Genomic DNA, 144,179 nt, shown 5'->3' on the forward strand with positions numbered 1-144,179 from the left:
TCATGTAGATTCTTACCCACAGTGTGGCAGTGTGGAGCCATTGCAGCCTTTATCAAAGAAGTAGCATGTCATGGCTGTGCTGTTGCCAGGATCAACCTGATTACTTTGTAGAAAGAAAAAGGACAGCCAATGCGGAAGCAGTCGGCCAGGTAGGAGGCCATTACACTACAATAATCCAAGCAAAAGATGATGGTGGTTAGGATGCAGGCAGCAGTGGAGGTGGTGAAACTGATATGTGCTGGGCATAACTGAACATGGAATAAAAAAGATCTTTTTGAAAGATTGGGCATGGAATGTAAAGGAAATAGAGATGTCAAGGATGACATCCAGATGTTTGGCCTGAGCAACTGGAAGCTGTACCATCAAGGAGAAAGGGAAGTCTTTGGGAGTAGTAAATTCAAGAGAAAGATGAGTAGCTTAGTTTGGGTCATGCCCAGTCCTCTTTTAAAAAATCAGGGGTAGGCCTGCCCAGTATGACTCAGTGGTTGAGCATTGACCCATGAACTAGAACCAGAAGGTCACCATTCACTTCTTGGTCAGAGCACATGCCTGGGTTGCTGACTTGATCCCCAGTAAGCCAGTAAGGGGCGTGCCGAAGGCAGCTGATCAATGAAACTCTTCCATTACTGATATCTCTCTCTCTCTCTCTCTCTCTCTCTCTCTCTCTCTCTCTCTCTCTCTCTTCCTTCCTCTCTCTGAAATCAATAAAAACATAGAAGAAAAATTTTAAAAATCAGGGGTCGAAGAAATAGTCATTGAAAACTATTTCAATTTCTGGGGCTTAAGAAAATGCTAAAACCACATATTCCCTATCTTCAAAGAGCTTGTTACATGTGTACCATCCTTCCCACACTAGTAACAGGAGACAAACTTTAGTAGAATGATTCAAGAATAAAATTAAGGGGCAGTACTAAATAAAGCACTAGTTAATATCAAAAAATATATCAAAACCATTTTTAGGGATATCTGGGAAGTAAAGATACCACTAACTTTTATCTCATGACACAAACCTTTTTGGTTCGCTTTCCTACTAATACACATGAAAAGTAGAATTTCATACTTTAAAAAAACAATATCAAGATTCCAATAGAAAATATGATCCAAATCTTCTCACAAAACCCTTTTTGGACAACTCTCATATAAGATCATAGAGTAACAGATGCTCATGGGACAAAAGGAGGAGCCCAGATACAGTCCCCTTTTCTAGAACACACTGTAATGTAGGTGAGGAATGCATGTGGGAGCTGAGGTACAAATACCCCTCCTACACATTCTATGCTTATTTTCTGCCCCTCTTCCCCCCAGGTAATTTACACCTGAATTCAAGATGGACTCCTTGGGAAACCTCAGCCTACTTGGCTGTGGATTAATGAGTAGTCCTCGCCTGTAGAGACAGACCTTACAATTACTTATTTGAAAAGCCCTCTGTCACGTCTCAAAATGGCAATTGATCATAAATATGATAGTTTCTGCTTTTTTTTTTTCAGACCTCTAAGTTTTCAGGGTTTTTTTCAAAGTATATTTTATTCTTAAACATTTAAATTTGAAAATACAGGAATATTTTAGGGAGTATAAATTAAAACTGCATGTCCTTCCATGCACAGTACCCTGCCTTTTAAATGCTGTCAGTGCAAACAATCATAGAAAAGGTGGAAACTAGTTTATATCAGGCACCACCATTTTTTACTGAAGTTTGATCTTATCAAGACTCAAATTTCAATGGATTTTACTATATAGATCAAATCCTAGACATACTGTCTCTTCCTTTATTACTCTCCTCTTCCTAAACCATTGACCCTCAAATTTCAGAGTTGAGGTCTATCAGGAGAAAAAAAAGAAACATGGCTAAGTGCATAAAAATGTTCTGATTTGTATACACTTTAAATAGGGACACCAATGTGCTTCTTCAATTGAAATCAACTGTAGCTACTTCCATCTCTCTCATCAACCAACCCCTTTCACTCCCTCACGCACAGAAGCATAACACCTCTCACAGGTTGAATGGATCAGGAAGCATATGGGAAGCGCTTTCTATGCATCTGCTAAAACTCTACAACCAATAAAAAATTAAAATATGTATCCCCAGGACTGAAAAGCAGGATTAAGGCTGGAAAAAAACATCATTATTAATGCAAGGAGTAAAGCAAAAAGCCAGTATGAGGTGGGTCCTTTTTTAATACAATGTGACATTTCCTATAACCTCTGGACCATGATTCCACAGGCTCCTCCCTGTCCCGGGCCATGGTCTGGGCTCGTGCAGGGAGCAGCCAATCGATGTGTTTCTCTCACATCGATATTTCTCTCTCTGTCTTTCCCTCTTTCTAAAAATCAGTGGACCATGATCCTGTATGTCTGACATAGATAATTTCTTCAGAAATTGAGGACACCGACTTTTTGTGGAATAGCAGTAAATTGGAGTCAAAATGTTTTTCTCTGAATCAGTTCTGCAATTTCTGATGATATTTTCATGCATTGCCCCATAGTTGGGTATTAATAGGATTTTTGGACAATTGCGTAAAGGATGCAAAAGCAGCACCCATAGGCTGACTAATGAGTATTATCTTTTCAAACTCTGTCAGGTTTCTAAGCTTGGAAACAGCACAAGATTACTGTGAAGGAAAACAGATTCAGGTCGGCAACCCTGAATATAAAAGCTCCACTTGCAATATATTTGTAATAGTGAGAAAAGCAATTGTCCATGAATTCTTGGTGAACCAATAGCAATTAGATTTACAAAAAAAGGAAACTGTTAGATATAAGTTTTCCATTAAAAAAAAAAAACAGACAGACACTATTCCCATTATTGAAATACATCAGGTCTGATAGTGTTTGTATCAGAATATTCCAAACTTGTTAAAGAGAAATGGCATCATTTCTATTCAGGGTGACTAAGAAATAAAGTTGGTATTTCAGACTTTGTTGATGCTGTGACTGCGGCTTGTAGGAACGCATTTAGGAGGTGAATTCAAAGTTTGTCAGACAAGATAGGGTTTAAATCTCTCAACAAAATGGAATCAAATACTGTTCCTTTAACGCAAGCTGGGAAAGATAGTGTGAGTAACAGTTTAATCAATGGATAAATGAGAGCAGACAGCAGAAGCAGGGTTGCCTGGCACAGAGACGAGCAGGAAGAAAAAAACCTGAGTAATATCTTGTGGTAGATAGAGTGTTTTTCTTTAAGGCTTGCAAAATACCTCAAATCACTTCTCTAATTAATTCCCAGAACATTCTATGGATGGTTAGCGGGGGCAAGGTGAGAGAAGTTATTTCTTATCTATACTAATAAAAGGGTAATATGCTAATTAGACCTGAAATCTTCCAGACGACCTTCTGGACGTCCTTCCAGACAAAGCCATGGTGGCGGGGCCAAGGCAGAGGTGGTTAGGAGCCATCAGGCCAGCAGGGGAAGGCAGTTAGTGGTGATCAGGCAGGTGAGTGGTTAGGAGCCAATGGTCCCGGATTGCGAGAGGGATATCCCAGATTGGAGAGGGTTCAGGCCAGGCTGAGGGAACCCCCCGCCCGTGCACGAATTTCATGCACCGGGCCTCTAGTCTATAATAATAAAAGCGTAATATGCAAATCAACCAAACGGCTGAACAACAGAACGACTGTCTGGATGACCACACTATGACACACACTGGTGCCAGGCCAGCCAAGACTGGTGCAATGCGATGGGTCAGGGGGCGGGGCGCCATTGCCCCATGATTGCCCCGCAGAGAGAGGCCCAGGCCACTGGCCTGCAGGGCAATCGATCAGGGGGCACTGCAATTGCCCCAAAGAGGGAGGCCCCGGCCACTGGCTGGTGGGCTGCAGCGAGTGGGCAGTGCCTCCTTCTGTGGGGCAATCAATCACAGAGCCCCGTGATCGATCACCCCAAGGAGGGAGACCCAGGCTACCCAGAAATGCCCCTACCCCAGAGTGTATGAGTTTCATGCACCAGGCCCTAGTTATATATAAGAAAACAGGAAGAGTAAATCCCAGCCTGTTCAAGGTCACACAGATGAGAAACCAAGACGAGAACTCAGATTTTTGGGTTCTATCTCCCACCTCCTGCATTCAAACTGTACCAAATCTGTGAGTTCCCATGTTCCTTAGGTAGGAGCTATATGATGAGGATGAATATATATAACCAAAAACAAATTCATCCACATGGGGCTTTCTTTCCTTTAGAATACTTTTCAAAACAAGTGAGTCTTTCTATTTTCATTATTCTCTTGATGTATTAGTCAACACAATGCAAGGCAAATTCTCTCAAGATATTTAAACCTCAAGCTGGTAACTAAGCTACATGCAAAGGGAGTGGTGATTCTGTCAGCTAATGTTATTACACTTTAAAAAATATATTTATTGAATCACACCAAGAAATTAAGAAAATGATTACTAATTATCTTGGCAAGGATCCCTTAATTAATTGCCAGCACTAATACCATGTTATCTTCCCCATTATTAAAACAATGTGACTCCTATTAAAAACTGTTCATTAAAGATTCATTTGTTCCATATTGCATCCTGCTGTTTCATATCTTATGTAGCTAAAGGGCTGCTTCCTAGAGTAGGAGGCACTGCTGTGTGGAGAAGCAGCACCAACTACAGCATCTATGTGGAGAGATGTTATGCTTCTGAGTGCTTTGTCTAGAGTATCATGAGGATAATGCTTATGAAAGTAAACAGACTAACGTACAGCAGTTCCAGGGGCTGAGCATTGCCCTATGAACTGGAAGGTCACGGTTCGATTCCCCGGTTAAGCACGTGCCCGGGTTGTAGGCTTGAGCCCCAGGGGGAGCATGCAGGAGGCAGCCAATCAATGATTCTCTCTCATCATTGATGTTTCTATCTCTCTCTCCCTCTCCTTTTCTCTCTGAAATCAATTCTTAAAAAAATATATTTTTAAAAACTCTAAGACGTTAGTGTTTCCTATAAGTACCCCATTCTCTTGGGAAATACTAAACACAAGAACTACCCTTCTTATGCAAGAGTAAGCTGACAACACCAAGGGCTTATAAGAATGAAAACATTCTTATACCTTCCCAGCTTGCCTGTATTCCTCTCACAGATTTATAGCAGTGGTTCTCCATGAGGGTTGATTTTGCTCCCTAGAGCACTTTTGATAATAATATTTGAAGACATTTTTTTTGTGTGATCACCATGGGGGAGGGTACGACTGGCATTCAATGCATAGGAACCAGAGATGCTGTTAAGAATCCTACAATGCACAGGACAGCCCCCCAAAGATTTATCTGGCCCCAAAATGTTAATAAAGCTGCCATTGAGAAACCTTGACTTGGAGGGAAAATATTGGATTTCTGTTACCAGTAGCCACTACTGCTCTTAGCCAGCTCAGTCATAGCTATGACAGAATTTAGGTTGGTACTTAGATAATGCCATGAAGATAATTAGAACCCAAGGATTGTTTTCTACAGTTCTCTCCATGAATAAGCCAAATAAGGAATGGAATAATTGGCTAACTAAGAATTTTCATAATTGCCACTTAATGCCCCCATCCTCATCTTCTCCCCCAACATACCCTTAATGCTAAGAATGGCTTACATTTTAATAAGTTAGAAAAAATAAAATCCTGTGTCTCTGACATATTTGAATTGAAGCCAAGGAGACAGAACCAAGCCTCAGTCTGCAACCTCCCTTGGGAAATCTTTGTTCATTTTAATACTTGTTCAGTCAGCTGTCTGCCTGAATGACAAGGTTTTTATCTCTAATGTGACTGGCTTTGAAGGCTACTTGCATTATCCATTCCTCAGCAATTGCTGCTGAAACCACAACGTTGCAAACCGATAATTAAATTTAGCTGCCTCTACTATAAATTCAATCATATCAACATTAGCAGCAATCTTAGTGGTTGTTGGTGATTTTCTTTTCCATTTCTAGACAACATAATTAACTTCATTAGCCTTCTTGGATCAAACAAAACTCAGAGCTGAAGAATATTATGAATTAAACTGTTATACGTATTATTCATATAAAGGAATGTATTTAGGTCATTATGATACCAGTGCATTGCTTACTGATCTACACTTTTGACCTAAAACACATTAGCATTCTGTTCAACCTATACGTATAGTTTTGTATTTCACTTGCAAGTTAACTGACAAGTTAGCTCATGAAAAATTAACTCCAGGACATGTAAACCTGACTTAGTCACAATGCAAAAAAAGCCAACTTGTCAAAAGCTAAAATGTTTTACAATATTAAAATGCTTTCATATCATTTGAACTAACAATGCAAAAGAAATATGTTCTAATTGACTATAGAATAATCAGTCTCAATTCAAATATTTCAGAACTATGTGATATTTAAATTGTGATGGCACCATAGGAGTACTTAGCCCAAAATGCACATTACTGTAAGCCAATTAGTTAGTATTTGACATTATTAGCATGAAAGAAAATTTTCTGTACTGAGCAACATGTTTACTTGCGCAGGTGCAACATTCTTTTATTTTTACAGACTAAAAGCTCTAAACTAAACAAAAAGGCACATATCACTACAACCTGTTAGATTCAATAGTGACAGCATCAATTTTCTATTACTGTTGAAACAAGTTTCTACAAACTTAGTGGCTTAATACAACTCAAATTTATCTTATAGTTCTGTAGGTCCGAGATCCTGCTCCAGTCCCATTGGGCTAAGTGACGTTATGGGCAGGGCAGGATTCCTTCTGGAGGCTCTAAGAGGAGAACTGGTTCCTTTGCTTTTTTTCCAACTATTCAACACAGGCTGAGAAAGGCTAAGTCATTTTCCTAAGGTTAAACATGATAAGCATAAAGAGAGGCGCTCTGGCAAACTCGGAGTCCCCCTCCCCAGCAGGATACATCTGAGGTTGATGGCTGCCTTGGTCTCCCACCCTCCACCCCTGACTTACCACTGCCAAAAGAATTATCACAGTACCTACTTGGTCACAGAATAGCTTTAGGATAAATCATGCCCTCCTGTCTTCTTGAGTATTTTTTTTTCTAACTGAAAATCTATACTACATTTGGATGTTAAAATGGTAGTACATTAAGATAAAAAGTAAATGGGTGTTATCTGGAATTCTTTGAGAATGAACCATCTTAAATTAAAAAAAGATTTCTAAATAGCTAAATTCTAAACTTTCATACTCTGAATGTAATTTTTAAATAGGAATACTTCTAAACATACCATAATTTTGCCCTTTATGTATAAGACACTGAGAGAACAAAAGTAATATCATCTTCTTTGGGACATTAATTGTTTGTTATGCTCAGTATGTGCTTTAGATATAGATACACATAGTTTGTCCTATGAAGTTAACCAGGTCTAGAAAAAATCCACTCTGTTGGGTGACTCTATGGTTGACCTGTCCTTTCACAAAGAAGCAAATGAAGCATGTACCTGGCTGCCAGGCATTGCAGCATAGCTACTTGTCTGCCAAATCATTGATGATGGCAATTAAGATGACAATGATAGCAATGAGGATGACTATGATAACAATGATGATGATGATGATGATGATGATGACGACGCCATTTACTGGGTGTTTGCTACATGTCAGGAAGAGAATCAAGTAATTTAAATAGATTTTTCTCATTTAATCATCGCAATGATCCTATCAGGTAAGAACTGTTTCTCTTTTTCCATGTTACAGATGAAGAAACTAAGGTACAGAAAGAGTAAATAACTCTTCCCAAGTCATCAACTGGAAATCTACAGAATTCACTAAAAACTCATAGCTGTTTCCAGGATACTACTTTAACCACTGCACTCTACAGGCTCCAATTAAAGGAGGAGGCAGTCTTTATAGGGGATGCTCACTTTTCAGAAAGTATACCTTCTGTTCACCACCATTCAGAGCAGCAAAGAACTTTAGCTAATGTTGAGAAGCTAATGTAACACAAACCCTCTGGGGCTTGTACTCACCTGAAAGAGAGTCTGGTGGTGAAAAGCTTGCACTTTGGAGCCAAGTTGCATTTGAATCCAGGCTTTTCTCTTTACTAGCTGTGTGATCTTGGGAAAGTATTCAACTACTCTGTGCTTCAGTTTTAGGAACTGATACTGAGCATTTATTTCATAGACACATTGCAAGAATTCAATATGCAGTTTACATGCAAAGTGCTTTCAACAGGGCCTGGAAAATATTAAAGCTCAATAAGAGAGTTATTAGTCTCATCTGCACTAATAAGGAAGAAAAGACTGTCATTTAAAAAGCTCATGCAATAAATAATGTGGGGATAGGTTTTCTTTAAAAATATACACTGCGTGGCCAGATTATTATGATCTCTGAACACATAATAATCTGGCCACTCAGTGTATATCCTATATAATAAAAGGCTAATATGCAAATTGTCCCCTCGACCAGGAGTTCGACCACCAGCAGGCAGGCCGACCAACAGCTCATGTCCCCTCCCCCTGGCCAGGCTGGCCGGACCCCACCCATGCACAAATTCATGCACTGGGCCTCTAATACACACACACACACACACACACACACACACACACACACACACACACTGAGTGGCCAGATTATTATGCATTCAGAGATCATAATAATCTGGCCACTCAGTGTATATATATTTTTATTGATTTCAGAGAGGAAGGGAGAGGGAGATATAGAAACATCAACAATGAGAGAATCATAGATCAGCTGCCTGCTGGACACCCCAGACTGGGGATGGAGCCCGCAATCCAAGCATGTGCCCTGACCAGGAATCGAACCCAGGATCCTTCAGTCCGCAGGCTCTATCCACTCTGACAAAACAGCTAGGGCCTGGGATAGGTTTTCCATCAAACTCAGCAACTGGACAATTCCAGCAGAACAGAAGGAAATCATAGCACACCTTCCCTGGAATTTCAGGAAGTTCAGGCTTGGAGTTAAGCAACCTGAGATTGTATCTCAGCTCTGTTACTATCCCGAATCATACCAGGCACTCGCATTAAGTTGGTTTTCTCTGGATTTGCCCTTTGCCTTAGGGCATATGCATATCCGGAAACTAGTGAATGACCTGCAGCATTCCACAAATCAGCACGTGTCTCTGTTGATCAATCTTTTCTCAGCATTCTGCAATACTATGACCCTTGTTCAGAATAGTTAATGAAATATATATTCTAGATCATTTCATTTTGTTGCTAAAAATTTTACTTGATCTGTTTATAAAACCTTTACCCAAATTGGTCACATCATTTTCTGAGTTACACAAAATACAAAGATACAGTCCCAAATAAATCATGAACTTTTCGTGTCAAGTATATACTGTGATGAAAGCAAGGAAATGTAAGACATGATCTCAGGCTTAAAGAGTTTATGTCTAGTTGGAAGGACAAGACACAGACCACAAATAAGATGCTGACCACAGAAGGGAGGAAGTGCCAAGTAACTGACAGCCATTAAAATGCTATAGAATTTGAGAGGACAGAAAAATAATATTGGGTGGGTGAAATCAGAAAAACTGGCACTAAAACCTTAAAAGCTCATAACTTGTAAACTTGAACTCATTCTCTAATTCCAAACTGCAATTTCCTTTCAATGTGCTGATTCCTGTTGGCTTGTAGAATTCTATGTTCAGAAGGATCCTGAAGCCAACTGTGGGCTCAATGGGAAAGAATTCTGTAGTTGATATTAACATCTGCTGAAGGGAGAGGAAGCAGAAATGAAAGAGAGTCCAATTGTAATCCTTTTTGACCAACTCTGCTTCCTTCCCATACTTTTGATCCCTACTCCTATTCTTCCTCTGGGCCACTATCTACTGACTTTTTTCTTTCCTCTCTTCTTCCTCTTTTCTCAACTTCTCTTATTCTTATGAGTTTTTACAACAAATCAGCAAAGCTATCATGTTTTCTTTCTTTTATTTTTTGTTTTGTTTGTTTGTTGTTTTTTTGGTTAGTGAACCAACTAAACACTATGTCCCATTGATCCCTGAAGCTTCAGATATTCTCTGTTGTCCTTTTTTTTCATCTTCACCTGAGGATATGTTCATTAATTTTAGAGAGAGAGAAGGAGGGAAAAAGAGGTAGAGAATGAGAGAAACATTGATATGAGAGAGAAACATCAATTGGTTGCCTCCCATATGTACCATAACCAGGGATCAACCCACAACCTAGGTATATCAGGACAATAAATCAAAACCATAACCTTTTGGTGTACAGAACAACGCTCCAACCAACTGAGCCATGTGACCAGAGCTTCTTGGCTGTCTTTAACAACCAATTTGTCCTCACCCCTGGTTATATAATTTGAGAACCCAAATGTTTATCATTCTGATCACTGGCAAGTCAACTAGTTTGGTTTACTTAGGATGGGCTCTTAGCAAGATGTGAGGAGTATGGCAGTTGCTACTTTGGCACAGAGAACTGCCTGTACTAATGCTTGCCTCTCAAATCCATATAATCCATAGAATGTGAAATCAGGAAGTGACCTTAGATATCAAGTTTAATTTCTTCCTTGTTGGAAGGATGATATTGCCCAGGAAATCAAGTCATTTCCCAAGGAAAATGCAAATATGTTATAATAAACAGAGCTTGAGCTTAGAACTTTAAAAACCCATAGTTTTTTGAATGCATTGATCTAATTGACTGCCCACACACCAAAATAATATTGTCTACAAAAAGATATGTCTCTTTCCTGGTCTATACAGTCTGCATATCTTTGGTCTCCCTTTCACTCACTCTGCTAAACAACTTCTAGTAGTTATTGAAATACATTTGCATATTCATTGGAGTTCATCTCCAAATGCTTCCTAATTTCTAACACATTTTTATACAAGCATTGCTTGTTATTATAGGTGTCTATTTCATGGCGCTTCAACACCTAGTATGAACCAGATTATACTAATGGTGAAAGTATTCTTCACTGAAGCCTGTACTATCTGCTACCATGCAGTAGGGCATGTCAAATTTCTGAGGTCCACAAAACCAAGGTATTCATGTTCCATGTATAATGGTGGTTAGTGTTTTTATTAATTCATATAGCTGTTTCAAAATCATGTTTGTTGCATCTACTTAATACTGATATTTGTGGCAGATTCCAGAAAATTATAATAACAGGCATCATTTATTGGGTACTAACTGCCTGCCAGGCCTGGGTGCTGCCCATACATTATCTTATTTTATCCTTTCAACAACCTGAAAACTAGGCATCACGGCCTCACTTTTACAGATAGGAAAAAGGCAGAAGCAATTCAAGAAAGGTGCAGTCCCTTGGAGGAAATTTGTGAGTGAAGTAACCGATTTCCTAAACTCATTCAAAGGAAGTCACATGATAAAGATGTCCTGCCTTGTTTATTTCATGTGCTCAGTTGCACAAGTTAAAAAAAAAAAAAAAAAAAGCAGCTCTCTCCCTTCCAAAGTGTATATATTATTAAGTTTTACCCATTGAGATACAAAGGACGTACCTGCCATCCAGTTCAGGTGGATTTCCTGGGAAAGGGGTTTGAATTTTATGTACTCCATCCTCTTGTGAACAAAGAAGCCAAACAGGTCACGGGCAGCCTAGGAGATGCTCCCTGGGCCATGCTAGAGGCTGCTCTTTGGCTGAAATCCCCTGGCCCAGGCCATGTTTGAACCTGTGACCTATTGTTTCATTGGTCCTGGCTTCTAACTGTCCCTGACAAATTTACATATTTACATGGCTGCTGAATATATACTTGAAAAGCCTTCAAAGGAAACAGTTTACTCTCTATAAACATCAGTGTTTACACCTCAAAACCATTTCCTAGACTCTTTATTCCAAATAAAAATTGCTTGAAAATATATATATGGGACCCTTAAGTGGTTCTTGTTGAGGCTTGCAATGGGGTGTTTATGCCTATTTATAAACTTCTGCCATCGGAAATCTCGGTGTGACTATGATATCTCACAGTCTGTTCCTTCTATTTTGATTAGGAGAAAAATGCAAACTACTCTCTTCTCTGTTCCACTTTTACAAGGTTAGCTAGCACTTTGAGTCAGTCAAAATTGAAAGTTAGCAGCTAGAAAATAATGTACTTCCAGTTTTACTCTTCAGAGCCAGTACAATCTGAACACATTTTTGCACCACAGACATTAAGGGAGAATTCCTGCTCAAGTGGTTACTCTTGAATTCATTTACTTTTGACGCACACAATGAAATCCCAATTCTCCTGCAGGCTGCAGTGCCTTTGTTTGCTATTTCTTGCACTATCTCCCTGCATCTTCGAATGAATAGCTGCAAAAGTTTCTGAAACTTGTGAATGCTTCTTCAAGATGGACTACTTATTACCACAGGAACTTAGCCAGCTGATGATTTTTCCATCACCATTTTGCTGTTTCCTTTTTGGAAACAGTGAAAAGTAACAGCAAATCCTTACTTTTAAACAGGAATCAGAATCTGGGGCAAGTACATTTTCAAGTAATAAAACAGCTGCTGATAAAGGACACTAACAATAATTTATAATGTGATAAAAACCTGAAACATCTCTTCAAATCCATAGAAGATATTCCTGTTGGCTAGAAGTCACTTGAACAGCCTGAAGCAAGAGAAATGCTTCCTTCGATAGAGGACTGGATAAAGAAGATATGGTACATATTTACCATGGGATACTATTCAGCCATTAGAAAAGATGAAATACTGCCATTTGCCACAACATAGATAGACTTTGAGACTATTATGCTAAGCGAAATAAGTCAGGAAAAGCTAAGAACCATATGATTTCTCTCATATGTGGGATATAAACTGAAACTTACAGACACAGACAACAGTGTGGTGGTTAGCAGAAGGAAGGGGTAGTAATAAAGAGTAAAGGGGGCCAAACATATGGTGACAGAAGATGATTTGACATTGAATGGTGGGCACACAGTGCACTATACAGGTCATGTATCATAGAAATCTACACTTGAAACCTATATAATCTTATTAAGCAACTAGAGGCCCGATGCACGAAGATTCATGCAAGAATGGGCCTTTCTTCTCCTGGCTGCTGGCACTGCCTTCGCTCCAGCCCGGAGCCGCCTTTCTGCCTTCCCACGCTGCCCAGAGGGCCGGAGCCGCTGAGGCCGTGCATAATGCCTGCATCGTCGCCATGGCAACAACACAAGGGTCCAGCCCCACCCCCGGCCTCTCGGTGCCGTGTATGCAAATTAACCTTCCATCTTTGTTGGGTTAATTTGCATACTCACTCCTGATTGGCTGGTGGGCATCGCGAAGGTACAGTCAATTTGCATCTTACTCTTTTATTAGTGTAGATGTCATCCCATTTTTTATATGTACTTTTAAAAATAAATAAATAAATAAAATGCTTCTTTCATAGAGCCATATGAAGGTACATATGTTAATATCTCACTTGGTCTGGCTTTTCCATTTTGATTAGGAGAAAAATAGAAACTAATTTCTTATAAAACTCTTATACTATTGTATGGCACATAGTGGATGCCAAATATATGTTAACATTAATATGGGTATGAAATTGGAGGGCACCTAGAGGTTTAAATTAAAATGAACGATAGTCATGGACTGGTCCTATTATGTAGAATCCTGTGCTTATGCCCAGTATCCATCCATTTCCGTACAGAAAATATAAAGCCACTCAGCATGATTAACCAATCCTCTTGCAACTGCTACCAGCCAGAAGAAATTCCTCTGAAGAATAACAAACTAAACTGGCAGACATTTTCCCCCTCATAACTTAGACTTTTTCAAATTAATATTTCTCAGTTCCTCCTTTTCATTCAAAATGTTTTACCTTGGAAATATATCTGTTTCCTTATCGTTCTTCAATATAAAATGATGTTTCCAGCATTGGCTAACTCATGTTTGATGATCAAGCATAGTGCAAGGCTAGAAAATTTCTGCCACTTAAACTGGTATCATAATGCCTTAGAGAATTAGAATAATTATAATCTCAGTCTTTCAGCATTCACATTTTAAGCTGAAAAATGGCAGCAAATACAACAATAATGTCATTATGTCACAGTAATTGAAAAAAATGTTTTAATTACAGAAATTTGGTGTGCATTTAAATTGCTGACAGAAACTAGCAAATGCTTTGTAGCTATGCCTCTTTGATGAGAGGCCTCCTAAAGGGACAGAACTGAAGATAAAGAATGCCACTAGGACTGCCTCAGCACAGATGCTTTCCAAAGGTTTATGCCCACAGATATAGACATGCACATCCAATATATGCAGGCATTTGTGAGCCACTATCAAGCAGGGGCATCTGGTAGACCAATCCCTCTCCCCGCCCCACTCCCCCGCCCCTAACCCCTAGTCAAGCCAGCACATCAAATGAAAATGTTTCCCCAAACACCAGTGTGCCAGAGCATAATGAGAAAGATGCACATTTAGACTATGAAACCACAACATCAAAGGCAAATTTATACTAAGAAGATTAGATAGGCAGATTTGCATCCACTAGTTTCAGTCTGAAATAAGCCAATGTGGAAAAAGATTTCATTTTCAAATATCCATTACAATTTCATCTAAGTGCCAAGATCACCTCTAGAGAAATACAAAGGAAGCATAAGCCATAAATGTTTATTCTTCTATTCTTTGAACCCAACAGTTTCACTCTAAAATAAGTAAAGAAAAAGAAGGTGAGTATCAGAGGTTCTTATTCTCATTTACTCAAAAGATATATATTGAGTTTCTACAAAGAAAGGGGAATCATTTAGAATTATTATTTAGTAATCCATAAAGTCTATACTTTAAACTTAATTCTATTCTGCTTAAATATTTATAGGCACAAGGGAGATCAGATATAATCTTTTTTTTAAAAATTCTGGCTTAAAACTGCCCATTACAACTGCTGTAAATCTGCAATAGTTGGGAAAACGGAATCTTAATTCAATGGATAGTAACTTCACAACTGGCTAGAAAGGGCTAGGAATTAGGCAAGAGAAACAGGTGAAGGGGAGTGGAAATGCTAACATAGGGGACTCACAGGAAAGACAACCCCAGGGCTGCTCCTGGAATCCTCCAAGTTACTAAAGCCAAGCACATGGTGTCAAAAAAGGCTGCTGCTCCTTCTGAGGGGGAAAAAAAAGTTGCAGAGTAGACAAAGAAATGAGAACGAAATTGGAAGCCCTCCAATGGCAAATTATTAATGCCTTCTCTTTGAGAAATTGCAAGCAGGCAGAAAAAAAGGTCTAACCTGAAGAGAAGGATCAAAGAATGAAATAAAAGCTTTGATGCCCAAGTTGCTCTGTAGCCCCAAAGCACTGCGGAGCCACAAATGCAGCTGGGAAGATTGTTAACTCCAAAAAAATTGTGGGATGAATTGCTTATTTAATCCCTGGGAGGACACAGGAGTGGGATTAGGCAGAGATTAGCTGCTTCTGGAATTTAGTGATGGCATTTCATTCAAAGCTAGATATTTATATTTCTTTAGAATGTGCTCTAAAGGTTTAACAACTTTAAAAACATGTCTATGCTTAGTGATTGATTGATATAGATGTTTTATTTGAGTAAAAAGTTTATTTCTCAAAAGATAACATTATTGATCGGGTCATGTGGTATAAAGGGAGACTAAACTACCTCTTCTGGGAAAATCCCAGCTGGGCTGACGGGGCAGCCACAACCTTGCCATGCTGTTTGTTCATCCTGAGACAAGGACCTGAAATGCTGACATCATAACTCAAAAAACAATAAAATAAAATAAACTGCCTTTGAAGTCTAACTTTGCAGCCTCAAACTTAAAGCTACACAATAAACTAAATAAAATTCTGACCAACCCATTAACTCACTCATTCAGCAAGCACATTTCAATTTGTTTCAGGCCCCTTGCTGGGGGCCAGATACAAAGATGACAGTGTTTAGTTTTGGCCTCAAAATCACCATCTATAGATCATAAAACCTTAGACACTGAAATAGTCTTAAAGGTCATTTTTTTTCTCTACTACTTAGTCTAACTTGGTGAACTCCTTTGTGCCAATCCAATCATGTGGACATTCATACATAAACTAGGTGTACCTCTTCAATAAGAGGAAATTTCCCTATGAACAAAGTTTTCCTATGTTAAAAAAAAAAAAAGTGGGCTTAATGTCCTGTCCAAAAGTAAACTGAAGAAGTAGCCACTTTAATCAAGCCTCTGAAATTGGGTTTCATTCATTTTATTTTTGCTTAGCAAAAATGTTTGTGCAACTTGGTAAAATGACTCACACACATTCTCATTGATAAGGATCAGATATCAAAAGACTGTCTTTAATGTAAAAAACTGATTAGAATCACAATATTGAGTCTCACTTATCAATCCCCAGCTGGTTCCCACAGGCAACATTTCACAACTGAGATAAGTTGAATCCAGAAGGACCATGTTGTAGTTTAAAGCCACAAAGAAATTTCCTGGAAGCCTGTTCTTAGTCCAGCCTCATTACTCTGCCCAGGACCCAACAGCTCCAGCACAGTACATACTGTATTTCTACACAAGGAAGGGAATTCAGACAATATCTTTTCAAACAGAGAGGGTAGATTTGGAGTATAGTGGACCTTTGGGTATGATAGAGACCACTTTCTTGACTTTTGAAAGGTTGTTTGGCTGTTGTTATTGTTATTTTTATGGAACTCCCTCTCTACTATTCCATTATATAAAAGACAAATGATCCATATATTCTCAGAAATATATGATTAACTTAAGGTCACATACTGGTACATTTTCTAAGGATTTCAAAATATTTAAAAGTCAATGAAATACTTATTATTAACTTATGCTTGAAGACACTGAACCATTTTTCCTAACCAACAAGAAAATTTCTTCACCATTAAGAGTATTTTACTTTTGTGGTCAAAAGATCAAGTTAAGTGTCTGGCACAATGATTTGTTGAATGAATGAATGAATAAATGAATGAATGAATAACATCCTATCTAATAAAAGAATAATATGCAAATTGACCATCACTCCAACACACAAGATGGCTGCCCCCATGTGGTCAAAGATGGCTGCTCCCATGTGGACACAAGATGGCTGCCACAAGATGGCCAGCAGGGGAGGGCAGCTGGGAGGGACCAGGCCCACAGGGGAGGGCAGTTAGGGGTGACCAGGCCTGCAGGGGAGGGCAGTTAGGGGTGCCCAGACCGGCAGAGGAGAGAAGTTGGGGGCAACCGGGCCTGCAGGGAAGGACAGTTGGGGGGGACCCCGGCCTGTAGGGGAGGGCAGTTGGGGGGGAACAGGCCTGCAGGGGAGGGGAGTTAGGGGCAAACAGGCTGGCAGGGGAGCAGCTAGGCATCAATCAGGCTGGCAGGGGAGTGGTTAGTGGGTGATCAGGCTGGCAGGCAGAAGCGGTTAAGGGCAATCAGGAAGGCAGGCAGGCGAGCAGTTGGGAGCCAGCAGTCCTGGATTGTGAGAGGGATTTCCGACTGCCCAGTAGGATCGGGCCTAAACGGGCAGTCGGACATCCCTTGAGGGGTCCCAGATTGGAGAGGGTGCAGGCTGGGCTGAGGGACACCCCCCACCGTGCACAAATTTTGTGCACAGGCCTCTAGTCTCTAATAAAGTACCAGAGCTACCATTTAAGTATCATGTCAGTGACTTTGTTAAAGACGTTTTCATTCTTTTTCAGTACATATGAATCACATAAAAATCATCTATCATTTCCTGTTTATTAAATACTAGTGGCCCGGTGCACGAAATTGGTGCACGGGGCCGGGGGGGGGGGGGAGGGGGTCCCTCAGCCCGGCCTGCTCCCTCTCCAATCTGGAACACCTTGAAGGATGTCCTACTGCCGGTTTACAGGGATCGGGCCTAAACCAGCAATCAGACATCCCTCTCATAATCCGGGACTGCTGGCTCCGAACCGCTCACTTGCCTGCCTACCTGATTGCCCCAAACCACTCTGCCTGCCGGCCTGCTCGCCCCCAACTGGCCCCCGCTGCCAGCCTGCACACCACCAAATGGCCCCCCTGCCAGCCTGATTACCCCCAATTGCTGCCCATGCCAACGTGCTCACCCCCAACTGCCCCCCTTGCTGGCCTGCTCTCCCCTAACTGCCCCCCCCCACTGTCCTTCACCCTCAACTGACCCCCACTGACAGCCTGCTGGCCCCCAACTGGCCTGCCTGCTGGTCTGTTCACCCCCAATGGCCCCACCCCACCAGCCTGATCACCCAATACAGCCATTCCATCCTGGCCTAATCACCCACAACTGCTGCCCCTCTTGGCCTCTAACTGCCTCTACCTCAGCCCTGCCACCATGGCTTTGTCCAGAAGAAGATCCGGAAGGTCTCCTGGAAGGTCTCCCAGTCTAATTAGCATGTTACCCTTTTATTACTATAGATAGAGGACTGGTGCATAGGTGGGGGCCGGATCAGGGTGGGGATTCCGGATCAGGATGGGGGTTCCCTTGGGGCATGGGGCAGTCTGGGCGAGAGGCCTGTGGTGGTTTGCAGGCTAGCCACACCCCCATTGGATGAGAGTCCCCACTGGGAAGGGCGTGGCCAGCCTGGGTGAGGGGCTGAGGGCTGTTTTCAAGCTGGCCACACCCCCTTCAGGGTGGGAGTTCCTGCTGGGGTGCCTGGACAGCCTGGGTGAAAGGCTGATGGCTGTTTGCAGGCTGGCCATACCCCCCCACAGGAAACCTCACCCCATGGGAGCATGGCCAGCCTGGGTAAGGGGCTGAGAGCCATTTTCAGGCTGGCCACAGCCTCTTCAGGGTGGGGGGTCCCGCTGAGGTGCCTGGCCAGCCTGAGTGAGGGGCTGATGGCTGTTTGCAGGCTGGCCAAGCCCCCCAGCGGGAACCCTCACCCCATGGGGGTGTGGCCAGCCTGGATGAGGGGCTGAGGGCCATTTTCAGGCTGGCCACATACCCCCGTGAGCCAGGCCCCCAGTCACTCCTTGAGCAGAGGCCAGGTCAGGTTGGAAGCCTCGGTTTCCCCCGGCGACCCAGGCCCCCAGCCACTCCTTGAACAGTGGCCAGGGCAGGCGGGAAGCTGGGCTTCCTCCATCACCGGCGGCAACTCAAGCCTCCTGCTCCCTCCAGCTCTGTGGCCGCCACCACCTTTGTTGGGTTAATTTGCATACTCACTCCTGATTGGTTGGTGGGCATAGCAGATGGGTGGTCAATTTGCATGTTTCTCTTTTATTAGTATAGATTGGATTTGTCCAACTTTAGTTTTCTTACTACCTAACTTTTATTATTTATTAATCCTATCTAATAAAAGAGTAATATGCAAATTAACAGTCACTCCACAACAAAAATGGCAGCACCCATAGCCACAAGATGGCAGTGTCCAGTCCTCTCAGACCCACCAGAGTCTCCCAGTCCCAGGCAGGGCTGCTGCTGAGAGCCTGCAGCGTAAGCGGCCTGGCGAAATGCTGCCCACAGGCCCTCCTGACCCTTTATAAAAAACAAAAACAAATTAACTCCCCACGGAGTGATCCCCCCCACACACACCTGCAGCCTCGGGTCTTAGCCTGGGAGGTGCCCGTACCCGCACAGAGCGATCCCCTCCCAAAGGCAGCTTGGGGTCTCAGCCTGGGAGGTGCCTGCACCCCCACAGAGCGATCCCCTCCCAGTGGCAGCCTGGGTATCAGCCTCGAAAGCGCCTATGCCCCATGGAGTGATCCCCCCACACACACCTATAGCCTCAGGGTCTCAGCATCAGAAGCGCCTGTGCCTGGGCGAGTGATCCTGCCCCACTGGCAGCCTAGGGGAGTCCGCCTTGGAACTTCCCTTGCCCCCAGCCAAGTGATTGGAGATGGGGGGGGGGGGGGGTGGTATCTGGGTGATGCTGCCCAGCAAACCTCTCCCATTGGGTAGAAACTTCTGACGAGGTTAGGGAGGTAAATGGGTTTTGTTTAAAATCTTTACAAACTGCAAAGGAAATGTCTGAGGTAGGGTTTCACATCGGAAGTAACTTACAACTAATTTCTGAAGGCAAACGGGGACATTGCAGTTACATTACTGGGGAGTACCCCATGGTCTGGAGGTTGGCTCTGCAAGGGCGGTGGCAGGTGCTCCCTGCCCTGGTTCCTCAGCACCTCGGGCAGGGCTTGAGCCCACCCAGGAAGGCCTTTTCCCCTACAGTTCTCACCAAGGCAGGGAGGTTTTGTGGACATGAATAAGAAGTGCCCAAGCACACGTCCTGAAGATGCCGGGGCCAGCAGGAATGACAAAAAAAAAAAAAAAAAAAAAAAAAAAAAAAAAAAAAAAGGAAAAGAGCAAAACTAGAAACACCACCAATCCCCACACAGATCATCTTTTTCTTCAGATGACGGTGTGTTTCCCTCTTCTTCGTCTTCTGGAAGCAAGACAGATTCAAGTACTGACGATTCTACCAACAGAAAAGTTAAGAGAAAGAGGACAGAAAAGAAATAACAGGAGAAAAGAAAGAAAGGACAAAAGATGAAACATCAAGAAAAAGAAAGAGAAGGAAAAAAGGAAGAAACAACCACAGTGGCAGCCTGGGGTCTCAGCCTGGGAGGCGGCCGCCTTTCCAAGGTCTCATGAAATTCCTGTTTAAGGAGTTTACTACCTTTCCAAGGTCTCATTAAATTCCTGTTTAAGGAGTTTATTTTATGACACATTTAGTTTGGGTTTACATTTTTACTGGTTTGTCAAGACCATGACAGGTACACTGTCCAATATGTGTGTTTTTAAAATATTTTATTGATTTTTTTCTGAGAGGAAGGGAAAGGGATAGAGAGCTAGAAACATCTATGAGAGAGAAACATCAATCAGCTGCCTCCTGCACACCCCCTACTGGGTATGTGCCCCCAACCAAGGTACATGCCCTTGACCAGAATCGAACCTGGGACCCTTGAGTCTGCAGGCCGACGTTCCATCCACTGAGCCAAACCAGTTAGGGCTGTCCAATATGTTAAAGAAAAAACCCTATCTAATAAAGAGGGGATATGCAGGGGAGGGCATTTGGGGGTGACCAGGCTATCAGGGGAGGGCCATTGGGGACGATCGGGCCGGCAGGGGAGCAGTTAGGCATTGATCAGGCTGGCAGGGGAGTGGTTAGTGGGTGACCAGGCTGGCAGGCAGAAATGGTTAGGGGCAATCAGGCAGGCAGGCAAGCAGTTGGGAGCCAGCAGTCCTGGATTGTGAGAGGAATGTCTGACTATAGTCGGACATCCCCTGCGGGGTCCCAGATTGGAGAGGGTGCAGGTTGGGCTGAGGGACACCACCCCCCCCCCCCATTGCACAAATTTCGTGCACTGGGCATCTAGTTATCTATGAAAAGCCTTCTTAACCCTAATGTATAGCTTTTACCCTAAATTATTTATAAAATTTTAATCACTGCTTGTCATAAAATAATTGTTTCAAGGGACACTCATAGCAAAAGCATTTTCCTTCCTCAATTATGCCAGTCATAAAGTCTAAATGATAAAAAAATTAAAAAGAAAACAGACTTTGAATCACATTTTAAGATATGTCCACTGTGTTAACTTTTCTATTTCTTACATTAGCACATTAGACTTAATTTCCATCATCTTCAGTGTAAGTCCTCTGTTGACTTGCTTCCTTTCAATTTTAGTTTCCATCTTGCTCACTCTTCTTCATGAATCCTATTGCAATATGGCTCCATCTGTAGCTGCCATCAGAATTATCCGAAATTCTCTAAGTCAACAATGACCTTACCATTGAGGTCACCTGACATCAGATCTTCTCTAGCCCATTGCCAACCATACATTTACATAGTTAAGGCACTGAAGCTTATCATTATGTGTTTTTGTTTCTGGATAAATGGAGATTATCACAGTTTATCTGAATATTTCCTCCTTCATACAGATGTGAGTAACCCAAGGCCATCAACCAGGTGCTTTCTTTATCCTATTAGAATGCTCTGTCCCTAGTTGATATTTACTCACATTAAGACTAACATTAATAACAGTATTTCTCTACTAATCTCAAATAAGATGAAAAAGGAGCCACATCCATGTATACACGGGCTGTAGGGAAAACTAGTTTTTGTTTTCTCTTCGGGTATTCCTGACAAGCTCTTCAGCCATCTGTAATATATAATGCTTAATTCACAGATTTATTTTGACCCTTCTCCAAGGTTAGGTGTAAGATAAGCATCTCAACATTGCAGCAACTGTAGTATCCTAGAGAAGATAATTTGTGATAAATGAAAGCTAGGCAGGTGTCACTAGAGCTCACAATAGGACAAAACCTATCATCTCTTCTAAAATGAAAAAATAGCCTTTATTTAAATTATATAACCAAATCTCCAGTTTTTAAACATTCTTTAGCATATAGTCTTTAAAACCATTACAATGACTTCAACAAATGTGTATTCAAAACACAGGCAGGCTCTTAAAACTACAGGTTTGCCTACTCTATTCTCCTAACTCCCCCACATCCCCAGAACTAAGAGATTATAAAACTGTTATTTTTGCACTTTCCTTCTGTGGTTTGCCATCTGATTCAATAAATGGGTGGGTTAAGCCATTACTTTCAAACCACTTAGGCAGTCTAGACACTATTGCTCTTCATCAATGGCAAGGAAAGCCATTCTGGTACCATCCTACACAACTGAGCAGCCACAGAGTGCTACTTATGTTTCCTGTGCCCCACACTCACCAGGAAGCAGAACAGAGACCAAAGCACTGCATTCCTGAAGGAGAAGAAACAAGAGAAGAGGCTTCCCTTGTGAGAGAGCTTTGGCCAGTGGAGAAATTAGAGGAAACAGTCTGCACAAAAGACCACCCTTACTTCTGATATCAAACTGCAAGCTCAGGAGGTTCCCCAAACCACTCTCATGGTCAATAATTTGTTAGAAAGACTCCCAGAAATCACTACAAGTTATTGTATTAAAATCAGCAAGGAAGTAAGTCAGGGGAGGGAAGTGCCAGAAGCCAACCTAACATTGCCCCGCTCCTTGTGGAACCAGAACATGTTACTTTCCTGGCATCAGTGTGTGGCAATACACATGGACTGCTGCCAGCAGGGGACGGTCAGAGGAGCCCTGCGCTCAGTTTTTATGGAGACTCCACTCTATAAGCATGATTGACTCAGTGATTAATTGCCCACTTGGTTGATTTCAGTCTCCAGCCTCCAGCACCCACCATAAATCATATTGTTAGACTATCCAGTGACCCAAGGTCCCTGGCAAATGAAGATGTTCCTATCAAATATGCTATTGCAAGGGCTTAGAGATTACCTCCCTGAAGCAGAGGCTAAAGGGTAGAACACCTTTTGCATAAGGTTAAATTCTTTCTTACACATCTTCATTTTCTAATAAGCCTTTGATTTGGGGCATTGACCTCATACTTATTATGGATGTAACTATGCCCTTAGGCATGTTGAAGGTCAATGAAATAGAGATTAATAAAACTAGTTTAGTAGAACATACATGGAGACAAGGGAAGGGAGGGTGGCAGGTGTTACGTGTAGTAGAATGCCTGGTCAGAAACCCAGACCTTGGCATTATGGGCTTGGAACAAATACAGCAGGAGCGCTTCTGCTCATTGGTAAAAATGGAGCGATCTGCCACCAACATTAGTACTTGCCTGAGAGGGGGCAGGGTTCTGCATCTCTAGCTGAAAAAGAGAATAAACAGTATTCTGCACGGGACGATTCCTCAAAGCTCCCCTACTCAACAAGATTGCCCTACTGCTGACTGCCAGAACTCGGTCACCATTTAGATACGCTTTGTGCTTTCACTATTAAATACAAATATGTAAACCAGTAGGATCCATGAATACTGTAGTTTGATGTTCTTTATTGGGATAGCAATGGGACTAAATTCTGATGGATGAAGGGGAAGGAAGAAAAAATTATGAATTATGAAAACTTCATGAGGGCCTGAATGGAGAAAGATGAGAAAGAATTTCCCACCCCTACTTTGCTCCATCCATATCGTAGCCCAGAAACTGCCCAGGGCAAGCCCTGCTTATCCCCAGGTAGCTGTGGGAAAATACCGTAAAACACTAGAGTGAAAGATCCGGGTTGAAGTCTTCTTGGCTCAGCTACTAACCAGCTGTGACTTGGGAAAATCAATTAAGCTTTCTAACTCTCTGTCACCTCAATTCTAATTTGGGAATAATATGAACTCCCTCACAGAGTGGGTGTGAGGCTTAAATGAGATAACATATGGGAAAGTACCTTGTTAAATGTGTTTGTTTAACTACTATATAAATATGTTGTTATTAGTTGAGCAGATTGGAAAAAGCTATATTATAACTAATTTTGAGAATATATATATATATATATATATATATATATATATATATACACACACACACACACACACACATATATTTAAATTTGAGAGTTCAAATGTAATCTATACTAATGAAAGGGTAATATGCTAATTAGGGGAGACAGCTTCCGGACAAAGCTGCAGAAGCTGCAAAGGTCCAAGGTGGCTGCGAAGGGCCCAGGCTCAGGCCGGCAGTGGCAGCAGCAGCGGGGTAATGGGGTCAATGCCTTCCCCTGATCTGCCAGGTTGCCTCCCACAGGGGGAGGCCAGCAGGGTAGCAAGTTAAGGGCAATCAGGCCAACAGGGGGGCAAGGTAGGGGTGATCAGACCGGCAGGGGAGCAAGTTAGGGTCGATCAGCCTGGTAGGGGGGCAAGGTAGAGGCGATCAGGCCACACGCTTCATCCAGCCTCAGTCCCCCAGGCCCCTCAGCCCCACAGGGGGAAGCAGTTGGGGGCAATAAGGCTGGCAGGGGAGAGCAGTTGGAGGCAATTGTGCCAGCAGGGGAGCAGTTAGGGGGCTATCATGCTGGCAGGCAGAGTGGTTAGAGGCAATCAGGCAGACATGCAGGCCAGTGGTTAGGAGCCAGCAGTCCCAGATTGTGAGAGGGATGTCCGAGTGCCGGTTTAGGCCCGATCCCTGTGTGTGGGATCGGGCCTAAACCAGCAGTCAGACATCCCTCAAGGGGTCCCAGATTGAAGAGGGTGCAGGCCAGGCTGAGGGACATCCCCCATGCATGAATTTTGTGTACCAGGCCTCTAATATAAATATAAATATATAAATATATAAATATATAAATATATAAATATATAAATATATAAATATATAAATATATAAATATATATATTCCCCAGAGTAACTGTAACTGGGTTCTGCAAAATAAGAATACTTCAAGAATATCATAACAAACACATAATACTTTGGGAAGATATCCTATTAAAGGGGATATACAGTCACATGGGCTTGAATACATAGGAATCTAGATAACACTTGTGAGGGAGTTGCCATGTACATTAGCCCAGTGAAGGCTCTGGAAAGCCCTACAAGAATAAACACAATGTAAAGCTACTTGACATAGAATTTCCCAAACTTATTTGAACACAGAGACTTCATTATCTTTAACACTGCTTAAAATCCAATGGGAACAGCAATCCAGAGAACACATCTTGAGAAATACCGTAAAGCAGATTATTCATGTTTTTAAAATATAATGATAAGGCATCATCCAGCTTCTTACTGTGCCTGACCAGTGCAGAGGGTGGTGCCCTGCACAATGCTCCTGCTGAGAACAGTGTCCAAATCTGTGCAGCTAGGTCTGTACTTTCAACATCACCTCCTGTCTCAATTTTCTCGACTCTCACCAGTCTCCTCCCTTGTGTATTACCTAGAATTTGGCATTTGGCTTTGTCTTTCAGTAAATGCACTCTTAAATTATCTTCCAAAAGCCCATGATCCTCCTGTGACAGGCCCACCAGGTGTTTCCCCCTCCTATCCCCACCGAATGAAGCCGCGTTCTCTCTGCCCTGGGAGCAGAGAAATCTGGAGAGAAGATTCATTTATCTTTACCCGATATAGAACACCCTAATCACTTAGGGAATTTTAATGATTGATTTTACCAGCCTAAACTCTAGTAGACAAGAATGGAATGCTCCATTCCATCCATAACCATTTATGGTAGGTTTTTACAGCAGGTTAAGAAAATTATAGCTTCAAAAATAACTAAGAAATGAAGATGCCCAAACCGAGAGATACATCCCAATGGCCATTGTTGGCAAAAATGTTAGTAAAATTCATGATACTCAGGTATACATAAACTTGAGTAAGATTCCACCACACACAGGCACATACCCCATATACTTCAAATTTATATGTCAAGCAAAACCTCAGCTAAACGATTCCAAAAAATATTGGAGAGTATTGATATCTCCAATAGATGATACCTTTTTCAATCCAGGATTTCTTTTTTCAAAGTATATTTATCAAGTTCCTTAACAGAAAACAGACTTAAACTTGTAATCAAAAGCAAACAAACAAATAAAAAGGCATTTTTAAGTATTACTTTGTACCTGACAGAATAAGAGAGGTCTGATATTAAAAAAGAACTTTTGTCAGTTAGCAATAAAAGAGAAAAAATGACTACATGCAAAATTTGCCTCTTTCGAGGACATAAGATTTTCTATTCCTTTGGTTTTGCAGCCTCCTTCCATTTGATAGAGTTTCTATCTTTAAAACACTTTTACAAATAAAACGCCCATTTATCATCTTCAGTGGCACAACATAGCCAGAGAGTTGAGATCAAACTATTTATATTGGCAGTACTGAGTGGCATGGTATTAATATGCAGTCTTATTTGCCACAACTCCCCAAGTCCAGTTCCCCACCATGACCTGGTTCCTGTGCCCCCTTTAATGTATTTCTGAGAACACCGTTCATCACATTATAATGATTTGTTTTCCTGTCTCTGTAACCAGAATGTAGACTTTTCAATAGCAGAGCTCTGTATTTTTTACACAGGTCCTAAACAGCCACTCAATACGTGTATGTATAATGAGCAAAACTTTAAATGAAGAGAATCATTTAGCTCATATGTTTTGTAGGAAGACTGTTTTGTTAGCATAGTGACCAGGTTTAAGCACTAAAAATAAAGCATAAATACCTTATGTCCCTTTCAGGGAAATAATATCAACTATATTTTTATAAACATAAAAGTTCTTAGGTTTTAAAGAAACAGCATCACATAGTGGTTGAAAGGATGAAATCAGTAGCCAGACTGCCTGAGTCCACACCCTGGCTCTATCATTTACTACATGAATGATCTCAGGTAAGTTACTTAACATTGCCTTACATCAGGTGTGCCATCTGCAAAAGGGGACTATAAATGGCACTTACCTTATAGGGTTACTAGAGGCCCGGTGCACGAAATTCACAGGGATTGGGCCTAAACAGGCAGTCGGACATTCCTCTCACAATCCAGGACCGCTGGCTCTTAACCGCTCGCCTGCCTGCATGCCTGATTGCCCCAACTGCTTCTGCCTGACAGCCTGATTGCCCCCTAACCACTCCCCTGCCAGCCTGATCACCTCCACTGCCCTCCCCTGCCTCGACCTGCCTCGTCTGCCTTCATCACCAATTATACTCTGTGGAATCAAAGAATTCTAGATGGTGCTGGGTCATTCTACTCTAAGTTGTCAAATTTGCATCATCAGGCAATTCTCATGCAGTCTTTTTTAAACTGCATCTATAGTTGCTAACATTGGCCATGCAAACCATCCTGGAAGGGTATGCTAGTAAAAGTACTTCTAAAGCTTCTGTTTTAAAATCAGTTTCAGGTCATTTATCTTCTGCCTGGATTCCAAATAGGATGGCCCTTCATAGGCTCACAGGAAGTAAGTGTTGCTGGAATGCTTTCTGGTGACATGGATAATCTTCAGCATAATTATTGCTTCAATTTCCTCATAAACGGTCTATCTGTGCCTTTATCATATTTGGCCCAATCCTTGCCAATATTGTCACATCCTTCTGTCAACTTATGCAAAGCAGAATGCAGTTGCCTTAATATGAACTTGTTGGAACCCCGCTGAGGGTTTAAGGTTCTAATGCAATGAATCTTCGCATGATGAACAAAATAACACTGAATTTCACACTGGCTTTCATGCTAAGAACGTATACCCATTTATCTCCATAATATAACCTGCATTTCATTTATACTATCTTCTAGAAATGCTCATTTAGGATTGTAGATTGATAAGCATGTTCAATTAATGATTTTGCAGTTTTTTTCCAAATTAAATCTTTTTCCCACACTAATTTTATAATTCAATTAAAATAATCCATCAAGTTTTCTTTGCATGATTTGCTCTTTATAAACCCCTGCTGATTTTTTCCCATTTTCATTGTCTGAGTAGACCTACTGCTGAAATGAAGCTGTGGGTAAAAAGAAAATGTTTTCTGGGCTTTCTATATTGGTTTGCCAGGGTTGCTGCAACAAAGTCCTACAAACTGAGTGGCTTAAACGGCATCAATTCATTGCCTCGCGATTATAGAAGCTAGAAATTTGAGATCAAGGTGTCAGCAGGGTGGCTTCCATTTGAGCACTGCAAGGAAAATCTTTTCCATATCCTCTCCTCTAGTTTCTGGTGGTCTGCTGGCAATCCTTGGAATTGCTTGGCTTGTAGATACAGCCCTGATCTCTGCCTTTATGCTCCCATTTTCCCTGTGTGCATGACTCAGTGTCCAAATTTCTCCTTTTTCTATGGACACCAGTCATATTGGATTAGGGGTCCACCCTACGTCAGTATGACCTCATCTTAACTAGTTATACCTTCAACAACCACATTTCCAAATAAAGTCAATACTGAGCTACTACTGAGGGTTAGGATTTCAATGTATGAATTGGGGGAGGAAGGGCAGGTACACAACTCAACCTATACCACTTCCTAAATTCAAAATTCTCTTGGGAACATAACATGTTCTATAGCAGTGGTTCTCAACCTTTCTAATGCCGCGACCCTTTAATACAGTTCCTCATGTTGTGGTGACCCCCAACCATAAAATTATTTTCGTTGCTACTTCATAACTGTAATTTTGCTACTGTTAATGAATCGTAATGTAAATATCTGTGTTTTCCGATGGTCTTAGGCTCTACAGCAGCGGTTCTCAACGTGACCCACAGGTTGAGAACCACTAGCAGGGTCGCGACCCACAGGTTGAGAACTGCTAGCAGGGTCACCTAAGACCATCAGAAAACACAGATATTTACATTACGATTCATAACAGTAGCAAAATTACAGTTATGAAGTAGCAAGGAAAATAATTTTATGGTTGGGGGTCACCACAACATGAGGAAGTGTATTAAAGGGTCGCAGCATTAGAAAGGTTGAGAACCACTATTCTATGGGGTCCAACCTCCTATCCACATAGAACAGATATATCATGCAGAGTTTAATGAAATTCTTGATTGGAACCTACTGGTTGGCTCAAAATCATACCTGTGACCCAACACCCCAGGTTTGCTTATATTTCCCACAGGATGAGGAGCAAAACAACAACAGAAGCCTTTCTCCCTTCACTTTGCGCATTCCCTTAAAAAAAGTTGCAGAGAATTTACAGTCAACATAAAGAGTAACTAACGCCTGGTTAATGCTTTCCAACTTACAGATCACATGCATTATCCATATGTCTCTCACAAATAACAATCTGGAAGACAGATAATTATGCCAAATTCTAAAGGGACCATGGCTTGAAGGTTAAACTTGCAGACTCTGGATCCAGCACACACTGACATGGACCCCAGATCACCTGTTTCCTACTTATTTGAACTTGAATAAGTTTGTATGCTTCAGTCAGGTTCAAAAACAGGGCAAATAAGAGTATTCACTTCATAGACTGATTATAGGAATTAAAAATCTAATCCATATAAATTGTTTAGAATAGTTTGTGGTACATGAAAGGTGCTGAGAAACATTAGAACTATTATGATTTTACAAAAGATGACATTGAGGCTCAAATAATGACAATGACAACATTGACTTCTCCCAGATAATACAAGTGGTCATTGGCAACACTCAACCAGAGCCCTAGAACTGCTGAAGATCACCCATGTCACCAGGAAGCATTCCAGCAACACTCCATTTATAATGTGCATAAGCATCACACTTTGAAGTAATGGAGATGTTTGGGAAGTCTGGCATAGTACTATGCAGTACCAACCAGTACTGTTGCATGCTCACGAAACTCCAACTGCTAGACTGTGTGCTCAGGGAACTAGACTTAGGGAAAGCATAACCCTAGCAGAATTAGTTAACCACATCTCCATAAGGTCTGGAGTGGCTGGTTTGGCTGGACCATGAAAATTTAAGGAACTGCAGCCCTGGGCATAAACAAAGCCACATTTTTTGCCTTGTCCCATGTGCTTCTCTTACCGCAACCAAGAGAACTACTTGTGTTGTTATTATTCCTTGAATTTGCTGTGCTTCTCATGTCTCTGGAAAATATCCTATTTCATATGCTCCATTTCATATTATTGTTCTGTTTACCTTTAAGAATAAGTTGTAGTTTGTATTTTCAAATCTCCTGAGATACCTTTCCTTATCTCCTGGCATGGCACAGGCAACCCAGTTTTCTATTCAGACGGAAACTACCTCCATCGAAGCACTTGTGAGCTACATTATAATCACAGGATCCCTGGTCTCTATTTACCATTACACTAAGGATACCGTATTTGCTTTAGTTTGGGTATATGCAGTACTTGCCATACAACCTGGTGTGCAAATATTTACTGACTAACGGGAAGACTGACTAGAAGAAAGAAAGGGAAAAGAAAGGAAAATAATATGTGAATAATAATAATAATAAAGAGCCCTGACTGGTTTGGCTCAGTGGATAGAGTGTCAGCCTGCAGACTCAGGGGTCCCGAATTCAATTCTGATCAAGGGCATGTACCTTGGTTGCGGGCACATCCCCAGTAGGGGGTGTGAAGGAGGCAGCTGATTGATGTTTCTCTCTCATTGATGTTTCTAACTCTCTATCCCTCTCCCTTCCTCTCTGTAAAAAATCAATAAAATACATTTTAAAAATAATAATAATAATAAAGAAAACCTCAATCTTAGCATCCAATCATTAGGCACATTATTTAACTTGACTGATAATTTAACTGGCCAGAGAAAGGAAAGATGGAATAAGTGATGAGCGAAAAAGGTGTGATTTGTATGTGATATTAATCAGTTAATAAAGCTCCAAGTTGTTCTGCCTGGATCCATAAAATTAAAAAGGAGAGAAAATTTCACCACCAGCTGTCTTGCCTGATTTGCATGTGTTCAAATCTTCAAAGTATTCCTTTTGATTCCTTTAATCAATAGCTATTTTAGAAAGTTCTTCATTACTTCCTAATTGTCAAAATTCATTTCATTCATTTTTCCTTATTAGAAGGAGATTTTTCAAATGAGTTAAGTAGATCAGCAATTTTAGAATCATTATTAACTTCAAGCTTTTCTCTCAGTTATTAGCATGTCCCTTCTTTCTCTAGGACGAGATTCTTTTCTTCATTTTTAAAAGGCCATCTGTTTCATTTTACAGACTTCTTTTTTCCCCATGTCTCAAATAAAGTCAACTTTACCCTATACTAAGAGAAATCCATGTTTACAATAACTGATCCTCAGCACTTTAATTTCTCAGATCTCTGGTTTTGGATGAAGATGCAAGTGATTTCCTATTATGCTAGCATGCCAAAAAAATAATAATTAGCATCCATCAGATTTTGATCTGTCCACACCAAATAAACTGGTAAAGCCATTACCATGGCCCACAAAACATTTTACAAATAATTTAAATGAAAATTGAACATATATTCACTGATAACCCCAACAATCTCACTGCTAGGACTCTGCATCACAGACGTAGAAGCACCACATTACTGCACCCTGATTGCTGTACCAACGAATTGGAAACAAAATGTCCACCAATAAATGGGTGGTTAAAAAAGTATGGTGCATCAAATACTATGGAATATTATGCAGCTATACATATGATTCCATGAGCCCTGTGAAATACAAAAGAGTATTTGTCAGGTTGTAAAAGGGTAGGGGAGGGAAGAGGAAATGAGAGAGAAAGAGGACAGAAGAAAGGAGGGTAAAAAATGAAGTGAGGTATTCATGACAAAACAATGTCTAGAAGGTAATCTCATGTAAAATTGCATAAGTGTGTATGAATATAAATAAACAAATACAAAAGCAAGCTACATGGTTACTGAGGGAGATAGCACTGTGCACTTTTACTCTCTTATACTCATTACTATTAATTTTTTATATTTGAATTTTATATTTGAATTCTTTTCTATCACTTGAATTATTTATATTATGTGAAAAAACAGCATTGGATAACAGACATTATAGGTAGCATCTCCAGACTACAATCAACCTGCTTGATTATAGTATGTGTCCTATCAATTATATTCTTTTTAAAAACAACCTCTGCTGATTTTCATTTTTAATGCACATTCATGACTCAGCTAATGTTATTCCTTCTTAATTGGGTTTTCCAATTGCCTTCTCATATATTTGATTTCCTAGGAAGTCTCCAAAATTCCTCCATTACATACTCAGTGATATCTCATTTTGCTGGATGAAATGTGATACCTTGTAGGAGATGCCTGAATTCCTACTTCAGGAAGTATATCAAGCAGGGCTCATCCATTTTTCTTTTAAAATTCAACAGGAGGTCCATCGTGACAAAAATAAAAAACCAGCAAAGTCTAAAGACAAACACACTCGGACAACAACACTAAAAATGCACTGCACGCTCCTGAGAGGTATTTTGTATAGCTGGTCTCTCATGACTCCTAGGACTTTGGAGAGTACAAACAAACTTGTGGAAAAGACAAGCTGATTCTGCCTATGTTTAAAATAATCCAGTATTTTTGAAACAGTAATTTTAGGGATATAATATGACAAGTTTAGGAAATTTTAGAAATTTTGGAAATTAAGAGGACCATGGAGGAAGCACAGGGCTGCAGAGCAGTAGAAGGCATATTTCCATAGAATAGGGGAGCTGAAAAAGCTGCAACAGGTACATTTTCATAGAATGAGGAAGCTGGGAACAGCAAAAGGTCTATATTTACAAAATAAAGAGAAGGAAGCCCTTCATCCGGAAGGAGAAGAAGAAAGCCCAAAGGGAATAGGAAAACAATAAGGAAGGAGTGGGGGGAGAACCTAACATGTCCCATGTGAGGTTCAACCTTTGAGCCCAGGAGTTACTATAGTAACCAGTCTAAGGGAATAGTGACCAATCAGAGGGGATATCAAGGCACCAGGCTCTTTAGCCTTTATAAGCCATAGGGAAAGGAACTCAGTGGGTCCCTTTCCCTCTCCCTACTTGGGAGTCCATTCTGTGGGACTCTTTCCCTCTCCCCATGTGGGAGTCTGTACTTGTTCTTGAATAAATCTCCATCTTTGCTATACCACTTTCTGTCCGTGGATTCATTCTTCAATTCCGGCTGACAAAGAATCTGGGTTCCAGTCCAAAAATTCCATCTCATTTTCACCACAACCCAAAATTGAAGCATATGAAGTTTAGCTACTTCAATTTCAGAAAGTACTTTAATGACTTTGGTAGATAAAAGTTCTGAAGAAATTTGAATAATCAAAATAGTCAAATACTGATGTAGAAAATAAAGAATAAATTAGTCTAGGTATAATTTCTAGGCCATTATCATTACCATGTGTTTCTTTAATTAGCTTTCCCCTCGGGAACTTGATGTTTTGAAAAATGTGCTCTACCAAAAGCAATGAATTACTAAAGTAATAATTAATTTTTTTAAAAGTCTAATGAATCAGTGACATGTGTAATTGCCTATCACAGCTACTGATCAAGATGAGGAAACCAGTGCTGCATATGTAGTTGACACAATTTATTTAGAGGCAAATACCAGTCATTTGTTGTCATGGACCAATGCATTATTTCTGTTAGCTTCTTAAAATTAATAGGAAGAGTTGAAGACACACCCTAGAGCTCAACGTGTCCACTGACCTTTGTCTGAGGATTGAAATTTCAGTCACAGAATAAATTGGGGTTAAAAATCAGCTATATCTTGCCGAAACCGGTTTGGCTCAGTGGATAGAGCATCGGCCTGCGGACTGAAAGGTCTCAGGTTCGATTCCGGTCAAGGGCATGTACCTTGGTTGCGGGCACATCCTCAGTGGGGGGTGTGCAGGAGGCAGCTGATCGATGTTTCTCTCTCATCGATGTTTCTAGCTCTCTATCCCTCTCCCTTCCTCTCTGTGAAATATCAATAAAATAAAAAAATTTAAAAAAAAATCAGCTATATCTTAATTCACAAATGTGTGGGTTTGGGGGTTTTGTTTGTTTGTTTGTTTGTTTGTTTGTTTAGCAAAGGATTAATTTACAAGAAGAATAGCTGTGAGATGACCCATCAAAATTTTGAGACTTAACCTCATGCCATGGGCAGAGGAGATAGATGGATAGGAGTGATGAGCTTTCAGCAACCTTTCAATTTCACTTACAAAGGCTCATGTAATGAATAAGAGAAGGCAAACCTCTCAACAAAGGATAATGAATACAATGTTTTCATTAGCTCTTTATACCTATTTCTTTAACTTCTCTATAAGATCAGTTTTGTTTCGTTTGTCCAGCCCGGAAAAGATAAATGCAGATACATTCAGATTCTCTGGCGACTAGAATCAGACAACTAAGTCAAAACAAATCCTTTTGGAAGCACTGGCTTCCACGGCAGATGTAGGAAAGGATAAATCATTGACCATCATGAAACTCTCCTGAACAAGAAAAATGCACACGTCCAAAATTGACAGTTGATGAAGTTCCAACCTTGTGGACTTGGTTATCAAGTTTTGAAAATTTGAGAGTCATGCAAGTGTTGTTCTTTTTTTAAATAAAGGGAACAAAAGTAGTAAATATCACATCACACGGAATTTGCATTAATCCCACTTTGTTCGTTCAAAAACCACAGAGATCTTACAGAAAAGTACTGTCCCAGCACTTTCAAACCATGGCTCCATTAAAGATTTAACATCTGAGGTTAGAATGAGGTTTTCTTATTAAGCTGCCATTTCCTTCGTAAAACAGACCATTTTGTACTTACTGCAACCTTTTGAACTCTTACAGTGAATAATTAAACCTAAACTGCAAAGCATAATTTGTGATGCTGAATATCCTGTAGGTTGTAGGTTTTTGCTTAGTGGCTCATTTTAAATGCTCACCAATCAATCCCCAGAGGGACAATCCGGCCATTCGTCTGAATCGACAAAATTGGCTGGTGGACCCTGCAAGCAAAGCAGACAACTTCCCAGTCATAATACAGAACGTCTTCAACTTAGAGTGGCTCCACTTGCAAAATGTTTCTACTTTACAAAGGTGCAAAAAGCAATACCCATTCAGCAGAAACCGAACTTAGAATTTTGAATTTTTATCTTTTCTTGGGCTAGCGACATGTGGTATGATACTCTCATGCAATGTTGGGCAGCAGCAGCAAGCCATGTGCACTCACCAGGGTAGACAACCCATACTTACAGTGTAGTCCTGAATGCATTTTCCACTTAGGAGGGTTTATTGGGACATATCTCCATCATAAATCAAGGAGCATCTGTAAAATGGTCTTTTTGGTGACTCACCATATTGACAATGGGGTCCCTGAAAACCCTCGGAACACCAGCACCGTTGGGCTTCATTGTCTGAGCATCTCCTTCCATGGAAACATGTTGCCACTGCAGAGACAGCTAAAAGAAAGGTAGATGAGGGCAGATGAAGAATGGGGTTGAGGGAAAGAAAGGAAATCCTTAATGTAAACATCAAGTCGCTAATATAAACATAATAAAGGGTGGGGGTGAGGGGTGGGTGGGAATGATTAACTGGGAACTTACATGCATATATGCATAGTCCTTGGACAAAAACAACAAGAGTGGCAAAGGCCTGGGAGGGGCAGGTGCTGGGCAGAGGGAGTCAATGGGGGGGAAAAAAGAGGGACAACTGTAATACTTTCAACAATAAAGATAGATTTTAAATAAATAAATAATAAATAAATGCAATTTAGAAATTTCCACTGGCCCCTCCACAGCAAGGTAAACCAGATTTTATTGCAAGTTAAGGCCTTGCTCCCTACAGCCTGTAGCACTCTGTATGTGGCTTCACCGCGAAGCTTGTAGAAATGTAGAATCTCAGACCTCACCCCAGACCTACTGAACCAGAATCCACATTTTAAAAAGATACAAGGTGATGTCTGTCCTAGCTGGTTTGGCTCAGTGGATAGAGCATCAACCTGTGAACTGAGGGGTCCCAGGTTCAATTCTGGTCAGGGGCATATGACCGGGTTGCGGGCTTAATCCCCAGTGTGGGGCATGCAGGAGGCAGCCAATCAATGATTCTCTCTCATCATTGATGTTTCTATCTCTCTCTTCCTCTCCCTTCCTCTCTGAAATCAATAAAAAAAAAATAAATAAATAAAAAGATACGAGGTGATGTGAATTCAAGTTTGAGTATTACTAGTATAAAGAAACTCTATGAGTAAGATAAAAACAGTCTAAAAATAAAGCAAGGAATACCAATACTTCTTGAGGCAAAGGACTGTGATGGGTGTCATATAACAGTTTAAAGAGTTCATCTCACAGTCATTAATTTCCAGGAGTTTATAAAACAGTTGGAGTGACATCGTGAGCAGATGCCTGTCACTGAGCTAGACCAGCTCGCTGCAGTGGCCTAGCACTGCATGCAAATACAGTGACCGCTAACACTGAGCCTGCTTAACATGGGAAGCCTGAGGCCCCATGCTAAGATATTCTGAGAGCAGAAAGCACAGTGGGGAAGGAAGCGGGATGCTGACAAACTCCCTAAGGTACAGGGTAGCAGGAGAGATCAATTATTGTGCTGTGGTGTTGCATTGATTGCAACACGCTGAAGCATTTTAAGTGACTTTGCAATAACCATAAACACATAGGTAAACGGAGCCATTTCTCCTGGCAAGACTGGGAGACATAATGCCACTAGTTCTGCTGTCTGCATGCTGTCAAACATACTGGAGGGTTCTGGGATACTTTCCCCACACGTTTGTGCAAGGACTGCATAGCTCATCTTAAAAAGTAAACTGCCTGCAGAGTTCCACAATTAATCATGACATGCACAGGTTGAGAAATCCCATTTAGATTTAGTACGGTGATTTCCCTCCGGACTTCTGAATCCACTGTGGATTACAAATTTGATGATATGGGAAAGGGGCAAATGGAAAAGGGTGATGGAAGTCAAGGTGTAACTGGCTGGCTTTAAATAAACTGTCTTTTAAATAAAGGGACAGAATGTAAAGCGGCAGTTCTACGGGATTTGAGTTCTGACCTATCATTAGAAACGCTTAACAGAAAAGCTTTTTGTCACATGTGCATTTTCAGTCCAAAGAGATGCTCCAAATCTGTGGTGATTCTAAAGATGCCTAACCCTTGACAGGCATGATATGATTGAAGCCCCAAGCAGAGTGAAACCATTACTTCAAGAGACAGAGAGTTAGACAGGAAGAATTATAACTTACAGCGTAGGCAGCCAGGTTCATCGTCCTGCCGGTGCCAACCAGGGCAGCACCTGTAGACGATCTGCTGCTCCATGCTGTATGCCTGTCTGTACACAGTATAGTACCGGGTCCTATGGAACACAGGGATTTAGATCATACTTCCTCTTATGGCAAAGCTGTCATCTTAAGCCCACTAAAAATTCTCCCTCCAACCCAAATCCTGTCATTTATACACATAACATACATGTATATTATTTGCATGTATTATACACACACATGCACATGTGTGTGCACACAAGAGAAACCCTCATGCCCCAGGGTGTAAACTATTCTAAGGGTCACTCAAGCTATCAAGAATGAAACCCAAAATTATGAAATGCATAATGAAATTGTGATGGATAATAAGGTACATGCTTTTTCAACTTGACCATGAAGGCCCCTCATAGACTGGTCCCCCTAGAGCAGTGGTTGGCAAACTGCGGCTCGCAAGCCACATGTGGCTCTTTGGCCCCTTGAGTGTGGCTCTTCCACAAAATACCACAGCCTGAGAGAGTCTATTTTGAAGAAGTGGCGTTAGAAGAAGTTTAAGTTTAAAAAGTTGGGCTCTCAAAAGAAATTTCAATCATTGTACTGTTGATATTTGGCTCAGTTGACTAATGAGTTTGCCGACCACTGCCCTAGAGCATGCATTCTCAACACTGGTGATATCAGCAAGGAGACAATTGGTTCTTGGGTGGGAAGGGTGGGAAAAAATCTTAGCTAATACACAGGTCCTACAAAGGACCAGAGTATACAAACAGATAAAGTACACCTGTGCTATTAAAACTTCTTGGGAGAGGGGGATGATTATGAAAATTTTTTTTAAATTACAAAGGCTCCTTAGGGGAACAATAATGTACAAAGGTTGAAAACACTAAACTATAGCTATTCATGCTGACCTCTTTTTTTATTATTAAACTAGAGGCCCGGTGCATGAAATTCATGCACAGAGGGAAGAGGGGGAGTGTGTCCCTCAGCCCAGCCTACACCCTCTCCAATATGGGACCCCTCGAGGGATGTCTGACTGTTGGACATCCTTCACACAATCCGGGACTGCTGGCTTCCAACCACTTGCCTGCCTGCCAGCCTGGTCACCCCCTAACCACTCCCCTGTCAGCCTGATCGACGCCTAACTGCTCCCCTGCCAGCCTGATTGCCCCTAACTGCCCTCCTCTGCTGGCCTGGTCACCCCTAACTGCCCTCCCTTGCCAACCTGGTTGCCCCTAACTGCCCTCCCCTGCCAGCCTGGTTCCCCCCAACTGCCCTCCCCTGCAGGGCTGGTCCCCCCCAACTGTCCTCCCCTGCAGGCCTGGTTGCCCCCAACTGCCCTCCTCTGCCAGCCCAGTCACCCCTAACTGCCCTCCCCTGCAGGCCTGATCACCCCCAACTGCCCTCCCTTTCAGGCCTGGTCCCTCCCAACTGCCCTCCCCTGGTGGCCATCTTGTGGCAGCCATCTTGTGTCCACATGGGGATGGCCATCTTTGACCACATGGGGGCAGCCATCTTGTGTGTTGAAGTGATGGTCAATTTGCATATTACTTCTTTATTATATAGGATTTTTTTGGGTGACATTGGTCAACATGAACATACAGTTTTCAGGTATGGGTTTCCATGATCTAAGATCTTGGGTCCTAATACATGGCAACAGGAGAAGATTTACTTTGGGTGGTGAGCACATCCTGCTGACGTCTTAATACACTACAATACCAAATACCTCAAAACTGGCTAATTTCTTTTCTATCAAATCCATATCATATTTATTCTTTATGTCAAAAGTATTAACATATTCTCTCCCCTTTATTAACCTACTAGAGGCCCGATGCACGAAGATTGGTGCCAGAATGGGCCTTCCTTCCCCTGGCTGCCAGCACCACCTTTGCTCTGGCCAGAGCCGCCTTTCTGCCTTTGCTACGGCCTGGAGCCACCTTTCTGTGGAACACCTGCATCATTGCCATGGCAACGACGCAAGTGTCCCACTCCAGGCCGCTCTGTGGCTGTGTATGCAAATTAACCCACCATCTTTGTTGGGTTAATTTGCATATTCACTCCTGATTGGCTGGTGGGCATCACAAAGGTACGGTCAATTTGCATCTTTCTCTTTTATTAGTGTAGATCCCCAAGTCCCCTTCATTATTTAAAGCCAATTTCAAGTTACACTTCCTTCAACTTCTCTTTCCCCACCTTTCCAAATGCATATTGCTCTCTCAAAAATAGGAATAATTAGCCATACCACTTTTTGTGACAGTTACTCACCATCTTGAAGTATTACCTAATATTTTGTATGTGAATCTCTCTAATAGGGATATAAGTATAGGTTTGCATACTTGTATACAAAAAAAGAGGGGGAAATTAGTTGGGAGAGATACCAAAACATCTTTGAACACTACCTCAACTCCAAAGCCAATGTCATAAATATTTACTGAATAGAGAAATGTATAAAATAGGTATCAAGCATTGTGACACATGTGTTAAATATACCATACCATGCCTGGTATTATTTTTTTCTAACTTTACACACTGATGCACACAGAAATATAGGAACTTTGCCTAGGGCCATACAGCTGATAAGAGCCAGGAAAAGTTTTCCAATTTAAATTTCATTTAAAGGTCCTAAGCATAGAGCTAAAAAAGACTACACATATGAAAGTTAAACACATACACAGAGACATGAGTGTGTACATACAATGTATATGTAAATATCCATAATAATAAAATATTTAGTCTTATAATATTTTATTTAGTCCTATATTATCAATCAGTGTTCTGATATTTCTACACAACAGCAAATCTAGTTATGTGTAAATGTCCTCAACTTTCTTTTGACAGTAGTAATAATAATAATGATAAATTTATTAATCTGAAGCCATACTTTTTTTTAATATATATTTTATTGATTTTTTTACAGAGAGGAAGGGAGAGAGACAGAGAGTTAGAAACATCAATGAGAGAGAAACATCGATCAGCTGCCTCTTGCACACCCCCCACTGGGGATGTGCCCGCAACCAAGGTACATGCCCTTGACCGGAATCAAACCTGGGACCCTTCAGTCCACAGGCCGACGCTCTATCCACTGAGCCAAACTGGTCAGGGCTGAAGCCATACTTTTTTAAAACCTTGAATTCTGACTCAGTTGTTTCATTTACCAAAACACCCCATTAACAACTATTTGTAATAAGAGGTACCTAGATGTTTTGTAAAACTATCTTAAAACTTTTTTTTCAAAAGTCCATAGGAAGCCTTGATGCATAGAAAACACCAGGTACTTGCTTTTTCTCTCCTCTCCCAACCTGCCTAGTTAATCCTAATTCAAAAGCCCATACTCAAGTCAAAGGAGTTCTGGGTTTCAAAGTGTGAGGAGAGAACCCAGGGCAGATCGGACAGTCTTTCACAACCGTGGGCACCCCAGATCCAAGTCTTGCTAAATGTAGCAAACCCACACAATATTCCTTGTTTCCATCCGTCTTCTGATCTTCAGCTTTCAATAGTCTGTCATGTGGTAAAATTCGTAGCATCGAACCCAAAGGATCTCATACATAAATGAGGCCAAAAGTAAATTAATAATAGATCCTGTCTCTGAAGGAAAATATAGAACTCTGCAAGTTCAGGTTCATATCTTGTGTTTGCTTACTTCAGTATACAATGATTTTCTAAAATGTATTGGGGGAAATCTTTAGATGCAGTTGAAGCTTTTGATTTTGATTTTTAGTGTCAAAAGGAGTAGCGGAAGCACCCTTACCTTCTTTCATAACCCACACACCATCTCGGGCCAGCACAGCCCTGGTTCCAGAGCTTAACGGTGTGTGTGAATGCTCGGACACACGGGCGTGGAAGTCCAACCACGGTCAGCTGCTGCTCTTCACACACATTAGGCCTTGAAAAAAAAAAGTGGCAATGAGATAAAAATAGATTGTTTCTCAATGTTTTATACATGAGTCATTCATTCCTCCGCTTTCCACAAAAAGCGTGTGGTGACTTACATCAGTACATAAAGTAAGAGAGAAAAATACCAGCAATATAAAAAAAATCAGGCCGAGGAAAAAGAAAAATCAGAATAGATTTTTAAAATAAAGAGAAACTCAGAAGATAAATATAAAAGCCATAAGTTTCTATGTGCTTAAAAAAAAACTGAGCTGCAAATTAATTCTGAGCTGTTCAGTAGACAAAAGTAAAAAACAACCAGAACTACACGCTACCCATGATTGCATCCACAATGTCCATGAAGAAAAGACAGGCCAATTCATAAAGAGAAGTTAAATTTTTCCTAGAAATTACTTCTGAACAGTAATTGCCATCATATTTAGTTAGTTCAGCTTCACACACAATGCCTGTTTCAACACAAATATTCTGCAACCAGCACCATTTTATTAGTATTTCTTTACAGGAAGTGTATGCAAATTTACAGGCTTAGACACATGATCTTTAACTTTTAAATGTATAGGGCTAGATACACTGATCACCTGAAGTGTTATAAAAGCAAGGTGGCCCAGCCACTCATATTCTCCATGATTCACAGCTACCTGTATACCAGGCACTGACCTCACTGGAGTCAGACTTTGATGGTTTATCTTGCTACCAAGAAACACAGTTAGCTCAGTCTCCATACTCCTGATCTGCTGGAAATAGAAATGCTTTCTGATTCAGGAGTTCGAGTTGGTTCCCAAATAACTCTGTGAACTTATCCAATGACAGAATAATAATAATGATGAAACCTTTAATAGCAATCTCCACACTGAAATCAGTTACATCTATGACACCTAGATCCTAGATCACCTTTTTGTGATCACTTCTTTCTGTGGCTCTGACTAAATCTCACCAGCTGATTTTATTTAGCCCAATTCTCACTTTCAGATATATATATATATATATATATATATATATATATATATATATACATACATACATACATACATACATGAAAGGTGACTGTTTGGACTGTTAATGTCACCTAAATTGAAAAAAAAGAATTCATGTTGAACTTTAAGAGTGCACAGCGCACTTTAATTATTTAAGTAAATACTGTAATCCTATATAGTAAAAGGCTAATATGCAAATCAGCCAAACTGCAGAACAACTGGTCACTATGACACACACTGACCACCAGGGGGCAGATGCTCAACACAGGAGCTGCCCCCTGGTGGTCAGTGTATTCCCACAGGGGGAGCACCACTCAGCCAAAGCCGGGCTCACAGCTGGTGAGTTGCAGCAGTGGTGGCAGGAGCTTAGCTGTCAGTCAGACATTCCCTAAGGGCTTCTGGACTGCGAGAGGGTGCAGGCCAGGCTGAGGGACCCGCTCTCCCCACCTCACCCCCCTCTCCAGTCCACGAATTTCATGCACTAGGCCTCTAATAAAATAATAAATGTAAAAACCGCACATAAGTCATGCATCCATAAAATCTTCAAGAATTGGGTCTAAAGAAAATATTAGCTATTGAAAATTCCGTATTAGATTATCTGCCTATACCTACACCTTTAGTGGGCTTACATGCTTTTTTGTGAGCCAACTAGCCCCAGTTAGAATGAGTTTACAGCACTTTTGCTTTTTCAGTCAATAGTTCCAAAACTTACACTGATCCAGCCTTGAGCTCCATTTTGTAATCTATTCTTCACTTACTATTCCATCCACCCATCCACCCACCCATCTATCCATGAACTCATAAATTGTCACCTACACAAGACAGAAGCAGCACAACCCTCCCCCCACCCCTAAGGATTTGAATGTAAGCCATTTATTTGGGAGTGATGAAATCAGACTGGGAAGTAAAATTAGCCAACAATAAAAGATGTATTATGAGCTACCAACCCTTTAGCTGACTAGGACAGAATGCATGAGGGAGCCTGGGCACTTACATGCTAACTCTAGTCATCAATTTTTTGAGGGCTACTTCTTTTCTAGCATTTCAGGCTGAAGCACGGGTAGGCAGTGTTAGCCTCCAGAAGACAAAGTCTTCAGGCAAAGAAAGGCAAATGCTGGCTGCTGAAAGCCTGGAAGGCATGCAGAGGGAAAGGGCAGGGACATGGGTGCTGCTGGACAGTTTCCACTGTAGGTGGTACAAACGCAAGGAAGTCCATATTCACTTAGCATTGACAACCTAAAGACAAGAGAGAGAGAAAGTGAAGGCACCTGAATGCATACAAAATGCTAAGAAGCCGTCAGGAGGCCCAAATGGAGAGAGGGGAGGCTTACTAAGATTCATTGATTAGGAAAGGCCTCACTGAAGAGGTGACACTGTGACCTGAAAGGGTCAAGAGAAGCCACCCACAGAAAAGCCGGGGGATGGATGCCATTCAGGTGGAAAAAATAGAATGAGGCTCTGAAGCGGGGAAAACGCTTGACCTCCAGAGAGTCTGAAAGGCCAAACTGGCTCAAATGATGAGATGCTTGGTAGGGCAGAAAGGACTTCTCAGGCGAGGAGTGTTGATTTTATTCTCAGGGCATGGGAAACCACCAAGCATTTTTAGAATTCTGATTTTTGGCTTCATTTCCTACAGCCAGCACCTGGAGATGGCCTTGTGATACTCTCTCTCTGACACCAACTTGGAATGACTTTGGTTAAATCTGCTCCGGACACTGCAAGGAATAGCCCAGCCCAATCCAGCCTGGCGTCCAAGTCCCCAAAGTCCTCCATTGCCCCCTTGGGTTTTCCTGATTCCTACAAAGAAAGGAGTCCTCAAGGGAAACCTGTACCTTCAGAGAAACCTGAAGCCAACAGCACCAATGGACATGGAAAAGCACAGCACCAATTACAAGAGGATTGTACTAGATTATCGCTTTTAGAAAAGTATCTGTAATCCAGATCATCACCAAGTAATTTCTCTGATAACATCATAAGAAATGTTAATGTGACTTCAGAACGTCACATATTATATTTACTCATCATAGTTAATGAGCAACATAGTTTAGATTGAAGTTAAGTTTTCATTTTAGGTTAACTCATCCTAGGGATTGTTTAAGCACATTTGGATAAATAAAGGCAGTCACTTGATTATTCTGAAGGTGTCCTAAATATATTTTAATAAGAAATCAATCTCCTTTCTTAACTATGAAAACTATAAATGCTAGTAGTAAAAAAGCCTGAAGAATGGATAAATACAGAAAATCAAGGTTGGCCCCAAAATGCTCCCAGATATAACCACTGCTAATAATAGCTTAATGTATTCATATCCAATATTTTGGGGGGGCACAGAAATATATTTTTGCATAAATAAAATCACACTCTACTTACTATGGTTTAAATTATGAGACAAATCTTTTTTTAAATTTAGGTAAAATTGGAGTATAGCATACCATAGGTGTACAAGATTGTTTTTATGTTGTTTGTTAACTTATTTTGTTGTTTTTTGGATTCCACATATGAGTGAAATCATACAGTATTTGTTTCCTCCATTTGACTTATTTCCCTTAGCATGATACCTTCAAGGTCCATCCATATTGTGACAGGTGATAAAATATCCTTCTTTTCTATGGTTGAACTAGTGGCCTGGTGCACAAAATTTGTGCTGGGGCAGGGGGGTTCCCTCAGCCCAACCTGCACCCTCTCCAAACGGGGACCCCTTGGGATCGGGCCTATACCAGAAGTCAGACATCCCTCTCACAATCTGGGACCAATGGCTCCTAACCACTCACTTGCCTGCCTGCCTGATTGCCCCCAACTGCCCTCCCCTGCCGGCCTGATCTCGCCCCCAACTGCCCTCCCCTGCCAGGCTGGTTGCCCCCAACTGCCCTCCACTGCGGGCCTAATCTTGCCCCCAACTTCCCTCCCCTGCCGGCCTGATCTTGCCCCCAATGGCCCTCCCCTGCCAGCCTGATCTCGCCCACAATGGCCTTCCCCTGGTGGCCTGATCTCACCCCCAACTGCTCTCCCCTGACAGCCTGATGGACCCTAACTGCCTCTGCCTGCCTGATTGCCCCCAACTGCCCTCCCCTGCCGGCCTAATCTGGCCCCCAACTGCCCTCCCCTGCCAGCCTGGTTGCCCCCAACTGCCCTCCCCTGCTGGCCTGATCTCGCCCCCAATGGCCCTCCCCTGCCAGCCTGATCTCGCCCCCAACTGCCCTCTCTGCCTCAGCCCCCACCACCATGGCTTTGTCCAGAAGGAAGTCAGACGTCTGGAAGATGGCCAGTTGACCCAGTCTAATTAGCATATTACCTTTTTATTAGTGTAGATAGATTATATAGGATAGGATTGCTTAAATGGGGGGGGGGGGTGGGGACAGAGCCTTTTTCAACAGGAGGATATGCTCTTGGCAGACAAAAATACATAATCCCTATATCTGGACTGATAGCCAGTCATATGCACTATACTGCCAAAACAGTCATTAAAAAATTGAACCGCTTTCTTACACCTTACACCAAACAGCTGTTGTCCTTAAAACCCCTCTTCAGCCCCCACCTTAGGTTTTGCCTTCACAGTTCACCCAGATTTGGTTCTGATTGGTCAGTTTCTATGCCAGTCAGTGTCAAAAGCTCCGCCTCCTAAGCAGCCATTGGCTCCTCACAGTTCACCCAGATTTGGTTTTGATTGGTCGGTTTCTATGCCAGTCAGCATCTCCGGGCCTATTTCCAGGCCTGATCAGAGAGGCAGGGCTGATCAGCAGCCCCCACAGATGCCTGAAGAGAAAGAGAGGTGTGGCTGCCCGGAGAGAAAGAGAGAGGCAAGGGCTAATCAATAGCTGCCGCAGAGGCTACAGATCAGACCCTGCTTCTCTCTCCAGGCCTCTCTCCAGGCCTGGTCCACAACCCCCTTGGCAGTCATTGCTGGGTCACCTCACCTGCAGCAGTGGCGTCAGCGCTGGGTCGCCATGGCAACCCAGCACTGACTGCAGGATTGACTTCCAGTCTGTCGAGCCTTTGGTCATTATGGACCCTGGGTTTTTATATATTAGGATAGTATTCAGTTGCATATGTACATATCCCACATCTTCTTTATTCATTCATCCATTTATAGACAGACACTTAGGCTGCTTTTATACCTTGGCTATCATAAATAACTAGAGGCCCAGTACACGAAATTCGTGCATGAGGGGAGGGGTGTCCCTCAGCCCAGCCTGCACCCTCTCCAATCTGGGACCCCTCGAGGGATGTCCGACTGCCAGTTTAGGCCCGATCCCACCGATCACCCACCTGGATTGGGCTTAAACGGGCATCACTCTCACAATCCAGGACTGCTGGCTCCCAACTGCTCTCCTGCCTGCCTTCCTGATTGCCCCTAACCACTTCTGCCTGCCAGCCTGATTGATGCCTAACTGCTCCCCTGTCAGCCTGTTTGCCCCTAACTGCCCTCCCCTATAGGCCTGGTCACCCCTAATTGCCCTCCCCTGCAGGCCTGGTCCCCCCAACTGCCCTCCCCTGCAGGCCTGGTCACCCCTAACTGCCCTCCCTTGCAGGTCTGGTCACCCCTAACTGCTCTCCCCTGCAGGCCTGGGTCCCTCCCAACTGCCTTTCCCTGCAGGCCTGGTTGCCCCCAACTTCCCTCCTCTGCCGGATTGGTCACCCCTAACTGTCCTCCCCTGCAGGCTTGATCGCCCCCAACTGCCCTCCCCTGCTGGCCATCTTGTGGTGGCCATCTTGTGTCCACATAGGGGCAGGATCTTTGACCACATGGGGGCAGCCATCTTGTGTGTTGGAGTGATGGTTAATCTGCATATTACTCTTTTATTAGATAGGATAGAGGCCTGGTGTACGGGTGGGGGCCAGCTGGTTTGCCCTGAAGAGTGTCCCGGATCAGGGTGGGGGTTCCCTTGGGGTGTGGGGCGGCCTGGGCAAGGGGCCTGTGGTGGTTTGCAGGCTGGCCAAGCCCCCTGGCGACCCAAGCAGAGGCCCTGGTATCTGTGGTTTATTTATCTTCTACAATTGAAACTTTGCAGCCTGGAGCAGAGCCAAGCCTTCTGCTTGCTCCGTGGTGGCAGCCATTTTTGGGGGGATTTATGTATCTTCTATAATTGAAACTTTGTAGCCTTAAGCAGAGGCCTGGGCCGGCCAGGGTGTGTGGAAAGCTTGGCTTCCTCCATCACCGGGGGCAACCCTAGCCTCCTGCTCTCTCCAGCTCCGTGGCTGCCACCATTTCTGTTGGGCTTTATTTATTTTCTATCATTGAAACTTTGTAGCCTTGAGTAGAGGCCTAGGCCGGCAAGGGCAGGCGGAAAGCTTGGCTTCCTCCATTGCCAGGGAAACCCAAGCCTCCCTCCTGCTCTCTGTGGCCGTAGTCATCTTGGTTGGGTTTATTTGCATATTCACTCCTGATTGGCTGGTGGGCGTGGCTTGTGGGTGTAGCGGAGTGATGGTTAATTTGCATATTACTCTTTTATTAGATAGGATACTACAAGGAACATAGGGATGGACATACCTTTCCTAATTAGTGTTTTGGCATTCTTCAGATAAATACCAAGAAGTGAATGTCTGGATCATACAGTAGTTCTGTTCTTAACTTGTTTAGTAATCTCCATACTGTTTTCCATAGTGGCTGCACCATTTACATAACCACCAACAATAGAGGAGGGTTCCTTTCTCTCCATATCCTGGCTGACACTGTAACAAGTGTTTGTTTGTGTGTTTTTTACAATATACAAAATAAATCTAGTGTGTTTTTAACTTAGCAAACAACATGGTATGAATATTTTCCATTTTGAAATGCATAGAATTACTTTAACTCTTTTGTTTTCTTTCCAGATTATGGAGTTATCAGAATATTTTAACAAATTAATTTAGTCAAGATCCTACTGATAGGCATTTCATTTTCTCTAATAGTTTGTGACTATAGACTCTGATGTCAGCCCTCCTATATAAACAACAGAATTACAGAATATTTTCATCTAAGACTTTCTTACGAATTATTTATTTCCTCTGACTCCTTTTAGTTCAGGGTTTTTGTTTGTTTGTTTTTAGCCTCTCTCATCTATTTTTAGGCTTTCTCAAGAATCATGTTATCACTGCCTTTTTATACTTAAGCAGGAGGCACAAGAAGCTGATTGAAAGCTATGTGTGATAGAAGAGTTTATAATTGGTGGGCTCGCTGACAGGTGATTGAGATATTTTGTTTTGTTTTGTTTTTTTTCTTTATTGAGAAGCTCCTCCATGTCAGTGTACAGAAATGTGATTTCTAGGGCCATTCAGGTGTCTGGGGAAGCAGACACCTTGTGGCTAGTGCTTGGAGACCAGGTGCGAGAAAGGGAGCACTGCTGTTTTCAGCCCATTTCCGCCCCGCCCAACCCCCCAGCCCAGGCAGTGCCAGTCTGCACCCCTTCTGAAGCTTCTCTGCTTCTTGTTCTCCAGAAGAAAAAATCAGTTATCTCTCTCTGCCTGCCTCTCTCTCTCTCTCTCTCTCTCCCTTTCTCTCTCTCTCTCTCTCTCTCTCTCTCTCTCTCTCTCTCTCTCTCTCTCTCTCTCTCTCTCTCTCTCTCTCCCTTCCCCTCCCTCCCTTCCTTCTGAGAGTACAGCAGGGCTATTTCTTTGTCCAGCTCTGCAGTTTAGAGGAAGAGATTCAGAGATTGCAACAACTTCACGTGCCTTCTTTCAAACAACTCTTTGTCTCCACCCCCACCCCTCTCATACATTCCTTGCCTCCACTCTAAATGATAAATGTTGCACCTCCTCAGTATTCCCTGTGCAGGGACCAGCAACCTGCCAGAATGGTATACAGATTACATCAAAGTGAAAGCATCTGAGCTAAGGATGCAGAAAGAAATCTTATCAGAACTTCCCCTATCTGACTAAAGCAGAGGTTTACTAAAGTCACCTGCCACAACTACCCCCTCCCATCACCCCACCACCACCACTCCAGGGAAGTCTCCTCAGGGAGGCAACTGACCTTGGGTACATTTCAAAGCAAATTTATATAAACCAACATCATCAGAACCTCCATCCTTTAAAGTCCTAGCCACCACCACCCTTATTAAATAGGATTATGAACACTTCCCCTAGATGTTCAGCAAGGTAATCCCTATAGAGTACTCATATCTGTGTGTGTAATACATTTTTCTCCTGTTAATTTTTCTGTTGTCAATGAACTTGCAGGCCTGCAAACATTCAAACCTAAATTGGTACAGAAAGACTTTCCTCCCCTAGTGTTAGCAACAAGGATGGGATGGTCAGAAATCCTCACTCGTTCTGGAGACTGCAGCTGAGCTCTTGGATTTCTGACCAAGCTGGCTTAAGCTTTCTTACTGGTCAGACTCCCAGATCTCTGCTTGGGATCCAGTTCAGCAAAAATGGTAAGAGCTTCTCACATTTTCGAAAAGAAAATTCCAAAATTTAGATGTACAGGAGAACAATTTTTGTTAGAACTAGTCTTTTGGGAATTGTGATTCTGGTTTAGATTTCCCAGGGACAGCCATTGTGTTCTCTCTGTCACTGTTTTTACTACAGTCTAAAAGTGTTGTGGGGTTGGGGGAATTGGGGAGAGATTAACCTGAGAACTTATATGCATATATGCATAGCCCATGGCCATAGACTATAGTGTGGTGAAGGCCTGGGAGGGGCAGGTGCGAGGTGGAGGGGATTAATGGGGGAAAAAACAAGGGACATCTGTAATACTTTAAAAAATAAAGGTAAATTAAAAAATAAAATTAAAAAGTGGTGCTTGCCCTAGCCAGTTTGGCTCAGTGGATAGAGCATCAGCCTGTGGACTGAAGGGTCCTAGGTTCGATGCTGGCCAAGGGCACATGCCTGGGTTGTGGAATCGATCCCCAGTGGGGGGCGTGCAGGAGACAGCCGATCAATGATTCTCTCTCATCATTGATGTTTCTATCTCTCTATCCCTCCCCCTTTCTCTCTAAAATCAATAAAAGATATATATATTTTTAAAATGTTGCTTGTCATCAGAAGGAGAATCACAGGATGGAATGTAAGCTTGGTTCCCACAAGCCTGATGTTTGAGCCGGCCTCACGGGCTGGCGAGTTTTCGGTTTTCATGGCACCAGTGTCTCCTTGGACAAATTTGTTATGAATCACCAATAAAACCAGATGAGTTTCTCCTTCTGTCTCATTGTTGTGACCTGAGAGCTTGACTTGGAACCAGAGAGAGCACTCTCTTTCTCTGGTCTTCTGCCTGCCAGGGGGCACAGATCATCGGGTCTGTGCACAGAGATGCCAACATTAGGTGAGCAGCCTGAGACATAAGGGGCATGAGCAAAACTTTCTGTCAGCTGTTGTCAAATCTCAGGGAGGTCATCTAAGTCTAAATCCTAAAGGGTTTCAACCTACACAACTATTTTCATCTCTTTTCCGAGACTTCCCATGTCATTATCACCCACCTGATATCACAGATTAGCAGGTCTGTGCTCGGAGGACCAACACTTTGTAGGAGTACTGCAACTAAGCATTCTTACTGCCCATGACAACTTGGTTTTCTTCTTTTCAGCTGTAGGTGGGAATGATTTTGGATTATGGGGGCTGCACCTTCTGCACCCTTTTCACAGGTGCCTACTGAGTTGATGATAAGCCATAAGAAGTTTATTGGTTTGAGTCCCATTAGGAATGGGTATGTGGATCCTAATTGTCAATGGCCAGATGATGGATTCTTTGACTTTTAAAATAAAGGATTTTTATAGTGCTCTCATTGTAAACAAATGTCCTATTGGTACTTACAGGAGGATCAAACTGAAAGAACATAAAAAGTATAATGGGTAGCCTAAAACACTCCCGTAACAAAATTAAAGAGCAAACAGAAGTCACTCAAACTTCAGTCCCCTTTCCCCCATCAAGGGCTCCCAGGGACTCAGGGACCACCAAAAGCAACCGTCTGAGTCTGAAAAGGGACTAACAGGAGCAGACTTGCTATTTTATCCACTCAGAAGAATTTGAAGACACTCAGATGGCTACTTGATGTCTCTTCAACCTCTGACACAAATTTTAGTATACAGCCTCCATAAGATTGCATATCAGGGCAAAAGAAAACCTTAACAATATTCTCTGTAAATATTGGTAAAAAGCTTTTGCTCTCATATTGAGGAGATAACAACTTGTTCTATCTGCCAGAAACATCCATTGGGATAACAATATAAAGCAGGGCAAAGACAAGAACCAACTCTTACATAAACAACTGAATTTTGCATTATTATGCTATGCCTAACTCAGGGCTAAAATTTTAGAATGAAAACCATTAAGTTCTCTATTTGTATCTGTCTGTATGTTTATGTTTGTTCTAGGTTATGATATCTGGCATTTTCCTATTTCTGCATTGTATTACCAAATTAATATATAGCATTCCTTAAAGGAACTCGATTCTAACTGGCTTAGAGTAAAAAGCTCTTACGTAAATTAAAAATTCTTAAACCTCCCAGAAGTATAGAAACTAATCCAAATGTTTTTCAAACCCATACAATTTGGGTAAATCTTTGGCAAATAAGACTGATGTAATATTATTTTTGTTCTGATAAAAAAAAAAAAAAGGTATATCTTCATTAAGTGTAATACAAGTGTAAGTTTTATTTTACCTGGGTTTACTAGTCAAATAAGCAAGTATAACTACTAGATGTTTAAAAGTATAAAAGTAATGGTTTTAATTTGAATCAAATTGAGTCATTATTTTGAAAACTTTATTTCAATAATAATAATATTTTGTAATGTGTCTACCTAAAAAAAATAGTTTCTGAGATCTTTTTGAGAACTTGTATCCCTAAAATGAGGCTAAATTAAATAATAGCAATTCATTAAATAGCTAAATCATTTATAAATAAGAGCAAGTGTTGACACTTTCTTTATTAAGCATAAGTTAGAGTATATATTTTTTGGCTCCTTAGTTTTATATGGTGCAGAGAGGCTAAAGCTATGAGCCTGTAAAGAAACGTAGTTTTTTTTACCACAATAAGAAACTTTACTATAATGAAGCATATATCTTTAAAATTCATCAATTTTGCTAATCTGCTACAAAATGCTGGCATATGACAGATAATTTACAACTGTCCACTTACTAGTTTTCTCTGTGAAAGTCTTCTGTATTAATCAGCTCAGGCTGTCATAACAAGATACTACAGACATTTATTTTCTCATAGTCCTAGAGACACTCAGTCCAAGATCAAGGTGACATCTGCTTGATTGAGGCCTCTCTTCTGCCTTTTAGACAGCTGCCTTCTCACAGTGTCCTCAGATAACCTTTCCTCTGTGCGCACACACACACACACACACACACACACACACACACACACAGAAGTCTCTTGTATCCCTTCCTCTTCCTATAAGGACACAAGTTTTGTCAGATTTGGGCCTCACCCTTAAAACCTCATTTAACCTAAATAACCTCCTTAAAGACCCTACCTCCAAATATACTTACATTGGAAGTGAGGGCTTCAATATAATAAGGGGGTGGGAGGGTAGAGAGCATAATAGTTACATTCATTCCTTAACAGTTACCAATGATAAAAAAACTATAATAATAAAAGTGTAATATGCAAATCAACCAAACGGCCGAACAGCAGAACCACTGTCTGGACAACCGTGCTATGACACACACTGGCTGACACACACTGGCGTCAGGCCAGCCAAGGTGGGTGCGATGCCATTGGTGAGGGGGCCCCGCCATCGCCCCAGGATCGCCCCACAGAGGGAAGCCCAGGCCACCAGCTGGCATGACGATCAATCGGGGGGGGGGGGGGGGCTCCATGATCACCCTAAAGAGGGACGCCCAGGCCACCCTCTGCGGGGCAATCGATCAGGGGGTTCCATGATCGACTGTCCCAAAGAGGGAGGCCTAGGCTACCCGGCTGGCGGCACTGCTGCGGGTGGACCGGGCCTTCCTCTGTGGGGCCATCGATCGCGGGGCTCCCGGACTGCGAGAGGGCGCAGGCCGGGCTGAGGGACACCCCCTCCCCGAATGCATGAATTCTCATGCACCGGGCTTCTAGTAAATTCAATAAAAAATAATTTAAAAAATTAAAACTTAAATTCAAAAAAAGAAAAAGAAATTTGTAGAGGTTTGCAGAATGTTACTAGTATATTGAATGGTCAAAGCCAGCTAAGGTTGGATGGATTTATTTATAGGTTTTATTTTTTTATATTTTTATTGATTTCAGAGAGAAAGAGAGAGGAAGAGAGAGATATAAACCTCAATGATGACAGAGAATCATTGATTGACTGCCTCCTGCACACCTCACACCAGGGATCAAGCCGGAAACCTGGGCATATACCTTGACCAGGAATAGAACCATGATATCCTGGTTCATAGGTTGACACTCAACCAATGAACCATGCCGCAGGCTGGGTTATGGGTTCTATTTTTTTAATGAGCTTTGGTATTAACAGTTCCTTAATGCAAAACTAGAGTTTGGTTTTCTCTATTAAAATGACAAAGTTTTCTTGGGCTATTGGTTTGCTCTTAATAAGGGATTGTAATCTGCCTAATAAACAAAGATTCTGTGTCTCATGAGAGTAATTTCCTTTGTTGCCTTCAAGTTCTGGACTACTTAAGAGAACGCAGTGAGAGATTTGAAGGTAGTGGCATAGGTAAATGACTGTACTCACCAGCTCCCACAACCACATCAAAATTACAACTAAAATACAGAACAACCATCATCCAGAACAACTGGAAAGCTGGCTGAATGGAAGTCCTACGACTAGAGAAGAAGAAAGCACACTGAGACTGGTAGGAGGTGAGGAGGCGCTGAACGGGCTGGTCCAGCACCAATGTGGGCCACTTTTTTAATCGGGAGGGAGATCATCTCTACAAAGTCAGCCATGAGGAGCAAGGGATCCCAGCCCCATACCAGACCCCCAGCCCAGGATCCCAAACAAGAGGAACCCGAAGAGGACCACACTAAGACACATCATAATTAAAATGCCAAGTGTTGAAGACAAAGAATCTTAAAAGCAGCAAGAGAAAAGCAATTAGTTACCTACAAGGAAATGCCCATATGACTGTCAGCTGATTTATCAACAGAAACTATGCAGGCCAGAAGGTAGTGGCAAGAAATATTCAAAGTGATAAATAGCAAGGACCTACAACCAAGATTACTCTACCCAGCAAAACTATCATTTAGAATTGAAGGTCAGATAAAGAGCTTCACAGACAAGAAAACGCTAAAGGAGTTCATCACCACCAAACCAGTATTATATGAAATGTTGAAGGGTATTCTTTAAGAGGAGGAAGAAGAAGAAAAAGAAAAAGATGAACAATAAAATGGCAACAAATGCATTCCTATCAACATATTGAATCTAAAAATAAAAATAAATGAATAAGAAATCTAATGAACTGAATAAACTGGTGAATAAAATAGAATCAGGGGCATGGAAATGGAATAGACTGATGATTCTCAGAGGGAAGGGGGTGTGGGGGCAGGAAGAGATTAAACAAAGATCTTATATGTATATATGCATTACCTACGGACACAGACAATAGGGTGGTAAAGGCCTGGGACAGGGCAGGAACCAGGTGGAGAGGGGCTATGGGGGAAAAAAGAGGGACATCTGTAATAATCTTAACAATAAATATTTAGGAGAGAGAGAGAGAGAGAGAGAGAGAGAGAGAGAGAGAGAGAGAGAGAGAGAGAGAGAGAGAGAGAACCCAGTCTTCTTCCTACTGAAAAAGCTAAGTTTTCTTTATAAACATGTTACTTTCTATTATTACTTTTACAACCCTTTATTGTCACTTTGTTGAATAGATAACTAAGTATTGTTTCATAATTACATGGGACCCTATTTAATCAAGTACTCAAACATTTTGACATTCTGTTATCTTTGATATTTTGCCTTCTAAAAATCAAACCCTAAATAAAATCTTGATCTTGAACCGACTTTGAAATTTCCTTTACAAAGGAAATTACTCTCATGCAAAATCTCAAAGGATCTGTTCTTTACCTTATAAAAAGAGAGATGTTAAAAATTAACCAGGTATGTTGAATCGCATGAAAAGCATTGTCAAATAAGGAGAGAGGCTTGGCCTTCCCTAAGTTATATGAGTATGGGTAAATATTGTTCACATAAGTATTCAGAAATTGTATGAAGTTCCTAGAGATCTGTGAATGCCCTCGCTGTCTATGATATGACCTCATACTATTTTGCCTGATATTAGAAAACAATAGTAAATGTTATCAGTCTTATCTCCAGTTTTCCTTCCAAAATATTGTATGTCACAGAAACAACCAATTTATTTTTCAATTGCATTGCTTTTATGATGAACTCTTATCAGATCTTTAACCACAGCTACTTGAAGTCTTTTGTCAGCCACAGATACTGTTTTACTGATGCTTTCCTGAAAACTTTTGCAATCAGCTACAGTGTTTTATCTTCCACAAAAAGGAACATTCTCAACGTCCCATGAGAAAGGACTATGCCAGGCACTCTAGGGAACAGGCTTGTAATTGCATTGCTCAAATAACTTTAGATCATACCGCTGAAATAAGTTAGGATTTCCAGAACTCTAGTGGAGAAGCTGATAGGTTCATGAACCAACCAACCCAAGATCAAGCAGAACAAGAATTACATGGGACTGCATGAACTGAGAAAAGATGATAATGGCTTTTGTTTGGAATATTTCTGCTGAACTTAAAATCACCCTTTTTCTTTTCTCTCAAGCTATCTATAATGTACATAAATTACCTATAATTTATGGTGTTATAAATTACACTTCTGTAAACAGAAAGGAAACATTTAAACATGTATATTTTTCTCCCTGCCTAATCCCTTTGGAATTCAGAAACTCTCATTAGGTATTCTTATTTCCCATGACAATCTACTTATTTGCATAAATATGATAAGAATCTGACCTCCTTGTAACAGGACATAATTGGAAACATTGGTTATATAACCAAGGCTTTGATTGGAATGTCATATTTTAAAATGACATTTAAATGACATATCTGACAGTTTGAAGGAACTACGGTTAACTTCATGGAGCCAATGCTTACAAAGCCCTCTTGGGAAAACTGGCCTGGTACCTGGCATATAGGGTTCAAGCCTTACAGGTGCATACGGAAGGTCACTTCCGGCAGGCTAGGAATGGGGATATTTTAAAAACCTTGAGAACAAAGGAATTCACTAAAATCTAAACTACAGGTGAAGCCTAGTGACAAGTTTTTGGTGCAGCTTCTTAGCTTTGGGAGATTTTAGTGCAATCTGAGACTCTTTATAAAAGTGCCAGCAGCAAGTTTTAAAAACACCTATATGGTCATCCTAGCTGGTTTGGCTCAGTGGATAGAGCTTCAGCCTGCAGACTGAAGGGTCCTGGGTTCAATTCCAGTCAAGGGCACATGCCCAGGTTGCGGGCTCAATCCCCAGTCGGGAGCGTGCAGAAGGCAGCCGATCAATGATTCTCTCTCATCATGGATGTTTCTATCTCTCTCTCTCTCCTTCTCCCTTCATCTCTGAAATCAATAAAAATTTATTTAAAAAAAACACACCTCTATGGTCAATTATCCATCTTGCAACACTTATGTAAATAATCAGGCCAAATAGAATGAACCAGGTCTGTTTTGTAAACAAGACTAGCCTTATTTATTTTGTAAGAAAGACTAATCTTACTTAGATTCTTTTAATTAAAATAGAAATGATTGCAGAGAAAAATTTTAAGTTTTAGGTGAAAATTATAAGCCACCCTTGTGGGTTATCAGGTCCTAGTCCTGATAGGATCTTTGAGGTTTTTTGTTTTGTTTTTTAATCTTATTTTTTAAAGTATTACAAATAGTAGTACATATGTCTACTTTTTTTCCCCATTGACCATTCTCTGGCCTCTGCTACCCCCCAACACATGCCCTCACCCCCACCCCCAGTGTTTTGCAACCATTGGTTATGCTTATCTGCATGTATACAAGTCCTTCGGTTGATCTCTTACTTCCCCCTCCCCCAATCCTCCCCAGCCTTCCCGCTGTAGTTTGACAGTCTGTTCGATGCTTCTTTGCCTCTATATCTATTTTTGTTCATCAGTTTATAATGTTCCTTATATTCTACAAATGAGTGAGATCATGTGGTATTTTTCTTTCACTGACTGACTTATTTCACTTAGCATAATGCTCTCCAGTTCCATCCATGCTGTTGCAAATGGTAAGAATTCCTTCTTTTTTACAGCAGCATAGTATTCCCGTTGTGTAGATGTACCACTGTTTTCTAATCCACTCATCTGCTGACGGGCACTTAGGCTGTTTCCAAATCTTAGCTATTGTAAATTGTGCTGCTATGAACATAGGGGTGCATGTGTTCTTTCTGATTGGTGTTTCTGTTTTCTTGAGATATATTCCTAGAAATGGTATTACTGGGTCAAATGGCAATTCCATTTTTAATTTTTTGAGGACACCCCATACAGTTTTCCACAGTGGCTGCACTAGTCTGCATGCCCACCAGCAGTGCACGAGGGTTCCTTTTTCTCTGCATGTCTCCAGCACTTGTCATTTGTTGATTTGTTGATAGCCATGAATTTGAGCATGTTTTCATATGTCTCTTGGCTTTCTGAATGTCCTTTTTTGGAAAGTGTCTATTTAGGTCCTTTGCCCATTTTTGATTGGATTATTTATCTTCCTTTTGTTAAGTTTCATGAGTTCCCTGTAAAAGTTGGAGATTAAACCCTTATCGGAGATAACTGGCAAATATGTTCTCCCATGCAGTGGGCTTTCTTGTTGTTTTGTTGATGGTTTCTTTTGCTGCGCAGAAGCTTTTTATTTTGATGTAGTCCCATTTGTTTATTTTTTCCTTAATTTCCATTGTCCTAGGAGCTGTATCAGTAAAGATATTGCAACAACAAATGTCTGCTCTTTTGGTGCCTATGGCTTCTTCTAAGGTTTTTATGGTTTCCCATCTTACATTTAAGTTCTTTATCCATTTTGAGTTTATTTTTGTGTATGGTGTAAGTTGATGGTCTAGTTTCATTTTTTTTGCAAGTATCTGTACAATTTTCCCAACACCATTTATTGAAGAGACTGTCTTGACTCTATTGTATGCTCTTGCCTCCTTTGTCAAATATTAATTGAGCATAATGGCTTGTGTCGATTTCTGAGTTCTCTGTTCTGTTCCACTGGTCTATATGTCTATTCTTGTGCCAGTACCAGGCAGTTTGAGAACAGTGGCTTTGTAGTATAGCTTGATATCTGGTATTGTGATCCTTCCAACATTGTTCTTCTTTCTCAAGATTGCTGCAGCTGTTCGGGGTCTTTTTTATTCCAGATGAATTTTAGGAGAGTTTGTTCTAGGCCTTTGAAGTATGCTGTTGGTATTTTATTGGGGATTGCATTGAATTTATAGATTGCTTTGGGCAGTATGGACATTTTAATGATGTTGATTCTACCAATCCATGAACACAGTATATTCTTCCATTTGTTCATGTCTTCTTCTATCTCTTTTTTCAGCATCCTGAAATTTATTGAGTACAGGTCCTTTATCTCCTTGGTTAGATTTATTCCTAGGTATCTTAATTTTTTATTGCAATGGCAAATGGGTTGCTTGTTTAGTTTCTCTTTCAGTGAGTTCATTATTGGTGTATAGAAAAGCCATAGACTTCTTGGTGTTAATTTTGTATCCTGCTACATTGCCAAATTCATTTATTAAGTCTAGTAGTTTTTTTATAGTCTTTGGGGTTTTCTGTGTACCATATCATGTCATTTGCGAATAAGGACACTTTTACTTCTTCTTTTCCATTTTGGATGCCTTTTATTTCTTCTTCTTGTCTTATCGCAATGGCTAGTACTTCCAGTACTATGTCGAACAGGAGTGGTGAGAGTTGACATCCCTGTCTTGTTCCTGTTCTTAGGGGAAATGGTTTTAGTTTTTGCCCATTGAGTATGATGTTGGCTGTAGGTTTTTCATATATGTCTTTTATTACATTGAGTTCTGATCCTTATATTTCCACCTTGCTGAGAGTTTTTATCAAGAAAGGGTTTTTGGATTTTGTCAAATGCTTTTTCTGCATCAATGGATATGATTATATGGTTTTTATCTCTCAGTTTGTTTATGTGGTGTATCACGTTGATTGATTTGCGGATATTGTACCATCCTTGCATCCCTGGAATAAATCCCACTTGGCCATGGTGTATGATCTTTCTAATGTAATGCTGGATTCAATTTGCTAGAATTTTGTTGAGAATTTTGGCTTCTATGTTCATGAGGGATATTGGCCTATAATTCTTTCTTTGTATTGTCTTTATCTGATTTTGAGATTAGGGTAATGCTGGCTTCATAGAAAGAGCTTGGAAGTGTTCCTTCTCCTTGAATTTTTTTGAATAGTCTGAGGAAGATAGGTTTTATTTCTTCTTTGAATGTTTGATAAAACTCCGCTGTGAATCCATTTGGTTCAGGGTTTTATTTGTTGGAAGTTTTTTTATTACTGCTTCAATTTCCTCCATAGATATTGGCCTATTCAGATTTTTTTATTCCTCCTGGTGGAGTTTTGGAAGGTGGTATTTTTCTAGGAATATGTCCATTTCTTCTAGGTTGACCAGTTTGTTGAAATAAAGTTGCTCATAGTATTTTTTTACAGTTCTTCGTATTTCTGTGGGGTCTGTTGTTATTTCACCTCTTTCATTTCTGATTTTGTTTGTTTGGGTGCTCTCTCTTTGCTTCTTGGTAAGCCTGGCTAGAGGTTCAACAATCTTGTTTATCCTTTAAAGAACCAGCTCTTGGTTTCAGTGATATTTTGTTTTTGTTTTTGTGGGGTTTTTTTGTTGTCGTTTTTTTACTCCATGTCATTTATTTCCACTCTGATCTTTATTATTTCCTTCTTTCTGCTCACTCTGGGCTTTTCTTGATGCTCTCTTTCTAATTCTTCAAGTTGCAGATTTAGATGGTTTATTACCAGTTTTTCTTGTTTTTTGAGGTAGGCCTGTAATGCTATGAACTTCCCTCTCAGGACTGCTTTTACTGTGTCCCAAAGATTTTGGATTGTTGTGTTTTCATTGTCCTTTGTTTTCAGGATGTTTTTTATTTCTTTTTTGATCTCTTTGGTAACCCACTCATTGTTTAATAGCATGCTATTCAGCCTCCAAGTGTTTGAATTTTTGTGATTGTTTTTATTGTAGTTGATTTCTAATTTTATGCTGTCTTTGAGGTTTTGCTATCTATCTGTAAATTGGACTGGATCCTGCCACCTCACACATTTTGTCAGTCCTTACCAAATTCTCCATTACTCTAGTTCATTAATGGCTACATCCCTCCAAATGACCGTTTCCTACTTCTCTCCCATCCTCCTGAGTGGAAAACTAAAACCTGACTAGCCTGGGGACAAGTCTAGGTTGTCTTTTGCTGCCCTTTTCCCCCTGGAAGATGAAGCCCTGGGGTTGAAGCTCAATTACTTGATATAAACTTCAAAGGGTTCATCACTTTGTGCCTGGAGTTGATGCCCTAAGGAGTACTCAGGAAGTTCACCAGAATTCCTTTTACTCTAGAAAATAACCATGACTATGACATTGATATCTGTGCCATCACCAAGAACATTCAAAATTAAAACTAGGAAATCTACCAGATTCCACTGGCATCCACACTCCACCATGAAAAAAGACTTCAAAGCCAATGTTGAAAATATTGACTGGCTGCACTGTGGACTCAGAAATTGGGTTTATAGTCTGCTCCAACAATCGATATTTCCCCCTCATTCTAATCTGTGCTCTGCTCTCCTTTTTTAGATATCTTACCTTACATTTTCTAACCTGAGTCTTCTCTCCAGAACAAGCAACCGAGCTTCTTTCCAAGAAGTTCCACATAGGGGAAATGAAGCCACCAACAACCCACTAGAATGGTTTAAAGATTACTTCAAAGTGAAAACATAGGAGCTGCAGATGAAAAAAAAAAATCTTATATAAATTTACCCTATCTGACTAAGGCAAAAATTTACAGGAGTCATTCACCACAAACCCACCCCTTCTACTTACTCCAAAGAGGTTTCCAGTCAAGAATGCAACTGACCTTGGATACCAGGACATTCAAAAAACATTGTGTAAACAAACATTATCAGAACCTCTCATCCTTTGAAGCCTTAAGTAATCCCCCTCCCTTATTAAGCTGGTATGTAAGCCTTTACCCCCAGGCTTTTCATGGTGGTGCTCCCTATAGAGCACTCCTGCATGCAGGAATAATGAACTTTTCTCCTGTTAATCTGTCCTTAATTAATCTGCAGGCTCTCAACAACCAAACTTACTAGTAAGTTGGTAGAGGTCAAGTTTTTTGCCCCAGCATGTGTAAGAATGGAGTATTGTTGGTTTCTAATTATACAGTTGTTAAAGATTATCATAATTATTTAAAATTTATGAATATAAAAATATATATCATTTAGTATATGGAAAATTTTTGTATATTTTTGTTTAAAAGTTTTTTGTACGTGTGTATTCAATAATATGTATTTTTTGTTAATAGAAACATGGATATGTTCTTGGCTTTATGCAAAGCAGCACAGAGATGAGAGGAAGGGGCTCCATGTGGCTACTGGATCAAGTAATCACACATCACACATCCAACCAAAGAAGTGGTTGGGAATATGGACCATTAGCAGGCGTAAAGGGAAAGTGTGCAGCTTTGGTCTGTGATGATCCTCAGAGACAGAATGAGTTAAAGGTATTCCCCCCTAGATTGCAGGGCACACCACTTAAAATAGAGGGCACCAATTCCAGACAGAACTAAGCCAAATCCAAGTAACAGCAGGATTTATGAATAGCAGGAAGTCAGCCCCACTCTCCCCTTTTCCTCACCCTTCCAAATCTAAGAGGACCTACCATTGTTAGAGGAAACGAGAGAAAAAGACACCTCTGAGCCAGACCACAGCCAGCTCCTGCCCTTGCCTTCAAGCTACCAGAGCTACAGCTGTAGCCTATGGTGGCTTAGAAAGGAGTCTTGGAAGATTACAGTTGTAATCTGAGCTAGAATAAGTTAGTAAATGAAAGTGACTATAAATCAGATAGTGATTTGTTGTAGGAATGGGAAAGAAATTAGGAAGCACCCTAATATAATTGAAAGTAATGATTAGAAAAAAACTAAAAATAAAAACAGCCCCATGTTATACCAGCACACTGAGACTGTAGTTCCTGCCACCTGTCTTCTGAACACTCTGCCCAGATCCAGGTGTCTTACCTTCTTAGCTCAGTTACTGCCCTATGATATGATTGGGGCTCCTACAGACCCATAAACCAATGCAGCAGGTGCCCTGGCTCAGGTCCTGGATATGGGCTGATTCTATGCTCCCGGTGCTAAATGCACAGCTTCAGGAAATCAATGCTCCAGGCAGCAGTTGTGGAGAAGGGGGAGGGTGGGAAAGGGACAGTTCCATGTCTGGCTTTAGGGAGCTATTATTCTCCGCTAGCCCCTCAAGCTTCTAAGATACCTCTGTCTGCTTCCAGACCCAGAGCCCAGCAAGTCCACACTGTACTTCAGCTCACAACTGCCTGGCATTTCTGTATTCTCTCTGGTCCATCTAAAGGTCTAATTTTAAATTTTCACATAATTATGAGGTTTTTTTAGGTTTTAAAACTATTTTATCTAGCTTTGATAGATCTCTGAGCAGATAGGGCCTCAAAATATGAACTTATACTACCACACTGACCAGAAGTCTTTTTTTTTTTACTTATTTTTTATAAACTCTTAACTGTGATCTTTTCCCTCCACCTTCCTCTAAAACCGTGGTTTTTCCAACCTAGGTCAGTGGCTGGCACAGAGACGGTGCTCAGCAGGTAGCTTCCAAATGAGTGAACACATGATTTTGAGGGGAAAGGGCTCCAGTAATCAAGATAACACAACTGAGTTAGCAAATACACAGCATTTACAATATGTCTGAGGCATGGTATATGCTTAGAAAGTATTAGCTATATATTTTTATAAAGCCAGAGCTTCTATTGCTCAAAGAAAAATTATGTATCAAATTTAACTTCAACATCGCTGCCAATGTATAGTGCAGTGGAACAAATGGAAGTAGGTAACGTTTTGTGTTTTTTTTTTGTTTGTTTGTTTGTTTTTTAATATATTTTATTGATTTTTTACAGAGAGGAAGAGAGAGGGATAGAAAGTTAGAAACATCGATGAGAGAGAGACATCGATCAGCTGCCTCCTGTACGCCCCCCACTGGGGATGTGCCCGCAACCCAGGCACATGCCCCCGACCGGAATCGAACCTGGGACCCTGCAGTCCGCAGGCAGACGCTCTATCCACTGAGCCAAACCGGTTTCGGCACGTTTTGTGTTTTTAAATCAGAACCTAATCTGACACTTCCTAATGAAACCAGTAATTAAAATTAATCAAAGGCATCATACCGCCACTGCTGTTGTGTGACCCTTTAGCTGCCTAGAAATGGATAAGCCTGCGTTCTCCCACGTTATGACATGATGTCAGAACAGGCACCAACTTTCCCGTTTCTTAAGCTATGAGTAAAATGTTCTGGAGTCAACAAACGGAAGTGTGGTGACCAGAAAGGTACCATCAGGTCTCAGGAAGTACAGAGAAATCAAAATGAGGGGTTAAAATGAACCCATCCTTATGTTCCAAGTGTTTATTTCTATATGCCACTTCCCTCTTTGTTTTAATGTGCCAGATCCCACTACAGCTGCAAATTAATTTTCTCTGCTCCCTAAATGAATTACACATAACTGTTTCTATAAATGACTACAGACATGGAAGTCATTTTCACTTAATAACTAACTATTAATCTCATATTTCTTGGTGTCACTTTAGGATGAAATGCAAACGAAAATTATGCTAAATATTGCAAATTTATGGCAAATACCAGCCCTTGATTTATATGATTATAGATGGTTTATCACCAGAAGCAATCTAAACAAAACTCCATCAGATAGATGTTACAATTTGTATTTATTTCTCCCTGCACGGTTCTTCAATTTCAGAACTATCATTAATTTCTTATAAATGCAAATCTTTATTTCTTATTTTAATCTACAATAATTTCTCTACATCTTCAGAAGATTAGCTTTTATATAAAACATTCAAATAGCCATTATAAATGATACTTTGTTTTCCCTGGGCAATCTCTTAGCTATTATGCATAAACTATTTAAAAGGAATGGGTGGTCTATATTGATCAGGGATATTATGGGCTAATAACGTGGTCCTCCTCTTTTTTTAAGTGACGTCCTCATGACAACAAATCAAATAAAAACCTTTTTCGTGTTTGTGACTGCCTTTAAATTGTTCTGCCTACTTCCTTAATCCTCTATTTTTATATTTTATTTCAGAATTTCTAGTAGGACCTAAGTCACCACATTGACCTTAAGCAAGAGGAAGCTAAAACTACTTCTCCTTCACCTATTTTTTGCTGCCATCTCAAAGCAGGAACACTGGTGCATCTTCACCTGACCACACATACTCACAGCTCTGACTACACTCCAGGGTCAGCACATGCTCTCTGTTGTTCGTCTGTCCTGGGCCAAACCCCATCTCCCACAGCCTGTGTCCTGCAGTAGCCACAGCTCTGCTAAAATTGTCCTGATCTGAGTGCAAATTCTCCATCATTCAAAAGCTCCCAGTCTCATCCCTCTAAAAGTCAGAATATAGAACAGTAGGATCTTCTGAAATCCCACCTCACCAGCCTTGCGTTCTATTTGTCAGATCTATCTAGCTAACGTCCTCCTTGGCCTTAGCCATTCATCACTGTTTTGTCATCACTGGCCATCTAGTTACCTGATGATAGGAGTCCCCTGATGAATATGTTATTGATTCTACATAGAAAAAACAGTGGTTGACTTAGATCCTATGTTTTATTTCTAAAAATAAAATCTTAGTACTAATATATGTTCAGCATCAAGTCATGGATAGTGACAGCAATGGCTCAAAAATAATGGAATCCACATTGCTTTGAAGATACTGTGATGAAGAATTCATAAATTCACTCTACAAAATCTCCTTGAGTATCTACAATGTATCAGAAATTGTGTCAGGGGCCTGTAATACAGTCAGAAGTGAACTGTCTTGGAAACTAATGAAACCTAAACTTCGGGGCTCCTAGCATGGGCCACTTCCAACCCTGAAAGAAGTTAGGCCATATTTGCACATCTACACTAATGGAAGAGAAAGATGCAAATTGACCGTACCTTTGCAACGCCCATCAGCCAATCAGGAGTGAGTATGCAAATTAACCAACAAAGATGGTGGGTTAATTTGCATAGACAGGCGTCCAGCGGCCAGGGGCAGGACGCTTGTGTCATTGCCATAGTGACGATGCAGGCATTTCACACCGCCCCAGCCACTCAGGGCCTCTGGGCAGCGTAGGAAGGCAGAAAGGCAGCTCTGGGCTGGAGCAAAGGCTGTGCTGGCAGCCAGGGTAAGAAAGGCCCATTCTGCATAAATCTTCATGCATCGGGTGTCTAGTTAGTATACATTTCTGTAAAATTTTCAAATATCAGATATACTTGTACTCTTTAAGAGAGCTTCCCAGATTTTGTAAGTGTCGGGCTCCATAAAAACTGGAATTTACTCTTGATGTCCAAGGAAAAGTTGCACAAATATTCCATAGGAAAAGTATTACATGGGGTATTAATTTACTAATAGGAAGAAACAAATGGCACCACAACGTACCCAATAAATATCTGACATAAAGCCTTACTCAAAAGAGGCATGCTAAATTAATGTCACTTCTGCTTATCATGTCTGGGTCAGATAAACTTCCTCCCATAACTTGGGAGTCTTTTGTGAAATATTTCTTGTATAGGTTAAAAGAGTTTAGCCTTCTCTCATCAAAGATAATTGGACTTACTATTCAACATGCTTTTGTTTATCAAAATTAAATTAAGGTCAGTACTAAGGCACAGAAATAATCTATTACTTAGAGTGGGGATACGGGGTGGAAGGAAATAGAGAATACTGATAATGTCTTCAATTACCACACAATGCCACCTTTCCAAAGTCAAAAAGTCTAAGACAAAGATGAACTATGTTGCAGGTGTAGGCTTTACAGTAGATTTGTATTCCACTGAAAATCTATTTGAATAAGTTATAAGGAAAGTTATCGTCTTCCTCCATGAAAACACTTAAACACAGAGCAGATTTCCTAGTCTTCCCCAGAATCTCTATTCCAATGCTAATCCATTTTCCAGTAGTTTTTTTTTGTTCTTTCCAAATCTACATTTTTAAAAACTAATACTAGTTTTACGGAGTAAGCGAACCTGCTAGATCAATGGATCTCAAAGTGTGGTCTTTGGACCAGCAGCATCAGCATTATCTGGGAACATGCTAGAAATGCAAATTCTGAAACCCTCTAAGATGAGCTGAATCAGAAACTCTGGAGGTGCAGCCCAGCCATCTGTGTTTTAACCAGCCCTCCAGGTGATTCTTAAGCATGCTACAATTTGAGAATTGCCACCCAAGAGATCTACTGAAGATCTATCTGGCCAGTAATACACACACTGTCTCCCAGTGGTCATAAGAGAACTAGCTGACTTCTATCCAGTTAAAATGTTTATTTTACTCTAAAATTGCCAAAAGCCAGAACCAGTTTTACCTACAGTGGTAAATCACATTGTTGTGCAATTTGCAATCATGAAATAGACATTTTATTGACACATGTCCAGAAACAACCTGCAGTTATTGCTTCGAGTCCCCACTGATTCTCCAACAGTGACAAGAATCTCATTATTTGGGGAGCCTGACAAATACCAAAGGTGGAGAAGCACTGCTCACTTAGTCTATCCATGTCAGAGTCCCAGGAACCTGGCTCTGAAGATCATTAGAGGAATAATGAAACTTGTAACTTCTCACATCAAATTCCTGGTTTACAGGACTATAAAGGAGATTAAATGTTGGATTAAGGAGAAAGCAGTGTGTCAAAAAGACTTTTCCAAAGAAACCACATTGTAAAAACAATGCAAGCAAACAAAAGACAGTGATGTATTCACTCAGGTTTCAAAACACAAGTAATAGCAGAAGCTCTGCACAATTGAAGTCATATGCAAAGTTCAGCTTTTGATAAAAGGCTGTATTAAGTAGAGAAACATAATATGTAAGCATCCAACAATCATTCATGAGGCCCCATTCAATTCTCATGCTAGACAATCAGCATGACCCCACCACTGCCTCCAATACTTATATTAATCTCTGTATAAATCTACTTCTGCATATATTGTTACCTGGAGACAAGGACCATTTCTATTAGTCTTTATATCCACAGAATTCAGCATAGTCTATGAAGCATTGTTAGTGCTTAATAAACATACTGAATCAAGGAGCATTTGCTATCAGTCAGCCAACATAGGATGACATAGATTCCATGGACCACCATGAACCCAGGGACATGGCATGGCATTCCTAGTCAGTTCAGGTGATAAAGGACCTTCCCTCAAACAGGGCTTCAAGGGTTTTCCTGAACTTGTGGTGGTTCCTTGACTTCAAAGAAATAATCAGTAAGGATACCAAGGGGTGGCTGCGAGAGGGAGGCATTATCAGCCCCCACTCCCATAATTTCCACCAGACACTTCCAAACTATCCAAATAAATACATATAAGCAAACCAAAGCAGTCAGTTCTAGGATAAACACATTGTCTCGCTTCACAGACATGCTGCCATCCTAAACCTTCATCCATATGAACTTCGGACCAACACAGTCTAATAGTGGAAGCATTCTGTCTGCCTAAAGATGCTCCTGAAATGTTTTCTCTCCTCTGGCTTCTGTTTCTGGCCACTTTCAGGTCACATCAAGTACCAACCAGACCTTCTACCATGGCACGGATCTCAGGACATGTGCCAACTAACTCAACTGCTTTCTGTTTCTGCTCCTGTCTGGTCAGCCCTCCAAGAACCTCTGCACCAGCCAGCTGCCAGGGTGGATTTCCTGATATGCAATGGCCCCTACAGTCTGCTCTGCCAGGCACAGAGCAGAAGTTCCTGCCCGGCCTTCCACACTTTGGGGGATGAGAGTGGAGGAGAGAGAAGCCTTGGCACAGAGTTCAATCTTCTCTATGGCCACCTCAGGACTGACATGAAAGGGCGTACTAATCATAAACTAGGTCACACTAAACATCTGTGCACCAAATTAAAAAAGTATGAACCCAACCAAATCCTATCTAATAAAAGAGTAATATGCAAATTGACCATCACTCCAACACACAAGATGGCTGCCCCCATGTGGTCAAAGATGGCTGCCCCCATGTGGACACAAGATGGCCACCACAAAGATGGCCAGCAGGGAAGAGCAGTTGGAAGGGACCAGGCCTGCAAGAGAGGGCAGTTGGGGGGGGGTGACCAGACCTACAGGGGAGGGAAGTTGGGGGGGGGGGGGACCAGGCCTAAAGGGGAGGGCAGTTGGGGGGGACCAGGCCTGCAGGGGAGGGCAGTTGGGGGGGACCAGCCTGCAGGGGAGGGCAGTTAGGGGCAAACAGGCTGGCAGGGGAGCAGTTAGGCATCAATCAGGCTGGCATCAATCAGGTTAGGGGGTGATCAGGCTGGCAGGCAGAAGAAGTTAGGGAGCAATCAGGAAGGCAGGCAGGCGAGCAGTTGGGAGCCAGCAGTCCTGGATTGTGAGAGGGGTGTCAGACTCCCCGTTTATGTCCGATCCTCCAGGGATCGGGCCTAAACAGGCAGTCGGACATCCCTCGAGGGGTCCCAGATTGGAGAGGGTGCAGGCTAGGCTGAGGGACACACACCCCCCGTGCACGAATTTCGTGTACCGGGCCTCTAGTATAAGCAATAACTATGTTATAAATAAGCATAAAAAGACTAGAAACACTTGAAACCAAATGCTAGCAATAGTTTTCTCTGGCTTGTAGGATGACAACTCTTTGTTTGTTTGCTTATTCTTTATTTTACAGATTTTCTATGGTAAGAGAAAATCTGTAAAATAAATTATATTACTTATATAATTTGAAAAGTTATTATGTTTAAAAAATGCATGAAATGAGCTAAGTCTTGAGTTCAGTCTTTAAATAAGTATGAGTTAGACTGGCTTTGGAAGAATTGTATCTGTTCTAAAAGGATTAAAAACAAAAAAGTGAAATAAGTTGATATGACAGAAATACCTTTTTTCAAAAATAATCTCCATATTACTTAACAGTAAATGTTGTTTGTCCTACATGCACATGCATTTTTTAATCTACTTACACTGTTATCTTCACTCTAAGAGGTTCAGAGTTGCTCAATAATAATTGACCCAGTCACTGTAATATTGAGACACTGGCCTAGATCACTAAAGGCTTGTTGTGAAAAAGATAAAAGGGAAGAGGAGAGAACTGATGCTTACTGAGCATGTAGTATGTGCTAGCACTGTGCTAGGTCCTGAAGATACCTGATCACAGAAGTGCTACAAGGATCCAGAGCACAGGTTTAATGTCTCTTAAAGAGAAACTCTCTATACAGCTATTGCCTCTATACTTCCATTCTCCTATTCTTTAGAGTATAAAAACATTTTTTAATCAAGTATGCCTGATTCTATGCCCAATGTCTTAGAAGTACTAGCAGAAACAAAAAGGAAGGAAGGGAAGGGGAGCAAGGGAGTGAGGGAAGGAAGAAAGAGAGAAAGGTGATGTATGTGATGCCTGATTTATATGTGTACATCAATTAAGTACATATATACATGTATATGTGTGTGTGTGTGTGTGTGTATGTATATGTATGTGTGTATCAGTTAAATGCATCAGCTGTAGATGGACTTGTTATTCTGTTCATTTTTAAAACAAGGATCAGAGAATCAAGAGCAAGTCCACTTAAAGACCAATTTCAAAATAGGATTCCTGGCCACCTCTCTCTCATAGAGCAACTGCTATGCAAAAAAAAATATAGTGGTATTGTCGTTTATTTCCTTCGGAAACCTTCCTGTACAATTCTTACCTGCAGTGATCACTTCCTGTTCTGACTTCCTGTTTCTCTTAGGGCCTAACTTACATTACCCAGCAGTCAATTATGTACTACTTCTATTTTTTTCTTGGTCTGCATTATTTTCCATATATTAATGTTCTCTTTTCTATAACGATACATAGTCTCTGAGGACCAAAGCCATATTTTAGTATCTTCCTTCATGCCCAGCTCTTAGACATCTGCCTAGGTACCCAATCAATTGTTACATGAGCCCTCCCTAGCCTTATAACTGTCCCCTCCTAATGCCCCATGGTGCATTGCTTCTCCCACTGTCACCACATGTGTAGCACTGGGCTTGGTGTGTCAGCAGCAGGCATTAGTTTGTCTATTCATGACATTGTAAACACCTCAAGGGCAGAGAACGTGCTTTTTCCATCTCTGCAGCCTCCCCTGGGTTTCGCAGTGTAACCGGTGCATTATAGGTACTCGATATATATTGACTGGCTTAAATAGATTTAGGATGGACTTCTGATGTTTCCCAAGTCAGCTATGAATCAGCAAAGTTTACCAAGGACCAAAGGGAGTCAGAAGAGTCACCATCCTCTTTCATGGGATTTTTTAAACATTAATCACACACTTTAAAAGGCCACCCAGTTTAGTAGAAAAAGCACAAATGTTCAAGTCAGTTCTAGTTGAAATCAGAGCTGCCACCACTTTCTTCTCTGATGTTTCTATTTTCAAATGTTCATTTTAGCAGTGAAAGTCCTTTCTTGATCTTGAAGTTTGTAATTACCCAAGCAACACATGAATTAAAGATTTAAACAACATAAGAAATTACTGAAAACAAACTTGAAAATATTGTCCTGTCTTTTCCCTGCTCAGCTACATCAAATAACCCCTGTCAGCTATGTAGTGTGCTCAGCCCTGGTTCTCTTTATCTGTGTGTGTGTGTATGAGTGTGTGTGTGTGTGTGTGTGCTCGCACACATGTGAGGGCATACCTTTTCTTTCGTATTTATTACATAAATAGGCCCATATTCTATGCATATTGTCTTGTTACACTTTTTCACTTCATTTTTATTTCATTCAATATTCAACATCATTTTGTAGGGTTTATCTGGCATTTTGTAGGGTTTGTAGCTTAGTAGCACTAACATTGTGTAGTTATGTGCCTTTAAGAATGACAGCAAATGCTCTGTGCCTCAATTTCCTCATCAGTAAACTGGAAATAGTATTTACTCCAAAGAGGTGAGGTAAAAATCTATATATATAAAAGCCTAATATGCAAATAGACCTAATGGCGGAACAACTGAACAACCGGTTGCTATGACATGTGCTGACCACCAAGGAGTGCACGCGTAACATGGCAGGCATTGGTAGCAGGCGGCAGAGCACGGAACATGGCAAGTGTCAGCTGCGGTGGGATGGTGGAGCAGGTGAGTGGGGTGCCAGACCAAGGTGGGGCATCCGGTAGCTGTCATCGGGACTAGCCTCTGGTGGTTACTGAAAATTCTTTGCTTCCACATGCCATGGTCCCGCTGGGTGCTCGCACCTGCTGCCAGCATCAGCCCCGCTCGCACCCGCTGCCAATGCCGGAGTCGCTGCTTGCACCTGCTGCCAGGGCCCAGCACTGGCCCCAACCATTCGGTGCAATCAGCAGGTGCGAGTGGTGGCTGCCAGCCCCTATCGCCCCTCAGGGCTTCTCCACCTCCTTCTGCTCCTTAGGGGCAATCGGGGCCGGCAGCCACCGCTCAGACCCCCTGCCAGTGATGGCCCCACTCACACCCACAGCCAGCGCCCAGCACTGGTCCCAATCGCTCGGCGCCATCAGTGGGTGTGAGCAGTGGCTGCCGGCCCTGATCGCCCCTGAGGGATTCTCCACCTCCCCTTGCTCCTGAGGGACAATCAGGGCAGCAGTCGCCACTCGCACCCACTGCTGGCGCCAGCCCCAATTGCTCCATCAGCGGGTGCCAGCGGGGCTGGTGCTGTCAGTGCATGGGAGCGGTGGTGGCGGGAGCGGGGCTCCCAGAAGACAGGGGACCAAAGGACACGGCAGAAGGGGCCAGACAGGAGTGCAAAGGATGGGCCGAGACCCGCCCCTCTGCACACGTCAGCCTCGCAGCCCAAAGTTCCTTTCAAGGTTCATGAATTCGTGCACTGGACCCCTAGTTAAATCATAAATGTTTGGTGCTGAGTAAAATATAGCCACTGTTGTTTATTATTGCCACTAGTGGCCCAGTGCATGAAATTCATGCACGGGGGGGGGGGGGGGTGTCCCTCAGCCCAGACTGCACCCTTTCCAATCTGGGACCCCTTGGGGTATGTCTGACTGCCAGTTTAGGCCCAATTCCACAGGCAGTCAAGCATCCCTCTCACAATCTGGGACCACTGGCTCCTAACTGCTCACCTGCCTGCCTGCTTGATCACCCCTAACCACTCTGCCTGCCAGCCTGCTCACCCCCAACTGCCTCCCCCTGCTGGCCTGCTCATCCCCAACTGCTCCCCCCCGCCAGCCTGCTCACCCCAACTGCCCTCCCTTCCTGGCCTGATCACCCCTAACCACCTCTGCCTCGGCCCCGCCACCATGGCTTTGTCCAGAAGGACATCCGGAAGGTCTCCCAAAAGGTCTCCTGGTCTAATTAGCATATTACCCTTTTATTAGTATAGACAGGATATGACATACCGCCATAACTATAACATATCTACCAGTATTACTCTATGAGAATATGTACTTAATGCGATAGGAAGGCATCTAATACATTACATTGTATATGTTGTAAGTAGAAGGAAATACTGTATTCATAGCAATAGTATACACCCTGTGACTTCCCTTCCTGATGTGGGAATGGTTCCCCAGTTCTTTGAAGTTTCCTGGCCCCTGATGTATTTGGAAAGAAAATAGCTCTGAGTTTGGAGAAATTAAATTACAATCATGACTCTAATTCAACTGCCTCCTGTACTTCCAGCCAGATAACAGGAAAAACATCCTGGAGCCAGTGCCTCCTATGGCTGAGCTCTGGAGTGAGGGCCCGCAGCCCGGCGCTAGGCAGGTGAGGGCGACTGGAGGCACCTCAGGTCCATCCTGCTGTCAGCCCGGCGACCGGGGCCCTCTGCTGCCAGCCCCTCCTGAGCCTCGGTGCCTCCTAATGAGGTCCTGAGGCTGCGCCACCAATCCCATTGCCCTCTCCTCGCCGGGTACTGGGGCGTGGTGGCGCGGGGTGCAGGTGTCCCATTTTCATTAAAATGTTCAACCCATGCCCATTCTACCAGTGTCCGCAGGCAGCCAGGGGGCAGACAGTGATCCCAGAGGTGCTCGTTGCCCCCGCCAGAGCTCAGCCACAATGGTCTAGGGCAGGGGTGGGCAAACTTTTTGACTTGAGGGCCACAATGGGTTCTTAAACTGGACCGGAGGGCCGGAACAAAAGCATGGATGGAGTGTTTGTGTGAACTAATATAAATTCAAAGTAAACATCATTACATAAAAGGGTACAGTCTTTTTTTTTATTTCAGTAGTTTTATTCATTTCAAACATTTTAACAAGAAGAATGTAAACACTAATTATTATAATTTGAAACTTCAAAAAATGGAGGAATCATAGCACAATAACATACCTTATATTGAAGATGGCAAAGGCAAAATAAAATTGCCTAACAAAGGAAAGGTACAAAAGCCTTTCAAATTAAACTTAAATATAATAAAATAATTTAAAACTAAAACAAATAGAAAAGAACAAAATGTGTAAACAGTAAATTAAACATTTTCTTTAGTGCAACTTCCAAATTATGCCCGGGACGTAGATGTAGATGGCAATGTAGACTGGGTTGAAAGGTTTTTGGTCTTTAAAACATCAACTTCAGTGGGAACAGTGTTGCTGGTCTCCTTTTTAGCTAATGCTCTGATACTGTGCTCTCCAGGGGCGTGTCTCCCTACATCACCACGATAACGTGTCTACGCATTCCCAGGGTGATGTCGGGGGACGCGTCCGCGGGCATTACAAGGAGCCTCTGGAACATTGAGAGGTTGTTCCTTCTACTGAATGGGCGGATATAAATCCGCCCACTCAGAAGAAGGAGCTGCGGCCGTGTTTCCCGACGTTGCCATGTTAACACTGATGCTGGTGAAGGAGCGGAGGGGAGAGCAAGAGAACCCTCCGCTCTTTCGGCTCTGTGGGCCGGATAGAACAGCCAAACGGGCGGATCCGGCCCGCGGGCCGTAGTTTGCCCACGGCTGGTCTAGGATGAGACAGCCCCGCCAGGCCCCATGGCTGCAACTTGGACCTGCTTCCTTAACCAGGGACCTGGCACTGGGCGGGCGGCAGCAGCACTTCCTCCCCAGCCCGCGCTGGAGCGGGATCCTGCAGTTTCAGAACGGAACTCCGAGGGCCTCCTCGGTTGGCAGCGGCCCTGAGCCTGCTGTCTCTCCCTCGATCCCGCCAAGGCTTGCTTCTCACACTTGCTGAAAACCTTCTCGGTCCACTTGCCATAGTAATCAGTTTGGACTGAAAGGACTGGGGGTCTCCGGCGGAGCTTAGGGCACTGGGCGCTGCCACCTTGTGGCTGTGGGCGCTGCCATCTTTGTGATGGTGTGACGGTCAATTTGCATATTCCATCTTTATTAGATAGGATTGACTTTGAGCCATAGAAATTAGACTGCGAAATTCCTAGCTTCCTCTCAGGGCTGACCCTTCCTGGGATTTTAAGGAAGCACCAACAGTAAACCAGGGGCTCCAGTACCCTCAGTGTTGTAGTCACTGTTTTTAGGAGGACTTCCTTCCTTCGCTGAGGAAATACAGTCCCTGGAGTCCCTGGGAACTTGGACTTGTCAGGGCACCTCTGTTCCCTTAGGGCAGTGGTCAGCAAACTCATTAGTCAACAGAGCGGCAAACCGTGGTGCGGCTCGCGAGCCGCAGTTTGCCGACCACTGCCTTAGGGTTACAGGCGTGAAAGGGTGAGGAGGACTATCTCCCTCCTCATTGCCTTCCAGGGAATCAGTGGTATGAGTTCACCTTTGCATTAACCAGAGCCAAAGCTACAAAGACCTGCTCACAGCAGTAACTGCCTGACATTAAATTGTGACAAAAACAATAGCCACCAGCAGTTCCAATCCACAGCTGTTCTTCCTGCCACATCTGCTTTCCTGCTCCAAGAAGTTGTGCACTGCATGCCTATCAACTGTGTATTTAAGACGGCATCTCAATGCATACATTTTAAGTCAGACTCGAACTGCAGAGCAAAACTGTTTGAAGTTTTCCAGACGCAAGGACATTTATCTACAGCACTTCTAAAAATAAGGGGGAGAAAAGCCCAAACCCTGTCAAAGTTAATTAGAGTCATACAAAAAGCTTAACAGTCCTAGGCAATGTTTTTACTCTATTCGATATAAATGTACAATAATGCTGTGAACACTGGGTTTAATTGCTCATAATATTTTAATTAAGGTTATGCTTTGTATAAATATCAACTCATCATTTACTGCATCTACAGTCCCATTTAAATGATGAAGTCAATTTGACAGCACATTCATGAAAAGGAGAGCCTTTGAAGAGTGTTGCTCTTATGTGGTCCGGAATACTAATGGAGGTTAATTGTCAAAACAAGCCCAATGCAGACTTCAAAACGATCTTCACACTTTAGTGATCGAACAATGTAACCACATTTTTATGTGACCTGCTGACCTAATGCCATGAATAACATAATGGCTCTTCTAAGTCTCCCATGTCTGCTTCCTGAAAACCAGGGCTCCTTTTTAATATTTATATTATGCCGCTGCCCTTTAAACAGACACCCTTTAACTACTGTATTTGCGATTCAGATGATCAGATAATTAGATGTAAGATTAGATGCGCCAGAAGACATGGCTGCCTCAATTAATCTTACAGTCTGTGCCTCTGCAGAGCACTACTTGGTGTGCAACAGAAAATATCAAATTAAGTTTTCAGCAGCAGGGAAATTTCAAGTCTGCAGTCATTTTAAATCCATCTGAGGCAAGGATATAATTTATGACTGTATTCGGAATTCATGTCCTCTTTTTCCAAAACACCAATTTTAATTAGAGTACAGAAACCCAAAAGAGTAGGAATAGGAAGAAGAAGAAAAAAAGCCTTCTAGTGTTCCACAGGGATCACTGTCTGCTCCTTCTACAGACAATACCTGTTGTGAAGTCCATGGTCGCCCGGAGTAAATATTAAAAGATTGGGTACAGCGAGCCTTTCCCTGTGAAGTGGCCCTCATCAGCCTTCGAAGGAGCAGTGGCTTCTCCCATAGAGCAAATACCCAGGGTGCTTTTCTTCCCTGTGCTATTGGATTTCATAGTCAAATTTCACAATTCACTTTGTCTTCCAAAATGATCTAGTCGCTTGTCTCATCAAATAGAAGATGCAAAGAATCTCCTATTGCCAACTCTATGCACTTTTTATAACTAGAATAGAATTTTGAACAGAATAGAATTTTGAACAGAATAGAAACAAGACATAAAAATAGACCTCAACACTAGAAGACAGATGGCAACAAAAGATATCAGTATTTATCCATGTTATTAAGAGGGAAGTGCAAGATAACCAGGCCAGTAGATTCTTTTAAGAGTTTTTGAATGAATTCTTAGAGCTTCTCCTGAAGTGACAGGGCCTTTCAGGAGAGGGGATGTGTGGGTGGTGTGTAAGTATTCTAGTTCACAACTCCCAGATGCGAAACCGACGCTTGAATTCTATGTTAGGACTTTACCGAGACAAATCCAAACCTAAAATCATTTGAAGTCTTCACCTCACCTGGGAAGGCTGTATTTGAAAGCAAGAGTTAATTAATTTAAAAAGTCACTTCATTCAACAAATATTTATAAAATACAGGAAAGCTTTCAAAGAGAAGCAGCTGCAAAATAATTCATAGGGGAAAAAAATCTCCATAAATAACAAGAGGGCAGGAACCGCTTGCCATAAACTTATTTAATATTCCTCTGATCTCTGAATCTGGGGGTGACAACACGTGGAGATATGCTAACGTCTTTAAGGATGCCTGAGAGAGAAACCTGTTAATAGCAACCTGGAACCAGCGCTGATGAGCTTGACCCCGCTTATTGCTTGATGCACAACTGAAATGGAGTACATGTTGCAAATCTGCTTCTAAGTTTAGCTTCTGAGGGACAGAGACCACAACCCATCGTTTTTCTCTTTTTCATTCACACAGTAGGTACATTATCTTTAACCATGCGCTAATTATTTCACACATGGATGGATCCTGTTCCCCAAACAAGATGGTGAGCATTTAGAGAGCAAGGGGGTGTCTTTTGCACGTTTCCATTTCCTTTCATTACTTTGGGTTGTGCAGAGGCTGCACCCAAGGGATGGAAGGAAGGCTGGATGGAAGGAAAGCGACCAAGAGAAGCAAGCTTTGATTCCCAGGACCTGCTTATCAGTAGCCTTTCCTTCTCTCTGGTATTTGCCAATGGCCTCAAGATTCTACCAATCATCCTACTGTCTTTGGTTCTCTCTGAACTCTCCCTCTTCACACACTTGGGTCTGTCTTCACAATTTCTTCCTTGTGCCTCTATCACTTTCATTTCCTCAGTCTCTTGGCTAGGATAAGCAGTCATGCCTGTAGCTGCCAACCTGGCCTCCTTTGTCTTATCTCCCTGCCCCCACCCCCACCAGGTCATCTCCTAAAGCTCTGTTGGTACTCTTTCCTCCTCAAAAGTCTTTCTTGGCTTTCAGAAAACACCACACATTACACATACGCTTCTCTGTACCACCACTTAGTGTTCTCTGTGCCTGGGGTGGCCCCCTCCCTCTGACTACACATCTCCATCGGTCAAAAGCTCCATCGCCCCTTCAAGGCCCAGCCCAAATGCCATCCCTCCAGGAAAGCTTTGTGTGTTCTCATGTAGCCCAAACTCAGGTCTGCCAGCTCTCTGCTCTGGTAGAAAGGTCTGTGTACCACTCAGCTGGCCCCACCATTTCTGTTGCCATCAAATCTCCCTGAGGATATTGTAATCTCCTTTTTAAAAACACATCGTGCTGTGTTAAACGACATAACCCATGCCTTTTTCCCCACAGTAGTTGCTCAGTAAGCACCTGTTTAATGATACCATATGCACTCAGAACACCATCACACACACACACTCCGCAACAACAATCTCAACAATGATCATGGAGCCATAATTTAAGAATTAATTCTAGGAGTCTACTGATTTTATCCTTCTTCCTGAAAGCACATAAATATCTCAATTAAAAGTTTATCATTATTTAATATTCTTCAAACATGGTAATTCAAAATGTCTTAAATTAAAAATGCATGCATTTATATTTTAAACATATTTCTCAGTCACCAATCCAAAATATTTCTACAAGCACATCACTTTTTCTTTGGCTTGTCTAGATACTTCATTCTATTCCCCTTTTGTATTTTGATGTGCATTGGCACCTCCACTCCTCCACTGTCCCTGCGATGACTTTCTTTTTTGGCCAGGAGTGATTCTTTGCTGTTCTAACAAGTCCCTCAAATTCTCTGTAGCCATGGTGGTGGCTTACCACATAACCTTTGCTGGCAGCTCTCTAAAGACTTTTATGGTAATGCATTCAAAGGCTAGATGAGCCTACACCACCTGCTGCACTGTTTCAGGCCTGCACTATCTTTCATGTTACCCATTCCAATGCTTAACAATCCTACCAGAATATTATTCCTTATACCCAACCTAAGTTTCTCACACTGCCATTTAGGGAACTTTCCTCTCCTTTTCTAACATTGGTGAATGTGGAACATAGTAATTTTCCTAATTAATTAGGGAGAAAAGCCTTAAAGGTTTGTCCCAAAAAACCCTTTTGATATTATTTTGTTTTTGTCTTGGACAATATTGCTTTTTATACTTTTTTATCTACTAGAAAGAGTCTGAGAATGTCAAATTTTGTCTCTGCCAATGACATCCTATTTCTTTGATCCTGTCTGCACAGTTATCATATTTGAGCTAATGGCTCCTGTTTTAAAAATCAATGAAGGATTGAAAGTTTCAGCTTTAAGCTTGGTGAACTGTGGTTGCTAATCCAACCTCCACACAATGTGCTAGTGTAGCCAATTCCCTCAAGATATACATGATCTTAATGAAGGAATGGAGAAACCCAAGAGTTGATTAGCTTACAGGATTTACATATATCAGCAGCACACTTGAAGTGTACGATTCATATTGTGTTCTCATATAAGAAGCCCTAATAAAGTATTCGCTCACCTGAGTCTAGAGCAGTGGTTCTCAACCTTTTTAATGCCATGACCCTTTAATACAGTTCCTCATGTTGTGGTGACCCCCAACCATAAAATTATTTTCGTTGCTACTTCATAACTGTAATTTTGCTACTGTTAATGAATCGTAATGTAAATATCTGTGTTTTCCGATGGTCTTAGGCAACCCTGCTAGCAGTTCTTTCCTAAGGTTGCTTTTTAAAGGGGCATTTGTTCTCTAACCCCCCCTCCCCTGGCATTTGTCTCTGGATCTATTCTTTTTCATCAAATTATGTTGATCATTATAGCCCACATATGAGTGAGATCATGTGATATTTATCTTTCTCCGACTGGCTTATTTCGCTTAGCATAATGCTCTCCAGTTCCATCAATGCTGTTGCAAATGGTAAAAGTTCCTTCTTTTTTTACTGCTGCATAGTGAGCAACCAAAGGACTTGTATGCATGCATATTAGCATAAGCAATGGACACAGACACTGTGGCGGTAGGGGCTTGCCCAGGGTGGGAATGGCTGGGGGGTGGGGGAGAGTGGGGGTGGGGAGGAGACATATGTAAAACTTTAGACAATAATAAATAAATAAATAAATAAATAAATAAATAAATAAATAAAGCTTTGCCCTGAGATTTTTCAAAAAGAGCATTTGTTTCAAACCATATTGATGAAGGAATTGCCTATTAAATCAGTGGTCACTATTTAGGGTCCCATGTGATAAATATCTTCTAAAAATCAGTAGTAGAGCCCAGCCAGCATGATTCAGTGGTTGAGCATCAACCTATGAATCAAGAGGTCACGGTTTGATTCCCAATCAGGGCACAAGCCCAGGTTGCAGGCTCCATCCCCAGTGTGGGGCATGCAGGAGGCAGCCGATCAATGATTCCCTCTCATCACTGATGGTTCTCTCTCTCCCTCTCCTTTCCTCTCTGAAATCAATAAAAATGTATATTTAAAAATCATTAGTAGAAAAACTTCATGCCTGAGAAGCCTATTTACTTTATTCTTTTGGGTAATAACAGTAATACAACTGATCATATCTCCTTTGTCTTCTTGGCTTCAAGAAGCTCTGAGCTAAATTTGAAGGTCAGTGATACCATGTATATCAGACCTTAGGTCTCATACTTCAGTTCTGCTGCATCATGGAGCCAATTTTCCACTTTTATTTACGTTTCATTCCTTTTATTGCAGGTATTCTAATTGTAAACTCTTTCGAATTCCTGATGAAACAAAATTTTAATATTATTCATGTCCCATTAGCTAACACTGTAACTTTATTAGTACAAATCTGTAGTAAATCCAGCTCACAGTATTATAACCAATTCAATACTTCTCTATTCTGTCCACTACATTATCATTAGGTTTTGTTAGATGCCTTTTGAAAATACCATTTATTTCTTGCTTGACTTCAGAAACATCTCCAAGCTTCCAGGAAGATTACCAGAAATGTTGTCATAACATGCACACATTATCTCACTAATCAGAAATATAAAGTGTCTAGGATTGAAAACCTCAATTTGAAGCTTTCTTACCAGCTTCTGGCATCTTTAGATTCAATTCTTCTCAACGATTGTTCTACTCTTTCCAGTCTGAATATAATTTTCCACTTTTGATGGTAAACCCAATCTCATAGCAATCACTATGTACCAGGCACTATTCTATCTTATAGGTGATGCGTCACTAAATTCTCACAATTAGTGTTACCCAATTTTAGAGTTGAGAATCTTACAGCCAAGCGAAGTTAAGTATCTTACCCAGAGTCACACAGCAGTAAGTGGCTAAAAAAGCCATTATTTGCACTCCTGTGGCCTAATCCCATAGTTCATGCTCATAACAACTATTCTACATTGCTTCTCTTGAATAGGACATAAAATAACAAGCTTGAATTCTGCTTTAAGAGATTAAATAAAATATTAATAAGAAAGTTATAACAGCATGTTTTATTATTATATTTTGAAAGGAGGATACCAGAAAAATTTTGAAAACTATTCTAATGGCTTCCAAAATGAGGCAGCATTTCATTTTCTTGAGCTGTCTTTTGTGTGAGGGCTGCCTGAAGATAAGAGTGGGGAAGACATTCTAAAGGTTCCTTCTTGCTCTGTCATTCCAATTTTTACACTTTGGGATGAAAGGAGTTTTATGCAAATAATGGGCAATTCATAAGCCTCTGCTTTTTCAACTCTTGTTCTATATAATTTTTGTAAATAAGTTGGTTACTATAGCAGATTATAAAGTATTATTACTATCCAGATGCCATTTTTGTGCAGGGGTGGGAGCAACAATAAAAGGCAATAAAATGGAGGAAGGACATTCCCAAGAGATAAAATTCTTTTGATCATATTTTCTGCAACTAGGGAAAGTATACTGACACCCAAAGGAATATGGGAAACTTTACACTGCATTTAAGCACAAGCACATTTTCTTCTTCATTTAAAAAAAGGAAAGAGTGGCATTAAAATGTGCATACAAATAAACAGGCCATTTATTTACTTCTACTAATTAACATCTCTTGAGATCTCCAGGGTCTCTTAACATCTCTAGGGCCCCTCTCAAAGGATGTTCTCATGGCAGGAGAACCAGTGATTCAAAAACTTGCTGAGTCCAGAGGGAGAAATGTCAGAAGAAAAGTCACCCTAAAAACAAATATGTTAATTAAAAACATGAGATAAACACCAACATCTTCTACCTCTACCCACTCCCCCTGGGAGGCCAGGGAAAATAGTCTTTCTAGTTAACACTTTTAAAAGGCCAAATTATGAATTCTCCAGAAACAGTTAACATTTGCTCCGTACAGTCATTACTTCCAAGAAAGGCAACACATAAAACAAGAGCTGAGAAGCAGTAATTGAAATCTCTAATTGCTCAGATTTAAAATATACGAGCCTCAATGAGTTTAACCTCAAACAGGGTTTCAAAATTCCCTCGGCTATTTCCACTGGTACCAACAGAAATAAACTAAGACAGGTGGAGGCATCCAAGAGGTTGGGAGAAGACCAGCCAGGAATAAGAGGAGAGACTAGGTGTGGCGATATTTGATTGTTTGCCAAAACAGTCTTAGTGGAAACTTGATTCTTGCTGATTGAGAGAGAATTAAAAGTGATGGGGGTTCAGTATACATTATCCCAAAATATGGCACCTGAATATTTTCACATACTGAAGACTTTGAGAAAACAGCAGAAGCAGGAAGATCTTGCTAACCTTACCCTCACCTTCTCTTCTCCCCTGAAGCAAATCATAAGACCTCAGGTGAGAGGTGCCCTCCCCACTTAGTGAAAAGGGGTATATTTATCTCCAAGACTAAAGGATTATGTTCAAAAGAACCTGAAATAACAGGCCTTATTTAGTATCCCCCAGTTTACTTATCTTGGACTCTCCGTCCTATCGTATCTTTTCACTCTTCAACAAAGCAAGCATAAAAACACTCAGGTTTAACCATTTCTTTGGGTCTTCATTTCCTTAAGAAGGCTCCCATGTCATATAAAACTGATGTTAAATAAATTTACATGATTTTCTCTTGTTAATCTTTGTCAATCTAATTTTTAGACCCAAGCAAGGACCCTAAGAGAGTCTAGTCAAACTTTTTCCTCCCCTATTAAAGAGTATGGAGAAGGAGAAAAGAAGAAAAGAAAGGAAAAGGAAAGGGTAAGGGAAGGATTAATGAACAAGTATAGGAGGAAAATGAAGGTGGAAAGAAAATTAAAGTTGAATAAATGAAGTCAAAGAAAAACATTTTTATGGTCCCATTCTGGATTTCTTCTTACTTTTTCATATGTAAGTATGAATCACGATTATAAGGTTAGTATAATGTGAAGGCATGATCTTGGGAGGCAGACAACTCTGGGATCAGATCCAGCCTCTGTCACTGAGCAGCTGTGTGAACTTGACAAGTTACTTAACTGCACTGATCTGTAACATGTTGATAATTAGAGTAATCAAATGATTACCATTTTGCCATAAATCTATTTTCATATACATTTTTATAACAGAAATATAATACTAAGTCATCTACCATTTTACCTGCACAAAATAATTTTTCACCTCGCATCATATAAAAGCAATTTCCATGTTGCTAAGATTTCATAAGCATTACTTTCAATGCTTGCATAAATGCTGTCCAGTGAATTAATAACATCCTATAGGGCTGTCTTCATTTCCCCCATTTTATAAACAAAGTAGTTATGAACATCTTCATGCTGATGGTGTTTCTCCATAGTTTGGATTACTTACTCCTTCAGATGAGAAGAGCTTCCCAGTAAAGGAGTCCTGACTCAACAAAGGGCATGAACAAGAAAAGGAATTCAAAACCTAGTTTTGCCCTTACTAATCAAGAGAGTCTGATTATACTGATATTACTAATTACCATGATCTGAAACCAGTGTTTCAGTTCATGTTCATGCCATTTTGTCATCTTTTCACTGTCTCCAAAGCTCTACAAATTTGATTTTGAGTGAATTCCAGATTCCAGGTCAACAGCTAACTCATGGACCTTCCCAACACTCCTCACTCTTGCTTCACAGATAAACATGCTTGCACATGCATGGTACAGATGGAGTTTCTCGAGAGAGCTAATTTCCACCCCTATCTCCACTCAATATGAAGTGAAGAACTGCAGCCCAGTGTATTCAGCCAAAATTCAACTATTAGATGTTTCTTCCAGGCAACCTGTATATTATTTAATTGAGACCTTTATGACAACTTTTTTCCATTGTGGTTTGTGATAAATGCAATCAATCAGCAAATATACACAGATCGATCATTTAACTACTTTGAATTGTCTGGAACTTGGTGAAAATGCAAAGAAAAATACGAGCTACAATCAATCTAATGGGTAATGCTGGAGGGAAATCAGACTTGGGATGTTTTAAGAATGTAGGTGTGAGACATGATTCTCTATCTATTATTTACTGTCTCTGCAGTCTTGGTATATTAACTTCAAGTCAGAAGTTCACTTGATATTTTTAAGGAAGTTATCATATTTCATACTAATATCTGCTATTTCATATTACTAGTATTTATCTGCAAAGATTACATCTATTTCCTGTCATATATAAATTTCATACTAATAGCTACCTGGGCAAATAACACTGGGAGTGCATTACTCTGCATTTAACCACAAACCTTTGAAAGGTCATGATTTGCAAGACAGAACTCACACACACAAAAATGAACATAAAACCATTTCTAAACTATAAAATAGTTGTACCCTATCTGGATTTTGCAAGGTGTTATCTATTCTAAAGCAGTTGAAGTTACTCAGTGAAATAGAGGTATAATCCCATTTTACAGATGAAATAAGAATAAAATATAAAACACGATTTAATATGCATTTGAGTCTTATTAAATCATAAACCAAAGCATTTTGGAATGGAAAAAAATAATATGAAACAGAAAATATAAAACTCATTTTTGTAGACACCATTAATGAAGAATATGAATCAGAGTCCTACATATTTTTAATGACACAAAAATCCAGTATTCTGGAAAAAACATGGTATAGTGAGAAATGTCCAGGATTTAGCATAAAAAATTTATGTGTGGCTCTGGCCAGTTTTGTTCAGTGGCTAGAACATCAGCCTGCAGACCAAAGGGTCCCAGGTTCAATTCCGGTCAGGGGCACGTATCTTGGTTGCAGGCTCCTCCCCGGCCTGGGCCCTGGTCAAGGCTCATGCAGGAGGCAACATATCGATGTGTTTCTCTCACATCAGTGTTTCTCTGTAATTCCCTCTCTCTTCCACTCTCCATGAAAATAAATGGAAAAATATCATCTGGTGAGGATTAACAAAAACCAACAAAAATTTGTGTGTGAACTCCCTAATTTAACTCTGTGACTTGGTCAAGTTATCAGTTACCCTACCTCTCTGAAGATTCCTTATCTATAAAATGGAATTACTAGTATAGCTCCATCTCACTGAGCTTTGTGATAATAATATTTGTGAAAGTACTTCATCAATTATAAAGTAATCCATAGATTCTAAGTATCAATCATGTTCCTTTGACTTTCTCCAAATGTCACTGGCATTTCCACTTTGGAAACCAATTTTTCCTACATCTTGTCACTGTCCAACTCTGCATGGATGGTTCAAATATCACACGATTTTCCTTTGCTCCCAACTCCTGTGATATTACATGGAGATAACCAGAGACCAATTTTGGGTTTTTTTATTAAATGTATTGGGTGGCATTGGTTAATAAATTATATAGATTTTAAGTGTACAATTCTATGATACATCATCTGTATGTTGCATTGTGTGCCCATCACCCCAAGTCAAATCATCTTCCATGACCATATGTTTGACCACTTTTATCCATGAAGTAGTTGCTTTCCGTGGATTTATAGGTTGAATCATGTATCCTTCCATGGATTTGTTTCCTCAAACATTTTCAGAGGTACTGGGCATCCTATCTAATAAAGAGGGAATATGCTAATTGACCATCACTCCGTCACAAAGATGGCTGCACCCACAGCTGAGGACAGGTTCCCATAAGGAGCCTTAACAAGCCATCAGCAGGGACCTGAGGCTACACCCTCCCCCGCCCCCGTGGGGCTTGACAGGGGACCTCAGACCATGCCCCCCTGCCCCAGCACTGGGCCAGGGGACCTGAGGCTGCACTCCCTGCCTGGCTGGGCTTGACAGGGGACCTCAGGCTGTGCCCCCTTCCAGGTGGGGCTTGATGGGGGACCTGAGGCTGTGCCCCCCTCGCAGTGCTGGGCCAGGGGACCTGAGGCTGTGCCCTCCCACCTGACAGGGATTGACAGGGGACCTCAGGCCATGCCCCCCACCCAGCAGGGATTGACAGGGGATCACAGGCCATGCCCCCCACCTGGTGGGGCTTGATGGAGGACCTCAAGGCACGCCCCCTGCCCCGGTCTGGGCTGGGGGACCTCAGGCCATGCCCCCCGTCCTGGCACAGGGCCAGGGGACCTGAGACTACGCCCCCTGCCCAGCAGGGCTTGACAAGGGTGGGACTGGCTGGGTCTGGATCTAGCCCAGTGCGGGGGGGGGGCGGCCAGGTCTGGGTCTCACGCGATTTTGAGGTGCATGTGGGTGGGCGGGGACTTGACTCTGGGTCCCCGTGGTGAGCCCCAAACTCTGACAGGAGGAAGGTTTCCATATACATTTTACTAATTTTCTTTCATCTCTGACACTTCTATTGTAGAGAAAGGGCAAATAGGAATATTAAATTATTTCCTCTAATTAATCCCCTTTTAATGTGCATGAATTTCGTGCACTGGGTCACTAGTAGAGAGATAAAACAAAAACTCCACCTTCAAGGTAATTCCCCCATCTTATGAAGAAGATATCTAAATAAATACACATTTACCCAAATCTCTCATAATTATTAAATATGCAAGTAAGTACTATGAGTTCACAGAATACAAAGCATTTAAACTGTGCTTAGAGGTCACAGAGGCTTCACAAACAAGAGGGCCCTTGAAGGATGAGTCTCTAATGTCCCATGCATGATGGTCCTGTCACACTATTTCAGAATGTTTAACAATTTACACACTCTCTTTCCTCTTGAAGGCTAAAGGCCTTTATGTTTAAGTCTCCTAACAGCACACATTGTCACCTGCATCTAGGACTACCAGGAAAGAAGCAAATAGGCATTTGTACAATAAGGCTAAGTGACCTCTGCCATGCAGCTTGGGCTTTAAATAGTCTCAATATTCTAACCTGCAGGTTGTACCTCCTTGCTAAATTTGTTTCAGTTACCTCGCTGGAGCTGAGTTTCCTCATCAGTAAAATAGGAGAGTGATGGTGAGGGTCTAGCAAGGTAGCAGGTATGCCATAAATTCTGGATAAACATGTGTACCTTTCCCCAAAAGCCACCTGAGCTCACCTCTATCAAAGCACTTACCACCATGTCCTGTAACTGCCTGACTCCTTCTTGGCTGTGAGCAACCTGTGGACCAGCACCTGCCTCTTATTCATCTTTGCATTCTAGTGCCTGGTGTTAGGAGGGATGCTCCACTATTTAGCAATTAATATGTCATCAACATTTGAATAGAAATGAGACAGCTATTTCCAAAAGTAATCGATATTATTGTGGAAAACATGCAAAGCAATATAGCAATATAATTGGTGTTAATATGAAAAGATCCAATTTATTTTTTTATTCAACAAATATTCATTAGCAGCTACTGCATACTAGGTATTTTTCCAAATGCTGGGGCAACAGCAGTAAAATGGACAAAAAGTCCTGCCCTCATGGGGTTTACATTAAATGCCCAATAAATACATAATATAAGCAAAGGTATAGTATATGAGATCAAGTGCTATAAAAAAAAAATGGGATAAGGAAGGGGAAAAGGAAGGGCCAAGATCTTGGGGAGTTGGAAGTTTTACTGAGAAAGTGACATCTGAGCAAGAGCGTGCACAAGGTCAACCAGTAAGATATATATATGTTCGTTTGTTTGTTTGTTTGTTTGTTTGTTTGTTTGTTTATCTAGGGGAAATGCGTTCTAGGAGGAAAGAACAGCAAGTCCCAAAGCCCTGAAGCAGAATTCCCTGCACAGAGCCCAGAGTGACTAGAGTAAGTGAACATGGAAGAGATGAGTTCAGAGAGATAAGCTGCAGGGAGCCAGTGGGTGCTTGATCACATGTGGCCTGCTGGACCACAGTGAACACACTGGCTTTTACTCTCAGTGAGGTGGGAACCGAATGCAGAACTGACATGAACTCAAAGAATCACTCCACTGAGAGTGGAGAAAAGGTACAAGGACATAAACAAGGACGCCAGTTGACGGGTTATATCAGGCATCCTCAAACTACAGCCTGCGGGCCACATGCGGCCCACCGAGGACATTTATCTGGTCCGCCGGGTGCCGCTGCCTGTCCTGCTTAGCAGCCGACTCGTCCCGGGCCTGCAGTGCGCATAGAAATTTGTTCATAGTTTTTTTTTTAAAATATAGTCCGGCCCTCCAACGGTCTGAGGGACAGTGAACAGGCCCCCTGTTTAAAAAGTTTGAAGACCCCTGGGTTATATCAATAACCCAACTGGGCTATGATGATGGCCTGGCCCAGGGTGAGTACAGTGAAGGTATAGTGGTCCAAGTAGGGATACACTTTGAAGGTAAAGCTCTCAGGTTTGGATAAGGGGTACAAAATAGACAGGAGTCAAGCATTAATGTGTAAGATTTTGAATGACAACTAATTTAATGAAACATGAGTTATTTCAGGTTCTGAAAATTAAAAGGTAAGTGCCAACTTTTGAAGAATAAAGGGTGACTATTGGCTAGGATCTAAATGAGCAAAATAGAGCAATCACTGCAAAGAAATAACCCTTTGACCACAGCCTATAAAGCACAAAAGATGTAAAATGGAGCACACACAGTATTCAGTAAAGTTTGGTGCCCCACCTCCCTAAGAGAGGATGTAAGAGGATGTTCATGCTCAGATGAGGACTAGTATCAAGAGTGGTAGGAGGGCCCTAACTGGTTTGGCTCAGTGGATAGAGCGTCAGCCTGTGGACTCAAGGGTCCCAGGTTCGATTCTGGTCAAGGTCATGTACCTTGGTTGCGGGCACATACCCAGTAGGGAGTGTGCTGGAGGCAGCTGATCAATGTTTCTCTCTCATCGATGTTTCTAACTCTCTATCCCTCTCCCTTCCTCTCTGTAAAAAATCAATAAAATATATATATATTTTTAAAAGAGTGGTAGGAGGGGCAATAAAAAGAGTTGGGGTGTGAAGGGGACAACTGGGAGAAATACTCCTAACAATCAATGAAATGGAAGGCCAGCCCCTGTGGTTGCTGGACACAATGTCACTTGGTATTAAGGGCAGACAGATCCAATAAGGAATTCAAAATGTCCTCATCCTTGGCAAGGTGACCAGCGACTCTGAGCTTTGGAAGCAAAAAAGGTTTTGCACTGTTTTTAGGAAAATCTCAGGGAACCTGGTATCCAAACCAACTCCAAACTCCATATAACAGCATACAACGTTCCAAAGGGGGAAAGTATAATTGAATATAATTAAACATCAGGAATCCCCAGAAAGTGTGAGATTGAGAGAAAAAAGACAGAGAAACCTTAAAATACAGGGTAACCATGGGAAAACAGTTAATTTTTCATTAAAAGAGGGGAGAAAGGAAACTGAAAAGAGCTGTAATCACATCAGAGTATCCTGCCCCCTTCTCTGAGTTTTAGTTACTTTTTGCCTATGGGAATGAGATAGTGCAGACACACAATAGATGTGCATGACACGTGACTCAAACGTTCCATCACATACACCACAAGATCACCCAGCAACAGTGTATATTTCACTTTAATATCAATATATTATATTTCAAAAAAGATTATATTTCTTCTTTTCCAAAATCTCACACACACACAGGGACCTAAAATATACTAATTTTCAAATTTTTATAATACAGTTCCCATGGCAACCATAACTCAGTCTTTTGAAGGACACAGAGGAAGGATATTCTGGCTGGAAACAACATTCTTTGACCACAGAGTAAAAATAAAAGCAAAGACAAATCATAGTAACCCAAGATGGCATTGTTTTCAAGGTCCCAAGTTTCTTCTCTTTGACAATATCAGTGCTAAAGTAGGCAGGGCATCTGCATGCTAAGCAAATCTTGAATTCCAAGGAGAGCTCCAGCACAGAGGGGGCTGCTGGCCAGCCACAGGGAGCGTCCCTGCTGTGCCTGTGATTGCCTATTGATCCCTTGCAGAGCAGGCCCCCTGTCCACACCAGATAGGTCAGCAGTGAATTTGTATCAAGCATTGGCTATGCTCTTTTGGGCAATCCTATTTCCTAACAGACGCAGTGCAGTGCATTTTCACAGCATCTTTCATCTCTTTCAGAATTCAAACGCACATCAATAGAGCTAAATCTCCACACACTCCACTTCAAATTAGTGCTAGAAAACCTTCACATAAGACTTGAGTCTTCCCTGATCTGCTCAGGAATAACTCAACTAAGGAATGTGACGGTCTCCTTCTATGATGTCCCAGACTGAATATTAGTAACTCTATACATTTTTTAGGATTCACAAAATGGCCATAAAAATGACATAGACTACATCAGCTCTAAAGTTGCTTGAAGAACAGCATCTATCACTTACCAGACAGATCTGCTTTGGCCAGTCTCAAACAACACTTTGGAGTTGTTTATTAAGCCAAGAATTTACCCAATTAACTGGATTGAAAAAGAGCATTTATTGAAGGAAAGTTAGAATTCAATGAAATTGGTTAAAAACACTCCCTTCTAGAATTTCTTGACCCAAATTCATTGAGCTCTCTCTCTGGTGCTGAACTTTTTGTGTCTCTTCATTGGCTTTCCAGCTCCTGTCCTTTGCTCTGTCCTCTACAATCTCTTCCCTTGGAAATTCAGTTTGTTTTTTAACATTTCATGGCGATCCTTCTCAAATGAGCCACCTTCCAGGAATTTCAAAGTCATTGTTCAGCCCAGCATCTCCTGCTCTTGAGTAAACTAGTTTCTTCTTCCAACCCACTGCTTCCTCCATTCACATTATCAGTGCAGTGGTCTCATGCAAAGGTAACTGCCCAATAGACCTCCCAGATTCTAGTTTTGCCCTTGACTTCCCTGCATCCTACGCCATCCTACTTCTGATCCTCAGAGTCATTTCCATCAATGTTTTCATTTCTGCATTATTTGAACAGGAGCCTACAGGGGCATCCTTTGGCCCACTTCTGGCCTTAAAGGGGAGATGGAAGCTCAGGGTCAATGCTGCTAACTAGTCAGAGGAGGAGCACTCCCATATGCCAGCCTAACCAAACTTCTTTCAGGTCCTGAAAAGTACCAGACTCTTTCATAACTCCAAGGCTTCCACACAAGCTATCTTCTACTTAGGAAACTCCTCCTCTATTCCCTTCACCTGGCTAATCCCAACCTTTCTTCCAGCTCTGTCTTGCCATCACTTCACTCTTTTTGGCAGACACTCGACCTCTCATGTCCACATTGTATTTGCAGCCCATAGCATATTGCCTGGTATTTAGTAGGTGCTCAGAGGATATTTCTGAAAGAAAGAAAGGAAGAGAGAGAGAGAGAGAGAGAGAGAGAGAGAGAGAGAGAGAGAGAGAGAGAGAGAGAGAGAGAAGGAAGGAAGGAAGGAAGGAAGGAAGGAAGGAAGGAAGGAAGGAAGGAAGGAAGGAAGGAGGAAGTTTTTTGTTATCTAGCTTCATGTTCTTTCCAATATACTCTTCTGCCTTGGAAAAAGTAAGTATTTAAATCAAAATTTATCAATGGTCACAGAGAATAGCTTAGTCAGCATGACTGCAGAGTAACCAAACTTGCAGGGGGTTTCCCTCACTCAGGAGGGTCCCTAAACTGTGATCTGACCTGCTGAAGAAGCTGCTGAGCTGACCTCATATACTTCAGGTCAACACCATGCTTTTGCCACTAACCCAGGGGGTCCTACCACCCCTAATCCAGATAAATATTCTCCTGAGAGTGTCTCAGCCGCAAGGAGGCAGGGTCCCTCCCACGCTGTACTTCCTGATCATCAAGAACACAAGGATGAAAGAGTTATGGCCATCCCCCTTCACACACAGCCTTGAACTGTAGTTCCTAGCATTTACTCAGCTCATGGCCCAGTGCCAGACATAGGATATACTGAGGGAAATGTGATCAATAAATGATGGGCTCTTTTAATTCAATGCTTAGTTCTCTCCCTGTGTTGGCTCTTTCCTCACTAATATAAAATGCTTCTGATTCACCTATACTTTACAGTGACCACAAACATTCACCCAACCCCATGTCTCTCTCCTACCACTGTCCCAACTTTTTGACTTACGTCATGACTCTTGACAAGGTGGTCTCCACTTGCACACTCCAGTCTCTCTCCTATTCATTCTTCAGACCACTGATCAGGGCCTGGGCCCCCTCCCACCAATGCTATTAGCAAACTCTAATAACGAAAAACAAAAGATACTTTCTAGCTCTTACATGGCTTATCCTGCCTGAAGCACTTTCTACAACTCACTTCTTCTCTTGAAATTCTGGCTCACCTTAATCTTTATGACTCCCCTCATATATGTTTGCCTCCACCCTTTTGCCAACACCTATTCTGTACTCTTCACTGGTATTCTTGTTTGTTTGGCCAAACTTTCCTGAATCATTATAACATTATTAGAGGCCCAGTGCATGAAAATTCGTGCACTCAGGGGGTCCCTCAGCTTGGCCTGCGCCCTCTTGCAGTCTGGGAGCTCTCAGGGGATGTCCTACTGACAGCAGGGAGTGGGCCTAAGCCATAGTCTGGCCTCCCTCTGCGGGAGGCAACCAGGCGGGCAGGCCGAAAGGGGACAGAGCAGCCAGCCCTGCCCCCTCAATCACCCTTCGGCCTCCGCTGGTCACCAGCACCCCCCACCAACCAGTCATTTCACTGTTCGGTCGATATGCATATTACACTTTTATTATATGGGATAGTAAAGAAAAATCTATTTAACTTTTACTACAAGCCAGTCCTGTTATACATACTTTAATATATTAACTCATTTTATGGTTCACAGTCACACTATGACTGAAAGAAATATGTGCCATCTCCATATTATGGATGAGGAAATTGAAAAACATAGAGACAAGGTAACTTGCCCTAGTAACCAGTGTAACTGGGATTTAAACCCAGATAGCAGAGTCCACACCCTTAACTACTATCCTGTACTGATGCCTTAAATCAGGGGTGGGGAACCTTTTTTCTGCCAAGGGCCATTTAGATATTTATAATATAATTCATAGGCCATACAAAATTACCAACTTAAAAATTAGCCTTCTATATTTACTTAACTTACCCCTAATGCCTGGGCAGGACCGGACCAAATTATTTCATGGGCCTTACTTGGCCCCAAGACTGGGCGTTCCCCACCCCTGCCTTAAATGATGTTGGTCAAGGTTCCCTTTGAATCCACAGACATTACCTTAGTGATACCATCCCCTTCTCTGTTCCAATACACAGACAACCCTTAAATCTATTTTTCTACTCCACTGCTTACTCCCAGCTCAAGATCCACATATCTGACTGCCTACTAAACACCTCCAAACCAAACTCATCGTGTGTGACCTTCCTCTCAATCTACTTTATTCACAGCTTTCCTCACTCGCAGAAGACACCACCATGCACCCACTCATCTAACCCAGAGATAATGATTTCACCCTTTTCCCCTCCCATTTCTTTGCCTCCCATACCCGTACAACCAGCAAGTCCATGACTACAGCTTCTTCTTCTCCAACATAGTTCAGATCCTGATTTCCTGTCACAAATCAGGCCTCTTCACACAGCTGCCAGAGTGATTTCTCAAAACACCAGATCTTCTCCTCATGGCTCCACTGCCAATACCTCCAATGACTCCTCATTTCTTCAGAATGAAATTTCCTCATGATGCCTCCTTGATAGGTCAGGACTATTTCTCAAGCCTTGTTCCACATTATACTCTACTCTCCATAACCCTAAACACAGCAATCTTGTTCTCTAGCCCCCCAAACCTTTATACGTGTGTCCCCTCTTCCTAAAACGTATTTTATCACCATCCTTCCCCTTGCCACTCGCCTATCTTCTTTGGTTCACCATCACTATACTGCAGCATCTATGTCCAAAGAGTCATCCACCCACCCATGTGCTCCTATAGAGCCCCTAAAGCTCACTTCTCCCTGTACCCACCATACTACATTTTAATTACCTTTTTTATTCTTTTTCATCATTGGATTGGACTTCTCTGAATATAGAAAGTACATCCTACACCTCTTTGCATTAAATAAGCATCTAATACAGTCACACACAAAATAGGTGCTCAATAAATCTTTATCAAATGAACTAGCTATGAAAACACAGCTCTTGGATGATGGTTCTGCCCCTCCTCCTAAATTAAGTAGGCTGATGTGTTTCCAGTCAAAGAAGCTTATGGCTTTAAGTCACATTAGCTCCAGCCAGGGAATTTATACTCTTTTCCATTCAAAACCTCCTGGAATTATTACTCTCATTATTGATCCTTCTTATTTAAAAAAAAAAAGTTACTTTAAAATGTTTCATCTAAGTAGAGGAGAATAATGAGAGCTCTTTGGCATGAAGACAAGTAAAATACACTAGTGCCTCATTGATACGGCATCATTAAGAAATGGACTGAATCACATAAAATAATTACCTGAATAAATACGTATTTCTCCTGAAGACATCAAATGTTTTATTTATCCTTTCTGGAAGAAAATATTCTCAAATATATACTTCTCTACTTTTATAATCAAATTATATTTAAAAGTATGCTCACAGCACAGTAATTGAAGGTGATTTTAAAAAGTAAAGCTTTTTGTAAAGATAAACATACATTATATTTATATTGTATAGCATTTCCAAAATGTAAACAGTAGATATCTCTGGTGAATGATCATGAAAGGTTCTTATTTTGTTATTGTATTTCATCTCTATATTCTAATAGTTCTACAATAAAATGTATAAACTATATAATAAAAATAGAAATTTGTATAAATTAGGACATTAAATCTAACATTTTCTTGACAAAATAAATCTATCTCATCAAATGCCATATTTACTTATTGATACACTTAGCGCTAATAACATGAACAAGACACCTTTCCCTAACCAATCTAGAATATAATGCTTTCAGGATTCTTGGGATTATATTTTAGTTTTTTTCAGCCCCTCTCACTATCAATATATAAATATCTTCTCTTCTGCTATCAATTCCTGCGTGTTCCCTTGTCCTGTTTGCAAGTACACTGCTTATAAATATGCTAAAGTCATCTGAAAAATACAGTGATCTTGATGTGTAAAGTCCAGTATTGTTTGAGCACAGACTTTGTGACACCTGTTTGAATTATTTTTAATCTTTCTTGTTGAAAGTATTACATAGGTCCTCCTTTTCCCCCCGCCATAGACTTCTTCCAGCCCCCAACCCAGGCCCTCACCACCCCATTGTCTGTGCCTATGGGTTATGCATATATGCATACAAATTCATCTCTTCCCACCCACCCACCCTCCCCTGCCTTCCCTCTGAGGTTCAACAGTTTGTTCATGCTTCTATGACTCTGGGTCTATTTTTGATCTTTATTTACTGTAATAGTTGGGAGTATTTTTAAGCTTTGGAATGTATAGCTCTGCTTAAAGATCCAGAGCAATTGGCTACATGATCCTGGACAAGCTACTCGACTTTCTGAGCCTCAGTTTTCTCACCTGTGAATAGGAACTGCAATAACAATTGCATAGGGTTGTTATTAATACCAAATGAGATAATGAAGTAAAGCAGCTATTTTTAACAGGTGTGCCACAATAATTTTTAAAACATGCAATATCTCACTATTTAGCCAGGGCACTGACCTCTTTTCTCTTAGATTGTCAAATAAAAAAGTGACAACAGCCAACACAACAATGGCCATCCAGTGGAATGAATCAAAAGTATACCTATTTTTTGTAAGATCAGCAAAGTAATTGAAGGTGATATTTTTGGTGTGCTGCAGAATTTTAGTAATTAATATGTGCCGTGAGATGAAAAAGGTTGAAAATCACGGAAGTACTTCAGCAGAGAGTTTTAAATAATTGCAAGTACCCAATAAGTGTTAGCTATTGTTATTTATGTTATTATTATGGTTTACTTCTTGATTTTCAATTATTTGCAAAGTACATAGGCGGCCAGATAGCTGAATTCTAGGTAAGCAAAATATTTCTATATGTAAGCAACTGTTTACAGAAGCAAGAGTCATCATAAAAGCTATGTCTGGTTAATCTCACCCTTAAGAGTAGAAAAAAAAAGTGATAAGCTTGTGGAAGTATTTAGCAAATTACAGCACATCTAACATCCAATAAATTAAACACAACACTGTAGCTCAGAATCACTAAAGTCCAAAGAAACCATGTCTATGGCCTACTTATTCCTGAATGTGCTTATTTCAGTTCACCTGGAGCCAGGTTACAAGCCTGGATCCAGTTCATGTCCTATAGTTAGCGCTTCCCACCCCTGCTCTGAGGCGCTGTGGGAACCCTTAAACAGAGGAAATTGCCCTTCTCTTTTTTTGTTGTTGTTGGATCTCACTGGAATAAATAATGGCAATGCAGATAGAGAGTACATTATGACACATTTTACTGAAAACAAATGAACTGTAAAGTACATAATCAGAAATAAGGTTTGGAGACACTGGTGGCCTCAAAAGTGGTCTTACAAAGTCATCTTCAAGCTTTCTGGTCAGTAACATATTACAAGTCCAAAAACTGTTTCACAAACAAATAGAATTTTTAGAAGTATTTTTTTAAAGAAAAAGTAATAGATGTTTATTATAGAAAGGTTGGCAAAAACTGAAGACTATAGATGGGAGAATAAAAATTATCCATAATTCACCACCAAGAGATAAAAACTATTAAAACATTATGATGCATTTCCCTCCTTTTGTGCTTATTGCCTTTATATTTATGCATTTATATATAAAATCATGCTGTTATAGGCATTTGCATCCTGCTTATTTCTTTACTTATTATAATGTAAGCATTATATAGAGCATTAAAATTCTTTGTAAACATCATTTTTAATAGCTGCATAAATGTTCCATTGTAAGAATATACCATAATTTACCTAACTGCTTATTCATTGTTGGATATTTAGACTGTTTCCAATGTCTTTTTGCTAACACGCAGAAATTTTAAAGATGGTTTTCAAGAGAAAACAAGTTTTATTTGTTAGGCAAATGAAGTACACAATGAAACAGACAGTGATAATATGTTAGTGTAATAGATTCACTGCTAGCCTCAGGTTCAATCAGAATAGGCATTTATCTTTCCTTCAAGCAATAATTCATTTTAATTCAGACCTGCCTTTCCTAGCTGCTTCCTCGCAAATATGTTTTCCGTCTCACACAATTGCAAAGACTCAGCCACAAAGCTCACTTTTTTGACAGGTGGCATTTAATTTGTCTGTAGGTCAAAAGCCCTACTATCTCTAGTTGCCACACTGAACAGAGGTAGAAAGCCTCCCTTGCAATTCTGCCCATGTGCAGTCCTCCCCCTTGTGAGAATATTTACCTCTTCCCCAAGTTCAATTCCTTCCCAGACTGTCAGATGCAAAAGTACCTTCTGTGGGCTCTCAGGTTCCTTTAGAGGTAACTTTTCTTCCCAGGTCCTTAGGCTCTCTTAAAGCATTTATTTCCATGGGGACCAGACTCCCCACCAAAGGACCCACCCCCTCTGCATAGGACTCCCATTTTCTTCAGAATAGACCTCTTTCCTGCTACATGCCAGAAACATAAATGCCCCACCCATGCCATTAGATGAAGAGCTTAAATTCTGAGATAATTATAGGAGTCACAGCAAGAAGCAAAGCCTTGGGGAGGCCATTAATAATGCAACATGTGGTCATGTAGATTCCACATACAAGAGAGAATATGATAAGCATATTTAATATGAAATGCAATAAATACAGCAAAGTGAGTTAGGCATTTCAGTTGACTCTCCTTGGAAACTAATCACTTACCAGAGTTGTAACAGCTCTAGGTCCATAACAAATGCAATCTGAAAAATATAACAGCTTGTGGGATCAAAATAGGGGCTTCCCCAAACAAAATAAAACTTGTGAAAAAAGATCACATAGGAGAGCTTGTGAGGCAGAGGAGAGCAAATGTACTTCAAAGTCTACTTCTATTTATATTTAATCTGGTACTAGGGCATCTAGCAGATGATCCTAACCAGACCACCTTACCCTTCAAACCACGAGCACACTCTCTGGAATTGGACATCATAAAAAGTAACCATGAGTAGGACCATTACATGTTTTATCCTTACTTCACAAAGAATAAAACTGTAATGAATAAAATACCTAAATTGCAGAAATGGGTTTTTCCCTCTGATCACTATTCAACATTCAAGGCATAGCATTATTGCACAGTGTTTGCTGTTCAGGTGGAATAAATAACATAGAAAGCTCTTGTCATGTTGCCTAGCATGGTGACCCTGTTCAATGAATATCAACTGATTTTGTTTCTACTGTACAGAAGCATAACTCATTTTCATGCATTACCCTTAATGGATCATATAATCTCTATTTTCTGATTATGGTGAAAACTTTTTAAAATGATAAAATCTGATTTTTATTTTTTTCACTTTTAACAAGGTATATTATAAAATGTTGGGATTTCAAATTTTAAAAGTCCAGTAATATTATGGTAAAGCTCTTGTGTCATTTTTTGAAAACACAGAAAGCTGAACTGTTCTTGCTTTAAACTAACCAACATCCAGAATTTAAACAAACAAAAATAACGTGGTACTTTTCCTTAAAGGTGATTCTTCATCTTATAAAAGAATTCTGCTTAAACTACCATTTGACAATTAGTATATTCTTCAACTATAATATTTATAAATACAGGTTAGAAGAATCTAAATTCCCTGGGGCCAGATTGTTTGTAAATTCAAAATACTTCAGATTTAAGAAAGGCAATATGGCACATATGTTCCCAGAAGTGTCTAAAAAGTTACATACTAATCAAATACATTAATATTCTTCAGGAAAACTTAAGCCTTTTCATACTGAATAAAATAAAGTCTATAATTAGACTCTTGTCAGCTGGGTGTAGGTTTTGCCACCAAATTAGTTTGTGACAAATAACAACAATGAAAGGTACCTGCCAGTGTTTAGAACTTTTCTAATTTCAGACTTATGGATAAAAGATTATGAAACTACTTTTTTTTTCATTTGTACACACACTGTCAAGTAAACTAGTCTGCTGTGTAAATTTAAGAAGTGTAAATAATTTAAAAAATAAAAAAGACAGCTTATATGCTGATATCATATAGACAAGACACTACTGAAAATGAAAAATAACTTTAATGAAAATCACAAAACAAATAAGAGTTGGTAAAATTAATGTATGTATCTCTTAAAACTGAAGGATTTCAAGTCTCTTGTGTAGATTTAGTCCAAAAATGCACCATCTTGGCATAAGACACCTTAACATCTACTCTGAACTGCTATTTACCACCACTAACCAAAATCCTCTGGCTGTGAGTCCAAAACCACATTTTTTGAAGGCAGAGTTCTTGAAAACGGAACACATGGCATGGACAAAGCGTATAGGAGGCACTTACAGAAACTCACAACCACATAAACATAGGTTATCTCCTTCTTCAGGTTTACAAATGCACGAAATTACATGCTAAAAATGATAAGTGAACACATGTTCCCAGTTATTACTGTTTTTGTAAAATCTGTGTCCTATTATCATGCCAAATCCAAGCATTAAGAACAGATCCCTAACACCCCAAATAACAATTTATAGTAAGACTAGAGGCCTGGTGCATGGGATTCATGCACTGGTGGGGGATGTAGCCTGTGGGGGGGATCAGCCCACTGTGGAAGTGCCGCTCATCCCAGTCAGCCGAGCAGCGCTCCCACTGTGGGAGCACACTGACCACCAGGGGGCAGCTCCTGCATTGAGCATCCACCCCCTGATGGTCAGTATGCACCATAGCGACTTATCCACTGATTGTTCTGGTCATTCCACTGTTCGGTCGCTGGGCTTTTATTATATAGGATGATCTTGGGTCTTCCTGGTTTGTAATCCACATTGATGGTAAAAGGCTTTTGATCATTTTGATGATAGTCTACCTCTCTCAAGCTATTTTCCCATAGAAAACCAACTTTCCTCCCTATAACCAAGTGAGAGGGTTTCATTATTATCCACCAGTTATTTAGAGATAAAAGATCCTTAACTACATCTTATCAGGGCAGGCTTAACATCGGCTTGAACCAACCAGAAAATCAGTTGGCAGATTTCCCCCTACATTTAAGTACTCAACATTAAATAGTTGTATATAACAAGTCACATTAGGGATGTATTTTATGTCTGGTTAATCCTTCAAGCACTTGTAGTTCCCGAATTATACCAAGGTTTGTACATACAAATGAGGAACTAGAGACCAGAGAGGTTACAGTGTCACATGGCACACTGGTAGCACAGCTAGAATAGGAGTTCCCGATGCTCATAGATAACTCAAGTTTGAGGCACATTATTTTATCTAAGGGGGGAAATACAGAGAGTGCAGAGATACGGGTTAAAGTGTGATTATCAGTGACTAGTTTTAATTCCACAATTATTTGGCTCATACTTTGACCTCAATGAAATTAAAATCTAGCTGTAGAATTAATGTGGGTAACTAAATAAAAGTTGGTAGAAAATTCTCAACAGGACTTTAGGAGACTCTGGAATTTAGATGAGGAAGCAGAGGGAGTTCTCTGGTGGGATTGAAATGGGCGATGCAACAACTTACTTGGGAGCATACTTAGCCACTATAAAGAATCCTTCAGTTGTTCAGTGAGCCAAAAATATATTTAGAACCTTTACAACCTTCACTAGGTCATTAGAGTAGACCGTGAACTCCCTGGTCCCTTAAATTTTAATGAACCTGAGCCCTTTAACAGTGGCACAGAGAGCAACTTTAGCAGTGAAACAATTAAAATGTTAATGGGGTTTCTACTGTAAATAGATTTATGAAAGAAGGAGAATGCTGACTGAGTTGTTTCCTGGCCCCAACTTGTTACTGTCAGTTGAATTCAAGCAAAATGTGCCTTACAAAAGATGTAAGGCATTCCTTCCCATGGCTGCTGCCTATGTGCTTCTTATTTTAAAATTCATTCAGTATTGCATACAACATGCCGAAAGCCCAATACAAATACAATTCTGTTATGACAGAATTAGCCAGTGTGTATTGCTGTGTCTTGAGTTTTTCCTTGTTTTATTTCACATGTGGTATGCTAGTACATTAAAAGGAAACCCATGTTCATTTTTGCTCATCCTGATACAGGGAGAGTTCAAAAGACAAGGAGTGGTTCTCAGCATGAGTAAAGCATGAAGTGCATTGGAAAATAAATTTTTGATGTCAAGATACATTCCCAGAGTATTCATGCTGAGGACAGTTTCTTATCTTTTGAAATTTGTAAGCTAGGATAGCCAAATTTTGTGTAAACTCCACAATAAATAAAGAAGCAATACAATTTGACTATTATTTTATTAGCAAATACCTTTGTCTATAAACCAGACTCTTATTCAAAGTACTGCAACTGAATATTAGTGCTTTGGGCTCTGGAAAGAAAAAACTATTCATAATTAGGTTGTCTTTCTCCTGGTCAGAATCCACTACACTAATTCATGAAAAGATTTTCTTAATAATTCAGAAAAACCAAACCTCAAGTCTCCTGGGATCACCTCTTTCCTCAAGAGCAAAATCCACTAAAGCTCCAAATTACTGTCAATTCTTAATCAACCATGTCAGTGAGGAGGAACATTAAACACCACTGAAGACTCTCACCTGAAGAGTGACAGGAAACATTTCCTAGATCATAAGTTGACCAGCTACATAATTTACAGCCAAGAAGCTGATGTCTCAGAGTCAGCAGGAAATGCTTTTACTGATTCCAAACATGTCCTCATCACTATCATACAGTTATCAAGCAGATTTCTCTAAAGAAACTGGAGATCTCCAAATATCATGTTGTATAAAAATGCCATTTGACTGCTTACACAGATAGACATGCAATTAAACCTATAGGAGAGACATGGAAGTATTCATGAAACAGGTGACTCTTGTGTTGGGTCTCAGAGATTGGCCTGGAAGAGATGGATAAAGCAGGAAGTTCACTGAGAGCAAAGGCCCCTCAGCAGGTAAGTGTGGACTACATTTGGGGACTCTCGGGTATTCTTATAAGAGAAGAGCTGTAAGTGCATGGAGACAATAATGGCGATAATGTTAGTGTATATCCCATCCCCAGAAGATACTGTGCTGCCATGCTCTGCCCTCTTCCTGTAATGAATGCTCTTCTGCTCCCAATCCTCCCTCACCTTCAAATGCCACCACTTCCATGAAGCTTTCCAGGATTTGCTCTCATGAATTTGGTTTGTCATAGCTTTTAAAATTACAGTAATATTTTGGTCTTATAGGGACTTGACTGCCCTACAACAAAAAGCACAGTATTTAATTAAAAGTTCCTGGGGAATGAAGACTTTATCTGACCCATCTTTACAATCTCCACAGAACCAAGGAAAATGTCTTGATTATTGTGAGTTGATCATAAGTTGTGCCCCATCTATAATTAATTCTGCTGTACTAGTACAGCAGGAAGCCCTTTCTCCTGTCATTTCTGGCGAAAGGAATAATGAGGCTGAAAATGATGGCAGATACATAGTAAATGTTTAGTCATGCAAGAATGCAGACCACCAGCACATGCAAACTCTCTACAGGAGTTTCCACTTCCTGTCAACATGACTAAAAGTGAGGGAAGCTAGAGTTGAGTTCTCAACTAGAACAAGGTTCTTCCATCGGGTTTTTTAGGGAACTCAAAGTCAATTATTTTTACAGTAGTGATATTGTCCACTTTCTACATTCCTCTTGCATATCATAGTCCTGAGGTTTCCACAGCAATTGCCACTCCATCATTCCTTCTTCCCAGCTAGTTTCCTAATCTCCTTAAGTCCCTTTTCATCTACCCTCCTCTGATATATTAAAATTTCCCAGGTCTCTTTCTTAAATAATCTTTCCTCCTCACTTTTATATATATTTATCTCCTGCCACTTCAACATCCAAATGTAGCTCTAGTCCAGACCACTCTCCTGGCCTCAGACCCTTATGTGGAGTTTCTCCAGAAGGACTCCACCAAATCCCGCAGATGCCTTAGTGCCCAGTGGTCACTGCTGAGCTCACCTTATCCTCCCCCAAAGCTCCTCCTTCTCCATTACCCAGGGGCCACCCTCAAATATTCTTTCTCTCACTGGCTTTCACACATTTATCAACTCCTCTTGATATCAAAATTTCAAATCTGTTCCTTCCTTTAATTTCATCACTCTTTCTTTATTTATTACATTCAAACCACTTCTCCCTCGCTTACTGAAAGAACCTTCTAATTGAGTTCCCTACTCCGGCTTCTTCGCTCTCCAGCTCATTCTTCATTCAAAACACAAATCTGATTCAGTCATTCCCATTGTCAGTCAGTCACTTCCTGTCTCCTCATTGGTCCCCTGAAAAATCCAAAGTTCTAGGACCCTTCCTGAGACATTCCCTCTCAGCTGCCCTGCTATGGCCCCTTTCTTATTCTTCCTTCCAAACATACCATTAAGAAAATGCTTAGCCCTGACCGGTTTGGCTCAGTGGATAGAGCGTCGGCCTGCGGACTGAAGGGTCCCAGGTTCGATTCCGGTCAAGGGCATGTACCTTGGTTGCGGGCACATCCCCAGTAGGAGGTGTGCAGGAGGCAGCTGATCGATGTTTCTCTCCCATCGATGTTTCTAACTCTCTATCCCTCTTCCTTCCTCTCTGTAACAAATAAATAAAATATATTTAAAAAAAAAAAAAAGAAAATGCTTAGAGAAAAAGATGGCAGCGGCAGGACAGCAGTGAGAAAAAGAGTGTGAGTGAGGGAGTGTGTGTACATGTGGTGTGTGTGTGTGTGTGTGTGTGTGTGTGTGTGTGTGTGTGTGTGTGAGGGACAGTTTAGATCCCGCAGGACTTCGAGGGCTGGCGGACCAGGCTCTCTTAGATGGGGAGCCCCTGATACTGCTGCAAGCACTCCTGGGCGGCTGGCGCTGGTACAGAAACCACACCATCTTGAAGGGCAGAGCTACTGTGACTAGGAGCCCAGCCTCACCACCACCCAGACTGGCCTCAGAAACCACCCAGGACCCTACAGCCACTCCAGCCAAAGACCTGCTACCACAGCTGCAGACCCATGGACACTGGGACTCCAGCCCCCACCCCACTGGCCACAGGCTCCTGTAAGTCCCAGAGTGTGTGACCCCCCCCCCCTCAAACCTGCCACTGCAGCCACAGGCACCATGTGCTCTGCACCTGGGCTCTCCAGTGATAGCAAAAGTGGGGAGACAAAGAAACAACCCCCAAAGAAAAGGAGGAGTCACCAGAAAATGAACTAAATGAAGCAGAGGCATGCAATATGTCAAAAAAAATTCAGAGTAAGAGCCAAAATAACAACTGGATGGATGAGAAAATCAACAACATATATGAATCAAGAGGAAATAAAAAAGGATAGAGGTACATTAAAAAATGCGATGTAAGGTTTCAACAGTAGACTAGAAGAAGCGGAGGACCGAATTAGTGAGTTAAAAGACGGCAGGAAAACACACCCAACCGCAACAGGAATTGGAGAAAAAAAATTAGAAAGCAGGAGGAGAGCCTGAGGGAGCTTTGGAATAACATGAAAGGAAGTACCATATGTATAATAGGGGTGCCAGAAGGACAAGAAGAAGATCAAGGATTAGAAAACCTATTTGAAGAAATAATGACAGAAAACTTTCTTGATTTGGGGAAGAAAAAACTCACACAAGCACAGAGAGTCACAAACAAGATAGAACCAAAAAGACCTACACCAAGACACATTGTAATTACAATGGCAAACATTCACGACAAAGAGAGAATCTTAAAGGCTGCAAGAGAGAGGCAGAGAATTACCTACAAAGGATTTCACATTAAATTATCAAATGATTTCTCAACAGAAGCACATAAGGCCAGAAGGGAATGGAATGAAGTATACAAAGTGATGCAAAGCAAGGGACTGAAACCAAGAATACTCTATCAAGCAAGGCTATCATTCAAAACTGAAGGGGATATGTGGATCTTCACAGACAAATAAAGGCTAAGGAAGTTTATCGCTACCAAACCAGCAATGTAAGAAATGCTAAAGGGATTGTTATAAAAAGAAGAAATAGAAAGGGAAGAAGAAACATAGGCATAAAGAACAAAAATGGCTACAAACAAGTACCTATCCTATATAATGAAGGCTAATATGCAAATCAACCAAACAGTGGAACAACTGGTCACTATGACACACACTGACCACCAGGGGGCAGATGCTCAATGCAGGAGCTGCCCCCTGATGGTCAGTGTACTCCCACAGGGGGAGCACTGCTCAGCCAGAAGCTGGACTCATGGCTGGTGAGCATAGCGGCAGTGGCAGGATCCTCTCCCACCTCTGCAGCAGTGCCAAGGATGTCTGACTGACAGGTTAGGCCCTCAGCCAGCAGTCAGACATCCCCAAGAGCTCCCGGACTACAAGAGGGCGCAGGCTGGGCTGAGGGACCCCCACCCAAGTGCACAAATTTCATGACTGGGCCTCTAGTCAATAATAATCTTAAACTTAAATGAACTAAATGCTCCAATCAAAAGACATAGAGTGGCTGAATGGAAAAGAAAACATGACCCATATATATATATGCTGTCTACAAGAGACTCACCTTAGAACAAGGGACTCACATAGACTGAAAGTGAAGGGAAGAAAATATGTTTTTCAGGCAAATGGAAATGAAAAATAAGCTGGGTCAGCAATACTTATATCTGACAAAATAGACCTCAAAGTGAAGGCCTTAATAAGAGATAAGGAAGGCCACTTCATAATACTAAAGGGATCGATACAACAAGAGGATATAACTGATAAACATATATGCACACAATGCAGGAGCACTCAAATACATAAAACATTTCTGGAAGATATCAAGGGAGAGATCGATAGCAATACAATCATAGTAGGGGACTTTAATACCCCTGACATCACTGGATAAATCCTCTAGTTAAAAATTCAGCAAAGAAACAGCAATCCTAAATGACTCACTAAATCAGATGGACTTAATTGATATCTTCAGAACATTTCACCCCAAAGCTACAGAATATACATTCTTCTCAAGTGCACATGGGACATTTTCAAAAATAGACCACATATTGGGACACAGGCAAAGTCTCTTCAAATTCAAGAAGATTGAAATCATATCAAGCACCTTCTCAGATCACAATGGCATAATATTAGAAATGAACTACAAAAAACAATCACAAAAATCCAAACACTTGGAGGCTAAATAGCATGTTATTAAACAACTAGCAACCCAATGCATGAAAATCCATGCAAGAGTAGGCCTTCCTTCCCCCAGCTGCCAGCACTGGCTTCCCTCTGGCACCTGGGACCCAGGCTTCCCTCTGGCCCCACCAGCAGGCACCCAGGATCTGGGCGGTGTTGCTCCAGCCCCACCAGCAGGCACCCGGGACCCAGGTGGCTTACCTCCGGCAATGCCAGCAGGTACCCGGGTCCTGGGTGGCATCCCTCCAGCCCCGGGACCTGGGCGGCTTCCCTCCGGCCCCAGAATGATGCTTGGAAGGACGTTCGGTCTAATTAGCATATTACCTTTTTATTATTATAGATTATTGGGTTACCAAGGAGATCAAAGAAGAAATTAAAAAAAAAAATAATCCTGGAAACAAATGACAATGAAAACACAACAATCCAAAATCTATGGGACACAGTAAAAGCAATCCTGAGAGGGAACTTCATAGCATTACAGCCTACCTCAAAAAAAAAGAAAAGGTGGTAATAAATTATCTAACTCTATATCTTAAAGAATTAGAAAGAGAGCAACAAGGAAAGCCCAAACTGCACAGAAGGAAGGAAACAATAAAGATCAAAGAGGAAATAAATGATATAGAGACCCCCCCCAAAAAAAAAAAAAAACATAAAAAAGATCAATAAAACCAAGAGCTAGTTCTTTGAAAGGATAAACAAGATTGATGAACCTCTAGCTAGGCTCACTAAGAAGCAAAAAGAGAGGACCTGAATTTAAAAAATGAGAAATGAAAGAGCCAAAATAACAACAGACCCCACAAAAATACAAAGGATTGTAAAAATTACAATGAACAACTCTATTCCAGCAAACTGATCAACCTAGAATAAATGGACATATTCCTAAAAAAAATACAACCTTCCAAAACTCAATCAGGAAGAATAAAAAAATCTGAATAGGACAATAACTATGGAGGAAATTGAAGCAGTAATCAAAAAACTTCCAGCAAACAAAAGCCCTGGGCCAGATGGCTTCACAGGGGAGTTTTATCAAACATTCAAGGAAGAACTAAAACCTATCCTCCTCAAACTATTCCAAAAATCCAAGAGGAAGGAACACTTACAAGCTCTTTCTATGAAGCCAGGATTACCTTAATCACAAAAACAGATAAAGATACTACAAAGAAAGAGAATTACAGGCCAATATCTCTGATGAACATAGATGTTAAAATCCTCAACAAAATTCTAGCAAATTGGATCCAGCATTATATTAGAAAGATCATACACCATGACCAAGTGGGATTTATTCCTGAGATACAAGGATGGTATATCTGCAAATCAGTAAACATGACACATCACATAAATAAATTGAGAGATAAAAATCACATAATCATATCAATTGATGCAGTAAAATCCAAAAACCTTTTCTTGATAAAAACTCTCATCAAAGTAGGAATAAAGGGAACAGAACTCAACATAATAAAAGCCTTATATGACAAACCTACAGCCAACATCACACTCAATGGGCAAAAACTAAAACCTTTTTCCCTAAGAACAGGAACAAGACAGGGATGCCAACTCTCACCACTCCTGTTTGACACAGTACTGATAGCGCTAGCCATAGCGATCAGACAAAAAGAAGAAATAAAAGGCATCCAAATTGGAAAAGAAGAAGTAAAACTGTCATTGTTTGCAGATGACATGATATAGTACAAAGAAAACTCTAAAGACTCCATCAAAAAACTACTAGATTTAATAAATGAATTCAACAATGTAGCAGGATACAAAAATTAACACCCAGAAATCTATGGCTTTTTATACACCAATAATGAACTCATAGAAAGAGAAACAAACAAACAAACAAAAATCCCATTTACCATTGCAACAAAAAAATTAAGTTACCTAGAAATAAACTTAACTAAGGACGAAAAAGACCTGTTCTCAGAAAACTACAGGACATTGAAAAAAGAGATAAAGGAAGACATCAACAAATGGAAGAATATACTGTGTTCATGGATTGGTAGAATCAACACCATTAAAATGTCCATACTACCCAAAGCAATCTACAGATTTAATATTATCCCCATTAAAATATGAAGGGCATATTTCATAGACCTAGGACAAACTCTCCAGAAATTCATGTGGAATAAAAAAAGACCCCGAATAACAACAGCAATCTTGAGAAAGAAGAACAAAGTTGGAAGGATCACAATACCAGATATAAAGCTATATTCTAAAGCCACTGTTCTCAAAACTACCTAGGACTGGCACAAGAACATACATATAGACCAATGGAACAGAACAGAGATCCCAGAAATCATCCTAAGCCATTATGCTCAATTAATATTTGAGAAAGGAGGCAAGAGCATACAATGGAGTCAAAACATTCTCTTCAATAAATGGTGTTGGGAAAATTGGACAGATACAGGCAAAAAAAAAAAAAAGAAAGAAAGAAAGAAACTAGATCATCACCTTACACCATACACAAAAATAAACTCTAAATGGATAAAGGACTTAAACGTAAGATGGGAAACCATAAAAATCTTTGAAGAATCCATAGGCAGCAAAATATCAAACATATGTCGTAGCAATATCTTTACCGATATAGCTCCTAGGACAATGGAAACTAAGAAGAAAATAAACAAATGAGACTACATCAAAATAAAAAGCTTCTGCACAGCAAAAGAAACCATCAACAAAACAACAAGAGAGCCCACTGCATGGGAGAACATAATTGCAAATGTTATATCTGATAGGAGCCTAATCTCCAAAATTTATAGAAAACTTATACATCTTAACAAAAGGAATATAAATAATCCAATCAAAAAATGATCAAAGGACTTTAATAGACACTTTTGGAAAGTGGACATACAGAAGGCCAAGAGACATATGAAAACATGACCAAAGTCACTAATCATCCGAGAGATAAAAATCAAAATGGCAATGAGACACCATCTCACACCTGTCAGAATGACTATCAACAGCAAATCAACAAACGACAAGTGCTGGCAAGGATGTGGAGAATGCAGACTGGTGCAGCCACTATTGAAAACAATATGGAGTTTCCTCAAAAAAATTAAAAATGGAACTCCCATTTGACCCAAGTAATCCCACTTCTAGGAATATATCCCAAGAAATCAGAAACACTAATCAGAAAGGATATATGCACCCCTATGTTCATATCAGCACAATCTGCAATAGCTAAGATTTGGAAACAGCCTAAGTGCCCGTCAGCAAATGAATGGATTAAAAAGCTGTGGTACATCTACACAATGGAATACTATGCTGCTGTAAAGAAAAAAGAACTCTTACCATTCACAACAGCATGGATGGACATGGAGAGTATTATGCTAAGCAAAATAAGCCAGTCGGAGAAAGATAAATACCACATGATCTCACTCATTTGTGTAATATAATGAACAACATAAACTGATGAACCAAAATAGATCCAGAGACAGAGAAGCATCAAACAGACCATCAAACCTCAGAGGGAAGGCAGGGGAGGGGGGGGGGAGGGGAGAGATCAACCAAAGCACATGTATGCCTGTATATAAGCATAACCAATAGACACAGACACTAGGGGGTTGAGGGCATGTGCTGGGGAGTGAGGTTGGCCAGGGAGAGGTCAACTGGGGAAAAGGAGACATATGTAATACTATATGTAATCCTTTAAACAATAAAGAATTTAAAAAATAGAAAAAAAAAAAAGGTAAAGAAAATGATTTATGGGCCCAGCCAGCATGGATCAGTAGTTAAGTGTCAACCTATGAACCAAGAAGTCACAGTTCGATTCCCATCCAGGGCATATGCCCAGGTTGCAGGCTCAAACCCCAGGATGGGGTGTGCAGAAGGCAGCCAATCGATGATTCTCTTTCATCACTGATGTTTCTATCTCTCTCCCCTCCTCTCTGAAATCAATAAAAATTTATTTTAAAAAAAGATTTATGGTATTCCTAAAGGGCAGATCTTGCCTTTTCTGTTTGCACATGCTCTTCTCACCCACTGGAAACACAACCACAACCATCATCATCTTTACCACCCATCTAATCTCTACTCAAAAAATTAATTTAAAAACAAAGTCTTAAAAACTTATACTGAGGCCCTGAATTCATTCTTCCCTCCTGCTGGGTTACACATTCTATCTTGGCCAACTCTTTTTGGGAGGCTCTGGTCTGTTAATTGGTCTTCCTTCTCCTCCATCCCCCAGGTCTATGAGTTAGCTAAAAGACAGAGGATTACCTTATCCTCTCTGTATCCTCGAAGACTAACAAAGTACTTGTCACTGAATAAATATTTGTTGAATGGAAGTTACAAGACAAGAAATCAGGCACATCTTACCTAATAATATAGAAACATGTAAATTGACCGCACCTCCCTACGCCCACAGCCAGAGTTAGTATGCAAATTAACCCAACAAAGATGGAGGTTAATTTGCATACATACCTGGGTCCCAGGAACCTCCTTGGCACCCAGGTCACTCCCAGCTGGCCATTGGGCGGAGGCTTTAGGCTTGGAAAGGGGCCAAGCCTGCAATCAGAGGTGCCAGGGGGGGGGTGGGAACCCCTTCCCAAGCCTAAAGCCTGGGGTGGAGGCTAAATTTAGGCTTGGGAAGGGGCAGAGCCTGTGATTGGAGGTGCCGGGGGTCCCCCTTCCCAAGCCTAAAGCCTGGAGTGGAGGCTTTAGGCTTGGGCAGGGGCCAAGCCTGAGATTGGAGGGAAGGGGAAAAAATCAATGGAAACATATTCACAGGTGAGGATAAAAAGAAAAATAAAGAAAGAAATGTCATATCCTATGAAAGACACATCTTGAAAATGCTTAAAGAAAGTTGTCATTTTTTCATGGTGAAGGGACTGGAGTCCGTGTTGATGAAAACACCTTGGTGGCTGCGGTGACTGGCAGTGGCTGCAGCAGTGGGGTGATGGGGCTGGCACCTTCCCCTGATCAGCCTGGTCGCCTCCCGCAAAGGGAGGTCCGACTGCGGCTTAAGCGGGCCTAAGTCATCAGTAGGACATCCCCTGAGGGCTCCTAGTATGTGGGAGGGGGCAGGCTGGGCTGAAGGACCCCTCCCCAGTGCACGAATTTCATGCACCGGGCCCCTAGTATTAAATAACTAACTTGTTACCTAATAGGTAGACAAAAATGTTAGACACTGTGTAGTTCTTGACAAGGAGAAGGGAACTAAAGGAAAATTTTTAAAAAGTGCTTGCCCTGGCTGGGTGGCTAAGTAGGTTGGAGCATCATCCCATGTACCAGAAAGGCTGAGGGTTCAATTTCAGGTTAGGGCACATATCTAGATTGTGGGTCCAATTCCCAGTTGGGGTGTGTAAGGAAGGCAACCAATCGATGATCGATGATTATCTCTCTCTCTGCCCCCCCCCCTCTTTTTTCTCTCTCTCTAAAATAAATTTTAAAAAATCCTCGGTGAGGACTGAAAAGAATAAAAAACAAAGTGCTCAATAAATGTTTACAAAATTGAATAATGCAGAAAGATAAAATCTTGAATACAGTATAGCATTTAAGAGCACAGATTCTGGAGCCAAACAGCCTGGGTTCATGTTCCAGCTCTTATAATTATTAACTATGTAAACTCTTCTGAGTTTCATACTCTTATTTGTAATTACTCCAGAAAACCTTAACGTCCCTGAATCTCAATTTCCACATCATGAAATATAGACACTAATATTAAACTGTCTAATGGGTTGTTGTTAGGATTCAACTATTTAAAATATAAAAAGGACTTAAATTGTTCCTGGTATATAATAAGTTCTAGTTAAGAATAAAATCCTGATGTTTGAAATTATTCCATAGATAATCAAAGTTTTTAAGGAAATTATGTTAGTAGGTCTTTGCTTTGATGAAAACTAAATCATATATATATACAGAATATATATATATATTCTGTGTGTATATATATATGTATATATATATTCTGTATATATATGTATATATATATACACATATGTGTATATATATGTATATATATATTCTGTATATATATATGTATATATATTCTGTATATGTGTATATATATTCTGTATATATATATATACAGAATATATATATACATATATATATACACATATACAGAATATATATACATATATATATACAGAATATATATATACATATATACACATATATATATATGTATATATATATATATGTATATATATATTCTGTATATATATAGAAGACTGAGAGAACATGAAAGAGAAGTCCAACTAGGAGACGACTGTAATAGTCTAGGAGTAAAAATAGCATAGCTGGCCTTGAGTGTTGGCAACAAGAAAGAGAACTAATTTAGGAGGCGTTTCATTGCTGGTGATTTGGCAAGTGAAAGGAATATAAATCATAATGTATAGTTATCCAATTGTCATATACAAAGGGCTTTTCACAATCATCTTACCTAATGACAAAGTAAACTGGGAGAAAAGTTAACAGCTATAAGATTTCAAAAAGGAAGAAAGGGAAAGATGAGCAAAGTACCTAAGAAGGAGAAAATGTAGAGACACAATGAGAACAATAGATGGTCTATGGCAGTGGTCGGCAAACTGCGGCTCGCAAGCTACATGCAGCTCGCAAGCCCGGTTTGCCACTCTGTTGACTAATGAGTTTGCCGACCACTGACCTAGACTCTTGATTCCAATAATTACAGGCTGTTGTGGTGCCTTGTGATTAAGCCCCTATCCAAGTGGTCAGCAAACTCATTAGTCAACAGCACGGCAAACTGCGGCTCACGAGCCGCATGTAGCTTGCGAGCCGCAGTTTGCCGACCACTGGTCTATGGACATTTTGAGTCTGAAACCCCTAGAGACGATAAACCTATAATTGAAAATACAAGTCTGTAACTCTGAAGAGATTGGGCTTAGGTGTACAGATCTGGGTCTCATTAGAATAGAGCATGTGATGGGAGCCAAAGAAAAGACAGAAAAACCAGGTGAAGTGTGAAGGATGGGAAGAGGAATAGAGGCTACTAGAGAAGGAGAACTACGGATGATGCTGAGTGTATAAAGGAAAAGCACAGTGAAGAAGTGGAAACGTAAGAAATAGGAATGGGCAGTGATACCACATGCTACAGGAAAATGAGAGTAGGGTAGGTTCTGGAAAAAAAGCAGCCTCTGAGAAGGAATTGTAGCAGAGGTGGTATATTGCAAAGGATTAAATGATCGGTGATAAGAAAGAAAACAACATCAATGAGCTGTTCTTGAAAAATGGAGGGTGAAGGAGAAAAGAAGTTAGGTCAAGCCAGATTCGAATATAGACACAGACATACTAAAACATGGAACAGAGAGAGATGTAAAAAGAGAGATGTGAATATACTGGGGATCTATACTAATAAAAGGGTAATATGCTAATTAGACCAGACGTCCTTCCAGACAAAGCCAAAGTGGCAGGGGCTGCAGCAGAGGTGGTTAGGGATGATCAGGCCAGCCGGGGAGAGCACTTAGGGGGCGATCAGGCCAGCAAGGGAGAGCAGTTAGGGGGTGATCAGGCCGGCAGGGGAGAGTAGATAGGGGGCGATCAGGCTGGCAGGCAGAGGCAGTTAGGGGTGATCAGGCAGGCAGGCAGGTAGACAAAATAGGAGCCAGTTAGGAGCCAGTGGTCCTGGATTGCAAGAGGGTACAGGCCAGGCTGTATTTTGTGCACGGGGCCTCTAGTAAAAGAAATAAAACAGTAGAAAGGAAGGGCTGGCAATAACATTTTTAAAAAAGACTGATAGAGAAAAATTTTAAAGATGGAATCTAGAACATACAAGGAAGGGAATACCTTAAAAAAAAGAGTGGCAAATTTACTCCTATGAGATACAGAAGGAAGAAGTAAAGACACAGAAAAAATACTGAAGCCAAGGACATGAAGCCTGAAAATGTTCATATAATACAATGTCAAGTTCATCAATAAAGTATGGATTAATGTTGACTGCAGAGGTGAGGATTAGGGCAACAGGAGAAAGTCAACTATTGTTGAATATAAGTAAAAAGACTCAGACTGAGAGAAAGACCAGGAAGTCTGGTAATTTCAGCATCTAGGAAGAAGAAGTCAAGGACAGAGAGACACCACAGATAATAGTGATTAGGAAGAGGGCTCTGGAATTAGATCAGTGGTTCCCAACATGGGGCACATGGCCCACAGGGAGGCAATTTGATTTTTAAGGGGGGGCAATTTGATAATAAATCATTAAGTTAATTTTTTGCATTTCTTATGGTTTTAGGGGCCTCATATATTATACACACACACACACACACACACACACACACACACACACACACACACACTGAGTGGCCAGATTATTATGATCTCTGAACGGATACTAAACTGGCCACTCAGTGTATATCCTATATAATAAAAGGCTAATATGCAAATTGTCCCCTCGAGCAGGAGTTCGATCAGCAGGCAGGCCAGCCAACCACCCATGTCCCCTCCCCCTGGCCAGGCTGGCCAGACCCCACCCATGCACGAATTCATGCACCGGGCCTCTAATATATATACACACTGAGTGGCCAGATTATTATGCGTTCAGAGAGCATAATAATCTGGCCACTCAGTGTATATATATCATGACATAGTTATGCACTTCTGTTCTCTATTATTATGTTTTGAAACTTCATTTGCTATTTTTTTCATATCACTTCATATTATTATTTTTAAAAAAACAATTTCTTAGTGATTTCTTCCTCAGTACTTCAACTGTCCTTTTGTGTGTGTGTTTTTACCTCTCTCTTCATGGATGCCATGTCCTTTGGAAGCTCGTTTAGACCAAGTTAATGGCCTTTTAGGCTTCCTCCACATGAATAAGAGTTCGCTTTTTTACTGATAAGAATTATATGTCACGGGGGTGGGGCAGGGGAGGGCATCAGGATTTTAGAGATGCTTAGGTGAGGCATGGCCAAAAAAAGGTTAGGAACCACTGAGTTAGATAGAATGGGTCCCAAGCCCACTCCACCAGTTCTCAGCTATGAAGCTTCTTCAAGGCAAGTTACTTAGCCTCTCTCTGTCTCAGTGTCCTCTTCTGAAAACTAGAGACTATAGTACTGTCTACCTCATATGACCGCTGTTATGATTAAAGATATTAATAAACACAAACTACTGCAAATAATGCCTTGCCCATAGAGAATGTACACAGCCTTCTCAAATTCACTTTAAGCTCATTTAATGTGGCTGATCTCACAGGAAAGAAAAATATTTTTGAACTAATTTACATTCATGAGTAAGTGACAGTTCACAGGCCATACTTAAATTATTTGTAATTTAAAAGTGTGCTTATATTAGCCAGACATCTCTAACTAACTTAATTTCAGGCTTTATGATAATAAAAGTTAAAAAAATTTTAAATCCCAACGTGGTGTGTGGTGCAAGAAACAACTTTCTCAATTCCCTTTTATGATTCTGGTTTATTATAGCCTCTTGCCTTTCTCTGCTTCTCAGTTTATCAATTCTTCAAAAACAAAATGCCCACCATCCTGACCATAAGTTTCTGTATCAGCTACAGAAGGCTAAGGACGAACAGCCTCCTTAGAGCTATCTTACCAGGTGTAGTATTTTGGACTTATATGTCAAACTGCCTGTACTGGATACCAGCATTTGAGAATGGATGTGAGATGTCCTAATCAGCATAGGAGACTGCTGAGTCACAAAGTGGCCGCACCTTTTTAAAATTTCCCCCAATGATCAGAGAAATCCAAGTGTCTCAAGTCCCAGAAACTTAAGCTACTGCCTCTGCGTTTATGCACGTCTGCCTGTGCAACACTTCCATGTTGACTACTTTCCATCACGTTGTATGCAATAATTATGCAAGTGTTTGCAAGAGAGCATTATAAAGGATACATTTTTAATGGACTGTGTTACAGCCAGTCATTTTCCCTTTCCATTTTCAAAGATCTGGAGGAGAGTTTATTTCCTTCTATTTAATCCTTTAGAAAACATTTGCAGAGTACCATTAACATAAGTAAACTCTTTCAATATCCCTTTATCAAAATGCCATTACCAGTTACAACACTCGGATGCATAATGCAACTGCCAAGGTTATCTTTCCCCAGTCCACAATTCTCAGTTTAAGCCTAGCTCATCCTTTTTATACTTAAACACCTATAGCTAGGAGAGAGCTGAGTAATTTCTTAGGAAGAACCTCCATGAGGAAGAGAGAAAGCAGATAATCCTTAGGAGGAACCATCTTCCCACTGCAGGACAACTGGCATCCCAATCCCTTCCATACCCAGCACCAAATGCCAACAGAATCCTGTAGTTTTTACATTTAAAAAAAAAGCCATAGATTTCTTAATACTTACTATGTATCAGGTACCAGCCCTTGAAAACCTCTGTCAGTGATTTTTAAAAATCCTAGATGTTCTGAAATGGACCATATTTGTTAAGAACTCCAGCACTTAAATTCAAACTACCTGGAGTATGAACTTAACCTTACTATGTCTCTTGTGACTTCCTGGAGTGTGAACTTAACCATACTATGTCTCTTTAGTCATCATAAATGGAGATGATAATAGTGTCTACCTCTACCTCGTAGGGCTTTTTACAAGATAAAATTAAATAATACATGTAAAGGGGCTAGAAATTTGCCTCGCATGTAAGTATGAATTCAAATGGATTAAGTATTAACTATGATTTCCAATGCCAACTTACATAGTAGGTCCTTAGGCACTCTTTGTGGAATACTGATTTTATGAGTCTGCCTTACCTTAGTTCCACAGGGTTTCCTCTATGTAATAAGACAAGGTCATCAGACAGATCAATTATCATTTGAGCTGGAGCATCCATTAATAAAAGTTCCTTTAAAAATGAGCTTGCTCTGGAGGAATGTACCATAAATACAATGCATTCCATTTAGGCTGACCTTGATTTAGCTACACAGTCATTTCTTCTTTTCACTTGTCACCCTGGCATCAAAATCTGTTCAAGTATAAGATTGGCTACATAGAACTTTTACCTGTGTTAATGACTTATAAGTGCCAGTCTATACCGTAAGTTGATGCATTCCTATTCATGGTCCTCACCTTATTAGAAGCCTGCTCTCACTGATAATGGACCTCACAGGTACATAAAAATCTTAGGAAAAATTCTTTCTAATTTAATAGACAGGTGGTGTGTAGAAGCCAAGTGCTATACATGGTTGTATTCCACATGCCTGTAATAATTGCAAAGGCATCTGCAGAAACCCAACATGGTCCCTGCTGAGGAAACTATTAATTCTAATGCCAAGGAGGACTAAATACAAATTTGATTGGATTTCTTCCCATCCAGATTTCAGAAAGCACTAAGAATCATCAGAGTCATCTCAATAACTCCCGCAGAAAGAGCATCTCTATTAAACACCCAAGAATTTATATTGGTTTTAATATCCAATCTCATCTCACCTGATAAATAAATGAGCTGTCAGTAGCTGTGTCCTTTTAAAAAAAATGCAATGTCATCCTCCCAGCCTTTTCAACGGAAGTATCAATATTGAAACCTGAGATAAAACAGTTAAGCAATGCAAAAGGTGATGTGATATTTCTGTTATTTTTCAGTGCCCCCTGAAGGGATTATTTGGTCCCATGTGCAGGGGTGAATCTGTGGCTAATAAGCCAACCCAGGGTCCACTTTAATAGCAACACTTGTAAAGGTAAGAGCGAGGCTAGCCAACAAGCTTGTTAAAAAGCAGTTTCTAAGAAATGAAGGCTTATGCAAGCACAAGCTATCCAAAGTAAATGTGTTTTTTGAGATAAACTGGAGAGGAAACGTCTAAATCAACCTTCTCGTCAAAAATAAACAAGACACATCTTATCAATGCAAGAGAAACACCTACCCAGGAATTCTTTGCATTTCTGCCAAACATGTATTTACAAACTATGCAGGCAAGAAGTTCTGTGATGCCACCAACACCTTGGCCGTGTCTCCACATTTATAGTTAGTGCCATTTGCAGTCACCAGGCAGCAAATTGAAGGAGAAGGATGAAATATGAAGATTTAGTATTTTTCTTTCAAGAAAAAAATAAAGTTCTGGGAAAACAAAGATGGCTTTGTGTACTTATCTAAACCATTTTTCTGTTATAAAAATATTAACATTTCAGAAAATGAAAGATGAAGCAACGAAATAGCAAGGTAAGTTCAAAATACTCTGGTGTCTATTCATAACTGCTCAGAGGAGAAAGGAAAAGCAGAATTAGCTCTGGCTTCTCTCCGACCACTGAATGATGATCCCCCGGATACTACAGAATTCAGTGCAAACTTCTGCCAGCCAAGGAGACCAGGCAATCTGTAAAGACTTTGCTTCCTCTGAGCTTCAGACTATGCTTGCCACTGTGACCATTTCACTTGTAATCTGGAATGAAAGCATGCCCCATCCTCAGAGAATACCTTTCTGCCATCTTCCCACTCTTCATTTCTCTCCTAAGGAGGCCAGCATCTAAGTGGCCAGGCACTCATCCTTGACATACTCCTCCCCCCAGCTCCTCACTTCAGCAGATGAGCCGGGCTTACCTCTCATCAAACCTGTGGAACAATCCACTCCTTCGGACTCAAAGATACTTCTCTAAATAAATAAATAAATAAATAAACAAACAAACAAACAAACAAACAAACATTAGAAAGAAGAGAAAGAAAGAAAGAAAGAAAGAAAGAAAGAAAGAAAGAAAGAAAGAAAGAAAGAAAGAAAGAAAACAAAAACACATGTACTCCAACTCACGGTCTCTAGAAAGAACATGTCAAGAAAACTCACTGTTGGACATGATTTCATTCAAAACCCTTTCAGAAAGTGGGACTTATTAGTCAATTACTCTTCCAAATAGCAAATTAACTGAAACACACACACCCATACTCACAGGCACTCACACACTGTGTACACACCCACACTCCCAAATCTGGGCGGTTGGGGATGGGAATCATTCAGGCGCTGAGAAAGTATTAATCAGGTGGAAAGCACCCAGCCCCCAAACCCGATTATGCACGCGCTGGGGACCGCGCTTCTGCGCGCTCTGCCCAGGGTCCCCTGCAGACCCCACGGGGTGCCTTCTGCCGCCTTCCACCCCCACCCCCACCCCCTCCCCGGGACGGAAAGGATCCGGCCCTACTGTCCACAGGGGGTCCGGGGTGGGGCAGAGGCACCTAGGGGGACCCCGGTCTCCCCAAGAGTCCTGGAGCGCGCAGGATCCACTTACTTACATGTCTGGCCGGAGCTGTATGGCGCTGCCTGGAGGCCAGCCGACAGCCACCCAGGTGCACAAGCACCAGAGCCACAGCCGCGAGGTCATCTCCGCGGGGCGGAGCTGCTCCAGCCACCCAGCTGAGCGCTTTGAGCCACTCGGCTCCGCAAGTCCGAGCCCGCAGCAGAAGTTGGGCTCGCGGGGCAGAAGTTGGTGTGCGGGGCTCGGGAGACTGGCTGGCGAGGCGGGTCTCCTCGCGGAGGGCTCGGCAGCAGCTTGGCCCCTCTAGGCATCACAGGCTCCTGGGAGCGCGGGAGGAGTGGCCAGGGTGTTGCCGAGGCGCCGTGGCCACCAAGATGCGCGCCCCTGCCCTGCCGCGAGCGACTGGAACCCAGCGAACCCCGCGGCCCCGCAGCCCCTGCGGCCTCGGTGCCATGGAAACGCGTTAGCCGCCCTCTGGCCCCGGCTCCTCTGAGCGTTTAAAGAGACAGCCCCGCTGCCACCAGGGCTGGGCTGCACGAGCTGCTGGGCGTCCCCCACCCGCTCCTCTCCACCAGCGCCTCCCGGGAGTGGGAGGGGGATGCTGGGAGCTGGAGATGCCGCTGAGACGCAAAATGAGGAGCTTTGCTCAATAGTCCCGCCTAACACTGCTCCCCCTCTTCCTACCCACCCACCACCCAACACACTCACCCAAACCCCGCCAAAGAGGCGCTGGAGCAATGGCTTTTTCCTTCCTACACCAACCTGCTCACAACCAAATCAGCTGTGCAGCAGCCACCTCGGAGACCAAAAGAAGGCTGACTTTTCATTCTCTCTGGTTCTGTGCGCCCCCAGTCCCGAGAGTCCATCAGAACACAGGCTGGGGGGAGGTGGGGTGTTTGAAGTGGGAACCAAAAGGCAGTTGATTGAGTTAAGTCTCCTGCGAAAAAAAATCGACAGTTGCAGGACACATCGCGGGCTCATTCAAATCCTCCTTACTCAAAATGGGATAATCTCCCTTCATTTTATTTGGCCACCTCCTCATCCCCTTCAGGCACCAGAGATTTAAGGAAGATCCAACCTTTCACAAACCTAGTCCTTCCTTTCCTTCAAACCAGCTTCTCTTCCCCCAACGTGCCAGGGAGCAGCCAGTTGGGAGACCCCGTGGCCTTTCCAGAAGGGAGCAGCATCTGCTGTGAATGGGAAGCTCTGGCTGCGGTGCTGGCCCGGCTGCCTGGGACGCACAGCCAACACTAGCCTTCTGGCGAGCAGCTCCGGCCCAAGGCTATGCCTCTACCCAGAGCCAGCTGCTATCTGGAAGGCGACAAACCTCTGGAGTCTGTCCATGAAAATAAAAATCTATGGTGCATCGTGTCCTCCAACAAGGACAGCCCAGGCTCTGAAGCCATAATCTTCCGTTTAGCCCTGCAGAAAATGGATAGATCTGCGGTGGGAAAACTTTTTGCTTTGATTCCTAAACTTACCCAAAGTGGCTCTCCAATGACTCATTCACAGTCAGATAGTACTTAAAGGGATACCACCTGATTTTCTCAGTCCTGGGAGCCCTGAAATAATATTCCCCAAATGGTCTTCTGGGCTCCCTTTTGCCCTTCACAGTTGAATTAACCATCTGGCTCTTAGTTTCATTCTTCTGAGCTTTTGTTCTCCCTTATTTTCTTTCTGCTTTCCCTGCAACTAAAGAAGCAATTGGGCACTTACAGGAGAGAATGAGGAGCAAAGAAAAAGATGAGGGTGAGATAGAACACTCCAGAATTCTTAAGCCTCTGTGACTTTGCCCTCCTTGATTTGTGGAGTTGGAATTCACGCCACACTGTGGCGTCTTCTCTTTTCCTCTTTTCTTAGGCATACCTATGTCTTTTACCTTTTTATTGAAGTGTAACTTTAAGGCGAACATCATAAATATACAACTTGAAGATAGCTCTGTCTTTTGCGAAATGTCTTTAAGAAAGAATTTTAGAGCAGGTTGCACAATCGTAATTATTATTTGAACCTCCTTATTTCATAAAAGAGGGATTCATTGTCCCTTATTTTCCTAAACCCCAGTTATTCATGAACCGGACCTCCAATTTCAGAGAGAATGGACTTAGGGGCAGTGCCGACACTGTCACAGAGATGCAGTCGCGTGGCTAACTCTTAATTACTTCTGATGATGAGGGGCCCAGCATGGGTCAAACACATCGATCGTTTTAAAATTTATTTTTAACTCTTAGTTTTAACGTCTCCTAAACCTCTTTGCCACTTTTGTTATCAAGTATCCTATTCTTTCTCCTCTTTCTCTTCTGCTAAAATGCTAATGACCAAAAAGGCAGGCAGGGCACTGTGGGGAAGGAAAGAAAGAAAGGGGAACTGGATAATTCACAATAATGGTGGCTCCTGAACGGAGTCGGGGCTGTTTTTTTCCCCTTCTGGGTATAAGCAAATGTAGGTGAAAAGATTAATCCTCTGTATTGATTCAATTTCTAGTTTATCTCTTGGATGAAACCTAAAGACTCCAGGTTATTTCAATACAGTTGAATCTTAATTGTTTAATGAAAATTTATAGCAGACCCAAAGATGACAGTATAGATTAACTGTACCCTGAAATTCCCTGTGATTCGCTAAGCCTTTCTTTGCTTCTGGACTAGTTTTAACTCTGCAGGGCTCTATCTTCACCTAATCTCATTCCCTCCTGGAGTGTAAAAAGTTTCTAATCATTTCCTTTCTTTATAGTACAGAAAGCCTTGCGTAAATTATAGACCTCCTTCATTACAAGGCTAAATTTTGCGTAAGCTAGGGCTGTAACTCAGAACGCTCTTAAGAGCTAAAGAATAATGAGAAAATGCAGGAATGTATGCAAATTATCCGACTGCATGATTGTTGAGTAAAGGACAGTTTAGGTACATGGGAAGTGAACCAGTACATTAAAAGCACAAATTAGAAACATTTCCTTTTATGTACGTACATTGATTTTAAAGCGATGTTCATTCTAGATGAACATTTAAAGTATTTTGGATGTGACAGGTTAAATATGATAAGTGTGAACTTCATAAGCTGAGGCTGATTTCAAATTATTCTAGCATGGATAATAATAATATGAACACAATGCCATGTAAGCAATTATCATGAAATGAAACATACTTGTCTAGTGTAAGGATTTAAAATTTTGCCATGTCCTGGGAAACCTGAATTTGAATTCAGTTCTCCTTTTGCTGTCTATTCATATAATTTTAAAATAATTAGAGATTTGCTTTGATTGCTTGGTTATGCTATATCTCTAAAACAGGGGAGCATTCTGAAACCTGTTACTTACAGTCTTACATATTAAAAGAGCAATGCAGTTTGGTAAATGGGGATGCTATGAACACACAAGATGAAACTAGATACAGACAAAACAATTCATTCAGCATGTATTGTCTAAAGTGAACAACATTTTAAAATGAACAGTTCAAGAGAATGAGCCTCATACACAAAGAACCAATTTTTAAAATTCAGAGAGAGGGAAGTTCTGTGTTGATGGCATCTCTTGGTCAGACATAAATTTCATGGGGGGAAATTAAACATCATGAATTGAGTTTCATTTATTTATTTATTTATTTATTTATTTGAATGATCTTTCATACTGCCAACCTGGACAGGCTCTTAAAAATGGATTTGATATGGTGGACAAATGTCCCTCTGAAAGGAGTCCAAAGGATTTGGTGGGGCCTCCGGTGGGAATGCCACATGCCACCCCACTCTCTCCAGACCTGCATCAAAGGAGCCATAAATCTAACCAGCTTCCCCCTTGTTAGGAGGAGGCCGGGTAAGCCAATTTCACGCTTTCTGTATGCTGGCTATAAAAAGGAATACTTACCTACAAAGAAATAGATCAACCAGATGTTCTCAAATTCTTCCTCAGCTGCGGCTTGAAGCTTTGCAGTCCCCACATACTTTATCTTCGTGTCTATCTTCTTCTAATTGAGAATTTGTTGATCCATGCAGTTCGACAGGCAGTCTGCAGAACCCTTCCTGCCAGAGGTTTTCAGCCCTGCTCGCCTCCTATACACAAAAACTTCCAGTATCTGTGTGGGAACAGGCCACTTCATTCGGCAGGTGTTGTGGGTTGAAAGAGGAGGAGGTCAGAAAGCAATTCTTCAAAGGACAGCTTCTGTCACCTGAACGTGTAATAAATTGCCATTATAGAAATGTCTACAAGCACTAATGAGCCATGTACATTGAAATCTTGATGTCAGGCAACACAGAATGAAATTCGCCCAGACTCCAACTGGAATTGTCACACCAAGATGTGAATAATCATTCTCACTTTGGTTTCAACCTGCCATTAAGTTTTGGCCCTACAATCCAATAGCTCTCTCTGTGTTAAGGAAAATAATAAATTCAGTATAAAACTCTTAAGATATGTCTTGTGATTTATACATCCATCTATACATTTATCTATAATATATATATATATGTGTGTGTGTGTATATGTATATATATATATTTGTACATTTATTTGTATAATTGCTCAGTACTACACTACTCATTGGCCTTAAAGACTTGATCAATCAAATGTGAGTTACAACAGAACTACAATTCCAGAATTACATATATTTGTTAGAGCATAATTAGAAGACTAGCCCAAGTACATATTCTTTATTTGAAACTATATTTTGCACAGCTAATTTGTGTGTGTGTGTGTTAAAAAAAAAAAACATAACCTTAAATTTAATATCTTAAGTAATTTTTAAGCATACAGTTCAGTAGTGTTGAGTATATTCATGGTGCTGTGCAATAGGTCTTTAGAACTTTCTCACATTGCAAAACTAAAGCTTTATTCCCAGCATACACTAGCCTTGGCAAATACTTCTCCTAATTTCTGATTCTATGATTTTGACTAGTTTAGATGTTTGTGAGTAGAGTAATACAGTATTAGTTCTTTTGTGACTGACTTATTTCACTTATGATAACATCCTAAGGGTTCATTCATGTTGTAGCATGTGACAAGATTTCCTTCTTTTTAAAGGCTGCATTATATGCCATTGCATGTATGTACCAAATTTTGTTTATCCATTCATCTGTCAATAGACATTTGGGTTGCTGCCATCTCTTGGTTATTGTGCATATTGCTGCAATTAACATGAGTGTGCAAATATCTCTTCAAGATCCTGCTTTGAATTCTTTTGTATATATATATACTCAGAAATAGTGCCCTGGCCAGGTAGCTCAGTTGGTTAGAGAGTCAACCCAATAAGCCAAGGTTGTGGGTTCAATCCCTGGTCAGGGCACATAAAATTATATACATAGCCCATGGACATGGGCAATAGGGAGGTGAAGACCTAGAGGGGTGGGTAGAGGCTGGGAATAGGTAGGTAAAGGGGGGATGGGAGATATCTGTAATACTATAAACAATAAATTTTTTTTTTAAAAAAATCAACCAATGAGTGCATAAATAAGTGGAACAATAAATTGATGTTCCCTTCTCTCTCTCCTTCTCTCTCTCCCTCTCTCTCTTTGTCTCTCTCTCTCTCTCTCTCTCTCTCTCTCTCTCTCTCTGAAATCAATAAATTATCACTTGCTATTACTTTTGCTTAAATATTGGTCCCCCAAATTTGGCATGGTCTTTTTAAGGTCGCCATCTTAATGGGTGTGTGATGATATCTCATTGTGATTTTAATTATATTTCTCTTATGATTAGTGATGTTGAACATATTTTCCTATATATTTGTTGTCTATTTGTATATCCTCTTAAATAATTGTCTATTGAATCCTATGCCTATGTTTTTTATAATCATTTGTTTTTTATTGTTGAAGTTTCTTATATATTCTAGGCATTAACCCCTTATCAGATATATGATTTGCAAATATTTTCTCCCATTCCATAGATTCCCTTTCACTCTGTTGATTGTTTTCTTTGATACACAAAAGTTCTTAAGTTTGATTTAGTACCATTTGTCTATTTTTTGTTGTTGTTGCCTGTGCTTTTGGGGTCATCTTCTAGGCTAAGAATAAACTTAGTGTGTTCTAGAAAGTCAGGAAGACCAGTAGTCATGGAGCAAAGTCAGCAACAGGGGAACATTAGAAGAGACATAACCAAATAGGAGGAAAAGCAATTGAGTGTCAGGACTGTGCTACATCTAAGATTGACCATGATACAAAGAAAAATAAAGCAATACTATATGTGTTTATTTTATTTCATGGATTTCTTCTGTCTTGCACTATTCTTCCTACCTTCTCCACCACTTCTCTACCATCAATCATTAACACAGCCCTGTATTGTAGTAAACACACAGAAGAAAGCTTTTTTGGCCAATATATCTGCATCTTTTTCATGTCTTGGAATTAGTCTATTACCACATAAATCATTCCCCTCCATTTCTATCTACTCCACTCCATTTTTCATTTTTCAATGTAATATTTATTATTCCAGTGTCCTAGTTAGTCACATTTGAAATAGTAGTAACCTATAAGATTTCACACTTTCTGAAAATGCAAGACTTTTGTATAGAAATTATAATTAAGCTGGCTGGGCAATGTTCTATTATTAGTAAAAATTGTGATTTTTAGAGTTGTGGGTTAATTGCTAATAACTGTATGCAGTGTTTTCCCTAAAGATGTTTTCTATTATAGTAATTAACTGAGCAGCTGGGAGAGCTGACATTAACCATTTGTCTTCACAGTAGCCCTCACTGGGGACTCTCCCAAACCTTTGCACATGGCTTTATTTGCTAGTTGATGGGTAATGTAAGAGGGAAGCATAAAAGATATAAGATGTTCTCACTTTGGAGCGAATATCCAATTTACAACGATTTTTTCTCCTTGTTGAAAGGATTCTTTCTTAAACATATGATGAATAGATTATGAGAAACATAGCATGTCTTTTAGATATATGGATTTATTTGGCTTGTTTTTATGTTCATATTTTCCTTAGTATCCTCACAGAATGAAATTTTGTCACAGTGATTGTGTCAGAAGCCTGAGCTACCCTGAAGACACCACTGGTTTATCTGTTTACAAATTAGATTGGACCACTAAGAGCTGGCTAATACTGAAGAAACCTGTTCGGTAAAGTTTTAGAGGCCATCTTGCCAGAGAGCCGTATTATTTTTCATGATGCATGAATTCCCATTTGATTATTAACTCAGCTATACCCCTTGATTTTGTCTTCTAGACCTCCCTCTGGGACTCTTGGTGCTTCCTGGTGTGAACGCTTACCTACTGTCTGATGTGGTCCCAATCTCAAGACTATATGCGAAATCCAATGTTTGACCCAGGTTCTCCTGACCAAGTCAGCTGTTGCCTGGTCTCAATCTCTGTCAGGTTGTATTCTACAGCATGCTTTTGTTTTAAACAAGGAATGTGTCATTTAACATATATTTTTTATTTTTGAAAATATATTTTTATTTATTTCAGAGAGGAAGGGAGAGAAAGAGAGAGATAGAAACATAAATAATGAGAGAGAATCATTGATTGGCTGCCTCCTGCATGCCCCCTACTGGGGATTGAGCCCTCAACCAGACCATGTGCCCTGACCTGGAATCAAACTGTGACCTCCTGGTTCATAGGTCGATGCTCAACCACTGAGCCATGCCGGCTGGGCATCATTTAACATATTTTTAAATGAGATGTCCCAAACCAAAGGAGAAACTAAAAAAGATCAAAATAAATAAAAAATAAAACTAAATTTTTAGATACATAAGAATTCTTTATCTTCCCTCTGGTTGCATAAAATAATAAATTCACTACTGTTCAGATCCCATTGCTTTTTTTACCCTATTTTTCCAGAGGAAAGAATTTTCTTTCTTCTTAAGATTACTCCTTTTTCTTTAAATCCAGAGAAGCTCTGGGTTTATACTGTCTGGAGGTGTTGGCTGTATGAGCCTCAATAGAATGAATGCTGTCTAATTTACGCTAATTTCACAGAAGCCACACAGATAAGAGCATGCTAGGCCTCTGGTGAATGGTTAGGCCCCAGCTTTCCTTTCCCTCTGAAAAGACACAGGACCCTGACCTTCTATTCATGACTCCTTGGGGCCACTAGCTTGGAGGCTTCACCCATTCAAGAGTACGCTGTGAGTCTAAATTTTGCAAGTCTCAAAGTTTTACCTCATACTTTAGAAAGTGATATGTATCAGGTTTTGAAAGCAAATGAAGCTGTGGTATAATATGAAGGAAACTTTCCACACAGAAATATTTCTACTGGAAATCCCAATGAGAGCCTGGGCTATTAGCTGGAACACCCATGGATACAGGTAGACAAGACAGACTCAGGTCGGACCTAGAATCTGGTGTAGATAACTTTAGGAGAGCAAGTTTCAATGCATTTATAAGTAAGAGATCAGGCCTATAAGTGAAAGACTGTGGTTCTCAGGGTCAGCAAGAGCTTCAAGCAAAGGTAAAGCAATGACCTGGTTGCCCTTAGGAGATGTTGCTCTGCCCATTTGGATGTGGACAAGGGCGCTCTGAGGTAACCTGCCTCTTCCTCTACCTTGACTCCATGGGCTCACTGTCCCTGTACAGCCTCTAGACCTAAATGATGCTATCTGCTTAATTTTTTATATACAGTGCCTTGCAGGGAAATGTTTTAATGAAACCTTTTTGATTTACTGGTCGGTTGAACCAATTTTGGGAAAGCCCTGAAAAACATGAATTAAAATACAAATTGAATTTTTTAAAAATGTCAGCTTGCATGTTCCAAAGGAAGATAAGCTCTTCTTAACTTGCCCTCACAATTTTTCCTCATGACAGACCTCTTCCCAATATACTCCTAACAATAACTAATATTGGAAAGCCAAACAAACAAAAAATCTGCAACATTTTCTGTCCACCTAAAATTATTTCAAATGATAAAATCTGAGTGGGTTGTTTCAAATTCACATCCAAGTGTTTTAATTTTATTGTCCATTTCCTCCATACAATTTTATTTTGAGCTTCTTAATATGGGAAATATGTCTTATACTTATTTATACCATTCAAAGTAGCAGGCTGTACTGGGTAAGGTCATGTTGAATGATAAAATTGTTTTAATTAAAACTCAATATTTTTTTAAGGCCAACCTAGAAAACTATGCAACAAAAGAGCTGACTTGTACCTTCATCATTACCTTGGTTAACAGGGGAAAAAAGGGAACACAGATAAAAGCTATGTCTCTTTTGGCTAACACACAAACATCACCCCCACTTAAGAAATGAGAACCAAGGACAACAGTCTTGGCATTTGGTGAGTCCTTCATAAGCAAGGAAACACAGGAGGTTTGGCTATAATTCAAGAGCCATTCTTGTCACTGCATTAAAGAGTGTAGAAATTAAGCTATATTAAAGCCTGTCTTGGCCCAATTATAGAATGAAAGTGAGGCATCTATGGAGAGGTTCCAGAATAGGTTTCAAATCAGTTTGAATCCAGCTATTTGTTCCTTATTAGGACTTTAGGGGACAGCCAAGAATTACATCTTATTCATTATCTTGTTCTGAAAGCACTACAGTGGCGGCTACACAAATTGAAAGCAGCATTTACACAAGCTAATACCTATGGTATCTTTCTAATTTATCTTTTGGGCATTATCACCTCCCAGTGTACCTCCTTGAAAGTTTGACATGTGGCATGAATTCTTATTTTGTAGGATGTTAGCTATTCGCCCCGAAGAGAACATTGAAGAAAATAGCCCCACATTAAAGTGCTAAGAATGCTACTTGAAATACATTTTAAAAGATTTGAAAATAGCGAGTCTTGTGGCAGAAATCTGGTTATATATAAACTTGCCTTCTAGGCCGACCATTCTTTCTGGATTGAAGCTGCAGCATTATTTACTTAATTCATTGCTGTTTGACTCAGTCACAATGAAATCATTGCCCCCCTTTGTGAAACATTCAAGACCACTGATTTTTATTTTCCTTTCCTAAAAAGATAGAGAATTTAAGCAATATGTTTGTCTTTGAGATGTGAAAGTAAATATAACCTGCTGAAATTCAAGATTGGAAAATGTTCCTTTAGGAAACTAGGAAGGATAATACAGAGAGAAATGCTGCCCGCATACAGAGTGATTTCTAATAGTTCATTGATCTCATTGTCTACTGTCACCTGTTGGATTCTGCATTCACAAAAGCCCTGTCTGGATAGTAAATTGACAGTATAATCCCAGAACATTTTAGGTAACTAGACATTAGAAACAGAGTATACTGTATTGACTTCCCAGATTTCGGCAATGGCACTCCAAGCAACTTGTATTAATGCTTTTTATTGACATAAAACATTTCTTCCAAAAAGCACAAAGCATGACCTTAAAATTATTTTATTGAGTTTTATAACAGCTTAGCAACACAATGTACCTGAGACCTTCATGTTGAGCTGAGATAATACCTTAGGTTTCCTGATTTCTAATCTAGTATTTCAAACATTTCGTCGTTAGCTATCCTTTCAGTTTTCAAAAATGTCCCAAATTATCCACTCCATACAAGACTTGGAAAAGGTTATATTTCAGAGAAGATTCTTTTAGAGTATAAACCATTAAATAAAAATTGAAAAATCAACTGTATGAGAACTCAAGTGACTTTTTTTTCAGCTAATGATTTGTCTGTATATTATTCCATCCCAAAAAAAGAATAACATGAAGTTAAGAAAAGGTCAACAAAATAGATGTTTTCTAGTAATTACACAGAATTCCAAAAGTTAAGCACACTCTTTACTAATTCAAAATGCTTGACTAATCTTTTAATAACAGAAAAATTTTACCAGATATTTAAATAGCTAAGGATTAGTCACACTAGGAAATATTTAGGATTATTTTGATACAGATATCAAATGGAAGTAAAGTTCTTTCTTTCTTATAATATTACTCTAGTCTCTGACTTAACAACATGCATGCCTAAATTAAAAAACCTGCCACCAAACCGACTGGTGTGGGCTCAGTGGTTGAGTGTCAACGTATGAACCAGGAAGTCACAGTTTGATGCACATGTCCAGGTTGTGGTCTCGATCCCCAGTTGGGGGTGTGCAGGAAACAGCCAACCAATGATTCTCTTTCATCATAGATGTTTCTCTCTCTCTTTCCCTCTCCCTTCCTCTCTGAAATAAATAAAAAAATATTTTTTAAAAATCTACCACCAGATACAATGAATGTGTCTAGAAGTGAACTGAAAGATCAGACTTTATTCAGGTGCAAGACAAAGGGAGTCTTGGTGGTCCAAAATCAAAGTATGCAAGTTAAGGTCTCAACCACTAACTTGCTCCATAGGTTGCTGAGTTTAATATGATGAGCTATGCCCTAACCTAATGTATCCCCCTTCTATGTTTATTTTATTTTATTGTTAATCCTTACTGGAGGATATTTTTTTCCATTGATTTTGTTTTAGAGAGAGTGGAAAGGAAGGAGGGAGGGAGAGAGAGAGAGACATCGATGTGTCTCTCACATCAATTGGTGGCTTCGTGCACACAGGGATCAAACCTGCAACCCAGGTACATGCCCTTGACCGGGAATCAAACTCGCCACCCTTCAGTGTGCAGGCTGACACTCTAACCATTGAGCCACTGGCCAGGGCTCTCTGTTCTTTTTTAAACATATCTTCCCTTATCTCCCTCTTAATCACTAGGTATTTTGAATATATTTATATCAATGGAGAGGAAAAATCCTTTTCTAAAGGTAGCAGCTGACAGTCAGCAGCTCATTGAAATTTCATAAGAAGGAGCATCGAGCATGTTCTTTTCTTTTGGTTTTGATAAGATGCATGATACCTTTACCAATACCTGCTGCTGCAATATTGTTTGCAGTTGGAATTAAAAGCTAGAAAAGGAGAACAACATATACATTCCATTTAGGTTTAAAGCACCTCACACCAGCAAAATCATGTGCCATCTCTGCCTTTTCTACGTTCCATACACTCTCTCATGTATTTGGAGCAGCAGTGTGTTTGTTAATAACCTTACTGTTTTCTTCTGTTAAGGGAACTGAAGTGCCATTAGCACATATTAAAGTACCATTGATTCCATTAGTGCCGACAAGCACTAAATTCCAATTTCTTTTTAAATAAGCATTAAAACAAATGCAGATGTCCTTTATTAACAAGCAACATGCTGAGCAACCCTTATTGCAATAGTTTAATATATGAGAGATGTCTTAAAGACCAGTTATAATCTTAAGGAGCTGAAATACTGGAACTTGGATACAATGAAGGACAAGTGAAGGAACAAATATGAATTTTCTACATGCACAAGAAGCTTATCCGAAGTGTCATTGTTAGCTTTCAGATTAAAATCATGATCACATTTCACCTCCATCTATTACTGTATTCATTTATTAGAACACATATAATACCACAGCAGTGAAGAGACACAAGCTATAGAGTTAAAATAAACCAATTTATGAATGGGGAGCTAAGCCCAGGAAATGGGTATGGCTTAGATGGGCTCTTATGCTGTGGCTTCTGCATGTGGTGTCCAGGATTAGATAGATATTCCTGCAGAATAGTAAAGCATTTGCAATTGTGAAGCAGTCTTACAGGGAAGATAATTATGTACCAAGCCACTGACCATCCTAGGGAGCTTTTTCATACCAGGAGAACTTGAAAGACTTCAGCAAAAACCTTAGAGCCGAATTTGTGGCAAAACCACATATGTTTTATCTTTTTGTATTAGTCACATTCCTAAGCACTATTTTATTTCTTTACCCCTTTCTTTCTTGTTTTTCATCTTTTTTAAAACTTATTTCTGGTATGAGTGTTGCCATTTATATGTATTCCTTGAAATCTGTTTTTAAATTTTTTAAACAAAGATGAAGATAAAAATATAAGTGAGAGATATTAGCTTATTTTGTTTGCTGCTGCATTTGCAGGACCTATAACAGTGCCTGATATATAGGAAGCACTCAATGCATATCTGTTGAATAAATGAAAAATAAAGGTAGATAACAGATAGGTAGATGTAGATGGGTAGATGATAGATAGATAGATAGATAGATAGATAGATAGATAGATAGATGATAGACAGATGATAGATAGATAGATAGATAGATAGATAGATAGATAGATAGATAGATAGATAGATAGATGATAGATAAGTAGATGCTGGAAGAAAGAAGGAAGGAAAGATGGAAGGGAGGGAGGAGGCCTGTACATTTAGGCAGATGTGCAGGCCCACAACTGTGGAGATTTTTCCCTACTTTAAGTTTGATGGAATAGAGAACTAGAAGCAGTAGAACACTAGCTGAAATAACTATACAAGGTAATAAGTAGCCTTCTACAGTCCCATGGATTCTAACATAAGACACAAGATTGTCTGAGACAAAGAACTTTGTTCCTCACACCAAAAGCAGTAACAGGATTAGCAACATATTTGTGCTGGGTCCCTAAGCTTCACATACCACAGAGCTACACAGAGAGCCAGACAGAACCTGAACACAGAGTGGAGTGTGCCACAGGAGAGGGTCCACAAGCTTAGGGAATCCGCTGCTTTTATAGCCAGCACTATTATATGGACTGGAAGGAGAGCAGGGATGTTGTAGGACCTGTGATTCTTTACCTATCTTTCTATGATTACCACTTTAAGGATTTCCCTTCCAGGAAGATGTCTAAAAAGGGCAAAATCATAATGAAGGATACATCTGCTTTAGCATGTAGTTTCAGAGATGAAACTGTATTGAGCTATGATTAAGAGATAAACTGTGATTGTGTGCCATGGGAGCTAAAAGATAAGTGGAGAGGTCATTGGCCAAATGAAAAAATAATAGCAGAAAGTTAGCGGCACACAGAATAGCCTCAGACAACTTGGAACATAAAATAATGCCCCCACCCCCAAAAGTGTCTATTACAGATGGAATAGAATGTTATATAAAGTGTGACAAGAGGTATTATTGGCCTGGAAGGCACAGAGGATTGAAGACTGGGAACAGAATTGATAGGTTACTAGTACTTCATTGGAAAAAAAAGGAGCTAAAATTGTGTTCACTTTGTGGTTTTTCAAAGGAACGTTCCCATTGCAAAAGGATGGGGGAGCAGGAGTAAAGGCTTGGCATCTGCGTCCACCATGTAATGTGCTTTAAGCAAACCTCTCTGGTAGTTCAAATGGGCTTCTTGCAGGGGGTTTCCTGCTAAATCCATCTCTGGACTCTCACTGTGAGAATGTCAAAGTTCACACTACAGCTTTCCCCTTAAAGAAACTTTGAAAATATTTTGAGTATATTCTATTTAGAAAAAAAAAAGAATTGATTATTATATTTGTTATTTATTTATTTATTTTATTGCTTTCAGAGAGGAAGGGAGAAGGAGAGAGAGATAGAAACATCAATGCTGAGAGAGAATCATTGATTGGCCGCCTCCTGATGCCCCTCACTGGGGATCGAACCCACAACCTGGACATGTGCCCTAACTGGGAATCGAACCTTGACCTCCTGGTTTATAGGTCAATGCTCAACCACTGAGCCACTCCAGCTGGGCCTATTTGGTTTTTACAGGTAGCTACTTTTTGAAGGATTTTGTTGTTGGATAGCAGGGAGGTTAGAAACAGAGGGGCACTAAAGAAATTTTAAAAGATCGTTCTACTCCCAGTTTTAGCAGCTTTGGTTACTTGTGTACCTCCTAAAATTGTAACCTCCTCTGTTTGATATAAAAATCTTAATTTCAATTCACTGCAATATGAGATCATGAAAGCAAAGCAGAGACCATGCTCTTTCTTCAGCTGAGCAACAAGCAACAGGCAAAATGAGCTCCTCTACATACTTCCTTGATGTTGCAGTAGTTTATAATTAATAACTTGTTATTCTTTTTTTTTCTTTTTACAAAAGCCAGAAAGTATAGCTTCATACTGAGATTCAAGTGGAATAACCAAAAAAAAATTTTGCTACAAATATCTCAGATTTGGTTTTTTGCACAGTCACTTCCAAGATATTTCTGTCAGTGCATTTCTTACTTCCATGAAGCTACATGTATCATCCATCACTGTAGGTATGGGAGACATTCTAAATGAGTTATAAGGGTCTCCTCTGAACTGTGCTTTCTCCCGTTCATTGCTGCCCCAAGCTTATTAGAATTGCATAAACTAAGCTGTTATTTTGGTTTGAATTTTAAGATTAAAATGACAAATAACGGTATCCAAGACATTCCTCAGACACAATTTGATAAACATGTCCATATTTGTTTATAACTTGCTAGATGACTTTGTTCATTTAGCTATAAATAAATAAATCTAATAGTAGAAATTCATAAAAGAAGCCAGCACAAGGACAAACATCAGAAACATGAAGTTAGGCTTTTTACTTCACTCATAAGTATGCTTTTCTTTTGAATTGCACTGAAAAAAAGCCTTGAATGTGTAGACATGGCCCCAGTCCCAGTGATAATTCTATCTGGCATGTTTTACTACTTAGCTGAGAGCTACAGGTCTTGAATTATCTTAAAAGTTTCAAGTCATCTTCTTTCAAGTTGTCCTCCAACTAACATATCCAAAGTAGAATGTTCTGTACAATCAGCAAACTACTTCCAAAAAAATCCATAACATAGGAAAAGGCTGAGCATAGCAAACATTTCTCACTTATACGTTTTCCTCATTAATTGTTGCTAAATAACAAGTTCAGATGATAACTACAATAAACTATGCAAAAGTTTGCTCCATACTTACTTAAGACCAAAATAATATTTCATAATGAGGAAAAAAGGAAAAGAGAACACATCTAATTCTCATAGTAGTCAGAGGTTAGAATGGTGAAAATTTGTAGATGAAAATCTTTCATTTCTTTGCATAAGACAAGGAGAAGTAGACAAGCTTGCCTAGATGGGACATAGAGAAGTTGATCTCCAGTGACCTTAGAGGGCCATTTTTTCTTGCAAAATTATGGAAATAATGCTTATGTATTAGAAAAAGTGGCTGTGATGTAACTCGTTCTTATTAAGTTCACATGTTTGAGGAGATTGTTGACATTTATGATCAAGTTTCTTCTGCCAGTGTTTATCACTTCTATTTGCAAGAAACATTTGCAATGACAGTTACTTCTTATGACATGCCTGGGATAGTTTTCTACTTCCCTAGTTTAAGATAATTTCAACTAGCTGGCATGGCTCTGTGGTTGAGCGTTGACCTATGAATCAGGAGGTCACGGTTTCATTCCTGGTCAGGGCACATGCCTGGGTTGTGGGCTTGATCCCCAGTGTGGCATGTGCAGGGGGCAGCAGATCAATGATTCTCTCTCATTGTTGATGTTTCCATCTTTCTCTCCCTCTTCCTTCCTCTCTGATATCAATAAAAAATATTGTTTTGTAAAAAAGATAATTTCAAGACTTTCTCATTTTTTCCAAATTGTCAATATTATTAGAATGGATCCAAGGATTTGATGAGAGTAATATTTGGAAAGAGGAGAGATTCTTACTTTGGACTCAGAATATTGGCTTAAAATAGCTCATCCAACAGGAATCAGCATTGCATTTAGCACATATGAGTTTCTATAGAGTATCTCATATGTACCTGATAAAACAAAATTATAAGTTTTGTCAAAATAAATTAGAATGAGGCCTTCCTTACTCTCACTTGACTTCAGACAGAGTTGAGACAACATGGAGGGACCTGGATAGCATTATGCTAAGCAAAATAAGCCAACCAGAGAAAGATAAGTATCACATGATCTCACTCATATGTGGAATCTAATGAACAATAATGAATGTTGAACAAAATAGGTCCAGAGACACAGAAGCATGGAACAGACTATGGAATCTCAGAGGGAAGACGGGGGTGGGTGGGTAGGTGGGAAGAGATATGCATATATGCATAACCCATGGACACAGACAATAAGGTGGTGGAGGCCTGGGGCAGGGGCAGGAGCAGGCTATAAGGAGTCAATGGGAGAAAAATGGGGACATATGTAATACTTTTAACAATAAAATTTTTTTTAAATATGAAAAAAGAAATTTCAGCTCTAAAGATAGCCCTCAAATGCAAATGGCATTGAATATTGGTGCCCAAGAGGTAAAGAAAGAAGATGCAGAAGGCAAGAAAGATTAAAGAGGACCAATCACAAAATTAGTCTTCTGTTTTTGTTGTTGTTATTGTTGTTAATCCTCACTGGAAGATATTTTTTCCATTGATTTTTAGAAAGAATGGTAGGGAGGGAGGAAGGGGAGGGAGGGGAGAGAGACAGAGAGAGCGAGAGCGAGAGCGAGAGCGAGAGCGAGAGAGAGAGAGAGAGAGAGAGAGATTGGTTGTCTCCTACATGAACCCTCAGGTGAGGATTAACAAAAAAAGAAAAAGAGATTTTAAAGGAAGCTGATGTTAGATCAGTACATAGATCAGTACTCTATGATGACCAAGAAAAATAAAATTATTCTAATGGCAAATACTGATCTTACTTCACAAAGGGGATAGTGTATCTATGTGGCCTGACTGCTATAATTAGTTTACACAGGCATGAATATTAATTAATAATAGAAGACCTAATTTTAATGGTATACATATCCTTATGCTAATTTAGCTGCCTGCTACATGTCTGAAGCCTTTAACATGAAAAGAAATATTACCAAATGTACAATGATGAAAATAGGACCACTGTGAACTCAGAGTAAGAGAGTTGGAAACTCATCTAGAGCTGGCCTATTGCTAGCCTCATCACCAGTCCTTGCTACATTTTTACTGACCCCTCCTCTATCCACCTTATTTGTCCAGGGTGCCTTGCAAAAAGTGGGCACTTACCTTTATTTGGTTGAAGGCAATACTAAATAGGAACTAAAAATTAGAAATCTGTGATTCTTAACTTACCTTTGGCCAACAGCTATGCAAGCTTAGAAAAATAAAAATGAGCTATCCTGAGTAGTCTTTACCCCTGGTTGATTCTTTTTGCCTTTATAAATAGCCCTTTTCCTAAAATTCTCAGTTGCCTCAGTTCAGTGTGTAGTGTGTTTGCTATTGCAATGACAAATTATACACTCTCCATCCTTCCCCAGTCACACTAAATTGTTTATTGTCCACTACTTAACATTTGTTCACTGTTTTTGAGACCATACATGAGTCCCGTAGATACCAGTAAGAGAAATGGAGGCAGCATTAATAGAGAGCCCACCACAAGTCAGAGAGTGGCTGGTGCTTACATGTTATGTCAATATCAGTGGTGAGCTGCCTCACCACTCTCTATTTCCTCTCTTCACAAAGGACCCTAATTTGGTTCAAGTATCCACCCTTCCCACACATAACCCCACTGCTGTCTTCAGAGACTAATTGTTCTAAGGAAAATCCCATTGTCCTTGCAAGTGATGGGCACAGAACCCAGGCCCGAGCCATTCAGTGAGAGGCATTAATTAAGCTTTGGTACATATACGATAGATTATTACTTGGCCATAAAAAAAAAAGAAAACTTACCATTTGCAACAGCATGGATGGACCTAGAAGTATTATACTAAATAAAATAAGTCGGTCAGAGAAAGACAAATCCCATATGATTTTACTTATATGTGGAATTTAATGAAAAATATAAATGAACAAACAAAACAGAAACAGACTTATAGATTCAGAGATCAGACTGATGCTTGCTGGAGGGGAGGAGGGCTGGGGAACTGGGTGAAAAAGGTGAAGGGATCAAGAAGTACAAATTAGTAGCTACACTATAGTCATGGTGGTGTAAAGTGCAGCATAGGGAATATTGTCAATAATATTGTAATAACTATGTATGGTGTCAGGTGGGTACTTGAAATATCAGGAGGAACACTTTCTAAAGTATATGATTATCTAACTACTATGCTGTACACCTGGAACTAACACACAATAATATTGATCGTAAGTTATAATTAAAAAATAAAATTTTAAAAATAATATGGTTCATATGGTGAATACTTGATAAAAAAAAAAGATTTTGGCTCACAAATGAGCATGTGTTACAATTTGGTCAAGTGAGACATGAAGATACGTTTGATGAGAGTTTCAGGAAAGACATTTCCTTTTCCAAAGAGAGATTACCAAAATGTTCTCTTTTTCCCAGACTTTTCATTGCATATTGTAAGGTGTTGAACTCTTGTAGCCATCTTAGTATGGTATGATGAAGAAGTCAGCATGGGTAGGAAGGCAAAGTTAGAAAATCACAAAGAAATAAATTAAGCTTCAAATAAATTAAATTAGAATGAAATGTTCCTTTTTGAGAAAATGACATTATATGAAAGAAACAAAAGGAGCTAAGAGTTATTAATAACAAAGTTTTAAAGTTATAGTACCTTTGGAAAATCAGGACTTCCACATAGATCAGTAATCTAAAGTAAAAAACCTGATATCACTTAGTCTATAATCTTAGCTTCCAGGCTGGAGTAGTAAGTGATTCTATCTAGATATCATTTCATTTTTAGAGAGAGACACATGAAGACTTTGCCAGACTTGTCCAACGATTTCCTCCATAGCCCATATTCCACCAAACCTCTCAAAGACAGTGATGGAATCTCCCCAGAATTCTCAGCCTTCTGACTCTTACATGTCTGCCTCAGCACACACTTCTCTGCCCCTCGCCCAAATGAAAGCATGACTTCAGAGACATGTGAAGTAGTTCCAGTTCTTCCTCACACTTAGATTGGCCTAAATCGGCTGATCAGAAACACAGATGCCTGAGATAGAAATAGTCCTGTCTCCCTGGCTCTCAGGGCTAGGAGATAAGTGGGGTGGAGGCCAGAGCAGCGAAGGAGGTGCTGTTGAAGCCAGCAACCCAGCAGCAAAGTGAATCATCGCTGCCATTCAAAATGCATCCAAAAGAGACGTGAGCTCAGGGGGAGAAGAAGTTGGGTTTCATCCTGTGACTGTGTCGAGATGGTGGTGATAGCAGCTGTGCTTCCTCCCCTTAGAAAGTCATTTTAGCGTTAGATTTTCCCCAGGGAGGAAGCAGATGGAGAGATGCTTGACTTGCACATATGGGGCTGCTGCTGGCATTCTTGCTGCTGCTCCTGACCCTGGATTATATGGAGAAATATAGCTTTGGAACAGACGAGGAATGATTATTCAAGAAACCCTTTTCAGACCTACTGACCGGTAGCCCCAACGGTGCATTAATATTTGGGGTTAACTGTATACTCTCTAAAATTCTTCTGAAGATGGTGTCAATGGGTTATTCTTTTGTGTAAAATTGTGATACCTTCTTATCCCCTGGTAAATATGACAAGCATGACAGGTGTAATAGGCAAGGTAGCTACAAAGATGAATGGCGCACAGAGTTCCTGGCCACTGAGTGGTTTGGTCACATCTTCTAGTATCACAATAAATTGAATCTTAGGTTATATTTTGTCATAATAATCAACCTTCTTTTTTCAGACAGAGCCCTTCTCACCCTCTCATCATCCTACAGAGAAGCTCCTGCTCTGTGTTGGGCATGTTACCCAGAGAGCAACATAATTGGGTGAAACAGCAAAGAAGAAAAAAGAAGTCTTCCTTCTTCACAACTTTGCTTCCAATGATTTAAGCCTTGAGGACATAGTGAACTCCTATAACGGATGAAACATTGCTTGAAAGATAAAGATTCTCTTTTTATGAGCAGGGAGGAGAGATAAGAGGGGCGAAGATGAGAGCAGAGAGGTAAATGAGAAACAAGAGCCAAATCCATTAAAGCCATGCAAACTGAAAGATATTTTCAGCAGAGGGCAACCATGACATGGCGCAGGCATCCCAGAGATGAAGGGAAGTTGAATTTTCATCCTCAGACCACCAGGCCTGCAAAACATTGCATGCTCCCAAGATAATGGTAGCAGTTCCCACCACTGACAACTGCCTCTATAGAGAATTTCCCTTCCTGAGCAGTCAGCACTTTGTCAAGTGGGCACCCAGAAGTTGACCTCTGTCCCAACCCAGAGACTTTGCTTTCACTCTCTCTGTACCTCACATAGACTTGCCTTTGCTATGTTCCAAAGAATGAGACTGGGCATTAGTACGTAGCAGTGTGATAATGGATCATAGGAAGTCTTCACCCATATTGTTTAGAAATCCTTGGGAGAATAAAACAAAAACTGGTCACAATTCTCCCTGAGCAAGGACACTGGTAAACATATTCCAGTAAAGGTGATACAAAGGAATTGATACCACATAGGTAGTATAGAATGGTAAAGCGTAAGCAGGAGCCATCCATGTTTCTGCAATAAGAAAAGAAATTGTCTCATTGGGAAGTGACACTGGTCCCCAGTCTAGAATGGTTAAGTGGGTAGAGGCTTTCCAGGTAGAGAGTCCAGCAAGAATAGCATAGCACTCAGGGAAATATAAGAACCATAAAGTTGTGCAACATAAAACCCAAAGAGGAGAGAATATAGAGGTAGTGGCCCATCACTTCAAAAACATCAAAAATTCCTAAGAATATAAAGGACATAAAAAATGTCTATTATATTTAGCCATTGAATTTAGCTATTAGCCATTAGATTTAGCCAGAGGAGAGCATTGGTGACCGTGGTCAAAGCAATGACAGCGGATGGTGAGGTTGGAAGATAGATTGTGCTGTCCTGAAGAATGAGCTACAGGAAAGGAAGCGAGTAGGCACATAAAGAGCAGTAGTTCTCAAAGTGTGTCTTCTAGTCCAGCAGTACCAGTATCACCTGGAAACTTGTTAGAAATACAAATTCTCATACACACACACACACACACACACACACATACCACTAGTCAGCAAACCCTCCAAATGACTGATGTTTGCTAGAGTTTGAGAACTACTTGAGGTAATGAACTTGAGGTATTTATTTAATAATAATGAGGAGAAATTTTACTTAAGAAAATTAGGGAGAAATTTATGTTAAAGAGTATCTTGGTAACAGTGAGATATTTCTTAATGATTTCTATTAGTGATTAAAGAATTTCACCTATTAAATGAGATCAGTAGTAGATAGATAAACCCAGGAAATTCTTAAGAAAATGTGACTAAGGAGTTAAGAAACCCACCACAAATCAAGAGAAGGTGATTCAGGGGAATATCAATATTGCAGAGTAAAATCTGTTTGATTAAATGCAATCTATTTTTGCTCTTTCTGGAAACAACAATTTGACAGTATATATGAAGTTTTCTAGGCACAGTGGAGGGGCAGGGAAAGTGTGGTAGGGTGAGAATTGCTGGCAGAGAAGTAGAAGGGAGGCAGTGGTCAAAATGGGGGAGGGGGCATGAGTGGTGATAAAGCTAAACTAGCAGGAATTAAATGAAGCAAGAACAGATCAGTTGGAGAGCCCTAATTTGTGTCAGGAGGGGGTCCCTTATTCTGATCTGTATCAAGGTCAAAACCTTAAGGCACTGGAACCAACTGAAGTCTATTCTGAACAGCTGGGCTGGCTGTAACCTCATATTGTGAGTTCTCTGGCCCCTAGAGTTTCCTATCCAAATGGCTCTAAGTTTGCTTCAAGAATCTATACTGGCTCTTTCCTGGGTCTCACAGATGAGTGGCCGATGGGTGGCTGTTTGCTGGTGGAATGGATTGAACTTGTGGAGGCTGAGGTGTTCACAACATGGATGTGAGACCCTTGGTAGGGCAGGGAAGGAAGCAGGGATGAAAAGAGAAGAGGCAGGGGCTGAAGAGCAGAGGTGTGGAAGTTGGGAGCCATGAAGCTCAGAAGGAAAGAGAATTCTAATTCTAACCTGGACTTCTAAGATTATGGCAAAAGCATGGTTGTCAAGGTAGGGTGCCAGAACATATTTTAATCAACAATATATTAATTTCTTATTTGTAAAGACTTAGATGGTATGCAAGCTTAGAGTTGTATTCTTGCCCCAGGAGTTAGGGGTGGGCCTGCTAATATTAGGGACGGTTAGTAATACATCTTCTGGTCATATCTTTATTATAAATTAGTACTAGAGGCCCGGTGCATAAAATTAGTGCACAGCAGGGGAGGGGGGTATCCCTCAACCCAACTTGCACACTCTCCAATCTGGGATCCCTCTCACAATCCAGAACTGCTGTCTCCCAAGCACTCACCTGCCTGCCTGCCTAATTGCCCCTAACCACTCCCTTGCCAACCTGATCGATGCCTAACTGCTCCCCTGCCAGCCTGGTCACCACCAACTGCCCTCCACTGCTGGCCTGGTCACCCCTAACTTCCCTCCTTTGCCAGCCTGGTCACCCCTAAATTCCCTCCCCTGCCGGCCTGATTGCCCCTAACTGCCCTCCCCTGCCAGCCTGGTCACCTCCAACTGCCCTCCCCTGCAGGCCTGGTCCCCCCCAACTGCCCTCCCCTGCAGGCCTGGTTCCCCCCCTCCAACTGCCTTCCCTTGCAGGCCTGGTCCCCCCAACTGCCCTCCCCTGCTGGCTTGTTCCCCCCCAACTGCCCTCCCCTGCAGGCCTGGTTGCCCCTAACTGCCTTCCCCAGCTGGCCTGGTCACCCCTAACTGCCCTCCCCTGCTGGCCATCTTGTGGCAGTCATCTTGTGTCCACTTGGGGGCAGCCGTCTTGTGTGTTGGAGTGATGGTCAATTTGCATATTACCTCTTTATTAGATAGTATGTTGGCCTTATTATTTAAAAATTAATCTATGGTCGGTTTCCTGGTTTTAAATCACTTCCTCAACATCTAATGAATGGAGTTCCCTAGTCCTGTGTCCTTGAGAACTTGCTCCAGACCACAGGACCATATGAAGACAATGGCACCCACATGCTTTGCCTAAGTGCTGGCATCTTGGATGACTTTGTCTATAATAGTGGTCGGCAAACCACGTCTTGCGAGCCACATGCTCTTTGGCCCTTTGAGTGTGGCTCTTCCACAAAATACCATGTGTGGGCAAGCACGTACAGTGCGATTGAAACTTTGTGGCCCATGCACAGAAGTCGGTTTTCGGCCTGGGCGAGTCTATTTTGAAGAAGTGGCATTAGAAGAAGTGGGCGTGTTGGTCGGTGGGGCGACGGGAGACGCGGCGCAGGCAGGCCGCGGAATATGCAGTGCGGGGGAGGCACACGTGATTCATGCACAAGTTGAGTGAGCCAGTCAGTCAGCAGTCTCATTGTGCAGTGGTTAGTGCTAGTCGCTTCCGCAAATCGTGCGCGGGTGACAAAAGTACCTACTCGAAGCATAAAGTTACCTGTATTTTTCCAACCAGCTGCAAATCCTACAGGTATTTTTGTCATCAATTTAAGAATTGTAATTATTTTCTGTTGGTGACTTTATTATTATAAAATGAAACTTTTTTTTAGGTGCCCTGTTTGACATGGCTACAAAGAAGAAGCAAAGAAAAACGGAAGATGAGAACCGTGAATTTAAAGTTGAATGGATCAAGATTTTTGCGTTTATTCAAAACTTAAATGGCCTTCCGACCTGTCTTATTTGTCAGGAAAAATTGGCGCATAACAAGAAATCAAATTTGGAGAGACACTTTACAACTAAACACGTGTCATTTAGTACTAACTATCCTGTCGGTGATGCAAGGAAGAAAGCAGTTGAGGAACTTCGGAAGAGTCAAGAAAAATCAAGTTCTGTATTTAATTACTGGATGCAATCTTCCAACAATGTTAATATTGCAAGTTTTGTGGTTGGTCAAGAGATTGCTAAGAGAGGAAAACCATATACAGACAGTGAATACATAAAAAGTTGTTTTATAAATGCATCCTAAGAGCTATTTCAGGATTTTAAGAACAAAGCAGATATTCTAAAAAAAAAAAATTAAAGAGTTACCATTGTCTGCTAAAACAGTGAAAGAACAGTCAAAATGTCTTCGAATATAACTGACCAGCAAGTCGAAGATCTTAAATTGGTTTCAGCTTTATCAATAGCAGTTGACGAGTCTTGTGACGTAAATGATACAGCGCAAGTTTCACTTTTTGTACGATTTATTTCATCTACAGGTCCTAAAGAAGAACTTTTAGGATTATTGCCACTCAAAGGTCAAACATGTGGAGAGGATATAGCAAATGCTGTAATTGAGTGCATTGAAAAACATCATATTCCACTCGATAAAATTGTCTCAATTTCAACAGACAGGGCGAAAAGTATGACCAGCGTAAGAAACAGGTTTGTTGCTATTTTGAAAGAAAAAAATTAATCACGAGATACTTACTTACCATTGCATCATTCATCAAGAAGAGCTTTGTGCACAGACATTTCCAGAAGAAATTTGCAAAGTTATGGAATTGGTGATTAACATTATCAACTCCATTATAGCTAAAGCTCTTAATCATGGCCAATTTAAAGAATTTTTAGTTGAAATGGAGAGTGAGTATGCAGATCTTCTGCTGCATAACAAGGTACGTTGGTTATCAAGAAGAAACGTTTTGAAACGTTTTGCTTCCTTATTAACAGAAATTAAAGCATTTCTTCTTGAGAAGGGTGTTCACTATCCAGAACTAATAAACGATCAGTGGATCCAAAACTTTTATTTCATGGTAGACGTTACATCTCATCTAAATCAGCTTAATCGTAAACTACAGGGGAAAGGAAACACAATTTTTTGATGTTAGAAGAAGTTATTTCATTCGAA

At 40.8% G+C, this 144,179-nt stretch overlaps 1 protein-coding gene across 1 annotated transcript; it reads right to left on the minus strand.

The window, feature by feature from the left end:
* Positions 1–7,393: 7,393 nt before the first annotated feature.
* LOC308241307 (EGF-like and EMI domain-containing protein 1) lies at positions 7,394–119,317 on the minus strand (the record flags this gene model as incomplete). Its single annotated transcript, XM_080654709.1, has 6 exons — positions 118,880–119,317; positions 40,859–40,993; positions 37,105–37,214; positions 35,204–35,308; positions 14,862–14,946; positions 7,394–7,517 (listed from the first exon to the last, which is right to left on the minus strand). The coding sequence occupies exons 1-6, from the start codon at positions 118,966–118,968 to the stop codon at positions 7,394–7,396; spliced, it is 648 nt and encodes a 215-aa protein (XP_080510835.1). The 5' UTR covers positions 118,969–119,317.
* Between the last annotated feature and the right edge of the window lie 24,862 nt (positions 119,318–144,179).

The sequence above is a fragment of the Plecotus auritus genome (genome assembly GCF_963455305.1).
Source record: "Plecotus auritus genome assembly, chromosome: 2".
Classification (NCBI taxonomy): domain Eukaryota; kingdom Metazoa; phylum Chordata; class Mammalia; order Chiroptera; family Vespertilionidae; genus Plecotus; species Plecotus auritus.